Source organism: Rana temporaria, chromosome 6 (assembly GCF_905171775.1).
Source record: "Rana temporaria chromosome 6, aRanTem1.1, whole genome shotgun sequence".
Classification (NCBI taxonomy): Eukaryota; Metazoa; Chordata; class Amphibia; order Anura; family Ranidae; genus Rana; species Rana temporaria.
Window position 1 is genome coordinate 23944115 of NC_053494.1, and position 144179 is coordinate 24088293.

The 144179-nt window shown below is 40.7% G+C and overlaps 3 protein-coding genes across 4 annotated transcripts in view; all 3 read left to right on the forward strand.

Moving 5' to 3' along the window:
* Window positions 1-14242: 14242 nt before the first annotated feature.
* LOC120943254 lies at window positions 14243-69332 on the forward strand. Of its 2 annotated transcripts, XM_040356457.1 has the most exons (35): window positions 14243-14330; window positions 17743-17839; window positions 19520-19554; window positions 23592-23678; window positions 25408-25429; window positions 25863-25893; window positions 26219-26297; window positions 27412-27564; window positions 29200-29408; window positions 30094-30185; window positions 31658-31764; window positions 32859-33208; window positions 34190-34293; window positions 35005-35120; window positions 36700-36885; window positions 40041-40252; window positions 42679-42776; window positions 44922-45025; window positions 46149-46331; window positions 50214-50416; window positions 50780-50889; window positions 51805-51923; window positions 53389-53562; window positions 56301-56500; window positions 56786-56886; window positions 57141-57253; window positions 58413-58592; window positions 58890-59092; window positions 60186-60292; window positions 62676-62791; window positions 63123-63290; window positions 65090-65292; window positions 67010-67113; window positions 68335-68453; window positions 69081-69332. In XM_040356457.1, the coding sequence occupies exons 2-35, from the start codon at window positions 17782-17784 to the stop codon at window positions 69315-69317; spliced, it is 4683 nt and encodes a 1560-aa protein (XP_040212391.1). In that variant the 5' UTR covers window positions 14243-14330; window positions 17743-17781; the 3' UTR covers window positions 69318-69332. The 2 variants fall into 2 exon arrangements, with proteins under 2 accessions (XP_040212391.1, XP_040212392.1); XM_040356458.1 differs by lacking the exon at window positions 23592-23678.
* Window positions 69333-70826: 1494 nt separating this feature from the next.
* LOC120943255 lies at window positions 70827-97908 on the forward strand. The gene is made up of 19 exons (XM_040356459.1): window positions 70827-71028; window positions 71764-71870; window positions 73773-73891; window positions 73983-74144; window positions 75290-75492; window positions 75984-76087; window positions 77286-77401; window positions 78597-78764; window positions 79331-79548; window positions 80822-80925; window positions 81608-81723; window positions 83441-83599; window positions 85743-85951; window positions 87196-87278; window positions 88407-88522; window positions 90653-90817; window positions 92695-92897; window positions 94495-94598; window positions 97530-97908. The coding sequence occupies exons 2-19, from the start codon at window positions 71795-71797 to the stop codon at window positions 97676-97678; spliced, it is 2574 nt and encodes an 857-aa protein (XP_040212393.1). The 5' UTR covers window positions 70827-71028; window positions 71764-71794; the 3' UTR covers window positions 97679-97908.
* A 21476-nt stretch (window positions 97909-119384) lies between these two features.
* Window positions 119385-144179, forward strand: part of LOC120944379 — a 62404-nt gene continuing 37609 nt past the window's right edge. Inside the window, exons 1-18 of the mRNA XM_040358435.1 lie at window positions 119385-119588; window positions 121497-121705; window positions 123279-123385; window positions 125101-125210; window positions 127014-127184; window positions 129571-129812; window positions 131245-131348; window positions 132786-132904; window positions 133480-133638; window positions 133740-133948; window positions 136936-137048; window positions 138556-138668; window positions 138773-138943; window positions 139978-140225; window positions 140616-140719; window positions 141072-141190; window positions 141273-141431; window positions 143791-143999. Coding sequence (XP_040214369.1) covers window positions 119400-119588; window positions 121497-121705; window positions 123279-123385; window positions 125101-125210; window positions 127014-127184; window positions 129571-129812; window positions 131245-131348; window positions 132786-132904; window positions 133480-133638; window positions 133740-133948; window positions 136936-137048; window positions 138556-138668; window positions 138773-138943; window positions 139978-140225; window positions 140616-140719; window positions 141072-141190; window positions 141273-141431; window positions 143791-143999 — 2855 coding nt within the window. The 5' untranslated portion in view covers window positions 119385-119399. The remainder of the gene's footprint in view (window positions 119589-121496; window positions 121706-123278; window positions 123386-125100; window positions 125211-127013; window positions 127185-129570; window positions 129813-131244; window positions 131349-132785; window positions 132905-133479; window positions 133639-133739; window positions 133949-136935; window positions 137049-138555; window positions 138669-138772; window positions 138944-139977; window positions 140226-140615; window positions 140720-141071; window positions 141191-141272; window positions 141432-143790; window positions 144000-144179) is intronic.

The window sequence follows — 144179 nt, forward strand, 5'->3', positions numbered from 1 at the left end:
TTGCAGCAGGCCCAACGGAAGGTGCCGAGGGGACTTACTTTGGGCACAAACGGAGCATGCCGCTACATATGCGGCGATGTCGGAACGTAGGGAAGGCCACCAGAACAGACGTGAAACAGCCCAGGACAGCTGATTCTTACCAGGATGCCCCGCGGTCTTGGAGTTATGGTAGGTTCGCAACAACCGAGTGCGCAACTCCTCAGGCACAAAACATCTGCCGTTGGGTGTCCCAGAGGGAGCACCAGACTGAGCCGCCAAAATCTGCTCACCAAGGGGAGAGGTCAGGCTGGTGCGAATGGCGGCCAGGATCTGATTCGGAGGTATGACCGAAGTCGGTATAGATTCCTCCCTGGACAGCTCGGAGTACTGCCGTGATAAGGCATCCGCCCTGATGTTCTTGGAACCAGGTAGGTAGGAGACCACGTAATTAAAACGTGACAAGAACAGAGCCCATCTGGCCTGACGTGGTGTCAATCTCTTGGCCTCAGAAAGGTAGGTCAGATTCTTGTGGTCCGTGAGGATGAGAACCGGAACCACCGAGCCCTCGAGCAAGTGCCTCCACTCTTTGAGAGCCTGCACTATGGCCAATAACTCCCTGTCACCAATCTGATAGTTGCACTCCGCGGGTGACAGTTTCCGGGAGTAAAACCCACAAGGAAGCAGCGGACCCTCTGGTGTCCTACGCTGAGACAGAAGGGCGCCTACTCCCGTCTCGGACGCGTCCACCTCGAGGACAAAGGGCAACCCAGGGTTGGGATGAGACAGAATCGGAGCTGACACAAAGGCGGATTTTAGGGCCTCAAAAGCCCGGATGGCCTCGAGCGGCCAGACCTGGGAATTACTGCCCTTCCTGGTCAGATCTGTGAGAGGCTTGGCCAGCATGGAGAAGTCCCTGATGAACTTCCGATAATAATTGGCGAAGCCCAAAAAGCGCTGCAGGGAACGAAGACCACTGGGCTGGGGCCACTGTAAGACAGCCGAGACCTTCTCAGGATCCATGGAGAACCCCTCAGCAGAAATGATGTAACCTAGGAAGGTTACCTGGGATCGGTGAAATTCGCATTTCTCAAGCTTACCGAACAGCTTGTTCTCTCGTAACCGTTGCAACACTCGTTTGACATCCAGAATGTGGGCCTCCATGGATTCAGAATATACCAAGATGTCATCCAAATAGACCACCACACACTGCTGCAACAGGTCACGGAAAACATCGTTGATGAATTCCTGAAAGACTGCGGGCGCATTGCACAACCCAAAGGGCATAACCAAGGATTCATAATGACCGGTCCTGGTGTTAAACGCGGTCTTCCACTCATCGCCCGCCTTGATCCTTACCAGGTTATATGCCGCCCTCAGGTCGAGTTTGGTAAAGACCGTGGCCCCTTTCAGGCGATCGAACAGCTCAGAAATCAAGGGTATCGGGTAAGCGTTCTTGATCGTGATGCGATTGAGACCCCTGTAATCGATGCAAGGCCTCAACTCACCGCCCTTCTTTTTCACAAAGAAAAATCCAGCCCCTGCCGGGGACGAGGATTTGCGAATGTGACCACGGGACAGCGCCTCCATCACGTACTCCTCCATGGCCTCATTCTCCGCAACCGACAGTGGATAGACCCTGCCGCGAGGAGGAACGGCACCAGGTTGTAACTCTATGGCACAATCATAGGGGCGGTGCGGAGGTAGGGCAACTGCGCGTACCTTATCGAATACATCCCGGTACTCCTCGTATTCAGGAGGCAACAGAGAGTCCGAGGAAGTACACAGCAACTTGACAGGCCCATGGATGCACTTAGCCCCACACTGTGGTGACCAAGAGAGGATCTCGGCCGATCTCCAGTCGAAAGTCGGGTTATGCTTCTGGAGCCAGGGGTACCCCAAGACCACCGAGTAGTGTGGAGACGAAATAACTTGGAAGCAGACCGACTCTCTGTGAGCGACACCAATGGCTATCCCCACTGGAAGGGTCTCATGAGTCACGTGTGACGGCTGGAGGGGTCTGCCGTCTATCGCCTCTAGAGCCAGCGGGGAACCTCGAGCCTGTAGAGGAATGGAATTGGCGGCAGCGAACTCACCATCAATGAAAAAACCACCAGCACCAGAGTCCACCAACGCCTGGGTCGTCACCGAGCCCCCGACCCAGGAGAGGACAACAGTGATCAGTGGTTTATCAACACGGGAAACCGGGGACGAGGAGACTCCACCCAAGATCTGCCCCCGACAGGATCTCAGGTGCGAGCGTTTCCCGGACGGTTCGGACATGCCAACCGAAAATGCCCACCGAGACCACAGTACATGCATCGGCCCTCGCGTCTCCGGAGTACCCTCTCCCCCTCGGACAGGCGAGCAAACCCCAGCTGCATGGGTTCACCCCCAGACAAGTCAACACCAGGAGGCGTGGGAGGAGAGGGAGGCACGGGTGGGACAGCAAAAGTAGGCGCCAAACTGTTAGGAGGCCTCCGCAGGCGCTCCTTAAAGGAAGGTCTCTCCCTGAGTCTGGTGTCAATCAAAATCAGGAAAGAAATAAGAGCCTCGAGCTCCACTGGTAGGTCCTTAGCTGCAACCTCATCCTTCAAGGCATCCGAGAGACCATGAGAGAAAGCAGCGACCAGAGCCTCATTATTCCAACCTACCTCTGCTGCCAGGGTACGAAACTCAATGGCGTATTCGGCTACGGATCGTGAACCCTGTCTGACGGACATAAGGAGCTTCGCAGCAGAGGCGGCGCGAGCCGGCACATCGAATACCTTCCGAAGAGAAGCAACAAAACCGGAAAACTCGGCAACCACCGGATTGTTGTTCTCCCATAAAGGGCTGGCCCAGGCCAAGGCCTTGTCCGAGAGCAGCGAGATCAAGAAGCCCACCTTTGATCTCTCAGTGGGAAAGGCATGTGGCAGCAACTCGAAATAAATGCCCACTTGGTTAAGGAAACCTCGGCACTGAGTTGGCTCTCCCCCAAATCGTTGTGGAAGGGGGGCAGAACCGGACATACCCCGAAACACCGCAGGCGCAACATCAGGTGTCGGGGTAGACTCTGGCGCAACAACCGGAGCGGCAGTAGGAGCGGGCCCAGGAGCGACAACCGACCCATCGGCAACGGGAGCGACATGAGCCGTGCGTTCAAGCAGGGTTTGCAACGCCACGGCGAACTGACCCAACAGGGACTCCAGCTGATCAAGTCTGGCAACCAGCGTGGGTAGCGAGGATGGCTCTGTACCGTCAAAATTCATGGCTTGGTCCTAATGTTACGGAACCATGAACCAGACGTACAACAAGAGATAAGTGAAAATAAGAAGGCTTTATTGAAAATCAAGCTGTAAAGCAAAAGTCCAACGGATGGTGAAACCAGAGGTCAGGAACCAGAAGGGTAGTCAGACGAAGCCAGGATCAGGAACCAGCAGGGAAGTCAGACGAAGCCAGGATCAGGAACCAGCAGGGAAGTCAGACGAAGCCAGGATCAGGAACCAGCAGGGAAGTCAGACGAAGCCAGGATCAGAACCAGAAGCAGCAGCAGTCTTAGAAGCATGTGCACACAGGAGGACCAAGCAAGGAACTGAAGTCACAGACCTCCTATATATGTGAGCCAGGCATCCAGCTCCTCCCAGTGGGAAGGAGGAGCCGCAGGGTGGGAGGCTACAAGAGACCTAGAAACCAAGATGGCCGCCAGCACATGTCAAACGAAGGAGACAGGAGAGGGGTAAGACCATGACAAAGGGCGTACATGTACGTCCCCTTTAAGAAGCCCAGCCGTGGGTCGCGAGCGGTCCGAAGCTCCGTGAGCGCGCCCGCGGGACCCGCGGACCCGATCACCGCCGGTGTCCCGCGATGGGGTCACAGGAGCTGAAGAACGGGGAGAGGTGAGTGTAAACACACCTTCCCCGTTCTTCTCTGTGGCAGTGGCAGTGATCGTCTGTTCCCTGTCATAGGGAACGACGATCAGTGATGTCACGCGTACAGCCACGCCCCCCTACAGTTAAAAACACACATGAGGTCACACGTAACCCATAAATCGCCCCCTAGTGGTTAACCCCATCAATGCCATTGTAATTTTCACAGTAATCAGTGCATTTTTATAGCACTTTTGCGCTGTGACAATGGCCCCAAAAATGTGTCAAAATTGTCTGATGTGTCCGCAATAATGTCGCAGTCATGAAAAAGATCGCTGATCGCCGCCATTACTAGTAAAAAAAAAAATATTAACCTCCCTGGCGGTATGATTCTGTCTGGAATTACGTACTAAAAGCGGTACAATTATTTTGCAAGGAAATTTGGCGTTTTATACTGTAGGCCTGCAATTCTTAGGAATAACTCATTTAAATCTGACCAAACAAGAGTGTAGTAGGCATCCCGGGTATGATTTTTTTTTAAAAACAAAATTATAAATTATAATATAATAAATAATTATAAATAATTATAACAAATAATAATATAATTATAATAAAAATTATTCAATAATGTAATCAACTTAAAATCACTGAAATTTGCTCAGTTGTCGCTGTCATTACTTTTATTTTTTTTATGACGAATTTCCCCACAAATCGCTATCGCACAATTCTGCAAGTGATTATAATTTATTATCACTGTTTTCTAGCTGCTCTAAAACCATTTTTCACATAAAGGGACACTTTTGGTTGCTATGGACAATCTACAGTTTGCAGGCAGAAAGAACAGTTTTTATTATATAAAAGAACATGCAGGACACTGGGCAGACCACTAGGGACAAGGGGGGTGTGTATTTTTTACATACAGTACTGTAATATATAAGATTACAGTATACTGTATGTAATGTGTTTGTTTACTTTTTTGAATTTGTCATCGTAACGTCGCAGGGAACGGAGATCGGCGGCACACGGGGACACTTTGAATCGAGCGAGGACCCGCTCGCTCACACAGCGGGGATGCATCGCTGGATCCAGGGACAAGGTAAGTAACTTGTCTGTGGATTCAGCGAGCAGGTAAGCCGCGTCGCTGCACGCTCTGCACTGCTACCCCGAGCGTGACTCGGGGATACCGATCCTGGCATGGAAAATCCACCCCGAGTCACGTTCGGGGATACCGCCAGGGAGGTTAATAAAAATGCCATAAAATTATCCCCTATTTTGTAAACGCTATAACTTTTGCGCAAACCAATCAATAAACGCTTATATCGATTTTTTTTACCAAAAATATGTAGAAGAATACGTATCGGCCTAAACTGAGGTAAAAACATTTTTTTTTATATATTTTTTGGGGATATTTATTATAGCAAAAAGTTAAAAATTATGATTTTTTTTTAATTGTCGCTCTATTTTTGTTTATTGTGCAAAGAATAAAAACCTCATAGGTGATCAAACACCACCAAAAGAAAGCTCTATTTGTGGGAAAAAAAGGACGCCAATTTTGTTTGGGAGCCACGTCACACGACTGCGCAATTGTCAGTTAAAGCGACACAGTGCCGAATCTCAAAAAGGGGCCAGGTCCTTAACCTGCATAATGGTCCGGGTCTTAACCGGTTAATTTGTCAATGTATCTAAATCTGCTAGTCCATCTAACAAATTTTAACACTACCTGGGGACTTTCATGGATGCAACTATTAATACATTTAACAACTATCAATCTGTAAACATGGGGCCAGATTCACATAGAATTGCGGCGGCGTAACGTATCACATTTACGTTACACCGCCGCAAGTTTTACGGGCAAGTGCAAGATTCACAAAGCACTTGCCTGTAAACTTGCGGCGGCGTAGCGTAAATCCGTCCGGCGCAAGCCCGCCTAATTCAAATGGGGCGTGTATCATTTAAATATGGCGCGTTCCCACGCCGAACGTACTACGCATGCTCCGTTTTGAAATTTCCCGCTGTGCTTTGCGCGAAATGACGTCGCACCGACGTAATTTTTTGAACGGTGACGTGCGTTATGTCCTTTCCTATTCACGGACGACTTACGCAAAAAAAAAAAAGTTTTAAATTTGACGCGGGAACGACGGCCATACTTTAACATGGCAAGTCTAAATTTAAGCCAAGAAATAGCAGCTGTAACTTTACGCCGGGAAAAGCCGACTAGCGACGATGTAAGAGAATGCAACGACCGCGCGTACCTTCGTGGATCACCGTAAACAGCTAATTAGCATACCCGACGCGGAAAACTACGCGAACTCCACCCAGCGGGCGCCAAAGTATTATACCTACGATCCGAAGGCGTACGAAGCCGCACGCCTGTCGGATCGAAGCCAAAAGCCGTCGTATCTTGGTTTGAGAATTCAATCTAAAGATACAACGCGGCAAATTTGAAAGTACGCCGGAGTATCAGCAGATACTCCGGCATACTTTTTCTGTGAATCTGGCCCATGATTTTTAATAAATAAAATTCAAATTTTATTGACAAATTAGCAAAAAATCCATTGGATAAAAAAGTGTTATACAACGTATCAACTCAATAATTATATATAACTTCATGATAGTGATTCCATCATATGTTCACCATATCAAACATGATCCCCTATAACATCAACATTTCTGTATTCTATGGTCCAAAGGTGAATATTGTCAAATCTTAATTGATGGGATCTAATATCGTGTTTCACAGAACAGGTCCACCTCCCCAGGAGATATGAAAGTTATGGGTTCTACAAATACAGTATATAACCATTTGCCGATTACAAGTATAAAAATAAATGTAATAAAAATTCCAGTATGTATACCATAGTGTATACCATAGTTACCATGTATACCATAGTTTGTAGACACTATTAGCTGGATTCATGTACAGTTACGACGGCGTATCAGTAGATACGCCGTCGTAACTCCGAATCCGCGCCGTCGTACATTTAAACGTATGCTCAAACTGAGATACGCTAAAATGTTGCTAAGATACGACCGGCGTAAGTCTCCTATGCCGTCGTATCTTAGCTGCATATTTACACTGGCCGCTAGGGGCGTGTACGCTGATTTATGCCTAGAATATGTAAATCAGCAAGATACGCCTATTCACGAATGTACACTCGACCGTCGCAGTAAAGATACGCCGTTTACGTAAGGCGGTTTCAAGATAAACCACCAAAAAGATGGCACAGCCAATGTTAAGTATGGACGTCGGACCAGCGTCGTATTTTTCACGCTTTACGTAGTTTGCGTAAGTCGATTCAGAATAGGGCTGGGCGTAGGTTACGTTCACGTCGAAAGCATTGACTATTTGCGACGTGATTTGGAGCATGCGCACTGGAATACGTCCACGGACGGCGCATGCGCCGTTCGTTCGAAGCGTCATTTACGTGAGGTCGCGATTAATTTCCATAAAACACGCCCACCTCTTCCACATTTGAATTAGGCGGGCTTACGCCGGCCAATTTACGCTACGCCGCCGCAACTTATGGAGCAAGTGCTTTGTGAATACTGCACTTGCCTCTCTAACTTGCGGCGGCGTAACATAAATAACATACGTTACGCCTGCAGAAAGTTAAGCCGCCGTACGTGAATCTACCTATATAACTTTTGTGCAAAACCAATCAATTACACTTATTGGGTTTTTGTTTAACAAAAATATGCACCGGTAAAAAAAAAAATTGGACAAAGTTTTCGTTATTCGGAGATTTGGATGTATCCGAATTTCCACGTTACAAAAGTAACAAATTTAAACTAATCTTAAATAACGGAACGAAATTTGTACGAAATTCGATAACAAGAATAGAATAGGATAGAATAGAAAATAAAGGAATGGAATATATATAAAAAAGAAAAGAATAGAACAGAAAATAAGAGAATATACAGTGCCTTGAAATTTTCCACATTTCGTCTTGTATTTTTATTGGGATTTTATGTGATAGACCAACACAAAGTGGCACATAATTGTAAAGTGGGAGGAAAATTATAAATGGTTTTCAATTATTTTTTACAAATAAACATGTGAAAAGTGTGGCATGCATTTTTATTCATCTCCCCTTAGTCAATTCTTTGTAGAACGACTATTTGCTGCTATTACAGCTGCAAGTCCTTTTGGGGATGTCTCTACCAGATTTGCACATCTAGAGAGGGACATTTTTGCCCATTCTTCTTTGCCAAATAGCTCAAGCTCTGTCAGATTGGATGGAGAGCGTCCGTGAACAGCAATTTTTAAGACCACAGATTCTCAATTTGATTTAGGTCTGGACTTTGACTGGGCCATTCTAACACATGAATATGCTTTAAACTACACCATTCCATTGTAGCTCTGGCTGTATGTTTAGGGTCGGTGTCCTACTGGAAGGTGAACCTCCGCCCCAGTCTCAAGTCTTTTGCAAACTCTAATGCCTTGTACACACGATCGGAATTTCCGTTGGGATAAACTCCGACAGATTTTTTCAGACGGAATTCCGTTCAAGCTGTCTTGCATAAACACTGTCAAACCAAATTCCGACCGCCAAGAACGCGGTGACGTACAGCACTACGACGAGCCGAGAAAAATGAAGTCCAATGCTTCTGAGCATGCATAGACTTGATTCTGAGCATGCCTGTTTTTTTCTCCGTCGGAGTTCCATACAGACGAACGGATTGTCGGATGAAAAAAAATTTCATCGGAAAAAAAGAGAACATGTTCTCTTTCTAAGTCCGTCGGAATTTCCGAAGGAAAAACTCAGATGGGGCACACACACGTTCGGAATATCCGATGAAAAAATTCCGTCTGACTTTTCTTCTAAGATCCTGTATTTGGCTCCATCCATCTTCCCATCAACTCTGACCAGCTTCCCTGTCCCTACTGAAGAAAAGATTCCCCACAACATGATGTTGCCACCACCATGTTTCACGGTGGGGATGGTGTGTTCAGGGTAATGTGCAGTGTTAGTTTTCCACCACACATAACGCTTTGCTTTTAGGCCAAAAGTAAGGAATGGCTGTTAGGCCAAAATAAATAATTATTATTCACAATTTCACAACTGAGGGAGCGGCATGAGAGCACATAAACTTTTGGTCAGTTGTAATACTGATGCACTGCAATTCACCAAAATAATTAATGACCCATGCAGTATTTACCCAGCCCCCAAACGGGAGCATTTCCACATCCACAAAAGAAGCTTTTAAAAATTAGGTTTCGTGTATTAATAATTTCAAAGCCCCATAACCCAACACATATGTTATTGCACAGGAGAGGCTTGATTCTAGGCTTAAATTGTATGTTTTTCTCAACTGTCACCCAGCTGTAGAAAAATTGGGCTTGGGTGTTGCCCAAACACCATAACCAGACAAAATTCCTACTGCAGAGCACAGGATAGACCATTGCAACAAAAATATTACAACCTTTGCAACTGCTTAAAGTGGAGGTTCACCCCTACAATATACTTTTTCCCCTTAGCTTCATGCTCGTTTTGTCTAGGGGAATCGGCTAGTTGTTTTAAAATATGAGCTGTACTTACGGTTTACGAGATGCATCCTCTCCGTCGCTTCCGGATATGGGCTGCGGGACTGGGCGTTCCTATATTGATTGACAGTCTTCCGACGGTCGCATCCATCGCGTCACGATTTTCCGAAAGAAGCCGAACGTCGGTGAGCAGGCGCAGTATAGAGCCGCACCGACGTTCGGCTTCTTTCGGCTACTAGTGACGCGATGGATGCGACCGTCGGAAGCCTCTCGGAAGACTGTCAATCAAGAAGGAACGCCCGCTCCCGAAGACCCATACCCGGAAGCGACGGAGAGGATGCATCTCGTAAACCATAAGTACAGCTCATATTTTAAAACAACTAGCCGATTCCCCTAGACAAAACGAGCATACATCTAAGGGGATTGTTTGAAAAAATAGATTAATGGGTGAACTCCAGCTTTAAACAGCTGGAAGAGTGACAGGATTCCTTGCATGTATTTAATCAGCAGCATCTGCATCAGGGGCCTGGTAGTTGTCCCCTATTGCAGGACTGATTCGTTTAAAAAAATGTCAGCTGTTCAACAATGTCTGTTTGTCACAAAATCTTCACATTCAAAGAGCACACTGGCAGCAGGGCAACCAAGCAGCTCAATTGCATACTCGGCAAGCTCTGGCTAGTTGTCCAGCTGTGTGAACTTGTAGTCCAGGGGGTCGCCTCTTCAAAGGCTCTCTACATCCACTTTTGACCCAAATGATCAGCTACCATGTGAGATAGACACTGTGGAGGTGCTTGCAGCAGACAACCCTGTGCTGTGGACTGAAACATTTTTTAAGGCACCACTCAGGTGTCCCCTTCTCCACAGCGCCTCCTTTCGCCAACAGGAGGCTGTTTTATGCTGTGTTCCCTCTGCAAGAGCAGGATGAGCCATGTACTACTCCTGGGGGTTTGGGAGGCATAAAAAACCCACCCTTGGAAAGTTTCCCCATGTAATTTTCAGACACAATGCCCCTACAATAACCTTACTCCTCCTCCTCCTGTGCCTGCGATGGCCTCACATGGATGGGGTCTACATAGATGATGACAGAAAGTTCTCTTCTTCCTCCTGCTGCTTTGCCTTGTGTGCCCTGTCCATGATGCCGCACAGTGTATACTCCATCAAAAACACAACTATTACAGTGTCATGCTTTGTCATGGCTCACCTTTTTTGACATCTTCTTATACAATGACAATGCAGAACATGCATTCTGTATAAGCAGCCACTGATGTAGGGAAAATAAACCCCTCAGCCTATTATTGTGCCATACTCACACTGCTACTCGTTGATGACCCTCTACTTCATGTGCAGTCACTGCAGCATGGCCAAAGTCAATTTCCCCTTGATGGGAGTATCATATATTGGGCAGTTTGTGGGCAGGTGGAATTTCCTCAGAATATTTACCAGCTGAGCAATGGCTGGATAGGAATACTTGAAATGGCTACAAACTCTTCTGGTTTTCCTCAGATGATATTGTAGGACAGGGTACTTATCCATGAACCACGGCACCTCTTGAGCAGCCTCTGGAACCCTCATAGGAGACTGGTGGTTCAGAGGATGACTCAGTGGAGGAGGACATTGAGGAAGTGGTGCAGACAGCTCTGCCACTGTCACGGCTAGAATGAGTGTCAGCATAACAAGCTCTGTAAGCCATGTCCTGCATCCTTTCCAACTGCCAGCAGAGTCACCCAGTGAGAAAGCAAGTACTAGCAAGTATTACCTGTCCCTGTACTTGCACAGTCCAGCAAATACTATCTGCACTTGTTGGACCATGCAGTCAGCAGCAAGGTCCATTTGACCACAGATAAATAGTCCAGCAAGTACAGGTACAAGTAAAGCAACATGAATACATTGCCTTCCATGTGATGATGAAGTGTAGGGGTGGCTTTTTCCAGCAAAGAAATGGCAGCTGGGATTCTGCCACTGCAGTACAGCACATTTTAAAAGTTCCTAAAATGGGCAAATTTCACCATCTGAGAGGGTTTGGAGTTGTAAATGCAGAAATTTGGTCAAAGCTGGCTGGTGGGGTGGCCAGGGTATATTTTCAATTTTCCTCTAGCAGTTTGGTAATTTTCCTGCTCAATGCTACAGCTGGTGGTGGGGTGTTGGCAGAATTGAAGCAAGGCTCTTGCCTACACCTACTCCTACTCTGTCTTGTCCCATACAGACCCTTTTTACTACTGGAGGAACCAAAGAGCAGACCTCTGAAACCACTTCTATACCGTCATCCCTATTGGTGGAGGCTGCTAAAAAGGCATGGTGCATAGTGGGGGAAAAAAGAATGTGAGGAGCTGGAAGGGTAGGGCCCTTTTCCGGAAGTGCAGTTTTTCTTGTTCTGCTCCCAATGAGTCACTCTTGAGTAGCCCCCCTCAGCCCCCTAATACTAACCTGAGCCCCATCTCGATCCAGCGCTGTTGCACGAGAGCCTCGGCTGTCCAGGACTCTCCCTCCTGATTGGCTGAGACACAGCAGCAGGCTCCTGTTTCTGTCAATCAAAGTCAGTGAGCCAATGAGTAGAGAGAGGGGTGGGGCTGAGTGGCTGAGTGGCGGTTCTGTGTCTGAATGGACACATAGAGCAGTGGCTTGGCTCGGGTGCCCCCATAGCAAGCTGCTTGCTGTGGGGGCACTCAGGCAGGAGGGAGGGGCCAGGAGCGCCAGTGAGGGAGAAGAGGAGGATCTGGGCAAACCACTGCACAGAGCAGGTAAGTACGACATGTTTGTTATTTGAAAACAAAAAAAAACAAGACTTTAATATCACTGTAAGCTTTGACGGAAAAAGCTGGAAGCTGATTGGTTTCTTTGCAAAGTTGCACCAGATTTTGCACCATGAAGTTTTAGTAAATAACCCCCAATGGTGCAAAAGAGTGGGTTTTTCCACTCAAGCAAGTATTAATATTTTTTCTCTTATGGCTAAATGTTGTATCTATGGTATCAGAGGGAACCCATGGAGAGTACAGCCCCTGAGTTTCTTGCACAAATCCATTTCATGTGCTTAAATATTTCTCAGTCAGACCTTTAGCCATAAGCTAAGTATACATGGAAAGAAACTTTTAGAATCTTAGCCAGGATGGATGAAGAGTACATCCATCGTGGTTCAGTATTTATTCAGATACTAAAGGGTTTCTGTTGTTAACTCATATTTATATCATACCCATGTACACTGGTGAACTGTTAGGAGGCAGCAAAACAATTTACCATAATGGGAGATGAAGAAGCTTTCATGTCACTGCCCCACCAAGAATCACTGAGCATGCCAAGGAGCCAGGTGGCAAAATTGGGGTTACCCCTTTTTTGGGGAGGAGACCCCCACCCAAGCAATAAAAGGTATGGCAAAAGGCTTGATACTTAGTGCTGTGTGGATACCAGTCACCATGGTTGGTGTGCCAAGCGGGTAGCACTAGAAGAGGGAGTCAGTTTGATTTTTTCAACTTTTAAATATTAAATATTAAAATCTTACAATAATTAAATTAATTTGGTCACCCAAAACTGAGCACAGATTTAACAATATGGATACAAGTCTCCACAGCCAATTACTGCACTTCCGTTGGATAATGTAATCTTTCTCTGTCTTAGCCTGGTGCATATGCAAAAAAAAAAAAAAAATGTGGAGAAAATGTGGCTTTCTCCCACTTATAAACATAGGGCCAGATTCTCATAGAATCGGCGGCGGCGTAGTGTAAGCCATTTACACCACGCCACCGCAACTTACTGGAGCAAGTGCCGTATTCTCCAAGCACTTGCTCCGTAATTTGCGGCGGCGTAGTGTAAATGGCCCGGCGTATGGCCGCGTAATTCAAAGGGGGCGGCTTGTATTCAAATTAAGCGCGCCCCCGCGCCGATCGAACTGCGCATGCGCCGGGCGGAAAAATAGCCCAGTGCGCATGCTCCAGCTCACGACGGAAAACGTCAATGACGCCGAAGTGAGCGTCATTGACGTAAAGTCGTATTCGCGAACGACTTAGTAAAACGACGTAACCGACAGAAAAAGACGACGCTGTCCCGTGGCCATACTTAACATAGCATACGACGGACCTTCGTAAACTTACCCCTCATATAGCAGGGGTAAGTTTACGCTTACGGAAACGTCCTAAATTCACTGCGTCGACCGCGCGTACGTTTCGGGAATCTCGCGTAAATAGCTAATTTGCATAGACGACGGGGAAAACGACAAGGCGACACCTAGCGGCGGGGAAAAAAAATTGCATTTAAGATCTGACAGCGTAAGAGCCTTACGCCTGTCAGATCTAATGGATATCTATGCGTAACTGATTCTAAGAATCAGTCGCATAGATACGACGGCCCAAATTAGGACTTACGACGGCACAAATGGCGTTGCGCCATCGTAGGCCCTTTGAGAATCTGGGCCATAGTGAACGTTGCACCAATCACTTTTTCCCATTCGTATATCAGATTCCCACAAATGTTTTTTTGAACGGGCAAATATGTGAAGCGAACATGCAGCCAATCTATTTATAAATGGGCTTGGAATACAGGAGGAGAAGTAGAACCCCTCTTTAAAAGAATAACTAAAATGACAGAATTGACAAAATAAAGGAATAAGACATAAAATAAATAAAATTACAGAACTGGTAAAATAATGGAAAAAAATTGAACTGAAAACTAATTTTTTTTACGTCGTCATATTTTATAGGTGATATTTTATTCAGTTATTTCTGAAGAAAAGGAACCCCTTCTTTCTGGAGTGCTATGACCTACTCACAAGGGTCCTATCTTTTAGACCCTCAGGTACAGGGCAGGGACAAAGAAAAGTACCTAAGGCCAGAGAATGTCCCCTGATGTACAGCACAAGCTAGGAATGCAGTGACACACGAACCAGCCTTTATCTGGGCTGGGCTATTTGACTGCTGTCCAAATAGCTAGAAGCTGTAACCATAAGTCAGGCTATAAGTACTCCCTATGTAGGTGACAAAGCACCAGTCTATCTGATTTCTTCTAAGGACAGGTGCACAGGACTGAAATCCAGAGTAAGTGTTTCTTCAATTCTCAATAGCTGCATTACCTCTACCTACCCAATCAATAAGCATTAATGGCAATGGAATGGATGATCCAGATAAATGCTGGACCATCACAATTTAAAAAAAAAGACCTTTTGTTACAAATGCATTTTTATTTTTGCAATTTTAGGGAACTAAAACAAATATTTGATTTGAAGTATATTTTTTTTACTTTATTAATTCTTAATTAAATGACATTTAAAAAAAAAAATCTTAATTGCTTATGGCATTATATGTACTTAATACATTTTTAGTTTATGTATTTTTGCAAGGAGCCAGGTGCCAAAAATGACACCATTGCTTTGTGGTTTGCATATTTTTTTTAAATGGGAGACCCCCTTAATGCACCACATATAATACCTGTTCCCTTCATAATTGCGTTAATATTTTATTTTAAAATTTTAAGCATTGTCATATTTTTACTACTGATAACTTGTATTTTGGCACTGGACATCTGTATGACTATAGATACCCACAAACATTAGATGGCAAGTCAGGTCGATCTAATGTATTTGTGGCAGCACCAAACAGCTTCGGAAAAGCATTCTCCGGGGTAACCACAACAAACAGGTTTGAAAATGAATTTCTATTGTTTCACCTGAGATAAGTAAAGAACTGGAACTGTCAACTATTCTCCAAGCATGAATTCCCCAAGGTGGAAGCTGGTCCAAAAGGTCACCAAAGACAATTGGATCTTTTGTGCACATTCAGCCATTGTCGATCTCTAAGGCCAGCTTAAACAATCAGTTCTGTCTAAATATCTCCTTTAATATCCCCTTGCAACTAAAAACAAAGTGTTTTACAATCCCCCTTAAAAACCGATCTTGAGCTAAGCAAGAAAAAATGTCGACAGAAAAAAATAAACAGCTAATTAAGATAAAATTCGGTTTACATTCTCTTATCTATATAATTTTATTTTTAAATTGTGTGTGCTGCTGCTACTATTCCAAGGCTATGTTGTGCAATTACAGAATTTTAAATCAGTTATGCTGCTGATCTGGTTTGAAACTTGTTCTACTACCGTTATTCATAGAGCCTTTTCCATATTTATAACAGTATGTGGATTCATTGTTGTTAACTATAATGATCTGTTTTACATTAATTAACATCGATACAGCTTTTATACTCCATTTGGGTTGATGGCAGAAATATAAATAATTTCACCCCAGTAACATTTCTAAGAAGGGTTGCGTTTTTGATTTAGAGTGAAGAAACAATTAAAGAAAATATAAATAGCCGCTCCCAAAGGTTTTTAGTTGTTGTGTAAGTGAAAACCTGTAGAGCATACACGTAGCACGTAAATAAAATGATACATTACTGCCTTCTAAAATGTTAAAATGTAAAAAGTTAGATGGTGCCCAAATACTATCATTGTGCAGTTTGGTTTGTATACTCAGAGCCGGTTCACACAGGGGCGGCACGACTTCGGGGGCGACTCGGCCAGGCGACATGAAGACAACATCTAAGGCGACTTGCAAAATTACTTCTGTATAGAAGTCAATGCAGGTCGCCCCGAGTTGCCCCCGAAGTAGTACAAGAACCTTTTTCTAAGTCGGAGCGACTTGCATCGCTCCTGCTAGAACGGTTCTATTCACTAGAATGGGACGCGACTTGTCAGGCGGCTGTGTCGCCTGACGAGTCGCCCCAGTGTGAACCGGGTCTCAGTAATCTTGCCTGCAAAAGGTTGCTATGAATTTGTTTAAATATAGATGCATTTAAACAATGTAATGATTTAGTTATATGCTGTGAATAGCCCTTACAATATAACCTTCTGCGATTTATGTATATTCATAACAAAAACACAGCTGAATAAGTTGAAGAAAGGACAGGCCCCAATGGCTATACTTGCTCATTTGAACCCGTATAGATTTTTGCTTAGAAACAGTCATGAAGTAAAAAGTCAGTGCTTTGCACCCCCTTTGTTCTTTGTTAAATGTGTCTTTCTAAAATAAGGTTTTTTTTTTGCCTTTAAAATGTGCAATAATGTTAGTTTTGGATGGTGTGGGGAAGGATGAGATCACCAAAAATTTTGCGTTGCTGTCTGTTTTCCATATTATGGGGAGAGACACCCTTTATTTTTTACTGATGACCATTGTCATCTAGTAATAAAGTGAAGGAAACCCAAAAGTTGTCCCCAGAACAAGGGATAAGGGGAAATCCTCTAATGGTGCCACTTGTTCTGGGGACAACTGTCTAGGGCCGCGTACACACGATCAGTCCATCCGATGAGAACGGTCCGAAGGACCGTTGTCATCGGTTAACCGATGAAGCTGACTGATGGTCTGATGTGCCTACACACCATCAGTTAAAAAAACGATCAAGTCCAACGCGGTGACGTAAAACACAACGACGTGCAGAGAAAAATGAAGTTCAATGCTTCCAAGCATGCGTCGACTTGATTCTGAGCATGCGTGGGTTTTTAACCGATGCTTTGCATACTATCCATCGGTTTTGACCTATCGGTTAGGCGTCCATCGGTTCATTTTTAAAGCAAGTTCTAAAATTTTTGACCGAAGGACAACTGACCGATGGGGCCCACACACGATCGGTTTGGACAGATGAAAAGGTCCTTCAGTCCGTTTTCATCGGTTTGGACCGACCGTGTTTACGCGGCCTAAGAGAGGAATTTACCTTTCACCTTGGGTTATTTCCCCTAACTTCCTGCTGTGTCTCTAGTACAGGAAATATAGGGAAATTTCCCAAATTGGAGACACAGAGTAAAAAATAAACAGGCAGGGATTTTAATCCTTTAAAACACAATATAAAAAATATTTTCTAAATAGGTTCCTTTAAGCTAGTGCATTGTTGGTTCACTTACCTTTTTCTTCCATTTGCCTTCTAAATGTTTTCTTTTCTTGGTTTTCTTTGTCTGAATTTCTCACTTCCTGTTCCTCCTCAGTAAGCTGTTCTGGCTGACTAACCCCCATGGATGATGGGGGCAAGCTTACTGAGGAGAAACAGGAAGTGAGAAATTCAGACAAAGAAAAAAAAACATTTAGAAGGGAAATCTAAGGAAAGGGTAAGTGCACCAACAATGCACTAGCTTATTAGCCTATTTAGAAAATAAAAACAGACCTTTACAACCCTTTTAAAAAATGAAATAAAATTACAGTTTTCTTTTAAATGCTTTACACATTTCTGTAGAATGGTTTTCCACAGTATGACAAAGTTACAGACATCTTTAGAAGTATATGGGCTCGGTCATGTTGGACCCGTTCCTTATTTTAATCCTAGATAGAATGTTCAGGAGTTATTTCCGCCAGTCCTACACTTACACTACGTTGATATAATCGTTCTAAATTGAGATTAGGTAACATGCATACCCCTGTGACAGTTATTCAACCAGTTTATATCAATAACTACAAATATGTTTACTCTACAGTAAAAAGAGGAGCACAGACACAGACAAGTGTCTGGTAGGATGGGCAGGATATCGGCCTCAGCTGTCCTTTTTTTAATATCAGGAATACTACTTTCAAGTAAGTTTTTTTTTAATTGTATTATTGTACTATTTTATTGTACTTTGTTAGACTTTTGTTTGTTGGAAACTAACCTGGCCTAATTATTAAAGTAAGGACTATAGAGAACTATGGAGGAATTAGTTATCTAGATGTTGGCTTGGCACAGGACTGAAGGGATATCATAAAATACCATGTTTAACGATATACTAGTGACTTGGATTTGCTGGGACTACATATACCTTATTCCCAAATCCCAAGCCTGTGTGCTCATTTAAAATATTATTTGAAACGTTTGGCACTTTTGTGACATTTGTTCTGTAAATAAAGTCAGTTTGAAAAATCAAATTCAGCTAAAAGACTAAGGCCCCTTTCACACATGTGACCGTTCATTTTATCAGTTCAGTAAAGTTTTTTCAAAGAGAATAACGGATGAAGTTTATATCAGTTTTTCAGCCGTTTGTCATACATTTTTACATCAGTTTTTTACATTCTTCAGCTAGAGTCCTTAAAGGTACAATTTTTTCCCCCTAAATAGCTTCCTTTACCTTAGTGCAGTCCTCCTTCACTTACCTCATCCTTCCATTTTGCTTTTAAATGTCCTTATTTCTTCTGAGAAATCCTCACTTCCTGTTCTTCTGTCTGTAACTCAACACAGTAATGCGAGGCTTTCTCCCTGGTGTGGGGTGTCATGCTCGCCCCCTCCCTTGAACTACAGGAGAGTCAAAACGCTCTCTACGTTGCAGATAGAGAAAGGAGCTGTGTGTTAGGCCCCTTTCACATGGGGCGGATCAGTAATGATTCGCCCCGTGAACCTCCGCTTACTCAGCGGGGATCGCTCCGTTGATCCCCGCTGAGCCAGCGGAGGACAGGGCGGTCCTCGCACACTGTGCAGGGACCGCCCTGTCTTTTCTCCGCTCTCCCCTATGGGGGGATCAGATGAACATGGACCGTCTGTCCGTGTTCACCCGATCCGATCCGCCAGACGGATGGAAAAGTAGGTTTTTCCTCCGTCACACTTTGGCGGATCGGAGCGGGTCGGATGTCAGCGGGCATGTCACCGCTGACATCCGCGGCTCCATAGAGGAGCACGGAGCGCCCGTTCAGGTCCTAAAAAATGGCAGGTGGACCTGAACGGGCCGCCCATGTGAAAGAGCCCTTAGGTCACCCATTTACAACCGTTTTTCCATAGAGGTGCATTGATGTCCGTTTTTCATCCATCAATGGATAGATGAAAAATGGACAAACAGTCCACATATGTGCAAGGGGCCCAACTTCTTTCCTGACCTTAGATACTCCCCAGGTTAACAATCAATAGTGTTATTTCTTATAAATATTAATAGCCTTTTGTGCATTTAGAAACGCATACAGATTAAAAAAAAAAAAAAAAACATCCACCAGAGTTGGCTAGGAGTAGCTCTATTGGAAGTCTCTTCCACATTTTCACATCTGTTACTGTAAAGAAAACATTCCAAATATGGAGGTTTAGCCTCTTTTCCATATGGCACAAAGAGTGCCCCCTTGTGTTTTACAATACGTTAAAGGTTGTTTATAACAATCTGTAATCACCCATAGCAAGTACTCACTTGTCAGATCACATGCTTTTTTAACATTTTAACAGAGTATACATGATGAGAAATGTTTACATTTCTAAATCTCTCGTTCAAAATGAATAGTAATTATCATTTGTGTCATGTTTAGATCACTGTATAAATGGACGGGAAGCGGCTACTGTTGTAAGTATTTAAAATGTGTATTTATTGTTTTCTATATGCTGACTGGGATTGGAGAATTCTTGTTCTGTATATGAAATGACCAGATATGTGTCTGTTTGGGTTGCTCACTTTGAAATGTGGTGCCTGGGTAAAAGTTATACCATAAAAATAACATAGTGCTTGAAGGTTTTTGATTATTGAATGTTAAGGGGCCTTTTTTCACCAGTCTTCGGCCTCGTACACATGACCGAGGAACTCGTTGTAAATTAAACATCGTTTTCCTCGACGAGTACCTTGTTAGGCTTGTCGAGAATCTTGACAAGCTTTCTTTGCGTACACACTGTCAAGACAAAATCTTGTTGTTCTCAAACGCGGTGACGTACATCACGTACAACGGCACTATAAAGGGGAAGTTTGATTCCACTGGTGCCACCCTTGGGGCTGCTTTTGCTAATCTCATGTTACTGCGTGTTAAGCAAAAGTTTGGTGAGAGACGATTTGCGCTTTTCAGTCTGTTACAGCGTGACGAATGTGCTATCTTCATTATAAGTGAAAAAAGGATAATGCGCTAAATCAACTAATTAAATAAGGTATCAAACACATCAAAGTTACTGGAGAAAAAAAGAAAATGATACAAAAAATAGAGTTCCAAATTCCATGTGTATCGTCCCTAGTTGCTATGATCCTGAGAGCAACTCAGAGGCACTTTGCCAGACCACACACACAGATTGTGTGCGAGATATAATCAGCTTGATGGTGTAGTGATCAGACCTGTCAGGTCAAAATGCTTTTCACCAGGTATTCACATGTTGATATATGCAAAGAGAAGGGAAAAAAAAGAGAGACCAATAGTGTGATACTGTAAATGAAACACCAATGTTTCACATCACTCAGAACATTACTCACGAATCCCCGATATTAAATAGGCTTCAGCGTGTGTGCATGTAAACTGCTCAGCTTGTCCGGCTCCTCATCCGGCACCTCCGTGCGTCCCGTCACTCAAGCTCCTCCCCCACGCGTATCGTCACTAGACACGTGACTTAATCATGGGTCGGTTTAGTTCACCGTTTTAATTGCTGCTTTATCATTTATTCATTGATTAAGTAATATAATTACTTTCACTGTAGTAGCGCTGTAGATCTTTCACATATATTTGTATCTTCATTATAAACCCTACTTTTACCGAAGGCACGCTCCCATCTCATACTTTATTCTGAGCATGAGCGGGTTTCTAAGCATACACACGAACGTTTTTCTCGTCGTAAACCAGCCCGACGAGGAACACGACGAGGAAATTGAGACTCCCGTCGAGGAAAAAGAGAACTTGCTCTCTTTTTTTCTCGTCGAGTTCCTCAACAGTTTCCTCGATAAAAAACATACACACGACCGGTTTCCTCCGCAAAAAAGCTCTCCCACCAAGTTTCTTGATGGATTCTGTCGAGGAAAGCGGTCGTGTGTACGAGGCCTCCGAGAACTTATCTAGTCTTAGCTCTTCAGGGTCCGCAGTATGATTTCCATTAACAAAATATTAAGCGCCAACCTCATAATATTGAACTTCCTAGTTACATTTCCAGCACTTTATATGATAGAAGATAAACTGGACCTTCACTTACTAGTTGGTGCCTAAATAGGTCATAATGAGAGGTAAAAAAAAGTCCCAGGCTGTATGATTAGACTAGTGGTTCTCAACCTCAGTCCTCAAGTACCCCCAATGGGCCATGTTTTCATGTTTTCCTCTACTTTGCACAGTTGCTTTAAATCAATATCAATGATTTGGTATTGATAAGAGCTATTTCATCTAAGGGAAGTTCCTAAAACATGGCCTGTTGGGGGTACTTGAGGAGTGAGGTTGAGAAACAATGGGTTAGACTACATGTTGCTTTTATCCAACTCCTTATGCTTCTGCACAAAGGAATGCACACAAATGTAACAGTAAAAGTAAAAACAGCAGAACCCCAGGTCCAGCTTAGACAGAATTGCCATCATGTCCTCATTTTGGCTAATTGTCGGATTTAGTAATTGCAAAGTATACATGCATTTCTAAAAAATGTCAGTCAATGTTTAAGTTAGCAAGGAACCCCCAAGAGCTCTTTTAGATTAGTTAGGTGTTTTGGCACATAACGTTCTTTGTGATTTGTCAGAGGTCCTGTACCCAAAAATATCATCATTGGGTTACACCCTTATTTGAATCATTAAATAACTTCATATCTGTGTCTTAACATCCCAGGCAAAGAGACAAATGTAATAAAACTATTTTTATGACCTCTTTTTTATTAACTGAATAGCACACCCCCTATTTTTTTGGTCACTTGATTTCCTCCCAGTTCAGTTCTACATAGAACTTCTGAAAAAAAGTGGGTAATTCCACATTTTGGATTAAATCCTAGATGACAGTCTTAGTTTTGTCACTATGTCAATCAAAAACGTATTTTTCTTTTGTCGTAAATTTTTTTTTGCCTCAGGGCACATACTGGAAATTGCTTTGTCTTTGGTAACCATAATTAATTTAAAACATGAAGTACATTCTACCCTTGAGGAAAAAAGAACACACGCAAATTTAAAGGAATTTACCACACCTTACACTGAAATAGTGCACAGTCTTCAAATTTTCAGCTTTGTTCAATAAAAATAAAAATAAAAAACAATGGTATTTACCAAACTTAAAAACTTCTATCAAGTATAACTTTAATTTCTTGAGAAAACTTTTGGAGTGTGGTTTTCCACTTTGTAGATTTTACTTGGTGCATTTTCAAATTTTAAAGTATCAGTATACTCTAGTACAGGGGTCTCCAAACTACAGCCCACGGGCCACATCCGGCCCGTTGGGACGTCTTTACCAGCCCGCAGCTTGAGTCCTCACACTCACACTCACTGCAGGGATCAGTCTCTTTAAACTTTATCGGGTTGCAGGGCTTTCGCTGCATACTTCACGCCACCTGCACTGTACAGAGCAGGTCCTGCAACCCGACACAGCCCGCCTCTCTCTCCCGGCGCCGCACTGTGCTATTGGACTGCCTAGCAACCAATGAAGTACCTTATTAGAGTCCTCCTGTTACAACATCTTTTACACAAGGTGCCCATATAACAGCAGGATTGGAGCTGGGAGGTGCAGCAGATCTGCACCGAAGCTGGTGAGGGATTCCTTCCACCTGGCTGCTCCCACTCTGTCCTCCCCTCCACCTGGCTGCATCAACCCTGTCCTTCCTTCCACCTGGCTGCTCCCACTCTGTTATACCCTCCACCTGGCTGCTCCAACTCTATTTTACCCTCCACCTGGCTGCTCCAACTCTATTCTACCCTCCACATGGCTGCTTCAACTCTATTCTACCCTCCACCTGGCTGCTCCAACTCTGTTCTACCCTTCACCTGGCTGCTCCAACTCTATTCTACCCTCCACCTGGCTGCTCCAACTCTATTCTACCCTCCACCTGGCTGCTCCCACCCTGTCCTCCCTTCCACCTGGCTGCTCCCACCCTATCCTCCCCTCCACCTGGCTGCATCCACCCTATCCTCCCCTCCACCTGGCTGCTCCCACTCTGTCTTACCCTCCACCTGACTGCTCCTTATCTGTCCTATCCTCTCCCCTCCCTTTGTGTTGGGGGTCTGTGTGATGGGGGGTCTGTTATTGGGGGCTTTGTAATGGAGAGAAGTTTGTGTTGCGGGGCTTTGTGATGGGGGGACCTAATATGGGGGGAATCTTTGATGGGGGGATCTGTAATGGAGAGGAATCGGTGAGGGGGGGGGGGGTCTGTGATGAGGGGGTCTGTGATAAGAAGGGGGTTCTGTGATGGGGGGATCTGTGATGGGGAGGGGTTCTGTGATGAGGGGAGTCTGTGAAATACTAATACATTTATGTTGATTAAAACTGTTCTTTATTTTAAATATTGTATTGTTTTTATTAGGGCATGTCCTTCCTTGGTTTTACTATTCCTATGTCCTTATACTCACTGTAACCCTATAGGGGCTTTGCAATGCTATACTTTAAAAACATCAGTTGCTTTTGTGTTAAAACAGTAAAAACTAGACAGTAACCTTCAAATTATGTTTTTCCTAAACAGATAGCTTCAGAATCCCCAGTAGAATTAGGCTCCTGGACCTTTGAATCAACAACGGTAGCGGGAGTTGTAGTGACGGATTCTCTAATTGTGAGGACCCCCCCCTTTTTTTTTTTTATATATATCTCAGTTTCTTATGATAAGACCATTCCTTTGGAACATGTTTTAAATATGAAGTGTTTTTCATGTCCCAGTCATTTTTTGTCATGTCTTGTCACCAAATAGGCAATGGTTTATGTCATTTTATCTTATTATTCAGCATTCAGTAGCAAGTGACCACTAATAATAATGGCATGGGCAGCTTGATCAAATGCCCCCAACTTATGTGTCTTTTGTCAAGTGATGCTCCGTTATCTCTGGTTATGTCTTGTAGTTTTTGATTTGTGTCTTGTTGACTGTTGACTATTGGTTTACCTGACTCTGCAATTTGACTTCTGATGACTCCAGCCTGTTCTTTGTTCCCTGCCTTCTGGACTGTTTATGTTTGTTGTATTACACTATTGCACTGTTATCCCAACACTTTGATAGTGAAATTAGATGGCCTTCTTTCTTTGGTGCACTGCTTCTATTGTCATCAGTTCTAAGTATTAGGCTTCCTTCACACTGGTCATGCAACTTTGGACATCAAGGTTTCATTAAAAGTCGTTCACCATATTTTCTAATGATACCCATTCATATATGCATTACTTAACTCTTTCCCGCCGAGCGTACATATATATGCGTCCTCGGCTTTCAGGGGGTTATACCGGGATGATGCCCACAGCTGCAGGCATTATCCCGGTACCGTTGTTTAGAGCCGGGCCTCCCGTCCCACCGGGAGACCCGATCCGCGATCCGGCGCCTCCAGTGTCCAGGCGCAGACTGAAACAAAGCCGTAAACGGCTTTGATTCAGTCTCCACAATGTAAACACGGAAGCGACCTCATGACATAAAATATTGCACCAATTGCCGTTTTATTCTCTAGATTCTCTGCTAAAAAATATATATAATGTTTGGGGGTTCTAAGTCATTTTCTAGCAAAAAATACGGATTTTAACTTGTAAACACCAAATGTCAGAAATAGGCTTAATCATGAAAGGGTTAAAGTTGCAGCTACTTCAAAGTAGTTCATGCACTATTTTGGTCTGACTTTGAGGGCCATAGACTTCAATGTTAACCCTCAAAAGTGGCATGAAAGTCCTACCTGAATGTTATACAATGCAACTTGTGTGCAACAGTAGTCCAATATCACTGGCCAATGCCAAAGTCGTATCCAAGTTGCCCCCATCCAAAGTTGCGCCAAAGTTGCACTCCAAAGTCAGCGCAACTTTGGAGTCTATAAGTGTGAATGGAGCCTTATCCAGAGGAAGATAAAGAAAAGGAAGGTGACAATGGATCTGTAGTTAAATGACAATCCTCTGTCATTGACTTTCTGTTATATGTCCTCAGTAGATGGAAACACAAGCCAGAGATAATTACCTGCCATAAAAAAGTAAATTCATATGACCAAATTGCTAGTGGGATGGGATACAATAAAAAACAGGAAATTCTTTGTCTTCCAGATATTGGAGCAGTAATATCTGGAAGACAAAGAATTTCCTGGTTTTTATTGTATCCCATATTGTTTGGCAGCAGGATTGACAGCCATACATACAAATTAGATTTTTCAGTTGGGGTGGAGAAAAGGGTATTTTGATTACCCCACCAATGTATTTTCTAGCAAAAAATACGGATTTTAACTTGTTTTTTTTATAAATGTTTATTTATTGTTTTATGAGATGAAACATAAAAAAGTTTGTCAAAAGCAAAACAATTAACTGTTATATCTAATACTTTGCAGTGCCCCTCGTACATTCAATCTGGTAAGTACACATATTGCTATTTAGGTATTATTATTATTTTTTCTAATATACAGTAAAACCTTGGTTTGCTAGCATAATTCGTTCCAGAAACATGCTTGTAATCCAAAGAACTTGTATATTAAAGCATTTTTTACAGGGTATAAAAGAGAAGAGAGGCGCCTCTTAGTGTAGCAATAAGTTGCTAAATGTTGTACCTTCATTAAATGTAACCATATTGCTACACTTAGAGGCTCCTCTCTTCTCTTTTATACTCAGTTGTGACATGACGCTACTGTTATATCAAGACATTGCTTGTATATCATGGCAAAATGATATTAAATGTGCTTGTCTTGCAAAACGCTCTCAAACCAAGTTACTCTCAAACCAAGGTTTTACTGTATAGGTAATAATTGGACAAGTCAGTGCTTAATTCATGCATGTTTCTCTATCACAGGTCAGGAAATCTGCTCCCACTATGTTGGACTGTGAGTATCCTAATGCACAGAAGCATGGAAAGAACTACGTGATGTGTTATGTGATGTATCATATATAAACTGTGTAGCTTAACAATACATTTTAACCTAATCTCACCTCCCATCTATTTCATATATACATTTAAATAGAGTAACCCTTTACACAGAGGAAGCAGTGAATATTTGTAGCACCGTAACATTAAACTGTTTCTATGTATTGTTTTTGACATCCTCTAAATTTTTTTCACACTATATCCTCTTTATATTACTTTCAGTTACTCTGTTCCCATTTAAACAATTTGTTTGTGTAATAATTGCTGTTTTTGTTTTTAACTAGTGATGATCTAGTTAATTATCTAGCAAGTGAACGTTTTGATGTGTGCAGCACTTCTTTTCAACACTATGCTTGTGCAAACGTAAGTTTCATTGTGTTTTGTGTTTTATTATATCTCATGAACGAAAACATTACCTTGGTCATTGCTCAGCAACTGCGTCAGCAAAAACTTGGTGTGTTCAAGAAGGGGTTCACTTAATTGCCTGTCCACTTACCCCCCCCCCCCCCCGTTAACTTTTGTTCAACCCCCACCTTCGCTTATGATGATAAATAAAGTAAGCGGTTGATATCTACACCTTTATGCCTCTGCCAATTGCTACGTTGCAGCTGATTGTGTAATTACTTTAAAATATCTGTGGCCAGCTTTAAATAAACCCCAAAACTACTAAATCTTTCATTATGGTAGGGACCAGGGCTTTTTTTCAACTGGAACTTGGGGGAACTCAGTTCCACCACCTCTGGCTCAGGCCCTCTGCTTTCTGTTCACCTCTATGGCTTATAAACACAGAAGTCTGGCTTCTGTGTTTACAAGTGAAAGTTTCTCTCACAAAGGCTCCCACTGAGTGCAAGACGGGGACAAGGGAGATGCAGGTGCCCGGGGTACAGTGCAGATGCTGACACACCCACTCGATGATCTCCCTGCAACATGCACCTTTAAGACCCTCCCACTGTTAGTGAAATTTGACCACACCCACAATTTGATGCCGTTTGGAGGGTGTGTGTGGGGGGGGGGTGGGGAGGAGGGGTGAGAGGGGGTATTGACGTGTTGTGGTTGAGTTCCTGTACCTATTTTCTGTAAAACAAAAATCCCTTGTAGGGACCAAGTGCAGTATCTATCTTCCTCACCTTTATCTTATACAGTTTTAGGTCTAATTAGTTAAATTTGACCACACCCACAATTTGATGCGGTTTGGAGAGTGTGTGTGTGGGGGGCGAGGGGAGGGGGGGTGAGAGGGGGTATTGGGGGGTTGTGGTTGAGTTCCTGTACCTATTTTCTTTTAAAAAAAAGCCCTGGTATGGACCAAGTGCAGTATTTGTCTTCCTCACCTTTATCTTATACAGTTTTAGGTCTAATTCTAAAATGTGAATTCTCTTTAAGTGTAATGCCAGGGTCATATTCAATGTGGACCAATGTGATGGATCATGGGAAAGGACCACTCTAAAATTGTTTTATTTTATTTTTTGTCTATCCACAGTTGAGCAATGTTGCAGAAAACACAATCTATAACATCCTCAATTGCTTCATTACAAACCCTGATGCGATCCTCACACAGGGAGCATTCTCACTTTTCTTCAACCAACTCAGTTTGGACACAATTGGGTTTGTGTTGAACAAGATCAATCGTATGGTAAGTTACTTTCTTGTCTTCTGAATTTAAAGGTTCCCTTTAAAAAGCAGGCCCATTGGTAGTACATGTTCACCTTCCGATTGTTTTCTTTTTATCTGATTGGGGAAGCAAAGAGAAATCCAGTACTTCCAGGTATGGTGGAAGCATGTCAGTGAAAAATCCTTTTTAAAACATTTGGAAAAACAAAGTTTTTCTCGACGTGATTCTTGTCAAGCCTGCCTTGCATACACACAATCTCGAAAAAAATGCTTGAGCAAAGCGCGGTGACGTCCAACACATATTACGGCACTATAAAGGGGAAGGTCCATTTGAATGGCGCCACCCTTTGGGCTGATTATGCAAATTTCCCTTCTCATAACTTGCTTCTGAGCAATGCGCGTTTTTTTCCCGTCATTAAAGCCTACACACGACCGTTTTTCACGACGAGAAAAATGACGACGTGAAAAACGACGAGAAAAAATAGAGCAGGTTCTAATTTTTTAATGCCCATTTTTCTCGTCGAGAAAAATGCTCTGGAGCATACACACAACCGTTTTAAATGACCAAATTAAAAAATGGTATTTTTCTCGTCATGAAAAGCGGTCGTGTGTATGCCGCATTAGACCTGGAAGGATATGCAGCATCAATTTTTTTTTATAATATAATTTTTTTTATTTTAGAAACATTTATCATTTAACATCAATCCAAACAATAATCACATTACATATCTTTTACATTTTGATATAAAAAAATAAATATAAAAAAATAAATAAAAAAGAAGTGGAGTGGGGATCCTTCATAGTGCTTATTATTATCCACAATACACCATTACATATTATATTAATTCACCCAAGACCCAACCATCTGATCTGGAACAACCCTACTAAATCATTATATTAATCCTTATTTACTAGGTATTATGTGCTGGAGGCAAAAAAATAAAAAAAGGATTGAGTTAAGAATTATCATCATATTTAAAAAAAAAAAGGAAAAACATGATCAGTAATATAAGTGATATAATTGTGCAACCATCAATAAAAAAAAAAAAAAAGGAAAAACATGATCGGTAATATAAGTGATATAATCGTGCAACCATCACAAAAAGAAGAGGAAAATCATGATCAGTAATATAAGTGATATAATCGTGCAACCATCACAAAAAGAAGAGGACAATCATGATCAGTAATATAAGTAATATAATCGTGCAACCATCAAAAAAAATAAAAAAAAAGTTTTCCGCTTCCATTCGGTTGGGGCAAAGTAATGAGGTGTAAAGTGAAATACTTCATCCAGCATATATAACCAATACCCCTATACCATATCATTATATTAAATTCTTACTAACCACGTGTTAAGTGCAAAAAACAAAACAAAAAAAAAAACTGTTTTATGAATTATATGCAATATTATAGTGTAACACTCACAAAACCCCATACAAAAAAAAAAAGTATATGTTCCTGCTCAATTATTTGTTGTTCCCTTCCCCTCTCTTGAAAAAAAAAAAAAAAAAAAAAAAAAAATATATATATATATATATATATATATATATATATATATATATATATATATATATATATATATATACACCGTAGATATATATCCTCCCCTCCATTATCCCTTTTGCAGCATTAATTTAATAAGCTTTTATCTTTTTAGATTCCTTCTTCATCCATTACATCTGCCAGCAGAAAGTATGTGTTGACTGCAGTGTGGGAGAAACTGAGACAAGATCCAGAAAATCTAAACCCCGGTTTGCTATCTATTTGGTTTCGCGATAGGCTGTATGCCTTCATACCCGCCATCAACAATGAGATCCTGGACTGTGTAACCACCACAACAGTGACATGTGATGGACTGGAGGCCATGTAAGTCCAATATGTTCTCATTACATGGGCTCTTCAAGTAGGAGTAAATCTAAACCTTAATTGGGTGACAATAACTTTTCTTGAGCACTGAATACCTTAAATTATTGCCACATGTTTTTTTTTTGTCTTTTCTAAAACCTACCCTTTTTACTTTTTTCCATCTCAGTGCTGCTAATCTTATCCAGCCTCTTTCAGCCTTCTTATGTGCAGCATCACATGTAAATTGTCCCTGTGGACTTTCTTCCTGACAGTGACAACATTAGGCCATGCCTGCTCAATATGTGTCGGCATGGCCTCTTGTAGTCTACATTAACAGGGTGTAGTTGCCCCGTTGGGAGGCAATTGTCACTCCGTAGCAAGAATTGGCTGAACAGGAACCTTTTTCAATCTCCTTCAGATCTACCGACATGTATGTAATGCAAGAGCCTGCCATATTGGATTTAAATTGATTTGATAGTTCAGGTAGGCCCTCATATTACATAGTTTTGGTAGATCTAAAGCAGATTGTACAGGCATTGTATGGCCAGATTGTATTGTCAGATTGTAACATGTATGGTGAGCCTAACTCGGCAGCCACTATGGGCTGATCTATTTAATCACCATTATGGCAGCTGTTCTTTGTGCCTGGCATGGTGTAAAACAGATGTAGAAAGTAAACTTCAGTGTCCTTTTTCCTTCTCTTCAGTGTCCAGGCACTGGATTTGCAGTATTCTTCATTTAGCAATGAAACTAAAGATGACATTGGAATGTGGATAACCAAATTCATCAAGGCAAAATGTAAGTATGCAAACTTACACACACGAAGTGAACCCCGCCAGACACACCCGATGACTAAACATGTTACACAATAAAAGCTATATATACTTTCTTTCAATATTTCTCTTTACATATATTTGTATAACCTTTACAGTTAGACCAAAATGAACCAAAAAGTATTCTGCGAACGCATTATTTGTCCTTGGGAGGATGATAGAGTGTATTTTCAGCAAGCACATATTTCATGTTTTGTACCTTACTGAGACCTGACACTTTCCCAGGGAAGGCATCTTTACACCTTTGGCCTCGTACACACGGGCAAGAATCTCGTCAGGAAATTTTTTTAATTTTTCCCGACGAGATTCTTGGCAAGAATCTCTTGCCGCCCGAGTGTACACACAGACCTTTCAAAAGAACCACGGTTCTCTTGAAAGGCAAGAAGGCGGTGACGTCATCTCGTACGACGAGCATGCGCTCGTCACATTCGATGCCGTCGCCGCCATCTTGCTTGACCCTACCTATGCCGTGGAAACTACCGCGCATGTGTCAAAGTCATTTCGAGCATATGCGGGTTTCCACGGCAACAGGTAAGTATACACACTCTCTGGTTTCTCGTCGGGAAACAGGCCGACAAGAATCTCGATGAGAAAATAGAGAGCAGGATCTCTATTTTTCTCGTTGAGATTCTGGCCAGATTTCCAGACGAGAAACTTGAAAGCCTCGTACACACGCTCGGTTTATTCGGCAAGAAAGCTCTGTCAGCAGTTTTCTTGCTGGTTCTTGCCGAGAAAACCGAGCGTGTGTACGAGGCTTTTTAAGTTTCTCCATATTTTTGTTGTTGCATTAAAACCAGAATATGTAGATTAACCACTAGAGGGAGTTCTCAATGTCTCAGTTTAATCATTTTGTCTCTCCCTCTTTTAACACCCATTAACATATGATTGTAGCCACAGTTGTCTTGTGACATGGTCAGGAAAACTTCCAGGAGAGCATTTGGCCGGGAATCCCGGCCGTGTGTATGCTCCCTAGCAAATTTTCCCTTCAGGAAATCCAGACGGGAAAATAGAGAACTCGGCTCTCTATTTTCTCGTCGGGATTCCCGGTAGAGTGTTTCCTGCTGAGAAAACCGGTCGTCTGTATGCTTACCTGTCCAAAGGTAAACCCGGCCATGCTCGATAAGCCTTCGACGCATGCACGGTAGCATACAAGGCATAGTGTGGGGTGTAGCAAGATGGCGGTGACGGCACCGAATGTGACGAGCACCGGCTCGTCGTAGTCGATGACGTCAACGAGTTCTTGCCATTCAAAAGAACGGCTATGTATATGTCATATACTGTATATTTACAAACTATACACAGAAACAATAAATATAAGCAAATACCAATATGGTTAGTTACATCTCTCTATACTGTATATACATTTGTTATTTTTTGAAGAAGGTAAGATCTTATGAATACTATCTAGTTTATCATATACTGTATTTGTCTCTGCAGCTTGCATGAAAGACACCTTAGCAAACTCAATTGATGTCTATTATGCGTACTTTAAGACAAACATGAACTTTGAAGACTTTCAAGTGGCTTTTGGTAATCAGAACTGGGTAAGTTTCCTACCTTATGTAAAGAATCCTAAATAGACATCCTCTATCTAACTGGTCTTTAGCCATTCAGCCATCATTACTTACACTAGGTACCATTGTATCTTATGTTTACATTGCAATACCAGATTTCTCCAAAGGGGGCAGAAAGGTTTCTTCTAACTTAAACCTTAACTTTTCGCTAACTTTTTATAGGTGATCTTAATTAAAGTAGGAAAAAATAATAACATTTATTTTTTTATAATATCAGGTCTTTGTATGTGTGGTCAACATATTCTACTGAGCTTTCACCTGTACTCTGTATGAAACTCTAATACACATTTTACTGACAAAAGTAGGAAAAAAGAGGGCTTACTTGAAAATGGATGTGCTATGATGCACTGGATTTCCTGGGAAGGCACTATAGTAGATAACTGAACAGGCTCTATAGCCGCACCACTCAACACAACTATCTCAGCACTGACTTCAGATTAGGGTTTAGTCATCACAAGATCCTCCAAACCTATAAAAAGAGATCTTTAAGTGTCTCTGGGTGCATTGCTGTTCTCCCAAGGAAGGTGGGAGCTGCACGGCACATGACCTGGAGTGAAAACCTGTGTGCAGTTTGGCAATGGTGAGAGGGACCAGCAAAGTGAAATAATGATAACCATATTTGCTCAAAATATTCAATGCGTTTTAAATGCAACTAGATTAAGTACCTGCCTCTTGCATTCACTTGTCAGACCATTGAAGTAGGGGCAGTCCTAGAAGCAAATTCTAGCATGATGCATGCACATGTACTGACAGTGAACACATCAATCGAGTCGAGAGAAGAGCCAATCAATAGAATGAGTATCACTAATCCACTGCTTCTACACTGTCCAATTAATGGTTGGGGCAAAGAGGGGACTAGGGTGAATTGTTCAACTTCAGTAGGCAAAAATCAGGTCACCAACTTGGCTGCACTACCTGGTGGGGCTAGGCTAATCTCTGGATAGACAAAAAAATCAGTTTGTTTTGGCAGGTAAAAACAGTTGCCACACTTTGTGTCTAGCAGTTTGACCTTGTGTTTATCTTTAAACGATCAGATCTAATAAGAATTCTTGTCTTCCTTGCAGAATTCTGCGATAAGCAGCTTCACTGAGATACAATTGCACCAATATGTTGCAAGTACCAATGCATTTAGCAGCCAAGAATCCTCGAGTGTGGTGATTAATCTGCTGAACAGCAAAGACCTTCGCTTCAATTTTGGGTTCCTGATCAGCTTGCCAGCCAGCAATTACGATGTCAACGTCCTTTTTTCCTTGCTGAGTAATCTTGTGGACAAACTAAACAGCAATGAAGATCCCCTCTGTAAGCCTCAACTAACCGCCATCTTCCAGGAAAAACTTACTTATTTGCTCGTAGCGACCAATGAGATTATCCTGAAGAAGCTTGTTATAACAGACTGCGCTGAGTTCCGAGACATGTAAGTATAAAAAAAAAATACAAAGGCATGACATGTTGACTATTGCCAATAGGTCACAAGATGTTCATTGACATATGACAGCCTTTGGAGCAGGGGTGTCAAACTCAATTTCATTGTGGGCCGCATCAGCATTATGATTGTCCTCAAAAGGACCAGTTGTATCTGTTTAGATGTCCAGCACATCCCCTCCCCTTACATTAGATGACAAGAGCCACTGCACCATCAGAAGTTGAGTCCCCTACTCTGCCTTACATCACAGTGCACCCTCTTTCCTTATGCTGCTGCTGGGAAGAAGCTGGATGCATTGCTTGGAAGCAGAAAGTAGGGGTCTGGAGGAGGACCAGAGGAGGGCTGGAGCTCTCCTGCAGATGCAGAAGAGGTGCAAGGGCCACGGGCCTTGTGTTTGACAACTGTCCTATTTTTGGGGGTTGGAGGGAGTCAAATGTTGCCTTCTAAGAAGGGCCTTTTTAGCCTGTTCAAATTATAATCAGGTTAGGAGTGGCTTTTTGGTGTTGATCAAAAGCAGAGTCTAATGTGAAAGTTAAGTAGGAGATATTTTACCACCTCCTTAACTGATAACTTTGACCCCAGAGTTTTTGTACAGTCACTGTTTGTCCCTCTGAATGTAAGGGGGGCCCCCTTGACTGTACTCACCCCATTCGGCACATTCGGCACATGTTCGCTTCATGGAGTTAAAATGTCTATTATTCAGACACCGAGCACCATTGTTTACCACCAGTTTGCCAGCCTAAAATGTATATATATTTACAGTCAACTGACAAAGATTTTGGACAGTGTAAACATTTTACAAGTTAATCATTGAAGCGACAATAAACTGTCCACTTTGATGTATTCCTGTATTGCAATCGGGATATCATTCTTTAGTTCTGATGTCTGTTTGATATCTTTAATGAGCTGTAAGACACTGATGCTTTCCTTGTCAATGTTTTCACATAATGTTATTTTTTTTTCTTTTTATAGCTACAAAGGATATGATATAGTCTATGATCAACTCTCCGATGACCTCAAGCAGCTAGTGTTCCAATACAGGATAAAGTTTTTGGATGCTGAGGCTGCTAGATTAGGTAATCAACTTTTCTGCTCTAGGAAAAAAAAAATGTTTTTCTTTAACACAGTCATTACATCTTAAAGCTAAATAAATTGCTTAATTTATCAAATATATAACCTTAACTTTATCTATATAATGCAATACAATAAAAACTTTAGTGTGACTTATCAGCTGTAGCACTTTCGTAAAAACCAGAAGCCAATCAGTGTGGTTATATGTAGATGGAGACAGACAGTTGAATTAGTCAGTTTTGTCTCAGAATAGAGAATTTTCTTCTAATTTTGTCAATATTGAAAACTATAATACATTTTATAAAATGTATGTACTTTTGTGTAGACAGCACCATTAAAAACTGTTTTATATATTTTACTAATATTTGCTTTATGAAGTAAACATTAAAGCAAAGCTCAAACGGCTAAGCACACAGTTGACACAGGGATTGGATTTTACGATTCTCATGTCACACTGCACATTAAAGCAGGAGACACCTCATAGCTTTGTTTGGTTTTGCAACTTTTTGTGCAACCTCTCCCTTAGTCCATACATTAAACAGTAAATTTAAAGTATCATACTGTCCATTGTGACAGGTAGGTAACACTGAAGGCTGTAAAACAGTGTGCTTAAATACGTTTAAGGTAGACTGAACCATTGTCAGGCAAACCATGACATATGTAAAAGTTGTGTCCAAAGTTGTGATGCCATATGATAAGTGTTGTGTTGTCCCTAGGATCTGCATGCATGTGTGACTTCAACAGTGTTGACTGGCTGGTGAACAATTTGGGGAGATCAGTTGAATATGCAACCTATGCTGACCTAATTCGTCTCAACCTAAATTTTGATGGCGTAAGTTATTTTTTTTTTTGTTGTCTTGGCTACTTGATGCAGCCTCTGCCACAACTGATGTGAGGAGGCCCTCACTATTGTTTCTGGTAGTGACAGTCAGAGGAAACTTCGTTGGGCCTGCGTCAATGTGTTTTGGGCTTCTGTTGATGGCATCAGATTTACATCAATTTGAGATGCTTCTGATATCATTCAGAATTCATTAACAGGTGCATTTCACCAGCAGTTGACCTGCTTCAAGTGGGTTTCGCATTCCCTTAGACTGGTGTATACAAAACCTGTCTGAGAGGACTGAAGTCCTGTGGACACAGACCCTAACAGCATTATTCTGGGGAGATTTCACTGCTAAAAAATGTATGGTCAACTTCATTCATTAACGTGCACCCAAAACTAAATTAGCATCCCTCATCTTACTGAGATAGTCTTATTACGTTTTTATTGCTGTCTGTGTCCCTGTTGGAGATACTCATTTGGTCTGTTGGTCCCGGTGACCATTGTCTTTAGAGGAAATCTTCCAATGGAGACAGCAGTTATGAGATCTGCTCTAAATTCCTGCCATGTCTTTAGGACAGGAAGTAAAGGTAAATCTCACCTAAAGGACGCAGACAATAATAAGTAAATAAACTCAGACAAACTTCTTAAACCCTCCCTGCCCAGCCCTGATGTCCTTTTAACAGAGACTAAAAACAGGAAGCTGTCTTATACTCAGCCACTGTGCTGGGAGTGTGCAGTGAGCATGCTCTCAGCACAAAACTGTGGCTGCCCATGCATGCATACATGCAGTGTGTGGGCATTAAAGTTTACCCTCTTTGCTGATGCACATATGCATTTCTGGGGCAGCAAGAGGTTAGACAATCCTTACTGTAGTGAGTTTCTAAACATTTCAGGATGAGGGCCACGTTACATTAAAAAAAAAAAAATTGCAGTCCAAAAAAATCTCCATGATGGTGATGATCCACATATGGGTCCCCGCTACATTAAGGTCCCTGTCAGAGTCCCTGTTTACATCAGAGCCCTCCTTACATCAGGGTCCCTATCAGAGTCTCCCCTTACATCAGGGTCCCCATCAGAGTCCCCTCTTGCACTAGGGTCTCCAGCAGACATCAGAGTGTGCCTTAGGAGTACCCCTTTCTATCAGGGTCCCCAGCAGAGTCCCTCTTACATTAGAGCAGAGGCCATAGGTAGATTCTGATGACTTTAGTTCCAGCACACATTGAGGATACACCATTGACCCCTAGCTGCAGGCTGGATATAATATTGTTAGGGGCCACAAGTAGTCCACAGGCCATAGTTTGGAGACCCCTGCCTTAATGCATCCAAAACAATACAAAAAAAAGTGGTTGCTTTCTATACACTTTGAATAGTCAGAAGCTATAGCAATAAATGAGAAAGCAGGATAGAACCAAAATGATAGCATGTACATCTTCTACTAAACGATATGAGACTTAGCTAGCCAATATTCTTACATCACTAAAATATAATTTTTAGGTGGAATGATCCTTTAGACAGAATGCTAAATTTAACATTTTTGTCATCTCTCATGTACTGATAAAGTCTTTTCTTTTTCTTTCTTTTTTTTTAGTACCAAGCTATTTCATATTTGAACATAAATCAGACTATCGATTTGTGCATACAAACCAACATCTTCACTTCCGATTCTCCCAGTGACATTCAAAATCATGTTAGATCAGTAACTAATGACTTGGACAATAAAGGATATACATATATGAGGTCGTTTCTAACGGAAATGAGAACCGCCTTACCTAGGGTGAGTTGTACAGTAGATCACAGATACCAGGTCGTATGTTAGAAGAAAGAACTTCTAATGCAGACATCTCAAACTAGTATTTGTTTTGGGGCTGCATATGACCCACTTACTCCATCATGGCGACCTCAACCCTTATTTTGTTTGCTAACGTTGTCAAAAACAACAAATACTTGTTTTCATATTTTTTTTATCTCAGCCTATTTTCAGCCACTTCCTGTATACAAGCACTGCATTGATGTCATTTCCCAGGGCGGGTTTCCTGAGGCCGCGTACACACGATCGGTCATAACCGATGAAAACGGACTGAAGGACCGTTTCATCGGTTAACCAATGAAGCTGACTGATGGTCTGATGTGCCTACACACCATCAGTTAAAAAAACGATCATGTCAGAACGCGGTGACGTAAAAAACACACGACGTGCTGAAAAAAACGAAGTTCAATGCTTCCAAGCATGCGTCGAATTGATTCTGAGCATGCGCAGCCTTTTGACCGATGCTTTTGCATACTAACGATCAGTTTTGACCTATCTGTTAGGCGTCCATCGGTTCAATTTTAAAGCAAGTTCTCTTTTTTTTGAACGAAGGATAACTGACCGATGGGGCGCACACACGATCGGTTTGGACCGTTTTTATCGGTTTTGACCGATCGTGTGTACGCGGCCTAATGGTGACAATAGAGGAACATGCCTGCCTGATGTGTGTAGTGAAACACCTACTAATAGTCTCAGTCAGAAGCCCATACGTCAGGGTGTCAATGTAGAAGAACAATTGACAGACAGGGACAGAGCATTGTCATCCTATTACAGAAAGTGCTCGAACAAGGAGCTTTAGTTCCCATCAATCACACCTGAGCATTTTGTAGTTTTAAGCTCCAAAACTCTCAGCGTCCTAATTCCCATGCATTTCAGGGGTGGCTGTTCTCATATGAGCGCTCAGACGCCTATAGCTCGACAACTGACACTCCTAAACCTAAAGTACTTTTGAGGCAGAGTTGGACATTAATGGCTCCATAGACTTTAACAGATATGCTTGTAAACACTCAAATTTGAATATTTTCTCAGGCATATTTCAGGCATTTTTAGCCTGTAAAAATTGGTCCCCTTCCCCTATTCCTTTCCATGGGCTAAAGTAAATAACCTGAAGGTTTAATCCACGTGGAAAAAAATGCTTGTATACAATTGCAAAAAAGCTCAAATCAACACCGGAAAATCGCTCTGTTAATGTGTGCTTAGGTCCCATTCACACCTGAACATTTTGGGGCAGATCCACAAAGATCTGCACCGGTGCAGCGTATATGAGATACGCTACGCCGCCGTAACTTACTTGGCTTCGGTTTGAATCCTGACAGAATTTGCGCCGTAATTTACGGCGGCGTAGTGTATCTCTCGCGGCGTAAGGGCTCGGAATTCAAATGCGGCGAGTAGGGTGCGTCTTTCATTTAAATGAAGCGCGTCCCCGCGCCGAACGAACTGCACATGCTCCGTCCGTCAAAACTCCCAGGGTGCATTGCTCCAAATGACGTCGCAAGGACGTCATTGTTTTCGAGGTGAACGTAAATGGTGTCCAGCCCCATTCACGGACGACTTACGCAAACTACGTAACATTTTCAAAATTATACGCAGGAACGACGGCCATACTTAACATTGAGTACGCCACCAGATAGCAGCTTTAACTATACGCCGGAAAAAGCCGATCGGAAACGGCGAACCAAAATGCAACGGCCGCTCGTACGTTCGTGGATCGTCGGAAATAGCTAATTTGCATACTCAACGCGGATTACGACGGGAACACCACCTAGCGGACGCCGAAGAATTGCATCTAAGATCCGAAGGCGTACAAAGACGTACGCCTGTCGGATCTAACCCAGATGCCGTCGTATCTTGTTTTGAGGATTCAAAATAAAGATATGACGCGGGAATTTTGAAATTACGCCGGCGTATCTATTGGTACTTTCTTTGTGGATCTGCCCCTTTGTAGCTTGAAGGTCAAAGCTCCATAACACTCTACAAGCAAAATTCCATTGTTTCCTAAAGCCCCTGTTCACATCTGAGCCTGTTGATCAGGCACATATGAGCTACTTTTCAGGCAGAATTGAGCATATTTGGCTCTATAGATTTCAATAAGAATGCTTGAAATGCTCAATTTGAGTGTTTTTGGGAGTTTTTTTTAGGTGTATAGCAATTTACTTATTCTTTGTACATCAAAAATTAGGTTAGCAGTGCCAGTATCTTGAGCTGCTTAGGTACTACTCATTGCTATAACTGTGCCATGAGGCCCTCTAGGGAATCTATTAAAAGGTCTATTACAATTCATATCACACAAGTCCTCTAGGTGTTCCTAAATGATATATACATCATTTTTCAGTTAAATGCTATAGTTACCTGGTTTCATCACAGTTTAACCAGACAGTCCTGGGCCTCCTGTGCCAAACCTATGGTAGAAGGCCAATTGTGTTTTGGGGGCCACACATCTACCCTTTCATTAAAGTGGATGTAAACCTGATTTATGAAATTTGACCTATGCACATATATCTGTATTGTTTTTTTTATCTCTCTCCAAAATGCTATGTCCCGCGTGTTTCTGCTGTTTCGTTGCTCATTGCACAGCATCATAACTTTTGACAAGTTCTCCGTCAACCAAGATAAAACCAGCCTGAAATCTGTGTTGAGAGGGGGTTGCTATAAATAGATTAGCAGAGAGCTTGTCTTGTCACAGCACAGCTCCGCACATTACTTCCTTCCTTTGATTATGTGGAGTGGAGGTGTGTGATTTCCGTCCAATCAGCTGTATGCCAAGAATCCACTCCCAGTGCTGAACAGGAAGAGAAAATCTCTAACACATTGTGCACTTTCTAAAGAATATTTAAAGCTGAAGACAGCAGATATGCATGTAAGACTTATGTAGGGAGATTTGTTTCATCGCTGTATATATTCTGAGGCTGTTCACTTCTCCGGGTATATGTGAGGGTTTACATCTACTTCAAGGCTTGTGGAAATATGAGGTATGGTTGTTCACACTTGGGCAGTGATTTATAGTCTGAATATGGTGTGCTGTCAAAAATAACTCAGTATTGTTCAGCAGCTGGTTTAGGTAATACCATTTTAAAGATCTTCAAGTTTACTGGCTCACAATTGTTTTCTTTCCCCCCCAACAGCGTAACATTAATTTCTCTTTGAATATCCAAGTACGGTTCCAATTTTTGGAAGGCATGTGGGGAACAATGAAGACACATTTTAAAGAGTTCAAATCAAATGACTGGAAAAACTTTACTGACTCCATAAGCTACTTCTCATCAGCAATTAGAAGTGAACAACTTTCCGATCTGCCTATCGATGTGGTTGAAGATTGCTCTAATCTGCAGACAATGTAAGCATGAATTTCACAAGGGGGGATGTTTCATGACTAGGTTTTGGGGCTGCAGAGTTTCCACTTTGATTCAAGAAAAGAAGTTTACCTGAAAGTGAATCTCTGCATTGACTATGTAGGGCAAAGTAACAGATTCACTTTATTGCAGACCCCCACAGATGCACAGGGCCGCCATCAGGAATTATGGGGCCACTTACACAGCTTCAGGCATGGGCCCCCTGGAGAAGAGAACCGGGGGGGGGGGGGTGCTGCTGCTACGAATTGAGAAGCGGGGGGGGCCTTTACAAAAAAAAGAAGAAATAAAATAAAAAAAAAATAAAAAAAAAAAAATATATATATATATATATATATATATATATATATATATATATATAAAAGGGGGGTAGCCATCCGGGGCCCTGGGGACCTCTGGGCCCTTTAATAAAAAGAAATAAAAAATATATTTAAAAAATATTTATTTATTTTTAAAAAGGGGGGGGGTTGCCATCTGGGGCCCTGAGACCTCTGGGCCCTTTAATAATTTTTTTTTATAAAAATAAATTACAAAAAAGGGGGGTTGCCGTCCGGGACCTCTGGGCCCTTTAATAAAAATAAAAAAATAAACCTCTGGGCCCTTTAATAAAAAATGAATAAAAAAAAAATATATAAAAATAAACATTTATAAAAAAAAAAAAGGGGGGGGGGTTGCCATCCAGGACCCTGGGGACCTCTGGGCCCTTTAATTATACAAAAAAATATATATAAACAAAAATAGAAAAATAAACATTTTAAAAAAAAAAAGGGGGGGGGGTTTGCCATCCAGGGCCCTGGGGACCTCTGGGCCCTTTAATAAAACAAAATTAGAAAATAATATATAAACAAAAATAAAAAAATAAACATTTATAAAAAAAAGAGGGGTTTGCCACATGGGGCCCTGGGGACCTCTGAGTCCTTTAATAAAACAAAAAAAAATATATATATATATATATATATATATAAAATAAATAAAAAGGAAAAAAAAGAAATAAAATAATCTAAAAAAAAAAAAAATTTTTATAAAAAAAAGGGGTTGCCATCCGGGGGCCCTGGGGACCTCTGGGCCCTTTAATAATAATAATAATAATAATAATAATAATAATAATAATTATTATTAATATATATATATATATATAAATTAAATACAAAAAATACTTTAAAAAAAAGGAGGGGTTGTCATCCGGGGCCCTTTAATAAAAAATAAAATGAAAATATATTAAAAAATATATATTTCTTATAAAAAAAAAAAAAAATAAGGGGGGTTGCCATCCGAGGCCCTGGAGGCCTCCGGGCCCCTGGGAACCTCCGGACCTCTAAAAAATAAAAAAATGTACCTTTAATAAAAATTAAATAAAATATATTTAAAAAATATATATTTTTTTTATAAAAAATAAATGAAAAAAAGGGGGTTGCCATCCGGGCCCCTGGGGACCTCCAGACCCCTTACAGGTGTACTGCCTGTACCCCCCTGATGGCGGCCTTGCAGATGCATGTACTTATCTCACTTTCACTTCACTACCACTCTGCTCAGCCGCCAGGAGTGAAAGCATTGTGTAAGCTATGAGTCACTTCACTGAGCTATAGATTGATAGCACTGGTTGGCCTGCCAAGTGGTCGGGTAAATGCAATAAGTTACAACTAAAGGCATCTGCATGAAAGTCTAAACAAGCCTCATATGGTAAAAAAAAAAAACGTTAAAAAAAAACCCGTCTCTGACTGAGCCAATTGCATGTTCATTTGTGTCTCACATGCTCCTCTTCCCAGACACTGCAGCTCACAGTGGGAGGGTTTCAGTAACAGAGGCAGAGCTGTCAATCCAGAAATCAATGCGTAGGACTAGGTGTGGCCAGGTCCTAATGGACAAGCTACAGACTTGTGCACCAGCAGTGAAAATGTTGAAAGTCATGCCCCCAACAATATTTATTCATCCCGCTGTGTTGCAATTAGGCACATCCTATATAAGAGTGGCAACTCAGAAGTGAGGAGCAGTGCAACATTGTTGTCACACCATCCCAGGCATTTGGGGGACTTTTCTGGTGTGCTAAGAGAAAACTGTAAGTGCAGATGGACTTATAATTAAGTTCTGCAGCATTTTATATAACATGAGGGCATAATTCTACTTTAATACAAAGAAATACAAATCAGTATTAGAGAGAATGTAGAAAAGCATTCCATGGAAGAACTTGTAGAACTGTTGAGAAGTCTTCTGGCAACCAAAAGAAGTCCTAGGTGCAGAACCAAAAGAGAAAATACTAATAATTTGGCGAGTACAGAAGTTAAACACAGTAAAACACATCTTTGTTTTGCTTCATAAAAGTTATGTGATACCTTTTTGTGAAGGGGCTACATCTGTGTTTCATTTTATGATTTTTACTGAAAATATATATTTTCTGATTCTGTTTCTCCTTTAGTGTGAGTGGTGTGGGCTCTGGTTACAGTGAAATGGATCAAAATTCAATATCAGACGTCACAAACTGGATCTCAAATATCCTCAGGAATGAGTCAAGCCGTAAGTTTTCGCTTTTCATCTTTATGAATTAGAATGGATGGATACAATTATTTTCTATTGCTCGAATGATGCCATCAAATCCTGGGGCATTTTACAACAGGATATGAAAAGTGGTCAAGTGGTATCAAGATGGTTGGGTGTAAGTGCTACAATACAAGATATCTATAAGATGGAGAATTTTGAATAACTCAACATGTCATCAACATTCCTATTTATTTGCATTTACTTGCTAACGCTATATGTCATCAATATTTTTATTTGCATGTACCTGCCAGTCTAAATAAAAGTATTGAATTCCAACGGATTGATCCGCTGGTCTGTACAGACTCACCGGATCAATCCGTCCGAATCCATCCCCCGCATGCGTCGTAATGATTCGACGCATGCGTGGAAGTCCTTATATCACAGCGTCGCATACGTCGCCGTGTCATCATCGCGGCGCGACGCGTCACCGCGGACGGAATTCCGCTGGGATTTTGATCTCATGGTTAGTACAACCATGAGATCAAAATCCGCCAGAGGATTTATCCGCGGAAACGGTCCGGAGGACCGTTTCCGCGGATAAATCCTCTCGTGTGTACTAGGCCTAACTGTATATTTAAAAATCTTTATTCACAAAACAAACATTTATTACACCAAGACATAATTTGCAAAGCATGCTGTGTTTTCTAAAGCTGGTCATACACTATTAGATTCTTAAACGAAGGGTTTGTACAAACATTTTGATGAAAATTCTCAGTACATACGATGACATGATGAATGACGTACAGTGCCGATCCTGACCTCCCTGGGGCCCTAAGCAAAATTACATTTCACATTAAAGTTGAGAAGCGGTGGTGGGGGGGGGTTGCGCTGCCGACAGTGACATGTCACATTAAAGATAAAGTTGAGAAGTCGGGGGGAGGGGGTGTTCTGCTGTCGGAAATGACATCTTACATTAAAGTGAGGTGCTGGTGCTGACCTTCTTACTCTTCTCCCATGCAGCCAGCGAGTGAGAAGCAGGGTGAGGGGCCGAAATGACTTCTCACCAGGCGGGACCTCTAGTAATTTGGGTGGCCCTCCGCAGCTTTGCGGGCCCTAAGCGGCTTGCATAGTGAGCCTATAGGGTGGATCGGCCCTGATGACGTACTTCAAAATGTTGTTTGATTTTATCAAATTTAAAGAATGTTCCTAAAATAAAAAATTCAAGAAAAAATATATTAAACCTCATTACAATAAGCAGTTGCCCACCTTATTCATGGCCAGGAGAAAACCAATGTAATAAAGTGCCCTTAAACTACCTTTTGCCAATAATTTAGGTGCATTTAGGCGTGTCAAGCATTCTGAGCATTCCATTCATTCCCATTAGCCAGAATATTTAATTTATATGTCTGTAGAATGAATGAGCACTAACCGTTTTAGACGCATTTAGACTCGTTTAGGCATAGTTGATGTTTTTTTCTGCCAAAACAATCCTCTCCTATATGGGAAAGTGATGTTTTTTTTTTCTGCCTCTAAATGCTCCTGCATTGATATGGCTGTAAAACGCTTATGTGTGCATGGACACATAGGATAACAAAGAGGTGTGTTTAGAGGCAAAACAAAGTCAAAAGTGGTGTTTTTGATGCTCAATGTGCACGAGGCCTAAAAGAAAAGCAATGAATTCCATTAAAACCAATCTTACAGCAAGTGATTCCTCCCCACCCCTTTTAAGAACCCTACCCTCCCATTTTCTTCAACGTACCTTGCTGCTGTAAGGAAATAATCTTCTTTGCAGTCTGAGCTGCATCATCACCCAGGCTTTATCCAGTTTGGAAACGTTGTCTTCCAATAGACCGGAAATATAAACATATGTAACACGGGCACTCCCTGCAAAACTAGTGGGAGGTCGGTCATCTAGCCTAAAGATGGCTGGCTGGGGGTTACCAGTCTCTTCAATGGGAAATGCCGCCCAATTAGAAGGCTACATTTCCTTATGATCTGTGGGCAAAAAGCATCTAAAGCCAGATTAAAAAATGAACATGTAAAGGTAAGGAGGCGCACTAGCTGCTATTCATTAGACAAATAAACAGTAAATATTTTAGTTGTAGAATAAAATGCTGTTGATTTAGAAGTTTCTAGGGAAGGTAGTGTCAATTTTTTAATTTCTCATCTATTGAATTGTAGACTGCACAAGTGGAGCGTCAGATTGGCTTGTTGACAACTACATGGAATTTAAACAAGACGTTAGCGTTGCTGTAATCCTAGAAATCAACCCTGCTTACGATTTGGTAAGGAAACATGGAAAAACAAAGTGGACCTGTAACCAGCTTTTAATGGCACATAAGACCCATGTTTAAGCAGTGTCTACATTTAAGTAAACATGTTTTACAATGCCTTTGCTCTTTATCTATGTCAGCTTACTATTATACCTGTGTGGAATCTCAATCATCTATAGCAAATATAAATATGCAGAAAGAGTCAGCAGGCTATATACTAAGGTCCAGATTCACAGAAAAAGTACGCCAGAGTATCTGCTGATACTCCGGCGTACTTTCAAATTTGCAGCGTCGTATCTTTATTTGTAATTCACAAACAAAGATGCGACGGCTTTTGGCTAAGATCCGACAGGCGTACGGCTTCGTACGCCTTCGGATCTTAGGATGCAATACTTCGGCGACCGCTGGGTGGAGTTCACGTCGTTTTCCGCGTCAGGTATGCAAATTAGCTGTTTACGGCGATCCACGAAGGTACGCGCGTTCGTCGCATTCTCTTACGTCGTCGCTAGTCGGTTTTTCCCGTCGCAAACTTAAGCCTGCTATTTCATGGCTTAGATTTAGACCAACCATGTTAAAGTATGGCCGTCGTTCCCGCGTCAAATTTTAAATTTTTTCTTTTTGCGTAAGACGTCGGGGAATATGAAAGGACGTAACGCACGTCGCCGTTCAAAAAACACGTCGGGGCGCTGTAATTTCGCGCAAAGCACGGCGGGAAATTTCCTAACGGAGCATGCGCAGAACGTTCGGCGCGGGAACGCGCCTAATTTAAATGGTACACGCCCCATTTTAATTAGGCGGGGTTGCGCCTAATACACGCAAGTGCTTTGTGAATCAAGCACTTACGATGAAAACTTGCGGCGGAGTAACGTAAAGGGGATACGTTACGCCGCCGTAATTGTTCGTGAATCTGGCCCTAAGTGTATGCTGGACATGCTTCTCTTTGTTTGTACTTTATATGCAATTGATCTGCTTTCAATCTGCTGTCAAATGAGATTATTGATTGAGTCACAGACAGCTGAAATGTAATAGCCTTTACTTTGTCATTACATAAGGTAGCAGACATGATTTTTGACATTTTCCACAAACCTATGGCTTTAAAGAGCTGATTGTATTTAACTTGCAACATTTTTTTTAGTCGGATTCCATTGACATATTGGCTCCAGACCAACTTGGACAGTTTATCGTGCTGGACTCTGAGACACACACCAATTTAACAGTTGTAGAAAGGGTCTTTACAGTACTTACTAATGGTACTCATGAGGAAAATGTGGAAAACTTGGGCAATTTCTGGGATTCTTTTGTTTTTGAGTATGAAAAGGTATGTGTTAATCCTACTGTTATATGATTGTTCTTTCTAGTGCATTATTTACAATTTAGTGTGCAAGAACCATGGTAATCTCACTAAACAACCCTTTTTCTGTCTAGTTCCAAACAGTACATAACTAATTACACAGAGCAATAGTAGATGCTTCCAGAATTTTTTGAAGTTTGTTTAAAAAAGTAACATCTCACACTGGGCACTGATATCCTGTTAAACGTTATATAGGCCTACTAGGAGATATACTGTATCAAGATGAATACCTTGTCCTCAGGCTCCACGATCTTTCAGAGTTTTAGAAATTCTGAAATCAATTGTCAAAATAAGATTAAAGACTATTTCAACCTATTTCTATTTTGGGTGGGCACCAGTGGATTGAATCACCATCCAACCATCTACGTATCTTGGAACAATCAGTGGTTTGGTTTCCCTGTAGAAGTTTGTGTCTCAACCCTTCCCTTTTTAAGAATGCTGCCTAGGAATAACTATCTGTAACTGTAGCTAACAAAGAAAAAAAGAAAACAACACATACTTACTTTGATAGGTAAATGGAAAAAAGGTAAAAGGAAAAAAAGTGCAGATTTCCAAAAGGAGACGGAGGAGGTCTCTTTATGAGGTAAACTATGGTGTCAAAATAAATCACCAGATGTTGTACGGGACCCTGAGTTTCTCTTTTACTCCTCTAGTACTCTTTTTTTTTGTGTCTGAAATCAGTTGTCAGATGTTTTAACAGGTTAACAATAATTGTTTGGGTGGCAGAACAGCTTGTAGATTTTCTGCTTTTCCTTCCAGCAGGAGTGTTGCAGGAGAAATAAATTGGCCATTAATTCAGAGTTATAGAGAGCTAAACAAGACATCGAACTGCTAAATTATTCCATATAGTCAATTACTTTAAAGGGGGTTGTAATGGTATTGAAACGGTGCCCATTGCAGTTCCTATATATTGGCGGCTTTATCTGTTTTTGTCAATTTGTTAATCGGTTTAGATTTTCTAAAAATTATCAGAAAGTGAATTTTTGGGATTTTTAAATACAAATTCCTTCATTTTGTACCAGTAAATTAATATAAAAAACAAACGTTTGACACATTTCAGTAGCCTGCATCCTCTTGATGTTAAGGATTTTTCTGTCTATTTGATTCTTGCTAAATTTGCAGTTGCTTCATGTTTTTATGTTGCTGTTAATAATTAGAGATGAATAGCTATACAAATTACATTTATTAAAATACTAATTATTCTAATTTTTAAAAAACCAGTCCATGAAATAATAATATAACTAATATCACCTGTCCTAATGTTTAATGTCTAACCTGATTAAAAAGGTCTGTTTAAAAAAATAACCTCATAACTATGTTGAAAAATGGTTTTCATTTGGAGTTTCACTGCTCACTTATACTATGTGCAGTTAAAAAAAACATTTACATAATTCTAAATAAAATTTGACACTTCAAAACTGAAGGCACACTAAAAAAAAATAACCCCCTAACACCACTTTCTGCTTCTAAGCATTGGCTTAACACTTAACACAAACTTATATTAAACTTATATTAATCATGAACTGAAAAAAAGGATAGCAACTCCGATATTTTAGTATTTCTAAGTATTCTTAGTTAAACAATCTTTGTAGGTTCCAGTTTAAACAAGATTTGATATTTATTAGGTTAGTGTAAGATATTGGAATATGGGGTTATTTTTCCATATGTTCCACCTGCATTGTTTATGGGCCTAATGCCGCGTACACACGATCATTTTTCGGGTTGTAAAAAACGACGTTTTAAAAAAATGTAGTTTAAAATGATCGTGTGTGGGCTTCACATAATTTTCGGGTTCTGAAAAACGTAAAAAAAAAAACATGCTGCATTTTTTTAACGACGTTTTAAACTATGTTGTTTTTCGGGTTGTAAAAAATGATCGTGTGTGGGCTAAAACGACGTTAAAAACCCGCGCATGCTCAGAAGCAAGTTATGGGACGGGAGCGATCGTTCTGGTAAAACTACCGTTCGTAATGAAGTAAGCACATTCATCATGCTGTAACAGACAGAAAAGCGCAAATCGTCTTTTACAAACACGAAATTAGCAAATGCAGACCCAAGGGTGGCGTCATCCGCATGGAACTTCCCCTTTATAGTGCCGTCGTATGTGTTGTACGTCACAGCGCTTTGCTAGAGCATTTTTTTTTAACGATCGTGTGTGGGCAATGTCGTTTTAATGATGAAGTTGGAAAAAACTTTGTTTTTTCTAGAGGCTGAAAAACGTCATTTTTTACAAGCCGAAAAATGATTGTGTGTATGCGGCATTATTATCATGCCCATTGTTTTGGAACATGCTTTAATAAACTGAACTATATAAAAAAAAATGGCTGAACTTTCTGTATATGGCATACAGGCATTAACTGGATGCCATACTTCAAAAAGCAATGGCATGAAACTGTTTACCTGTATCAACCAAACCTACAGCTGCATCAAGCAGTCATGCAACCCAGTAACTGTTAGCTGCTTGCTATAGGTTATTACAATTTGCACAGTACTCAGTACTACAAGACTTTGCCTTATCAATTTAAACTATACTGTACTCAAGAAATATGTCCCATGAAAATGTAGTACAACAATAAAACAGCCTTGACCTTTAAATATGGTAGACTTGCTTTGTATCTACAGTATGTAAACAAACTTAGATAAACTGCTAAGGTTTTGCCTACAAAGATTGTCAAAGGACTCGTGAAAGGGCTAAAACACAAAATCAAGCATTTACCCACGGTTATATTCATTTTGGGAGGACTACCATTTTGAGTGTTTGGTGGTGTGTGTTAAAATATGACTAAAAGTATTTACCAGAGGTACAGTTCATATGTTACGTTGCATAGTTTTGCCTGCTCTATCAAGCTTTGGCCATAGAAGCTAGCAGTTCTAGACATAGGAGGTCTATTGCACCCTGCTTGTCTGTTTGCTTCGCAGTACCGAATTCTGCCTCTTGTAGCTTCACTTACTTGACTTCTTATTCATTGAATCTAGTACCATTTATAGTGAGCAAAAATACTCTCCTACTATTTGGACCTTTGTAAAACAAGAAAGTTTAAAGTAATGAAAAGCAGGACAGATTGCATTGCATGCAGTGGTTTATTTATGACACAAAATACAATGAAAGATTTACAGTGGTTAATCCAATGCTTGTTTCAAATTGGTGATAAGGTCCTGTCTGGGAAGAGACAAAAAGTTCTTCAGACTTTAACTGATTTGCAAGTACTTGAAGCACATTGCAGTGGATTAATTAAAGTGTATCAGACACATACCGGTACATGCATACTTGATAAACAGCACAAAGAACAATAAGTATGCAGTAAGTTGTGCCAAGCCACTGGCTTCAGTTATTTTGGGTTTATTAACATAGAACAAGTAAGCAGATCAGAAAAGTCCAAAACAAGCCCCTTTCTGCATACAATCAGCAAGCTAAAATGCTAAACCAAGAAGGTCAGTATAACAGCCTGGAAATCAACATTTTCAAAAGGACAAGTCACCAATGGCAGCCTCCAGGTTTTTTCCACAAAAGGTTTCCTTTAAAGGAGTTTTAAGCATGTTCCAAGTCTCTAACTCAGTAATTATTAAATCTAGTGGACCTACTTGACAGCCAGGAAACTAGAATTTTGAGAAGAAGGTCAGCAATGGTTACTATAATGTGTTTCCTTTAAGGCACCACCACTGGCAAAAACATTAGCCTTGATTTTTTTTAACTGGTTAAACTTTAATCAATCTCTGCAAGTGTTTCATGTGTTGTCCACATTTTATACCACTTAGCAAACCCCATGAGTGAGACCCCAAAACTGGTTTGTGTCATAGTGTACAGCTCAAAAAATTAATAAACATTGTCCTTGTCTCTTTATCCTTTAGGTTACGACATTTTCCCATGAGGTAAGGCATTACCTGTTGTCTGAAACAGTCTCAGAACTCTCCACAAGTTTTGTAAACTTTACTTCAGAGGAGACCACCCTCTGGTTCGAGACAAGAATGTACCCTGTTTTGCCTGTAGTTGACGTTGAAGTTCTAAATGAAATACCTGTGCAAGAAGTGGGATGTGGATTCCAAACATCTTTGTAAGTGTTAATTTGTTCAACCGCTAAAAGAAAAATGATTAAATTCCAGAAATTGTATTAAGGCCACAGGGCAATAATCCGTAAAAAAAATACTACGATTGTAATAATTGTATTTAATACTAAGAATCACTGGGGGAGATTTACTAAAATTGGTACACACAGAATCTGGTGCAACTGTGCATAGTAATCAGCTAATCAGCTTTTACATTTTATTGTCGAAGCTTAATTGAACAAGCTGAAGTAAGAAGCTGGTTGGTTGCTATGCACAGCTGCACCAAACTCTGTTTGCACCAGTTTTAGTAAATCTCCCCCATTATGTTTATTGGTCAATCAGACTGAACAACTGCAACTTCTCTCTTACAGCGTACAAGCCCTTAGCTTTGTCTACAGTGACACACTTGATACAAATAGGATGGACATCACTGACTATATTCAGAAGTACATGAACAATGATCAACAAAACAGGCCAGAAGGTAATTGCTGTTGAAAATAGTTATTTTCCAATGGAGACAAGTCATAAGGGCATGCAATTGTATCCAATACGAGTGTCCAATAGGAGTGTCCATTTTACCATTAGGCACAGTAGGCCTGTGCCTATAGGCATTAAAAGGAAAGAGTTAGCTTTTGGGTATCAAAGCCTGTGTGCTTACAGGCTGCAGTGTTGGAAATCTATTCCTATGAATAGGGTCCGCAGTGTTTGTGAACTCTGATTCAGACCAGCAGCTGTGTAGAATATGAGTCCAAAAAAATATGTTTAAGCCCAAGATTCTCTAATCCCAAATTAAGTTTGTAAAGCCCTGCCTAAGAAAAAAAGCAGGTTGCTATTACAATTATAGCAAAATACCCTATAGCACAAGATGGAACTCCCATTTTACCAAAGATATAACCAGAGTTCTACTAATGCCTGTCTAGCTTAGTTATAGCAACATCTAACACTGTATTGCTGCACATATCTGAAATAGGCACACAAAGCACACTAAGATTCAAGTAAGCATGCCTCTTGTATTTAGACAATGTTTGTTTATCCTGGAGTTCAACTTTATTCTTCCTCATAGTTGCAGGTACCACCTGCTAGTTTTAGAATTAGGGACCCTCCACTCCTGGATCTCCACTTGCATAAACTGAGACAAGCATATGTATGAGCAGAAAGTAGCAGGCTACCAGTAGAATACACAAAGGCCTAATTTCAAGCTGCCCCTAGAGTGCACTATCTGATACCTTTGCCTTATGGTAGACAAAAACCCTCATGGGTAGGTAGTAGTATAATTGGAGGGAGCAGATTTTGAGGTGGATGAGACGTGGGCGTGCGTATCTATATTTCCCATGTATCAGAGCTATTGTTTATCCCTTGCTGCATATTTCTCTAAGTGTGATTTGTTTGCCTCTAGCTGAAAGATGTACAACACAGGAGAACAGCACTGTCAGTTATATTCAAAACTATTATGGAGGCTACTCTGTGAACGCCAGCTATGAAGAAATTAAAATTAATTTCATAAACTTCAACGTGGTATGTATTTGACCTCTGCTATTAGTCATTAACAGTTATTAGAGCCTCACAGTATCAAGAAGAGGTTGTCAACCCCCGGTCCACGGCCCAAAGCCGGGCCGTGCCGCCTCTCGTTGCAGCCGGGCTGCAACGCAAAGGACACTGTCCGGGCCGTACCGCCGCTATATCTGGGCCACGGAGGAGACCGTCAGCAATGCAGCTGCCCGAGCAGAGAGATGACACCATCTCTCTGCGCTACGCAGAGGCGTGCTGCTGTCCCGCCCTAACATACGGGGCTGCAAAGCTACGCTACACAGAGGCGCGGCCGCCAGATGAGAGAGAGAGAATGACGTCATCTCTCCGCCCACCCTCGCTATGCATTCCCGCAATCTCTAACGGCTCCCCCTCACATTCCCATGCTGAGACTGTAAGTACAGTGGGCACTGCAAAGGGACTTGTATATTTTTTTATACTGGGACATTTAAATATTTTTTATACTGGGACATTTCATTATTTTTTATACTGGGACATTTAATTATTTTTTATTATGGGACATTTAATTATTTTTTTATTATGGGACATTAAATGTCCCAGTATAAAAACATTATTAAATGTCCCAGTATAAAAACATTATTAAATGTCCCAGTATAAAAAAAACGATTTAATCATTTTTGTATACTGGGACATTTTAATAATATTTTTACACTGGGACATTTAGGGCCGGTTCACACTGCAGCGATGTCAGAGTTCGGATGTGATGTGCACCGCACTGCAGTGCACATCACATGCGATCTCTGTGCGATGCGATTTCAGCCATGCAAATTGTATGGCTGAATTCGCATCAAACTCACACAGGACGCTTTTTTTTTGTCCGTTGCAGAAACGGATCGCATGAGTGTTCAGACCCATGCGATCCGATTCCTGTCCGAGTTTGCAGATCGCACTGCGATATGCAAACTGATTTGAGGGTGTCGTTATCTTTTAGCTGACACTCCCAGCAGTTTGCATAGGGCAATGTGAACTGTCGCCGGAAAACATGCGGGAACCCGCAGTTGATTTGCAGGGTTCCTGCGCCGCAGCAGTGTGAAGCGCCCCTTAATAATATTTTTATACTGGGACTTTCATAATATTTTTATACTGGGACTTTCATAATACTTTTTTACTGGGACTTTTAATAAGGACCGGTTCACACTGCTGCAATGCGAAAACCCTGTGAATCCACTTTCCTCCTACCAGGGCCTTGGAAAAATATTCTTCCATAAAACCGGTCCTTGGTGCCAAAAAGGTTGGGGACCACTGACTGAGCCTGTTTTAAGTCAGTCTGAGCAGGTAGATTTGCAAGAGAGAGAAAACTTGCCTTGAGAGAGAGCATTTAAACATAATCTATTAGGTTATCTTTAGTGCAAAGAATATTTTTAGGAGGGCTTAATGGTAAAGGTTTAAGCATATTTAGGTAATGCTCTTCTTTTACACCCTGTTGCTTTAGTTCCAGTCGGGAGTCCTTCAGATACTGACTACTGACCAGTGTGGAGACGCGTTTGTGCTGGAGAATGTTTATGAGAGTGAAGAGAAAGTCAATCAAATGTTTGCTTACCTCCAGACCCAAACCATTGAAACTGTAGATGCTGTTCTGACCCGCTTCTCTGAGACTGGCTACAGGGTAGGTATTTTTTTATACTTTTAACTTGCCAAGACATATAGGGTAGAATCTGCTAAGAAGATGGAGAAACCATTAAACTCATTAAGCTTGATAAGCTGCTCCATTGAATCCATCTCCAAATTCCAGAACCACCTGGATAACACTACCATCTAGTTACTATCATCAAAAAAGACATGGATGATCTTTTTAGTGGTGTTTTTAATGGAAGATAACAAAAGATATTTTAACTTTGTGAACATACAGGCTTGAGTGATTTTATCGTTTTAGTTGGAAGTTGCAGGGTTTTGTAAACTCGTATTATTACTTTAGACCTTAAGACCCATATTTTGCCTTTGTACTTAAAATGCTGGTAATGTGAGCTGCAATTTATATCTAACTATGGAGAAACAAGAACTAAGCAGTCATATATATAGCTTACTGGAGGTCTACTTTTTAGTCTCAGGCTGGTGCTGTGTCTGGTTATAACCTACCAGTTTGGGGGGACCCTCCTCTGACCTTTCCAGTGAAAACTATATTGTGCAGACCTCACCACTTATATAAAATTATGTCTACACTGGTTGAACACTTTTAAGCTGCTTGTAAAAGAGGATGATATATATGTATCTCTTATGACATGAAAGGTAAAATGTGCAACCCTACAACATAAATGGAGGCCCCATTAACACCAAGCGTATTGGAATTGTTGGCAAACTCATGCAATTCTACCCACAGTACCAGATTGCAGCAAAAGTACTCAATGCGGGTTTGGGTGCCATTAATTTTAATGGCACCCACAAGCATGCACAAAAAAACATACTAAATAGCACTGTCCAAAAATGCTCCAAAGTCAGATCTGAAAAAGTGTACAGAAGTTACTTTGGAATTTTTTCGGAGTGGAGGATAGCCTCAACTGAATGATGTCAATCCAAAAACACAACAAAAAACGCTCCCGAAAAATCGCAATGCTCTGGGCCATTAATGTTATAAATGGAACATAAAGTGTTAAAAAACGAAAATAAATAAAACTCTGTATTCAAAGCAAGACACCATTTGGCTGATTTACTAAAGACAAATAGACTGTGCACTTCGGAAGTGCAGCTGCACTCATTTTGCCCAGAGCATAGCAAATGTGGTGAAGCTTTACTTTGTAAAGAGTACCCAATCAGGTGCAAGGAAAAAAAAAGCAACATTTTGCTTATACATGATTGGGTGATGAAAATTAGCATAGCTTCACCATATTCACTAAGCTCTGGGGAAAATGAGTGTAACTGTATTTGCAAAGTGCACAGTCTATTTGCCTTTAGTAAATCAGCCTCCCTCCAAGTGTTACAATTAGGTTGCAATCAAAACATATTATGAAATAAAGGTCCTGTGTCCAAAAAGCAACTTGTGTTACAAGAAAAGCATATAATGTGAAATTCAATGTGCGCTTCACAAAATAACATGCAAAAAATGCATATAAACATACTACTGCAAAAATCTTCCCTGTCTTGTTTATTCAAAACCATCAAGGAGATTGTAAACACTCCAGAATAATCTAAAAATTAAGAAAGTCCATCTTGTATGAGATCCTCAGGCCTCGTACACACCACCAAAGAACTCGTCGGGCGAGACACATCGTTTTTCTCGACGAGTTCCTTGTTAGGCTAGTCGAGGAACTTGATAAGCTTGCTTTGCGTACACACGGTCAAGACAAAATCTCCTCGTTCTCAAACGCGGTGACGTACAACTCATACAATGGCAGGGGAATTTCGATTCCACTGGCACAACCCTGGGGGCTGCTTTTGCTAATCTAATGTTACTGCGTGTTAAGTAAAAGTTTGTTAAGAGACGATTTGCACTTTTCAGTCTGTTACAGCGTGAAAAATGTGTTATCTCCATTACAAATGCTACTTTTACTCCCGTCTCATACTTTATTCTGAGCATGCGTGGGTTTCTTAGCATACACACGCTCGAGTTTTTCATCAAAAAACAGCCCGACGAGGAACACAACGAGGAAATTGAGACTCCTGTCGAGGAAAAAGAAAACTTGTTCTCTTTTTTTCTCGTCGAGTTCCTTGACAGTTTCCTCGATGAAAAATTTACACACGACCGTTTTCCTCGGCAAAAAAGCTCTCCCACCATATTTCTTAATGGATTCTGTCGAGTTTCTCGGTCGTGTGTACGAGGTCTCACAGTGTTAATCCCATCACCAAAACAAGTAATGTGCACACTTACCAAATACTGCACCTGTATGCGCCAAAGTATAATCACTATTGTATTTCCAGCATGTCCATGTCCCAATACTCATTACATGAACATAAAAGAACATAAATGTACAGTAGCATTTATTATATAGAAACAAGTTCACAAAGTAAAATACATTTTAAAAAAGCTGGCATAAATTTACTCACATGTATACCCCACTGTCTAACGCCAAAGACAGCAGCTTATAACGTCAGTGCAGCAAGCTCTTCCCAACATCTTTCATCCAACAGGACATCATCAGGGGCTACTTGGACTGACAGGGACCTCTGTTTAAAAACCTTAAGTGGGCACACCTCCAAAATGGCAATTAAAAAAAGAGCAGAGAATAATAAAGTTTAACAACAAAAGAATCATATGTAAGCCAGGTGCGGGCCAAGGTACTGTCGAAAGAACAAGGAACAAGGAACAGTATCACGCACTAATTGGGAGGGAGAGTTTTCACTTGGGGCTGGGTTGATAAGTTTAGCACCTGCTATGGTATGTTAATTGCCAATCTCTTTTTTTTTTTTCAGAGAAACATCCAAATTAACACGACTATCGGACAGCAGATACTGCAACATTATTTCTATATAATTAGGACTCAAGTGACAACATACACCATAACACAAATACGAAGACTGTTTATGTATAGGATTTATATCCTGATTCAGTTCTTTACAAGGGAGACCCTGTCGGTATTTGTTATCCGGGACTGTGAAACACTTTCTGTCATGTAAGTGCTTGCTACAGGGGGAGGGTTAATCAGTTGGACATCCCATAAGAAAAGCAACTGAAATGTACTGGTTGCTGCTACTCTCTTAAACCAGAATTCTCTTGCCTGACCTATTCTTTACAGCGTGCCTGAGCTTCTTTTGTCATTTTATAGATTATTGTAGAGAACTTAAATGAAATTTATAACTGGTAAATCTCCTGTTACTATAACATTATCAGGTAATCTATTAAGTGTTGATTAAAGTCAACTATTAATGACATTGCCATACTCGAAATTGTTTTGCAGTGTGAGCCAGTTAAAAAACGGTTTCAGCAAAATGTCCGATTCAACCAGAACAGAAATTGCCAACTGGATAATCGACAACCTGAAGAGTTCATCCCTCAATGGTAAATATGGCCATCTTGCCTAATCACTGCATGCGCCATTATTTGTGTGTTTACGTCTCTGAAATAAAGGCCAAAAAGTGTTGTGATGATAATCACAGTAGTAAGAAGAGCCGGCAAGACTTTAATCCTTGAAGTGTAATTTATTGGTACATCAGAGTGACAATAAAAAGCTACGACTACGGCTATTGCCGAAACTCAGATCATTTTTTCATTAGCTAATAGGCTGTAAACCTTTGACATTTTTTGACTTATAGGTTGCACAAGTACTTACACCACCACAGTCGAATGGACAAACAGCACCTTTGGTGGCTTCTTCATGTACACCACTCTGAAACAGGTGCAAGAGATTTATCCCCAACTGGATGTGGTAAGTTAGCTGACTGACTGAAACATGGCCTTCAAGAGATTGCTGATGAATAATGATGTGGGTAATGATTTGATTTGATTTGAGTTGATTCGTTATTTCTGCTCTCCTTCTCACGACCAATCAGCAAATGATCATATGAATATCTGCTTTTCAGGGTAGGCATGTTTTGAAATATGTGACAATTCCCCTTTATGCACTTAAACTAACCAGTACTAGCTCTTTACAAGGTTAAAGGGTCAGTGCACCCAAAACTTATATATTTCTGTTTACTGTAACTGCTGGAAAATTTAACTAAATAACAGTTTTTCTTCTTTTTTTATATTTCTTGGGGACTCTTTGAGGGTCGGTTCCCAACAATGCACTCCGTGCACATTTCCCACACCGCACGTGAAAACGCTGCCCTTGTGATCTGCATGCGAGTGCCAATGTATTGTTAATGACACCAAACACAAATGCAGCATGTTTGTGGGCACCGAATCGTGCAGTGAATTCTGAAATAGTAGTGCTTGCACTTCTTTTTTCACGTTCCAGTGTGATTTGCAGCCTTTTCAAATGAATGGGCTGCCAAAATCGCACTGCATGGGGATGTGTGTGTTCTGGTGTGAATTGGCTGTTAGTGAAATATAATTTCCTGAGCTGCATGCCTTCTGTGACCTTTATGCAGATGTCTCACTTTTTCTGTTTTATTTATTTTATTTTCTGTTATAAAAAAAAAACAAATTGCAGCAGCTGGAATGAGTAGAAGACCCTCTTTACTCCCATGTAAATCCCCATTGGAGCTGAACCCCAGGCATACATTTTATTACATATGTGGGAGACATTTATCTGCCGATTTGCTTAGCCAGCCACTGCACCTAAATTTTCTCTGCCCTAGCTAAGCAAGAAAAAAATGATTTTTTTTAGCCCCCAGCCTGTGATTGGACAGTCAATGAGCAGCAGCAATTTACCCCTCTGTCATCCTGTTATCTCTTACTATAAATTTGTTAGCACCTGATTGCCTTCTATGGTTGCCCTCCCCTTTTCCAGTCTTAGTGCTGCTGTTAAGGGGATTTAGGAGGCTGATACCAAGTTTCTTTTTTTTTTTTTTTTTTACATTTGTCTGAAGTTAAAAAATGTATGTTTTTGGTTTCAAGATGTGACATTTGTATTATTATTACAGTTAGAAATCATCACAGAAACCAGTGTCTCACAGAAAGTTGAATACCTTTGTACGTCTAGCGTTTTGACGAATGTGACTGTAACTATGACAGTCTTGGAGTCTTTGGCGGGACAGGACGGTGTTACTTCTGCAAATGAAGTGGTCACATTCTTGGATGACTTCAATGTAGCTTACGAGCAGGTAAGGGTACATGCCAGACACAGATCTGCTATAATTTTACGTAACTTTGTAGTTTGGCTTACTTACAATAACTGGGCAGGGAAAGAGGGCACAGCAACAATTGGTGTATAATTTATAGGGAAAACACGATATTGAAATACCTATTGGCATAGTAATAATACAAAACATAATAACAAATGATTATGTCCATTACACAGAATTGGGGTAAATAGAGAAGTTATTTTGCTTTCTGCACTGCATGAATTATTAAAATTAAGTCAAAAAACGGAATTAAGCTTCAGACCATTCCTTTCACAGCTCAATGTCAAGACTATGACCACGGAAGTGAGACAGGAAGCCGTGACTTACCTGTTTGAAAGCTATACATCTGATTTCAATTCCTTGACGACGGAACAGATTTCACATTTCGAGGAGACCTTTCAATATTTCATAGGGGGCATCACATCTGAAGTGGTCCAACAGATCCCAGTCACTATAAACTGTGACTCCTACAACAGCATGTAAGTACCAAGCACCTAAAAGGGGGGGGGGGTTCCGACTTTAAAAGGAAATCCCTGATGTACCCCACTTGCTTAACACAGAAGCTATGGCTACAATTGTAGATTTGTTCTTCAGCTCCAGCTATGGATGTATATTTTACCAAATGCTTTACAATAATGTTGGCACGGCGCTAACAAGAAACGTCTGCAAATATAAGACTTTGTTAGACTTTCTTCCACCCAGTCATGTATCACAGAAAATATAACAGGGTGTTATCTGAATCAGCTGGGGGCTTCCCATTATTAGCTGCCGCCAAAACTCTTGAAGTTTTATTTATGGTGGGGAGGAGTTAGAAGCTTTGGTTGTTTTTTTTTTAATGTCTGTGGTCCTACTGGGAGGATAATTGTCTTACTTCCTGTCTTCATGGCAACACAGCAAACAAAGTAAAGGGATATCTCTCCAATGGGCAAACTGACAATGACCAAAACATTTTTTTTGTGAAATGAGGAGGAGTTAGATCCTCTCTCAGCTTTTATAGTTCTCTGTATCCCCGTTGGGGAGATTTACCCTCCTGTCCTATTGCCACCTTGCCACTAATTGGGTCTGAGGGTGTCACTTGAACAGAAAGTGAGGGGAGACACAAACAGCAATAAACATGAAAAATTGAGCACTGCAATTATTGAGATTTCAAATGGAATGTTTATTTTTCTCATATACTATGAGTCAACAGGTTTTGGGGGACTTCCCAGTACCCCCTTTATCAGGGCTTTGATGTTGGTTGGAGGAAAAGAGCACAAACTGACTCTTAGTAATTAAAAAAGATCCGCTTAGTGTACACAAAATAATATAACTATTTAATACAAGTTATTATACTAAGTTTCTGCAGCTGATTCTTGCAGCAATAAATACCCAACAGCAGTCCCAAACCTTACCTACTAGCTCTCTAAAATGAATTACATTATTAGGTTCACATTATCATACACTCTTTACTGAGTATCAACATTGGTTGACATTGGTACCCACTGGGCTCTGTATGTTAGAAATGGCCACTGGAATTATCAAATCCTAATAATGCTTTTAGTAAGCTTTTTTTTATTTATTTTCTTATTCCAGACTTAGTGGCATCAGCAGTGGGTTTGATGAATTTTCAGACGACGTCAAAAGCGCTGTGTTTAATTGGATCATAAGCTACCTGGATAACCGTAAACAAAGCTCTTCAGGTAAGACTTTGCAGCTTTCTGAGTTAAGGAAAAGTGAACCGTTTAGGACTAATGGCAAAAAAATAAAATCCTTGGCTACAGATCCCTTGTTCCAGGTCAGCATCAACATATTATGAACCACAAACTTCAAAGAGAACAGGGATGTTGGAAGCTCCTGTAGTTTTGCCCTAAAAAGCTCACGTCAAATATGCTGTTTGAAGAAAAAAATCTATCATATGTTATAGTGGGATTAAATTAGTTTTGATATAGTGATTTAGGCCCCTTTAACACGGGCGGCCCGTTCAGGTCCGCCTGCCAGTTTTTAAGGCGGACCTGAACGGGCGCTTCGTGCTCCTCTATGGAGCCGCGGATGTCAGCGGTGACATGCCCGCTGACATCCGACCAGCTCCGATCTGCCAAAGTGTGACAGAGGAAAAAACTACTTTTCCATCCGTCTGGCGGATCGGATCGGGTGAACATGGACAGAGGGTCTGTGTTCATCCTATCCCCCCATAGGGGAGAGCGGAGAAAAGACAGGGCAGTCCCTGTACAGTGTGCGGGACCAACCTGTCATCCGCTGGCTCAGCGGGGATCAACTGATCCGCCCCATGTGAAAGGGGCCTTAGTTGTAGAAAACAAAGCATGACCCTCAGGCTGCATTCACATCTAGGCGGACAAAATCGCGGCGTTTTGTCCCGCGAATTGCGGCAACAAATAGCAGCGTTTTGTACCACGATTTGCGGCAACAAATAGCAGCGATTGTCCACCTAGATGTGCCCCTAGATTGTCCCCCTATGGAGATGGTTCCCATCTCCTATGCCGAACGCCGAAAGCCGCCTGAAAAAAAGGTCCGGGACTTTTTTTCAGGCGGCAGGCGGCAGGCGTTCGGCGTGGAGATGTGAACCATCTCCATAGAGGGCAATGTTAAATCATCCCTCTGGCGTGTCGGGGCGGCAGCGGGCGTCACACTACAGGCGACAAAACGCCTAGGTGTGAATGGGCTCTCAGAGTAGCTGTTGGTAGATCTAAAGCAGATATTACAATCAGATCATAAAAATGTGTGTGATCAGTTTAAGACCTGAATTCTGCAATGTTTTCTCTTCTTTATAACACTTGCAATTCAAAAGGCCCATACACACGATGACCTGTTTTATCGGACGATCCGACCGCCTGTATGCTCCAGACAAATGTTCACTGTGACAAACTTTTCGACAACAAATGTCCGATGGACGATAATCCAATCCTGTGTACACAAGTCTATCGGACTAAAGTCCAAAGTACAAACACGCATGCTCAGAACCAATGCTAAACATCAGCCAACAATAGCAGAAGTTGTCCAAAGGGTGGCGGTAAAGATCTGTAAAACCACATGATTTGGTGAAAGTTGGCTGAAAATATTCTGCCGTGTGTATGCAGAACAAGTTCACGGCCAATGCCCATTCGGACCAAAATCCACAAAAAAGTCAGATGGAAGTACGATCGTGTGTATGAGGCTTAAAGGAACAGTTTTCCCCAATAGGCTGCCATTCTCCACACACCATATCCATATTTAAGACCCAGTGCAAGATTTTAAGATACAATTTTAAAATAAATAATATAACACAATGTCCATACAACTCATTGATCTGGCGTATTCCTCTTTATTTCTTTGGGAAAGATGTCTTTTAGAAATAATAGGGTTCCCAGATAAGTATATGTGAACACAAATCAATAGACAGCAGGAATAGTATAAATATACTGTCAATCGCATGAACAGCATTATGGTGCAAAAACAATGAATCCGTTGTTTATTAAAGCAAATAATCATGCATCATGATTCTTCACCCTGTTATAAACAGGCCCTTTGTCTCAACTGATGAAACACAATTAGGCCTCTTTCACACGGGACGGATTCGTGATGATCCGCTTCGTGAACCTCTGCTTGCTCAGCGGGGATCGCTCCGTTGATCCCCGCTGAGCCGCCGGATGACAGGGCGGTCCCCGCTCCACTCTCCGCTCTCCCCTATGGGGAGATCGGATGAACACGGATCGTCTGTCCACATTCATCCGATTCGCAGATGGATGGAAAGATAGTGCTTTGCTTCATCTGCAGAATTGGAGGATTGCGGAACCGGGCGAGATCGGGTGTCATCGGATGTTCATCCGCTGACACCTGCAATCTCATAGGGACCAATGTATGTCCCTTTTTCATCCGCACACGGATGGAGAAAAAGCGGACATACGGTCCACCTATGTGAAAGAGCCCTTACTATAAACTGGTCGAGTAATTTTCCCCTAGTGGACAGAAGTAGCATTGTGTATATTCAAAACACAACACTGCCCAAGTCACTGCCAAGAAGGAATATACTATTTGTACAACTATTACAAATGTCATGTAATCTCCTTTTCTTCCCTCTATTTACAGATGATTGTAGCAGCTTGTACACAGATAGTAGAAGTTATATTCAAGTCATCTTCCAGAGCTTTTCCTCTGAAGCTACAATCTATCAATATGAGTACTACTACAGCGAGTTTAACGGGGTAATTACAGTTCTTGTTTTACGATATGCCACTCACAATGTAGATTTGGACAGAGAATTAAATACTGCATGATGAAACCCTTTTCGAGATTGCAAGATCTGTAAGTCATGGTCTTATAGTGGTCACCAAGTCTGAAAGTGCAGGAAAGCTACCCAACGCTGACACAGACAGTAATATATTTCTAACAGAGTTTCTAACCTTTCTCTGCTCTGTCCAAATCCATGACAATAAAAAGGAAAATATTTGTCTGGATTTTCACTTTACAGTAACTGTTATGTCAATCAACTATCCTTCAACCTTTTTGTCTAAATTCTTGTTCTTTCCTGTCTAGTATACCTGCCTGGACCTCTTCTCCGGTACACAGCTGGGCAACCTTCTTGCGAATACCACAGCAATCACAGACCAACTGGATGCAGCCCTGATCCTTGCTGAAGTGAGAGATCGTGATTTTGAGAATGTCACATCATTTATGACCGAAGTAAACGCGGTGTGTCAAGAGGTCAGTTAAAGCTCTAGCCTTATCATCACAGTTGCAAAGTTGTACAGGTTCCCCTGCTTGGAATTGTTTACTCTGAGCTTACTGTGAGCTTCTCACAATGTGCATTAAAGGTTCAACAAGTCAGATAGAGCACACATCATTTTATTAATAGAAGACATCCAGCATCATCTAGCTTTTCTTAACCACATTGACTGTCCTTGGCTCACCCCTTTCTTTCGTTGAATTCCATTTTATGCAACCATGGAGGTACAGCATTACATGTGGGTGTAACCTAGGTGTCTGCATGTCCAGAAACACCCACTCCTCCAGACTGACATTCACCCATGAAGTTATTGTGATTTTTTTTATTTTTTAATAAACCTTCACAATTAGAAACCCACTGCTTACATCAGTGCCGACGGCACTTGAGAGGAGTACTAAGGTAGGGTGCTGTCATTTTTTTTAATAAACTATGTACAGCACCATGCTGGCCCCTCCCCCATTACTGCATTTTGAAGAGACGCACAGAAACAGATGATGCCACTGGGTCAACAATTTAAATTGAGTCCACTGAAAGGTTTTATTTAAAATATTAATTAATATGTTGACGAGGGCAGAGGTATGAACCAGGGAAGCAAAAGTATAAGAGGGAATAACCTTTGGTTTTAAACATAATAATTACTACAATATCTTTTTCATAATGAAATTGAGATTTTCAACTGGAAAAATCCAAAAGGAAGTGTAAGCTTTATAGTTCTAAGAAGGTTGTACATGGCCAAAAAGTACCAGTTGGACACCTTACCTTAACGAGATTCTAGTGGCCTTGTTCCATAATGGCTAGCACTGGCTAGTAAGAATGTTTTGCACAGAGTTTACTCCAGCACAATGATAAGCCGATATAGGTTCCTTTATATAAAGTTATTCTGTTGCTTCCCAAAAAAAAAAAAAGAATGGTCCCTGAAATAAAAACAAATTGTGTAAATATATTTCTGCGGAAGGCAGGGAATCAATACGGCTTCCATTAAAGCAGAGTTTCACCCAAAAATGGAACTTCCACTTTAAGAGAAGGGCACCCCCTGACATGCTATGTTTGGCATGTAATTTTTTTGGGGGGGCAGTGGAAACCCTCTTTTTAGAGGGTTCCAGCTCCCACTTCCTCCCTGGGCACCGCGGCACCGGAAGGAAGTTCACCCCACCCTCTTGGCAATCATCTGGAACACATCACAGGTCCCAGATGATTGCTCGGCCAGTCACGGTGCGACAGGTTATTAAAAGTCAGCAGCTGCAGTATTTGTAGCTGCTGACTTTTAATAATTTTTTTTTTTTTAGTAGGAACACTGCTTTAAACTTCTGGGAGAGTTGAATGCCTATGTCCTCTTTGGTAGACAAAGTAATGACATTGGAACTGGCAGAAGGAACCACTGAAGGCAGCAGGGGCCACCAGGCATTCTACACATGAGGAGGTGTGCTGGAAGCGTGGACTTTGTCTGAGCACTTGAGCTCAGACTCAGAGAGGTAAGTATTTACAGTGGTCTGTTGCAGGGGCCATTCTTTGGAGCTTTTTCAGAAAGTAAAATAGTCCATTTAAGAGTTACTACTTAAAAAAAAGCTTTTTTTTCTGTGTGAAGAAGGAGTAACCACACACAGGTTCATTTTATATACTTCTTACAAATTTCTACAAATGTTTCCTGACCATAAAGGTTGCAGTTTGTGTAAAGTTTCACAAGATGTTGTCAGATTAGATGTAAGTGGTGCATAGAGAAGCTCTTCCTATATTTTAAATGTCTTTCTCTTTGTTTAATCCGTATTGCCTTATCCAGAAAAACTTAACACAGCTGCCAGACAGTAATATCCAGAACTTGATTTTCACAACGGTGTGGTCAACAGTGACTGAGACCATAAAGACATCTACGGAATACAAATTATGGTTTGGAGACTTATTCAGCTATGTGATCTCAAGTTGTACGGCTTCCGACATAGCCTCCATTAGAAGCGATGGCACTTGTTCTTCCCAACGCTACGTGTATGTCTACATTATTATTTAAACTTTACTGTTTTTTTTGTTTTTTTTTAGAAAATGAGATTCTCCTTCAGTCTCTACCTGATGAGCACAACCGTTTGTTTACCTATATTACCTGTAATGTTTGTCGGCCTGCTTTTTTCAGGCTGAAAGGGTTTAAAATGGGGTAGGGAAGTCAGGACTGGCTCAGAATGATGTCAATAATAACTTCTTTCTGCAGCTTGAATGATGATGACATGAGTTCAAGGCACTGAGCATACAAAATAAGGCAGAAGAGCTAAGGCCGGTGTCCTTAGGAAATGCGGAGACTCCTTAGGGACATTTTTAAACTTGTTCTCGGCCTTTAAGATGGAGCAGGTGTTTTTTGTAGATAACATATTCAGAACCAGGAAGAAAAGCTTCTACAGGCAGGCTATTAACAAAACTTTGAGTTTTTTTTTTCTTTTCTGAACTAAGCAGTCCAGTTAGATGAAAACACAGCTCAAACCTGTTCTATTGCCCATAGCCTAAGGAAAGTAGCAGTGCTTCTTCTGGTCTGTAGTTTTGCAGACTAAGTACCACTGCCCCACAATTTACCACCTGGAAAAGTAAGGCTGACCATACATAGGCTGGCCATACATTATACAATTTGTGTCTATAGATTTCCTTTAGATTTACCAAAACCATGTAATATGAGGTCAAATCGAAACACGTTCAATTTGTATGCAATCGGGCAAGCCCTAGTACTACACAATTGAAGGCAAATCTAAAGGAAATAGAATAAGAAAATTGTATGGTGTATGCCTACATAGGCCTCAATCATAGCATTGGATTCTACTGCTGGAATTCCAGGCAGGCCGGTATCTTTTGGATAGCACAGAGGGTTGGCCTTTGGCACAGTGGATCCCAGTGCAGGAAAGGTGACTATCAAAATAAGTGATTATATTTAAAATAAGAAGGGTTAGTGTTAGGATTACAGGTGGTGTTATCAGTAGACTTAAGGATTTAACGGAGGGTTGGCATTAGGGTTACAAGAAGCTTGGTGTTAGGGTTACATGTAGGGTTAGTGTTAGGGTGTTAGTGTTAAGGATACAGGGAAAGTAATGCCCTGTACACACGATCGGTCCATCCGATGAAAACGGTCTGATGGACCGTTTTCATCGGTTAACCGATGAAGATGACTGATGGTCAGTCGTGCCTACACACCATCAGTTAAAAAAACGATCGTGTCAGAACGCGGTGACGTAAAACACAACGACGTGCTGAAAAAAATTAAGTTCAATGCTTCCAAGCATGCATCGACTTGATTCTGAGCATTCGTGGATTTTTAACCGATGGACGTGCCTACAAACAATCGTTTTTTTTTTTTCTATCGGTTAGGTATCCATCGGTTACATTTAAAACAAGATTGCTTTTTTTTAACCTATGGATAAATGACCGATGGGGCCTACACACGATCGGTTTGGTCTGATAAAAACGGTCCATCAGACCGTTCTCATCGGTTTGACCGATCGTGTGTACGCAGCATTAGAGTTAGGGTTACATTGAGGGTTAATGTTAGGGTTACAGGTAGGGTAATGTTAGGTTACAGGTAGGGTTAGCGTTAGGGTTATAGGTGGTGTCAGTGTTAGAATTAGGATATGGAGAAGGGTACTCTATTTTGTTATAAAGGTAACATAATGGGTTTGTGCTGAATGGATTCAATTGATGTTTTTTTAAAATGCTTCTGCTCTGTATGCAGGGTTGAGGGCTTCAGTAACGTTTACTCCGACCTGGATGATGACCAAAAACAAGCCATGTATAGGAGTATCAAATCATTCAACCAAGATGTCCTGAGTAATACAGGTATCGTTAATCACTGAATGGTAGCTCCCTTGTTATTAAGAAGGCGGTCTAGCAGCATTTCCCTCTTCCCTCTAATTCTCTCTTAACTATGTTTACTCTGACCCTCCTGGTACAATCCATATACAGATGATCAAGGATTACTAGCTACAAAAAAATAAATACAAAAAAATTGTATTTTACAATACAAAGAAAACTACCAGATTCAACCAATATTACAGTCATACGATTATTAAAACACATATTTGTTTGTAAGTTTTAAATAGTGGTGAAGAGTTCAAACATCTGTAAGGTTTTCAATTTAGTTTTATTCCATTTATTTTGCGGAATGAAAAAGGGCAGTTTTCATCAGGAGAGACATTAGACATTTTAATCTACCCTCACTAAAAATAGATTTTTTTTGTCTGTGTCCCCACTGAAGAGATTTTCCTTCACTTCCTGTCCTGACAAGTAATGTGCGGAACCCCTCCCCCACTCCCAACAAGAACACAGACAGGAATAAAATCTGAAGCTGGTTCTAACTTTTCCCCGCTCTATACAAAGCAAAATAATTTTTTTGGGCTTTAGCTGGTCTTAACGAAAAATGTAATAAAGATTGCAACTTAGCAGTCATTTGGTTTAGTGGCTGCCTTATTTATTTTTTTTCAGCCTAAAATCATTTTTGCAATTACAGGAAAAATACCTGTTGATTTAGAATTCCAGTGCCCTTGTAAGTTCCTTTGCACTGAAATGATGTCTCAATGTTATCAGCTTTCCCAGCTATCATCTGTGAACTACAAAACATATTGTCTCTATGTAATGAAGATAGAATGAGGAGGAGGTATTTTGTAGTTCAGACCAAGAGATCAACCTAGGATGACAAGGCTGCTCCTCCAAAGATACAGTAAATGGGTTGTCACCCTAGGACAGTAAAAATGTGTTACTAGTAGGATCATTAGTTTAGAACAAAGAGAAAGGGAAAGAAATCTTGAAAAAAAAATCTAATGCAGACATGTAAGTCCTGATAAGCTGCATTATATTATATTTTTTATTTGGGGTTTATATTTTTTTTAATCTATCTATCTATCTATCTATCTATCTATCTATCTATCTATCTATCTATCTATCTATCTATCTATCTATCTATCTATCTATCTATCTTTACAGTATATATACATATATTTTATCATTTATTATTACCTCCGATATTTACAGACTATTGTTAATGTCAATGCTTTTGTCCAGCTTCTGCTTGCTCAACTGATTCTGGAAGCAGTGATGACTGGATTCTGACATTCTGGGGAGAATTCAAGGCACAGGCTACACTTGAGGATTTTAAAGCATGCAACCCAAGCTTCAACACAGTAAGTATTCTGTAAAATATTCCTTTTTTTTAAGAGAGGCATGCAAGAAACTAAAAGTAGGCATTTTTCATTTCCTATTCCATTTACGTGGTGGAAACTAGAGATCCACCAAATCTTCAGATTCACAGAGCAGAAAAATAGTATTATATTTAAGTACATTACTCCTGATTTAAGAGACTGTGCTGCAAAATATTTGACCATAAGCATAATAAATAAATAATAATAAAATATATATATATATATATATATATATATATTGATGAAAGTCAGCTTCATCGGATATCCGACAAAAAAAAATCCATCGGATTAGATTCCATCAGATATCCGATCGTGTGTACGAAGCTTAAGAGTGCTATCAAATGTTGTATTTAAAAAAAAGGGAAAGTAATAATTAAATAAAAAAGTTATACAGGTTAAAAATGTACTCTTCTGTTCTACAGAAAAAAATATAGTTAATTGATCTTAGAGGGAATTATTTTCCTTCTGAAAAGCATAATTGGCAGCACCTGTAAGGTTGATGGACATTTATTTGTATTCTTGTTGACTATGTGACTCAACTCAGCAGATATGAAATAGAATATGGTAATGTATGTGGATGTTTACATATTATCTGATCTTTTCATGTAGTCTTCTGCCCTGGATGTATTCAGCGGTTCTCAGGTGGCACAATACGCTATTTCCATTGGAGCCCTGAACAGTGAAGAAGCCATTACTCCAATATTGGACAGCATAGACACCCCTAACAAAGTGAAAGACTTTTTAGACCTGTGCAACAGCCAGGCTCCGGTAAGTTGTAAACTGTTGCGCATGACTGTTTTGCCAACAAGAATGTGTCAATGTCATTTCCACTTAAAGTGGTATTAAACCCAAAAACAAACATGTATAATTCCTTTATATTATATCCTTTTAAAGGCGTTCTTTTCTTTATTTTCACCTGGTGATCCAGCCAGTAAGTTATTTTTCAAAAGAACAAACTCTCTTCCAGGGGTGCTTACAATGATCATTTTTTATTTATTCATGTAAAACCTTTATCCCAAATGAAAAAAAAATATATTTGATGTAACTGGTTTTAAAGTGTGAGCTAGAGTTTGGCTTCAATGTGTTAGTATATTTAAATGTGTTAGTACATCTAACACTCCCTTCCCCCCAGACTGACAATGCTGCTGTCCAAAGGTGCCCCTTTACGCTTTCATTCAGAGTGGGGGCACTCTAATACAGGTGAGTTACTGGTCAGATCACCAGTAGAAAACAGAGGGGAAAAAGCCTAAAAGAAAAGAGCTACCACATCTAATGATATATTATTATTAAATTGGTCAGATCACCAGTAGAAAACAGAGGGGAAAAAGCCTAAAAAAAAAAGAGCCACCACATCTAATGATATTATTAATATTAAATTGTTGTTCTAGGTTTAATACCTCTTTAAAATTCATTTATTCGTTTTTAGTTCCCCCTATTATAGTTAAAGCCTAACACCAGGCCACATTTTTTATTTTATTTGTGGATTTAGAGTTCAAATTCCTGTTAGATCCTGATTTCTGTCTGTGACATAATTGGACACATTTTTCCTGCAGATTGAAGGATGCGGTATATAGCCAAAAGCTTGTTGGGCATTACATTCCCAAACTGTCAACATTAAATGCAATTGGTCCCCACTTTTAGGCTCTAACAGCCTCCGCTCTTCAGGGAAGGCTTTTCACACGATTTGAGCCAAAAGAGCAGTTGTGAGGTCAGGTATTGATGTTGGACAAAAAGACCTGGCTGGTAGTTGGCATCCCAATTCATGCCAAAGGTGTTAATCTGGGTTGAGGTCAGTACTCTGTGCAGACTGCTTGCAACCACTTGTGTTCTCCACACCAAATTCATCAAACCACGTCTTTATAGAGCTGGCACACACATGTTGGAACAAGGTTGGAAGTACATTAATATGTAAAATATTTCGGTATACTGTAGCATTAACAGTTTGCTTTACTGAAAACACCTGAACTCAAGATACTTTTTGTTCTTAAACCTCATTCCACCAGTATCTAACCAAAATAGAAATATCTATTTTAGGTGGGCTTGGTCTTTAATCATAAAGTGTCCATAAATATAGTAGTATGGTTGGATCAATCACCCCCATCGGTCACCAGGACAAATAGGGAGCGTACTGTAACTCTTCCTAATAAGGACACAGCAATGGTATGCTGACATGTGCTCTAGCCTTATAACACTCTATCCAAAACTTAAAAGATCTGGCTACAAATGTGCTCTAATGGTGCTTAAGCTCAATGTAGCCCCAAGGAAAAAAGGCAGGTCTTGTGGATCATTGGGCCTTTTTTTTTCTCTTTAATCTTTGTGGGGATTTTGATTTTTAAACTTCATGGTTAATGATTTGTAGGAGCAACTCGCAGAACAGCCAGTGGGAGATCTGATCTGAACAAAACCTTTGAAATCCTCGCTCAGTCATAAATAGTTTTCCAGACTTTGAATGGCAGGAATGGACCCAGGTTACACTACAAAACGTCTTGCAAAATGTTGTTGACACAGAACTGCAGATTATCAACTACCCCTTGACCTGCGCATCATATCAACAACTGTACGTACATGTGTTGTTTCTAAATGCTAGTTGTTTTATTTGATTTGCTGGTTGTCACGTGCATTTGTGTTGAAATATTCCATATGGACACCTTCTATCTCTCACTTGCAGCCAGATGGTTAAAAACAAGAAAAGACACATTATGGTTAGAGATAAAAAATATACATTTTTAAAGAGTTTGTGGGCTTTTTATTTATATGGATAGCAAATGTATTTCTTTTAGAGATATATTAAGAAACATGACTAGGGTACAAAATATGATTTGACCAAACTGCCTGACCACCACCCCACTGACCATTATAATAGATTGACCAGACATGACATCGACTGGAATTTTAATGGCCATAGCAGCCTTTTTTTTATAACCAAATATAAATAACATATTTAACATATCACCATATGAACATACAGACAGTTTTCAAGGGACCCCAAGGTCCTTGTGGGCATGCACTTCAAAACCTGTGTAAACCACCATTTTAGGCCTCCAGTCGCAAAAACACCCACTCTGAGACAAACCAATATCGCAGTTACACACCAACCAGAGTAATGGGAGCCTTACCCAAGACGGGTCCCTACAAATGTACCTTGTTGCCCCTAATCATAACACCGGCTTACTATTTTTAATCACAGTAATGGATTTATTTGGTCATGCTGACTTTTTTGGTTGCCTTGTACACCTGAAATAATTTTAGTTTTAGTGCAGAGGATAACATAAGTCATTTTCTTCTCCTACAGGCTGACTGGATTAGACAACGCGTTTGATTTAATGAGTGAGGAGTCACGGCAGTCTGTCTATCGCAATTGTATCCAACCACAGTTTGAGTCAGTTACGACAACATCAGGTAACCTAAATAATCTGTGTAATGGCAATGTTGACATCGTTGGCCAAAAATAAATCATTAAAAATCATAATGTTGTTTCAAGCCTTGAGAGATGAGATCATTTTGAATTGTTTATAAACCCTTAAAATACTATTGTTCTTTATTTTAAATATGAGCTTCAGTGTAGTTCGTGTAGTAAAGTTTTAAAGATCCAACACCTCTAGTTCCCAACCAATCATACTAATTCCAAGCATTGATTATGGCTGAGTCTTCCTGTACCTCCAGGTCTCCTCCATTAATATTAATCACAATTATTGTACTATGCGTTCTTGTTGTAGGACAGAGTGCAATTAGCCTGAAATACATGAGCACAAAGGGTATCATCCTGGTAAAGTAGGAGAAGAATGATAGGTTTTGGGACTTTAAATATACCTCCGTGCTCACATCTACCAAGCAAAAATAAATTCTATCTGTTTGAAATAAAAGTTTTAAAAACACATATTACTATCTGTATGATACATTACAAAGATAAACTTAATTAATCTTCTGAGAAGGTCAACGTGTTTCACGGATCATCCGCTTCATCAGTACCAACAGAATTGAATTATTGAAACAAGAAAAATCATAGGTAGTTTAAAAATAATCCAAAATGGATGCCGTATAAGCTTACCAATGTTTCTGGAAAGAGAGGTCAGTGAACTTAGATATAGCCTGCCGGCCCATGGGAGGGTAACTCTTAGGTACACATATAAACAGTATAAACCAGTCTGATATGATGTAGTTATGATATTGTCTTAAATCAGGGGTGGAGTCCAAGTAGTAAAAGTGCATATTTTAAAACGGAAAGAGCTCAATAAAGCCTGTAGTGCAAATATGGAAAAATGAGACATAGGTTAGCAGTAGTTCAGTATCCTACTGAGACCCCATTGGCTGATGCAGGCAGGTGTACATCACAGTTAGATAAAAAAAAGTGACACCCATCCAGGGATTAGCCAAACAAGACCTTGCGTGGGGATCAGAGGTGGTATGTCTCACCCCTCCTTCCAGCGTAACAATGTTGTTACCCTGGAAGGAGAGGTGAGAACTTCTCAGAAGATTTAATACTCTTTGTAATGTATTATACAGATAGTTATATGTGGTTTTTTTTTATACTGTTTGAAATAAAAGATAATTACATCATGGATATAATTTCTTTTTGCTTGGTATATGTGAGCATGGGAGTCAATTTTCAGTCCCAAAACCTATCGTCCTTCTCTTAATCACAATTATTGATTGTGGGTGTTTTTCCTGCACCTCAAGCACGCAGCCACTAATTTTAATCCCCAGCATTGATTGTGCGTCTTCATGCACCTCCAATTCACTTTGGCTGTACTAGTAGGTAGTAAATTGTGAGTTTCTTCCTGCACCCCATTGCAATGATTGTGAGTGTGTCAACCTGCAGCTCTAGGTTCCATTGGCTATACTAATCCCTAGCACAGATCGGGGGGGGGTGTTTTTTTTTTGTTTTTTTTTTGCTACACATCCAATTCCCATTGGTTATATTATTCCCCAATGTAATTGTGTGTGTTTCTGTACCTCTATTCCCCATTGGCTATACTAATACCCAGCACTGATTGTTGATATGTCTTCTTCAGCTCCCCTTAACTCTATTAACTATACTAATCACTAGCACTGAAGTAAATCCAGTTGGCATTACTGAGCGACAAAGGATACAGGAAATTACTTAATGAGATTCCATCCATGATGTAATTGACCTAATAAGGAAATATTATATTTCCTTAAATTAGGTTCTGCTCAAGTAATATGGAGCAAGCACCTCATTATCTATACATGCGTATTAGAATAATCTTTTGGGAAATAAGTCTGTATGAAATTAAAATAAATACAAGGAGCAGTAAAATAAACAAGTCTCCTATGTTATAGGTGTTAGGTGTGGAAGTGCAACAGAAAAAGCTGAAATCTGGGTCCAAGCAAACTTTGCCAGTTTCTCCTCATACATAGAGATCAGCGAATATACATCATGGAACATTAACTACAATGCTGTGAGTATAAGTGCAGTCATTGCAACTTTTCTAATTATCTGTTAATCTTTAACACCACTGATTGTATTTTTGTTTCCTTGCCATCCTCCAGGTTAATGATATCACAAATTTGAGCCCTAACCAGCTGGCTGACGTTGCTGTCTCTGCAGTCAACAATGAGGATGTTGCTTGCCAGGTTGCAGCCAGGGTGCGGCAGTATGATGTCAGTAATGTCAACGGCTTCCTGGGTTCACTGTCTGTGACTCTGCAGCAGGTATGGTAAAATGTGCAAAAAAGGAAAACCAAAGCATGTTCTCAGCACATTTTGATTCAATATTGCCACCTAAATGTAGCTTTTAAAACACTTTCATGGTTACTTGGCCATCTGTTATGTCAGGCAGCGCAATCTGTCTTCTTGCAGCTCAGATAAGATTACAGTGTGGGAGAGGAAAGGGAGGAATTTGAAGAAAGGTGGAAGGAATGGACAGGGTACCAGCATACAATGGGATACACAGAAGTGATGGGAGTATAATATAATACTGTAGGGTATTTTATAGTATTATATTGTATTGTACTATTAGTATAGTATGAGATGGTACAAGAAAATATAATAAAAGAGAAAACAAATCATGTGAAAGGGAGAAGAGGGGAAAAACGTATAAAGCCTTGTACACACGACCGAGGAACTCGACGGGCGAAACACATCGTTTTGCTCGTCGAGTTCCTTGTTAGGCTGTCGAGGAACTCGACAAGCCAATTTTCTCCATTCCCGTCAAGGAAATAGAGAACATGCTCTCTTTTTGGCTCGTCGAGTTTCTCAACAGTTTCCTCGACGAAAATGTACACACGACCGGTTTCCTCGGCAAAAAAATATCTCCCAGCAAGTTTCTTGCTGGTTTTTGCCGAGAAACTCGGTCGTGTGTACGAGGACTGACAAAGAGAGAGTATGGAAGTTGGAGATATATTAGAAGGGTGAGGTCGGGGTGTGGGGGGAGGGGGGGATAGGGATTTTTTTATATTTTATATGTTATATCTATATTAATAATTGTTCTTTTTGATACGTTATGTACCAAAGTTACAATGATGTGTTTATATGGAAAACTAATAAAGATTAAAAAAAAAAGAAAAAAAAAGATAAGATTACAGATAGATATTAAGTTGCATTCAAGTTAAAAGTGCCCCATACATTTTGAAAGATCCAAATAAGAGGCGTGTGTGTGTGTGTGTATATATATATATATATATATATATATATATATATATATATATATATATATATATATATATATATATATATATATATATATATATTATATATATATATATATATATATATATATATATTTTTTTTTTAATAAATTTCTATTGAATTCTATAAAATGAAAATTCTATGAATTTTGTTTTTGTCTTGTTTTACAGAAAAACCTCAGTTTGGTGTCAAGTGTGGTCGGCTCTGATTTCCTGTCTTCATCTCTCTCCATCATCAGTGGCTCTCTATCCTCTTATAGCTCTAGCGATTGGGAAGGCTTGGTGTCTAATCTACAACCATTATTGTTCAGCATAAACTCTAACCAGTTGTCCACCCTGTTGGAAAATGCTGACTGCAATACATACAAAATTATGTAAGTCTGAGATATCTCAAATTTGCTTTTAATTTCATTATAAATTGTTTTCTGAGCACCCCCGTGGTCAGGAAGAGTGTCCTGTAACCTAAAGTGCCAGTGTATTAAAGTGTATGTATCGACAAAACTTTTTTTTTCTATTTTGGATAGATTTACCTACAAATTTAGAGAGTTTACATAAGTGCATGGGGTGAGGAGAAATCATCCAATCTGGACACATTTTCTGGTAACAACTGTCCATGATGGGATTTGCCCTCCTTTACGGGAGATTTCCTCTCATGTCCATTGAGTCTTCAAGACAGAATGTGAAGGGGAATATCCCCAGCAGGACAGCACAAAGAAAAAAAAAACTTTACAGGGGTTTTAACTTTTCCATACACTATCCAAAGCTAAAAAAAAAAGTTTGGGCTATAAATACACTGTATGTTTTTTGTGAAATGAAAAAGCAGTGTTTCACATTTTCTATATGATTTCTCTTTTGTGTCTCACAGTTTGAATCAGTTGAATAATAATTTTGACCGCTTCACACCTGAGAATCGCCAGAATCTATTTGGAGTTTTGTATGGCTATATCAGCAGAAAAAGAACTGATTCAGGTATAATCAGCACTTAAATGGGAATACTGCACTATAATGAAATTAAACTGTTGGGGTGTGGTCATTTTGGTGAGAGCTGGGAAATTGCATGTTTGGTATTTACCTTATTTCCTTACTTTATCAGGGCTGGACTGGGACAAAAATTTGGCCCTGGACTTCATCCAGACTGGCCCACTTTGACAGGTCTCTCCCATGGCGGCCGGACAACTTCCGCACTCCCCCTGGCCACCCTACTTTATTAGAGTAGAACGGCTGGTACTCTTATAGGCAGTACCAGTGGGGAAGCTAGACATTATTTCACCGGGGCCAAAGAATCAGTTCAGTGCCCCCCCTTATGGGACAAGATTAGGCAGAAGTGAGAAACTCCCAGGCCATAGCTGTTGAGTCAGCTGTCTATCCCCTCCCCCCATGCTCTTCTGTCCTCCCCCTGCTTTTTTGTTCCCCCCAGGTGAGCGCTGCGGGGAGGGAGAGACAGAGGAGCAGAGGGGGGCTGCGGTCCACTGTCACTGAAGCCGGCCCACTGAGCCATCGGCCCACCGGGAAACTCCCTGTAGTCCCAATGGCCAGTCCATCCCTGCTATAAAGTGATTTTCTTGTCTCTATAGTTCTTGCTACCACTCTGCATTTCCCAGACTATGATGTTCACCAGAAATGAACTGCAAATGTATGTTGCAGGCAGGGCCGGTGCTACCACTTGGCAAACTAGGCGGCTGCCTAGGGTGCAATGCTGCCTAGGGCACTCGGCCACTGGTGTTCCTACTCTCTTCTCGCTGCAGCAAGCAACTAAGTTTCAGCAGCTGCCGCTCCGTTCATACATAGCGTCAGAGAAGCAGTGGTAGTGGAGGATTGTGTTACGACTCCTGAATGAATGGAATAAAGCAAACGTTCATTGATGGGCACTGGTAGGCTGCATTGATGGGCGCCGGTAGGTTGTATTTGATGGGCGCTGGTGAGGCTGTATTGATGGGCACTGGTGAGGCTGCATTTGCGGGGCATTTCATTAAAAAGGTGGGGTATACATGGGTAGGGCAAAGGGGGTGGAGTCAGGGGTGGAGCCAAGGGGGGGCGGCAAAATGAGGTTTCACCTAGGGTGTCAGAAATCCTTGCACCAGCCCTGGTAACAAGAACGAAAATTTAAAAAATATGATTTTTTTTCCAGGCATTTGGCAGTCAACTTTCTGTTATTTGTTTCTTGCAGGTTTCTGTCTTCAGAGTGGAGATGACAACACCGCTACAATCACAAACTCAATAGGCAAATTTTCATCTTATTTGAGTTATTCCCAGATCAAGGAAATCAATCCCAATTTCAGTTGGGTAGGTGTGCCTTTACCATATACTGGTCAGGATGACCGTTAGCATAAAATAGCATGAAGGGAAGACAGTCTGTTGCTTATAGCATCCAATCATATTGGTCTAACATTATTATTAGTATTATTAATATACAGGATTTACAATAAAATCCCAACAGTTTGGACAGCTCTTTACATAAAAAGGGAGACAATACAGTTGCGATACAAATCAGTACAAGAGGGTTTGGAGGGATCTGCTAATGAAAGCTTACAGTCTACCATAGATTACAGTGTAAAGACTCGTGCGATTGGTTGTGGTAGGTCATGACTGCCCTTTTTTTGCCCCCCTAGTTTTCCATCATTTTTTTATTCAAACTGGATGAATGGATTTCTAATGCAAATGTCTTCCTCAGTGTACCTTACACTAAAACTGAACTTTCTCAGTCACTGACCCAGAACAAAAACACCCATCAAGTGTAGCTGAAATGTATCTAAAGCCCAAACCTTTTCTTTTCGTTTTGGAGAGGGTTTATATTGCTGTTTTTGTTGCTAGGGAGAGCCTTTGTCACCAGGACAGAAAATGATGGAAAATACAACTTTTTACATTAGTCATTGCAACAGTAATAGAAGTCAAATCTTTTAACAGAGACAGCTGTTCTGGTGACAACACTTCTTGCTGTGTCACTGGAACAGAAAGTGAAGGGAAATATCGCTAAAAGGAGAAACAGAAACGTCACCCCTCTGACATTGCAATAAAAGTTTTATCTGAAGATAGGTCAGTGTATTTTTTCCCCACTCTAAATGGAGTGGGGCACGATCTTGTATCACTGGAATCCAGCACCCCAATATGGATAAATCCAATTTTCCTATTGCTTTTTAATCGAAGAGTGTGACTCTTCAGTGAAGACAGTTGCTGGCCTGTCACTGTCATGGTTGTCCTAGAATCCACTAGAGGGTTGGGGGAGCCGCGATATTGTGTAATAAACCTTCTAGTATAGCGTACAACTTCAAAAATGAGGAAGCAATGGTTTCCCCATTATTTCCAAGACAGGTTTCCTTTAAAGTTAGTTGATCTCGCTGTCTTCTGTTGCAGAATATTTTTCTATTTGTACAACTGTCCATGAAAGCCTCTTAAAAATAAAAGCAGAGCTACATATATAAGCTGGGTCATTATCAATATTTTTCACTTTTTCCTAATAAAAACTGCTTTCTTCATGTAGGTGTCTGGAGTGAGCCTCCTGAGCACCAGCAATCTGGCCTCTGTGACCCTCAACGAAAATGTATTTACTGATGAAGCCCAGGCCAACGCTGTCATTGGTAGACTGGAGCAGATGTCTTTCACAGACATAGATGCATACCTCAATGCCTTCCAAATAACTGCACAGGAGGTAGGTGGCAGGTGTATCTTTTCTATGTTACCAGTGTCTTTATTTTATTTCCAGAAGTGTTTTGTTGTAAATATTCTTTATTATGTAGGAATACAACTTCCAGACAGAAAAGTAACTGGTGTGAAAAAAACAAGGGTGCCAATGTACAGTTTTTCGATACTATCGGTTTCATTAACAGCCAAGTCCACATCACAGGGCCGGGAAAGGTTAAACCCACAGTTAGTTTGGCCCTGCTAGATGTAGAGACCATTTGTAGCCTGATTGGGATTTTAACCTTTCCCTAGATTGCCAAAAAATAAAACAAACATTTGGTTGGAGTAGTTCAGCAAGTAGACACATTTGTCTCTAACCTGGCAGGGCTTTTTAAATCTCAGGACTAAATGGACAGACATACAATGCCTTGGCAGTTACAATTAATTTATGAATTATAACTGTGTAGTTAGGTGTTTGTTTAGAGGTTACCTTTATTAGAGACACCTCAGATATGCATACATTCACCAACTGAGTGCAGAATGTTTTCTATATATTGTATAATCTCACTAATCACCCCTTCTTCACTTCTACAGAAAAACCTAGTGGCCATTCAACGTGGTGACCTCTCACAGTCCATCTTCAGTGCCATCTTTGCCAAAGTCTCAGTACAATTTACCTCTTTCACCAATATCCAGTGGAGTAACTATTTTGGCTCAGGTTCTGCCTTATTCAGCTTGTTCTTCCCATTCTTCCAAGTGAGCCACATTAATCAGATACCTTTAAACCTCAACTGCGGGGCTTTCCAGTCTGTGTAAGTAAAGAGCAATAGAGGTGCAGTCCTCATGTATTAAATGTTTACCGGGTAATTCTGATTATGCACCATGCCAGCCAATCAGAATCCTGGTTCAATTTATCCAGTACACAATAAAAAATAATTGCCTGAAAATATATAATGACTTATTTTTATCCTAAAGTTCCCACTTGTTTAGGTTCTGTGACTGCTCTAGGTTAAAGGTTTAGTGGAAATTAAAGAGGAACTTGACTCCCTGAGCTGTGCTTTGCAAATGGTCTGGCAGCCTCCTGGGACCTGTGATATCTCCCAGGAGGTTTGGGCAGTTGGGGGCATGCCAACTTCCACCTGGATCACTTAGGCTTTTACATTGGAAGTGAGAGCAGGTTAAAATTAGGTACCCACCCCCCCCCCCCCCCCCCAAAAAAAGAAAAAGTTAAATTTTTCTAGAACATATGCAAAACAGATCAACCTGGTGTAATTATTAGTGTGTGTCATTGGTTTAATTTACCTAGTTTTTCTGTACATTTTATATAAACATACGTAGATGGAGGCATCCATATTTACTGAATACATACACTGGCTCTGCTTTCTGCTTTGCAGTGCTATACAGTGGTTGCTTTAGCTGCTAATTCACACAATGCAATTCTAGGCGGTCCATCAACTTGTTGAAAAGAATGCACTCTCTGTGTGGCTGAAATCTTTGCTGCTAATAAGCAGAGGCAAGCAGAGACCACTGAGAGCTCCCTCTGTTGGTCAATCTACAAATCTCTAATCTCTAAACAAATAGATAAAGATAGCAACAAATATGTTAAAGTTATGTTCACAAATTACACACTGTAGAGGATCTCTCCAAAAAATGCTTGTTGTTTGACCATCACACAGTGGCTTTGTTACATTGATCTTAAAAAAGAACGCAGATTGGATGCTGTAACTTTAATAGCTGCACATTTGTTTAGGGTCTGTGACTCACTGAAGTCAGAGGTGCTTTTATTAAATATGCAAACCTACATGTTGATCTTAAGACAAATATCAGTCCGCATGGACAATTTCATGCAAAGAATGGTAGATCTAGAGAGAGACTGTGTGCTACAAGCATGGAACACATGGCTGCCATCCTGCCTACAAGCATTATAAAAGCCCTGCTTGGTCTAGCAGTGGGGTCTTTTGAAATGTATGTACAGCTAAAACTAAGATTTGATAAGTTTACTTTATAACGTTTGTTAAATGTGTGCTGAAAACAATAATTGTTTTTTTAAATAGCTAAATTATTCTCTCTCCTCTGAATATGCAGCGTATCTGGGCTTAGCAGTTCCTACGGACAATTGCAAGGCGACGTACAAGCTGCAGGTTATAGTTTTATCAAGTCATACCTCTCAGGACAAAAACAATCAACTGGTAAGAGAACACTTGTTAAGGCATGGTTTCTCCCTTTATTGTCCTTATTCCACTGTACTGTATAGTTTTTAAGGGTTCGACTACTCAAAACTCCAATATGGCAAATGTTTGCCAAAAAATACTGATTCTACAGAATTTTTAGGGATAATGTAAAATTGTTAATGTGACTTATCCAAACTTATTGTATGGGTGAAGTTTCTGGGATGCCGCTGATCTTTAGAAGACAGATGGTGAGAGATATTGAAAAGAGTACAGTGTCAGATCACTTTATAAATCAAAGAGATAGTCAATCTTGCCCTTTGGGCCTGTATTTGTTGGGCTTTGGGCTTGTGTCAATAACATCAGTTTGACATTAGTTTGAGGTGCTTCAGAGATTATTCAGAATTAACTGACAGTGTAATTGACCTGCAGTTTCCCTATTTTTGACCTGCATCAAGAGTTTTACATTCCCCTAGACTTGTATGGCAAATGAAAATCCAAGTGGAACAAACAAAAGGCTATTGAAAAAAGGCCCTCATAGTGTCCATGTTAGACAGGCAGGGCATAGAACTCTAATTCATAGACCTCACTGTCAGAGTCCTCAAGAGGTATATTAAAGCTATCCACCTATAACTAAAATATAGCTTCTAAGTAGCTAAGCAATTACCGTAGTATGATTGTCATCTTTTTTTTTTTTTTACAGGTTCTGCATGCCCCATCTCAGGCAACAGTGGCAAATGGCTTGTTCTCAATTTTGGTGAATTGCGTGCACAAGCCTCCATAGCTGATATTTTTGCTATAAACCCAGGCTTTATTGTTGTAAGTATGTCTTGAACTACATGTTTTACAAGCCCAACTCCAGTCAAAACATTTTTGGATAAAACAGAAAAGGGTTAGAACAGAAAGGAGTTACAATTTCTGGTTCTAGTTTTTATTGCTGTCTGTGCCACTATTAGGGATATTTCTCTTCATCTACTCTCAAGACATGAAGTGATGGGTAATCTCTCTAGTGTGGACGCAGACGGAAATGAAAAATGAATATATTTTTGCATAATGTGGATGGTATAAATGGCTGAGAATGTTTTTATTACTGGCCGTGTCTTCTTGTCTCTTTGGCACCCTCTATTTTTTGCATGTGAGTCACAGAGACTGGAAGGTAAGGAACATCTCCACAGTGGGGTCACAGACAGAAACAAAAACCTAACAGAAATTTAAAGTCTCCTTTGCTCTATAAAAAAAATGGCACACTGAATGGCATTCACGAAAAATATGAGCAGTTACAGGTCCTCCTCAATATTTATCTTACTTCCAATTGTGCTTGTTTTCAGGAATAGTGGACCCCCAGCACCAAGTTTACGTGGTGCTGTGATAGGCTGCCACAAAATAATCCCAAACCAGACTTTGACTTTAGCTTCTCTCAGGTATCTGCTTGGGCCTACAGTAGACACCAGCATTGTTTTCTAAAGTCTACAGAAGACATCCACTCTAGCCTGCAGTAGATGACCCAGTTGGTTGCTAAGGTCATGGTCATCTGAGGGTGTTGCAGATAGGGTCCAACCAAGACTAAATTCCTTTTTTGCATATAAATAGGTATGGATAAGAATCTAAAAGCCCAAACCCAGCCAGAACTTTTTTCAGGCACTGATTAGAACATCTCAATCTTATTTGTGCTGCATCACTCCTTTTATTCTTTTATTTGTGTTCACTTTCTGCCCTGATGACCGGGTATCACAAGGAAATGAAGTTTCACCAGAAACAGCAACACAACAGCAACACAATTACAGTTTTTCTTAGTAGAACGGGCAACATTTAGAACATCTAACAGGTTTTTACTGTACACTTTTTTCTTGTGCTGATGTGACAAGGACAGGAAGTAAGAACAAATCCCCCATGGAGGACACACGTATCAATAAAAAAATAAGACACTGAAAAATTGTAAGACTTTTCACTGGAGTTGGGCTTTAATATGTATATATCTATATATCTAGGCATCTCTTACCTTCCGATTCAGGTAAAAATGATAATGAACAATGGTTTGGTAAATGGATGGATGGATGGAAGAATTAATGAATTGATGAATGGACATGATGAATGGAATGCATGTTAATTGCATGGGAGGATTGATACACAGTAGATAACTAGGCACAGAATAATGCATCTACAGTAAGTCTGTGCAATATAATCTGGATCAGGAAAAAATTTAGATATGTGGTTTCCGATTGCTATATTGTGTAAAAAATGTGAAAAGCACTGTGTGACAGTCAGTTTGTGTACAACTGCCAACCACAAAGGAATCGTTACCTTGGGACACCAAAACCTTGATGTTTTCCTCCAGTTCCCCCGTGTTTTATGTAGTTCAGGAATGGGTCAGTATTACAGTTTTCAGGTTACTCTCGTGTGACATGCACTGCACTTGGATGTCTGCGTCTAATAAAGAAAAGGTTATCCAGATATTTTTATAAATGATAAGCTATCTTTTGTAAACCATTGTTTATGGACAGCTTCATAGTGACAACACTTCTTTCCACTTTGGCAGACGGATGCAGTGTCATATCTTTCAGCTCAGCAGCTGGGTAGCTATGTGGCCAACAGCAATGTCTGGATAGACCAGAACCAGATTAATATAGTATTTTCGGTACTGAACAGCCAAACCATCGGTTCCTTCCTGGATTCTTTCAATGCAGCAGCTGAAGCGGTAAATTTAGTTTTTGTTGTTTTTTACCTTCTGCATTCTTCTCTTTTATTTTGCCTTCTTTCTCCTTTTGTTTCTACATCCACTTTCCAATTAAATTTTTTTTATATCTGTTTTATATGTTACTGTTTTTTGGTACTTCTTTGGTTTTACCCATTTCATCTTCTTTGTTGAAATATAATCATATAAATATGATACAGCAAGCATGTTACATTGTTAGGTTGAGAAAAAATGGCAAGTCTTTTCAAATTCAACAAGTAGAGGGAAAGAACTAATAAATAAGTTGGAAACCTCCATATACAGAAAATAAACTCAGAAAAAAATATATATAGTACATGTATAGTGACCGTGAATTAGCTGCAACCACTTAGTAGTGTACTCAAAAAACACTGCGTAATAAATGTAAAAGAAAAATATGAGAATGGTGCGCTTATTCAATAATGTGCCATAAAGTAATATACTCAAAGAATGAATATGATGAGTATTCAAACATACAAATAAATAAATGTGAATAAAAGTTCAACTAAAGCCCAATGTTAGGAGTCAGTTCATATAACAGTAAAAACCGCAGTAAAAAGCAATGGGAGTAGTGACACACTCGCCTCCTCACCGCACTTTTGTAAAACACCACTGGAACTGACATCACAAGGCTTCACCCGACGTGTTGCGTCACTGGTCATGTGACTTCCTCAGGGATCTACCCACAGTTGATCCGGAATAAGGCAGCCAATGCATTACAAAGCAAGGTCCAATTTGATCCAACACAAAAAAAACGAATTCCTTCCTGATTCCTAAAGGCTAATACTTCCTGGGAGAACAGTTTTGTGCATTATCCCTTACAAATGTTTATAACCAGGTATATTCTGTGCATTATGAATGAATCCAGCTTTTTAAACAATGAATTGAGCTGGTTAGAACTGAGGGAGCCCATTCCACATTTTCATAGCTCTTCCTGTGAAGAACGCTTCCCCTATGTGGAGGTAAACCTCTTTTTTTTCCTCCAGAGTGCCCTTTGTCATTTGCAATGACCTTAAAGTGCATATGTTTGCTACTTTTTTTATTAAAGTACATTTTTAACTAAAATAAATAAAAAAAAGTTATATTTACCTGATCTGTTTAATGGTATTGCATTGAAAGGGCCCTCTTACCTCCTATTATGGGGTCCCTCGCTGCCACTCTCCAATCTTCCTCTTTTCCGAGTGGCCCCACAGCAACTGCGTGCTGAGGTGGCACTCATGGCGGTACACTCCTGAGCCAGGCTGTGTGCATCCATAGATATACACAGCGTGGCTTAGCTATGCTCCCTACTCCCTCCTCACAGGATTCGACTGACAGCAGCAGGAACCATTGGCTTCCACTGCTGCTTGTGTGTCCTGTGAGAAAGGGAAGAGAGTGAATCAATGCTGCAGATGGACCAGCACTGGATCGAGAAAAGACTCAGGTAAGTGTTTTAGTGGAGGTGGGTGGGGGAACAACCAGTGGGACATTTTTACATTAATACAGGCAATGCATTAAGGTAAAATAATGTCTTTACTTTAAAATCACTTTAAGTTTCGAACATACAGTAGTAAGGAATGTTTAAAACCTGTCAGGTTTTTGCCACCTAGGAAGATTTCCCTTTAACTCTTATCCCATTGACGCAGCAAGAGAAAAATCTCTAAGGAAAAAAGTTAGTACGTGTCCCTGTTTGAAAATGTCCCCTTTTATTATTGTTCCAGTGGCAACTGTAAAATTTGCCATTCAACCATCACTTTCAGGCCCTATGACAAACAAATACGTTGACGGGTTTTTAAATCTTCCCCACTCTATCTAAAAAATTAGCTTTAGATACACTTTGAAAATGATATTCACAGTGCACAATAGTTACTTAGCTCATAGTGCCTTGCATTACATTATTCGTAACTCTGACACAGTTTTTCACAGTTAAAAAAAATAATAATAATCTTGATTCCATTGGGAAATCCACACTCCTTTCTACACATGCACCTTTTTGAACAAGATTACATCACACCTTACATCCTAATTGTACAACTTGCTTTTTTTTTTACAAAAATGTGCAAAAATTTCCCTGTATAGAAGCATGGATGAAAAACAAAAAAAACAAACAAAAAACAGATGGTTTGAAAAATGTGTCATTATTTCATAGAATGGAATCACTTCAATCGAAAGTGGAGTTGTTAGGAAGAACTTCCTTGGCGAAATCTTCTGCAAGGTTGGATCTGGCTTTTCGTCCTTCACTTCAGCCAATTACGGGGACTTTTTTGTGAATAAGCTCAAGATGTTCAGCTCATCCCTCGATGCCAGGTCCTTCAGCTACATTCCAACAGATATAGGCTGTGATGCCCTTGCTGAAATGTAAGATTCCATTTTTTTCATAGATATAGAAAAAGTATATCGAGACCCTATTAGTTTAATGCTGATAATCATATTAACAAAGTCCTCTTTGCCGTATTATACTTTATAAGAGCTCCTTTAGATACCCCAACAGTGCACACTCTGCCTCCAAGCCCCATAGCAGCAGCATGAACTGCTTTGGCTATAGTCAAGTCAGATTAGGACTGGACTACAAGTAGAAATATAGGGCTGGGGGCCACAAGTGGAGATAATTCAATATTCAGATATCATTTAGAGTGGGTCTACAGTCAGTGGCCCATTATATGGCTACTTGTTCCCCTTTAAAACCTGGAATTACCAGTCTTCCAGTACCAGCTTACTTTGCAGCTCTGAAATGTCATGTGACTAAATTACCAGAACTGAAAAACCAGCTGAATCTGCAAGATGTGTAACAATATTACCTGTCCACCTATAACTACAGCCCAATGGCACACTTTTGTCTGCCTACAAAAATCTGTCCTTACCAAGAAAGGGCCATTTAGTTGTGGTTGCCCCCAATGTTGAAGGTTCCCAGTACTCCTCTGAGTTGAGCCCTTGCTCTGATTTGCCTGTGATACTTTCTGTAAATTATATTTGTGTAAACCAGACCTTTTTTTCTCAAAAAATAGGTGCAGGAACTCAACCACGACCCAATTCAAATTTCACAAACAGTAGAAGGGTCTTAAAGGGGCATTAAATACCAGGATTGCATTACATACAGATTGTAGAGTTCAGGGGGGTTACACACAGAGTGCAGAGCTGTCACTTGTAAACACCAGACTTCTGTGTTTACAAGTGATTGTGGTGAGCAGGCAGCCAAAGGGTCTGAGCCAGAGGTGGTGGAACTGAGTTCCCCCAAGTTCCCCCTGAAAAAAAGCCCTGGTGTAAACAATATTTTATAAGGCATACTTTTTATCCACTTCCACCTTTCTCAGGGTTGGTTGAGGTGGGAACAGCTTGCTTTGGCTATTGGAAGGAATTAAGATATTTGCGGAGGTAGTCTGTGAGTGAAGTGTATCCATCTGTCTCTTCCTATACGTTAGTTTGTTTCCTTTAATGCTTATCAGTTTGTACCTGTCCATTAATGTCCACCAGCTAATGGCAAATGGCCTATGTCCATCTCTCACAATTAATGCCTGTTGGTCTCTGTGTTAGAAAAATGATCAAAGGTAATATATTTTCCACTTTCCAGAAACCCCAGATAACTCTTTTTTTTTTTTCTGCAGCGTGCAACCCTTAATCGGTCTTACGAATCCTGAAAACCCCAGTGCTGTCTTTGACTTTGTGAACTCAGTCCTGTCAAACACAGGTACAGTAACTAACATTAAGACACAATGGAAGGAATTGAACTTGAACACAAGAAAAGCATCCTGTATTTTTGCTTCCTCTTCCTCACATTCATACGGGTTGATTTACAAAAGGAAAAAAGAATGCTCACTTTGCAAAAAAAAAATGTTACATTAGCTTAGTGAATATGGTAAAACTATATTCACTTAAAGGATTAAAAAAATGGATTTGTGCTTGTACCTGATTGGATGATAGAACAGAACATTGCTTAGCCTTTTTACTAAGTTAATTAAACATTTTGTACTCCTTTGATAAATTAACCTTATAAAATTGGTTGCAGAAAAAAGAATTAAGGATCTTGTTTACTAAAGCAGTTATTTGTAGCTGAGGCTATGTTTATCTCAAACCTGATGACTTCTTGAAGTGTATCTGAATCCAAAACCAGAACTTTTATAGATTGCAGTTTACCGACCCTTAGATGTAGTGGTATGCATACATTTTATTTTTCAGGATTTTTTCTTTCTTCCTGTCCTAGAGTGACAACGCTCTGTCACTCACTGTACTGTATGGAGGAGAAGTGTTGTCACCCTAGGACAGGAAGTGTGTTAGGACTTCAAAAATAGCTCCCCCTCTCCTCTTCGCCATAACATAGGGGGAAGTGTCCTGCAGTTCACAGAGCGAACTGAGAACAATGATAAAGTCAGAGGGATCAGATAGTTATCAGCTCACAATTAGTTTTTTCCACTCTTGCACAAATAAAACAAACATTTTATACAGTATAGTAAAGTGAATCTTCCATGCAAAGATTTTGCCAGCCAGCCTTCCCCAACCCAATTGGATTTAAATTTCATTGATTAGCAAACTGTTCCCTCCAAAATAAATATTCCCAACAGAGCTGGGACTGTAAAATCTCATGAAAATGCACTACTGTAACAGATTTAAAAGCTATTTATGTATTCTTTTTGGGGGGTGGGTCAGGGGGGCTTTGGACAATCAGTTTTAATAAAAGGTCTGCTTTAGCAGATTAAAGTGAAATAAGAGAAGCTAATTATTAGTGTGCACATACAGTTTAAGTAAATGAGACCTTCAATCTTTATTGACATGCATAATCTGCACCCTATGAATCTTAACAAAACAAATGTATGCTTAGGTTCTGCCTGCGTTGGTGACCTTGACACAAGATCATGGGTAAATAGATTCTGGGGACAATACTTGAGAGCAGGATCGTGGAGTGCTATTGTCACATTGTATTCAAGCTTCGATGTGGTGAGTTGGTTTAAAATATTTTTTTTTCTGCTTCAGCCACATTCTACCATGCTATTGAAATAACCTTGGTGTTTCAAAGAGTTTTTACAGTGTTCCCTTGTATTTTTATATTGCCAACTTATTAAACAGAACTTTACAAAACAACTGGAGCCATTCATAGCAATCAATTATATGGAGCTGAGTGTCTAAAGCACATGTGTCAAACAGAAGGCCGGCGGGCCAAATCCGGCCCGCCAGACCATTTCATGTAGTCCTTGCACGTTTTCTGCAGCTGTGGCATCCCCCTCATCTCTGCCCTCACCTTGTTGGCAGCAGTGAGATCCTGCACTTCCCAATGCAGGCTTCCCAAGGCTCGTCTCTACCCCATCTCAGTGGACAGCAGAGAGGAGGGCAGAACTCGTACAGATCCACCACCTCTCTATGCAGATGAAGCACCCCTTTTTCTCTGCCTCCCTTGGTTTCAGCATATTGCAGACTCTGGCAGCTCCTCCAGATTCTTCAGCTTCTACCTCCCAGCTCCACCCCAATTTATTTCCAGTAGCAGCACAAGGTAAGGAGGGTGCACTGAGATGTAAGGGAGGGTAGAGGACTCTTGACGTCTGATGGTGATAGGGGGCTCTTGAAATCTGATGTAGGGCGGTGTTCTCTGGGCATCTAGTCATACAGATACAAACCATAATGCTGGTGCAGCCCGTGATAAAAATGTGTTTGACACCCCTGGTCTAAAGCATCGTGGGGGTTGGAGAGGTGAGATTGAGACAAAGAGATACAACGGGAGAACATAGAAGGGAGTACATTGAGGGTCACAGCTGACTAGTGTAGGAAAAGAACGCAGTCCATTGTTGCCCCAGATAGAGGTTCTAGTGTCAAAAGGTAGCCAGAGGCCAGCTTGTGCCCACATGTACAGTCACTGTCTAATATATTTGTCAAGTTAATGGAAGTATTATCCAAGCATTTCAACCCGTTTTTTTAATGCCAAACATAACTGGTCTAGCTGTTTACCTGCCTTGCTGATTTTAAAAGAGAAAATTACAATAGCCAGCTAAATGCATATGCAGTATATTTACCTTTTTATGTGTCAAAAGATTTAGCATTCTCTATAGCCAACTTTGTAAAATTACACAAATGTTCCCCACATTCCTGACTGAACAATCCATCTCCCAGTACGACACTTCCTGTGTCACCTTCCTTCCTATAGTCCTCTTGTTGGGACAGTGAATCAGTATGGTCCCTACTGTCCAATGAGCAGAGAACTGAGCCAGAATATAATGTTTAACCAAAAAGAAGTAGATGTATCTTTTTGACCAGAAGAGCCGTGGGTATTTCATATGAGCAGCTTGCCAAAACATACCTGTATCTCTGCCATATTTTAAGTTGTAGAGCAATCTGTAGCCTTTTCCCTCTTACTAAATACATCACTCAGAGTACAATTTCAGAAGCTAATAAGCTATTTCTAATGGGGACTAACAATATTCCTACACAGCATTAATTTACTAACAGGTAGGGGGTACGCCTTAATGAGGTTGTCTACTGGCTTACAGGGTTAGTCCACTTTTTAATAAAACTCACAGCATCCCTACCCCTCTGATCTCCACTAATATGGTCAAGCACTTTAAAATTTCACTACACAGTGCCAGAGTCTGCGTACCAGCAGAATGCAAACAATGGCAAGTGCTTATTGGTCAACGCTGGCCATGGGACTCCACAGTTCAACAGTTCAATGAAAATAAAATCTTTTCTTCTGGCAGAGAAGCAGGGATCCACATTGGTATTTGTAATCAAGTAGCCAGCCCTGACCAATGTGTACTAATCATCGCAAACAAAATGCTGCTACACAGCCTCTAGCAATGTATTGTGAACAAAGCACCTGACTGGTATATTGGCTAGAGACAACATCGAGGACATCATACTACATGCAGTGGCTACCGGAGGGGTGAAGAGGGTGTTGTGAGTTATTTCATCTTTTCATTATTTGTGACAAGGTGAACAAACTCTTTTAGGTAGATGGCTGATTGATATCTTAGGCGTTCCTCCCAGAACAATATAATATCAAAAGACATTAAATCTTGGACAATGAGATGGGAACTGATCTGAAATTATGCTTTAATAAGTATTTTCTTTGTTTTATAGGGGTCTTGTGCAGATCTTTTGAGCTCCACCCAGCTGTCTGATGCGGCTTCTGGATCCAACGTCATGCACAATGTTACAATTATAACAAATGTGATGGTCACCTTCAATGGAAACGTCACCGCTCTGTCCGATTTCATAGACACGTTGCGGCAGTATATTGCATTGGTAAGGATCTAATTTAAAAATAAATATTTTTTAAGGTTGTTGAGGACTGTGATTGGTTCAACATATAGCAGTCAGTGCAAATAAATTCTGTCTCTCCTAAAAAATGAATGGGGATAGGTAAACACTTATGCCGCGTACACACGATCGGAATTTTCGACAAGACATGTCCGATGTGAGCTTTTTGCCGGAAATTCCGGCCGTGTGTATGCTCAATCGGACATTTGCTGTCGGAATTTCCGACAACAAAAGTTTGAGAGCTGGTTCTTGTCAGAAATTCCGATCATCTGTATGCAATTCCAACACACAAAAAAACACGTATTCTCAGAATCAAGCAGAAGAGCCAAACTGCCTATTGAACTTCATTGATCTCGCCTCGTCGAATGTGTTGTACATCATCACGTTCTTGACGTTTGGAATTTCCGACAAGATTTGCGTGACTGTGTGTATGCAACACAAGTTTGAGCCAAAATTCTGTCGGAAAAAAATCAACGGTTTTGTGGTCGGAATTTCCGATCGTGTGTACGCGGCATTAGCCTGGCTTCACATCTGTGCATTGCAGTAACATTGCAAAATGTCAAATTTCAGGTGATACTTCAGTCTTGGTGACATTTTTATTGCTTCTTGTGGTATCTCAGGACAGGAAATGAAGAGAATCTCCCAAATGGGACATAGACTGCACAGCAAAAAAAAAAAAAAAAATCTCAACCATACAAAACCAATATAGAGGGCAAATGGTTTGCAAAAGGCTTTTAAGTGTATATCTGCATTAGAACAGAAAGACCATTTCTAAACAGGGGTGGCAGCCTTCAACAACATCTGTTACTCATATCTAATGCCATTTCAAAATCTCTGCCCCCCCCCCATCCCCCCGATTATTTGACAAAATATTAAAGTTCACACTTTATGGCATCATAGAATGTAATAATGTAATTTTGACAGCCAGGGGTCAAGTCCTGGGGAAAAAAGTGTGGGAACTCCCACCCAAAATCCACTCCCCCACCAAAAACTATACGCATATGTATAATTACTAAACCACATGTTTTTTTTTTCGATCCACTGTACCTTAGTAAGTTCTTTCTAAATCCCGCGATAACTCGCGCTAGACCTCCGCAATGTCTCCTGGGAACAATGACAAAAGCTTCCAGGAGACATTGCGGCATCGAGGAAGTGACGGAATACCCGCACACTACCCAATGAATCCATATACAGGAAGCGGCCAGTAACATAAAGGATTACTAAGGTTCGCCTGCCCCTGACAGTGACTCAAGCTGGGCATCGCCGCTCGGCTGCTCTCGGCTGCTCTAGTCCTGCAAAGGGAACTGAGTTCCTGCTGTAAAAAAAGTGCAGGAACTCCGTTCCCACGCGTTCCCGCAGGACTTGAGCCCTGTTGACAGCGTGTTTTCACACATTTTCACACCTTCCATCATGTTCTTGGACAATCTGATTTGACCTATTCTATGTTAGGTTGAAGTGACTGAGTTACCCTTGTTCCTATAAAAGCTGGGCTACATTCCTGACACTTATTAGAACTAAAGAAACGACTTGGATAAGCAGTGAAACATTTTCAACATTATAGAACAAGTTCAGTTGTAATATGAATAACTACTACTATACAATGATATGGATAAATAAGGACCATCACAGACATCCAAAACAAACAGAAAAAATGCTTTGGCTTTAGATATACTTTAAGAATTCTTCTTAAAAAACTGTGCAGGTCGGGTGTGTAACTAAGCAGTGGTTATGGCATCTTAGAGGTGCCCCAGGAACTCACCTAGGAAGGTTATGTATGTATGCCATGTATGCAAAGTGCTAAAAGAACTATTTCTACATGACTTGCTGAACTCAGGATAAAAAATGTATTTCATTTTCTTAAGGACCCAACTCTGATATCAAACTCAAAAGTGAAAGATACTGTGCTGGATGCCGTTGCACAGTCCGTCCTCGTCCAATTTGAAACCTTTACTGCGGCACAAGTCCAAGAATGGATGAACAGAATCGCTTTCCTTCTACCGTCATTCAATGCAACCTTTTTAGAATACATACCTGTCACCATTGGCTGTCCACAGTTACAGGCCTTGTAAGTAATGTTTCCAATTCTTTAGTACTTAGGGTATTCATGCACAGCTGATTGTTAGCAGACAATGAGACAGACTTGAGCATAACATGTGATAATAGAGCCATGTTGTCAGGTGTGGATTAATTATACCATGGACCACCCCAACTAATTTAACATCTTGACCCTCCCACTAGCTTAAATTACCGGATATACTCGCGTATAAGCCAAGTTTTTCAGCACATTTTTTTGTGCTGAAAATGCCCCCCTCTGCTTATACTTGAGTCACCTTTTTGCGCCTGATCTCCCGGACTTTGGGGACCCGATACCAGCCGGCCAAAGGTCACCTGGACCCCAAACTTGGCACACATGTATCTTCCTGTACAAGTGTGCAAAGTTTGTTGTCCGGGGGACCTACGGCCGGGAGCACCGATTTTTCAAAGCCGGGCACCCCATCCATAGCCTCATATAATAAACCGTAATTTCTCCAGTGATTTTGGGGACCTGGTACCTACCGGTCATAGGTCCCCTGGACCCGGAACTTGGCACACATGTAGCCCCATTTCTTATAGTCGAGTTACCTTTTTGCACCTGATCTCCTAGACTTTGGGGACCCGGTACCGGCCGGCCGTAGCTCACCTGGACCCCAAATTGGCACACATGTATCTTCCTCTACAAGTGTGCAAAGTTTGTTGTCTGGGGGACCTACGGCTGGGGAGAAACGATTTGTTAAATGTCAGTCTAGTCATGGACACAGTGAGGCATGGACACAGTGAGGCATGGACACAGTGAGGCATGGACTAAGTGAGGCATGGGCACAGTGAGGCATTGATACAGTGAGGCATGGGCCCAGTGAGGCATGGGCACAGTGAGGCATTGATACAGTGAGGTATGGGCACAGTGAGGCATGGGCACAGTGGGGCATGGGCACAGTGAGGCATGGGCACAGTGAGGCATGCACATGGACGAAGTGAGGCATGGACACAGTGAGGCAAAGTGAGGCACAGTGAGGAATGCAGATGGACACCCTAGGCTTATACTCGAGTCAATATGTAATCCCATTTTTTTGTGGTAAAATTAGGTGCCTCGGCTTATATTCGGGTCAGCTTATACTCGAGTATATACGGTAATCTTTTGGATGGATTAGTGTACATAGACATACGCTATTTGTGTGTCTAACATGAGTTTGTGAACCATTTCTGCAGGATTTGGGATGCATTGTTTGAATTTTAAATTGGAACAATGTAAATTTAGAAAATTACTCACATTATGATGGCAGATAATATCTTACCGCTGCTTCCAAGTTTTCTGAGTATGCATTCTATTGTGTCTGATCTTCATACAAAAGCTGCAATTGCTGATCACCTTTTGACAAAAAGTCTAAAAACGTGAGCTGAAACTGACTTACTATAAACAGCAAGGAAGTGCAGAATTTGATCTTTTTAGCATCCCCGTTGGCCCTCTTGAATTCTGGGGTTCCATGCAGCCTCTTAGTTTATCCTTATTTTATTCTGCCACTGCATGTAGGGGACAAGAACTGAGCAACAACAATCATTTGTGAGTTTATGAAGCACTAGTTGCACTGGATACCTTATACAATGCTGTGTCTTTTGTTTTGCAGTGTCTCTGGCATGGATGCAGTGTATGCAAGTCTTACACCAGTAAGACAGCAGGCTGTAGCAAGCTTCATTCAAAAGGTCTTGAGTGGTAAATCAATCAGTGCAGGTAAGCAAAAAGGGGGAAAAAATATTGGTTTGTGCTTCTTCAGAACCAAATGAGACCTGTGTTTTTATGGGTTGGAGATACCAAAAAATTATGCCATCAGGCTATGAAAGGCTCTGTCCTAGGACTTCAAGAGTGACAGGAGCAATGTAGGCCACTTACAAAAACCATTGATTAAACTGCTTAAAGCGGTTGTATCCCCTGCTTGGTAACTTTTACCTATCTGTAGATAAAATGAATATCTCCTAAGCCTGCATGGTTTAGGAGATATTCACCCTGCATGCAGCCGATGACATCAGCAGCGCATGCACTCTAAAGGTCCGGCGGATCGTACCGAAAATTCAGAGCTCCTTGCCGGAATGGAGACCTCCCGCACATGCAGTTCTGGCCACTTACATCCGCTGGAGCCAGTGAACCCAGAAGAAACACTGAAGAAACATGTCAGCTCCCTCAGCGGTGACTGGGCGTGCTGCGAGGGCCTTTTTCTAAGGTAAGTATTTCATACTAGCACATTATGCAGGTTTTTTTTTTTTTTTTTTTTTCTTCGGCAGTTTACTACCGCTTTAAGGGTATGCCAGGACAAAAAGAAACATATACAATACATCTCTGCAATACTATTTAATTTCCCCATCTTTTAGCCTTTAAAATGCTGCAAGTACAGAAAAATACCCGTTGATTAGTCAGAAATCCAGAGTACTTTTAACTTTCTTTGGTGAGGTCACAATACAGTGATTTTTCTGCCCAAAAATCCCCACCAACATCATCAGTGCGAACCCCCTTTCTTTTGTTCCTCTCCACATGTGTACATTGATTTAAAAAGGGTTGTAAAGGTAAACGTTTTTTCACCTTAATGCATTCTATGCATTAAGGTGAAAAAACCTCAGACTATACCGCCCCGGCCCCCCGTTATACTTACCCGGCCCCTTCGAAATTCCCGCGCTCGGCCCCGACATCCTCTTCGCCGCTCAGCCTGGCCGTTGATTGGCTAGAGCGGATGGATTGAAAGCAATGATGCGTCACATCCAATGACGCGTCACATCCAATGACGCGGCGTGCCGAGGGGCGGGGCCGAGTGATACAGTGAGCGGCTGTATCCCCTTTAATTCCCAGTAAAACAATGCTGCAGCTTTGACTCCCAAAAGCCCGCTTAAACACTCTATGTAGGGAAAAGGCTCTTGGGAAATGTAGTTCTTGTGCATTTTACACATTTGATGATGATGTCATAGAGAATAGGAAGAGCGTTTTTTTTGCCCCAAAAAAATTAAATAGAAAGTAAAAGAAAATAATAATACTGCAATCTGCTCTAGAGGTGTTGAGGGATGTTTGTGGGTAAATGTGGGTCATTCCTATATAATTTCTGTAGCCATCCTAGCTTGTTAGTACATGGAAACACCCCGGCCCCATCAACTTATAACAGAACTACATTTTAGATTCATATGACACTGTTGCCTCTGTTAGCATTCAATAATATAGTGGTGTCACTTTCCTACCTCCAACCTGGTGAATGGACAATGAAATATGAAACAACCATAAGTAGTATTTTATATTTATTTGACTAAAAAGGTATTTCAAATAACAATTTTTACTGTGAACATGTAAAACAAGCCATGGATGATGCAATTTTCTTTCCTGCAACCACGGGTTGGTGTTGATGGGGGAATCCATCCTGCAGCGCTACTTTGTCCTGCTGGTGGGGAGCATAGGGAGCCTTCCCCTCCGGCAGAACACAATGATCACTGCTGGCGGCTATAGCTGCCAGCAGTAACCGCATGCAAGAAATCTAACAGGCTGGCTATACTGAAGTCGATCGATGGATTGACTTCAGAACAACCAGCCTGCTCATAGATGGGTGGATTTTCATTCTTTCAACTACTGTTTTGGCCAAGATTCGATCCATCTATGGCCGTTGGCGTTAGGAAAGAAAATATACAAAATAATAATACATTCTCTAAAAAACAATATGTGTTCCACAAGCTTAGTAACCTGTGTTATGTCAATTTTTCATAAAAAGTGTTCATCTGGGCAAGCAAAAAAAAAAAAAAAACATTCGGTACCTCTTTGTAATACATACACATTTCCCCATGATAATGTACAGGAAATTACCTTTTGATCTGTCAGAAGTCCAATGAGCTCCTAACTTCCTGTTTGAACTGAACACACACTGCCTCTGCTGCATTTAAATCGCAAGCAGTGTTAGGAGTCCCAGCTCTCCCTACTAGACTACAACCCCTCTCCTCCCCCTCATCTTCACAACATAAGGGGAGGTGTTCTGTAGTCCAGCGGGGAGAACTGGGCAGAGCTGACAACATTGTTTGAAATTGTAGTGCAAAAGCACGGAGTTGTCAGCTCAGAAAGTTAGGCGCTTACTGGCTTTCTGGCAGATCAAGAGTTATTTTTTGTACTTGCAGCCTTTTTTAAAGGGATAAAGCACGGGAAAATGTGAATGTATTGCAGTCATGCACTAGGGTGACCACGTGTCCCGCATTTTGCAGGTCTGTCCTGGGCACCTTCATACCAGGACAATACAGTGTCCCGGAATGAAACCGACACAGCCCCCCCCCCCCGGCCCAATCTGATGCCCACAAAAAAAAGGCTGCCACATCACTGCTGCTTTACTCACTGGCAGTATTTGTCTTGGCAGGGAATGCCTGGAGGAGCACAATCCCTGCCCCCTGTTTGTGATTGGAGAAACCATAAATTCCGCCTCTTGTGTCCAATCACTGTGCTGTGATTCGTTACAGCACAAGCTGATTTTTGGGAAGGGAGCGTGTCCCTGAATGGTAGTTTGGAAATGTGGTCACCCTATCATGCACTGAATTTACATGTTTGTGTTTTTTTTTTTGTATTTGGCTTCTCTTCATTTTCAGTTTCACTTTCATTTGATCTGTGAATAGAAAAATGTATTAAACATGTACACTTTTTTTCTGTTTCCAGAAGATCCATGTGTTGGCAGCTTGAGCACAATTCAATGGGTAATGCAATACATTGGCCAATATTGCAAACTTCTGTCAACTGACACCATAGCAGAGATTTACCCATCTGTGGACAAAGTAAGTTATGGATCGTATTGCACCTTATCCTAGACTTGAAAAAGCTAAAAGATACTTCTGGAAGAATAAATATGAGCCCTCTTCTCGTTCCGCTCTAATCCTACCCGCCGATGCTGTAAGGGTCTCTTGGGACATACTCTAGATTGTCACCTGATTTCCTGTATTTTTATTTTTATTTTAATTTGCTGGGAATTGAGCAGTGTCCATGTGGTTCACAGTCAGGTCACTAGTTCAGTGATTAAACAAATTGCATAAACAGATAATGCACGTAGTGTTCTTTATGGGATTCCATTTCTTTTGTGAAGCTTTAGCAGAGGTTGGTAATACACTAAATCTTGTAAAAAATGTAATAACCAGACTGTATAGGAGGTAGAAGTATACTATTTAGAAAACCAACTTACCATCATTATTAAACGCAGTACTTGCCAACTTCATTTTTAAAGGCCATGGGCTTTATGTGCCTAAAACAAAAGTGTATGTACAGTATAGTTACATTTTTTTCTTTTAAGTTTTGGATAGTGGAGAGGAATCTCAGTACCCCTGCCAGGTTATTTTTATGCTTTATGTGAATCTTTAAAGCTGCAACAGGAAGTTAGAGACAATCTTCCAAAATGTGGAGCGTTCTCTTCTAAGGCCTCGTACACACGACCGAGTTTCTCGGCAAAAACCAACAAGAAACTTGCTGGGTTTTTTTTGCCGAGGAAACCGGTCGTGTGTACACTTTTCGTCGAGGATCTCGTCGAGCCAAAAAGAAAGCATGTCTTCTTTTTCCTCAACGGCAATGGAGAAATTTGTCTCACCGAAATCCTTCGACAGCCTAACAAAGAATTCGACGAGCAAAACGATGTGTTTCGCCCGTCGAGTTTCTCGGTCGTGTGTACTAGGCTTTAGAAAGTTGTCCCTGGAACAGCTGCCCCCAATGAAAGATTGCTCCTCTTTTTATGAAAATAACCCTAATATTTTATATTTCCCCTCACGTCCTCACGATTTTACCCTGTGACAATTGTCACTAGTAATAAAGAGAGGGTGAACATCCCCAACGGGGACAATGATAACAGCAAAAAGAATTTCATTTTTTCCTATTCCATTCAAAAATATAGAAAAAAAAAAAGTTTTGGTCATATACACCCTTTAAAGCATACACAAAATGAATCAAATTTGCAGAAACACTAGATCTGTACACGCCCACATCTTGAATCACTAAATGATTCCAATGGTGGCATATTCCTGGTTGAATTTAAGGTCAATTAAAGAGGCTGCTATTATGTTAAAAAGAGTGCTACAGTGCCCTTATTAATAATTAATTAGGTATAACACATTCGTCATTTGAATGATTAATTCCAGCTGAGTGGTTTTGTCACTGTCCTTTAAAGTTTTTACTGAAATCAGTGTTGTGTTAGCATCACCTTTAAGGAAGGTGTTGTTATTGCCAACCAACAGCCCATCTAGTCATGGCTGATTCTAAGCAGGGCATCAGGCTTCCATTTAAAGTTTATCATTATTCAAAGAAGCACAGTTATGGTTGCCTAAAAGCACTCACACCAAAAATTCACAGATTCTATGGATTGGATATCTAGCTATATATTAGACCAGTCAATGTAAACCTGGAGCTAAAAACCTAAGTAAACTTTCAGTTCAAAGGCGCTAAATACATTGCAGCTGCATCAGAACAAAAGATGTTTAATGTGTTTTAGTTTGTTTTCTTTAGAAACCAGCCACAGCCTGTCCCCTTTCAGCACCCTGTAGAGAAGGGCCCTTTCTCCTTCCAGCACCCTGTAGAGAAGGGCCCTTTCTGCTTCCAGTACCCTTTAGAGGGCCCTTTCTCCTTCCAGCACCCTGTAGCTAAGGACCCTTTCTCCTTCCAGCACCCTGTATTGAAGGGCCCTTTCTCCTCCCAGCACCCTGTAGCTAAGGACCCTTTCTCCTTTCAGCACACTGTAGAGCAGGGGTCTCAAACTGGTGGCCCTCCAGCTGTTGCGGAACTACAAGTCCCATCATGCCTCTGCCCAAGGGAGTCATGCTTATAACTGTCAGCCTTGCAATGCCTCATGGGACTTGTAGTTTCGCAACAGCTGGAGGGCCGCCAGTTTGAGACCCCTGCTGTATAGAAGGGCCCTTTCTCCTTCCTGCACCCTGTAGAGAAGGACCCTTTCTCCTTCCAGCACCCTGTAGAGGGCCCTTTCTCCTTCCATCACCCTGTAGACAAGGACTCTTTCTCCTTCCAGCACCCTGTAGAGAAGGGCACTTTCTCCTTTCAGCACCCTGTAGAGAAGGACCCTTTCTCCTTTCAGCACCCTGTAGAGAAGGACTCTTTCTCCTTTAAGCACCCTGTGGAGAAGGACCTTTTCTCCCTATGTGGAAGCTGTGGTATCTCTGTGGAGGTCCAACATACTCCCTGCTGATAGTAAAGGGTGTGTTGAAGCTCTTTAGAGAGACCACTGACTCCTCACAGGGAGCAAGGGTTCTTCTCTGTAGCATGCCGGCAGGGGACAGGCTTTTCAACTGAGGCTGTGGTTGCTTTCGATAGAAAATGAACGGTAAGATTTATACATTCTTTTTTGTTTGGGTGCACTTTGAATGTATTTAACTGTGTAAAGTGCAGATGCACTTTTAGATCCAGGAACTGTTCAGTTTTCTTTCTACCTATTGAGTCTAACGAGTTTAAAGTATAGGAAGGAAATCAATTAGGCCACATATTTTGCCCTGGTTTTATAACATGTGTTGTCAATGCAATTTTAAATTTGTTTTGCTCAATTCCTTAAGAACATTGCCTTTGAAGGTATTCTACATCACGCAATTGGACTGTCCAAATGCTACATGTTAGCAGTAGGAAGTTTAGTTTGATCAGTAGCAATGTTGTGTCCTGTGCAGATTCCAGCTTCTTTTCGCTGCTCTCTCCCCTCTTCCCCACCTGAAGGTCCACTCAATAATTACTGAAAAGACCACCCTTTAGCTCCCAAAAAAAAAAAAGGCAGCGCTTACATCCTTGGATGCCTATACAGTATTTCCCTTTATCATGACATCCACAACAACTGCTGGCGTAACATGCAAACAACTATTGTGAGATAAGTCCACTATTGCATAATTCCCTAAGCTTTACCTATATTATATTGTAAATAATTATAGCCTGGGAGTAAAGTGAAATCCTAGAGTAAACTTTAATATTATATATACAATATATGTATATTCCCACAACAAAATGTCTTGTTAAATATATAACTATGAACTGGAATATTGTATGTACTTTAACCGTGGAAGACATGGGAGTGTTGTGTCATCATCATCATCTAATTTCTTTATGTTATTGTGAAGATCAGCTGAACATTGTACAATTGTTCATTGACTGTATTCCCTATAAGAACCCGCCAGCAATGCTTTTCTCATCTATACTTTTTGTCTGTGTAGCTGTCTATTTGCTTATAATAAATTTTCATTGAAAAAAAAAAAGACCTTGGTTGATCTTTTTTGATGTGCTACAATGATGCATCTTAGCCACTGCTTTTGTATTGTGCTAGTGCTGTCTAATCTAACTAACCTGTTTGCTACTGGTTAAACTAAACCCAAAACAAAAGGGTGCTAGGGTGTAAACCAACTAACCTGGTTTGGGGGTATACTTGTACTTATAACCTAACCCGTAATAGTATAAGGTCTACTCATTGAAATAACAGTTCATAGGCAAGCAAGGTGAGGGCTTAGAGACCTAGGAAGTAGTCATTGAAGAAGACATCTGCTTAACCCACAATGTCAAGAGTACTAATTTCTTTATATAAGTTGTTTTATGTATTTTTTGTTGTTATGCATTTTTTTATTGCTGTGTGGTTGCTAGTTACACATTGCTATCCACGTATACATTCACGCCGCTGCTGGTCTCCTTCTGAAAATGCTCATTGTCATGTTGATCCTCTGGCTTCAGTGCTTTTTGGGTCACTCAGCAGGGCAAGTTTGCAGATCAGGAAAGTTGGATGTGCGCACCTGCGCCTATGCTCCAGATTCATGGTTCAAAGTACTGAAGCCTGAGGGCCAGAATGACAGCTGAGCAGCTTGTACCCTTAGGCCTCGTACACACGATAGGTTAACCAGAGGACAACGGTCTGGACCGTTTTCATCGGTCAAAACGGATCGTGTGTGGGCCCTATAGGTTAAAAAAAAAGCAATCTTGTTTTAAAGTTTAAAATCCACGCATGCTCAGAATCAAGTCGACGCATGCTTGGAAGCATTGAACTTCGTTCTTTTCAGCACGTCGTTGTGTTTTACATCACCGCGTTCTGACACGATCGTTTTTTTAACCTATGGTGTGTAGGCGTGACGGACCATCAGTCAGCTTCATCGGTTAACCGATGACAACGGTCCATCAGACCGCTCTCATCGGATGGACTGATCGTGTGTACGAGGCTTAAAGGCCCATACACACGATCAGACTTTTTGACAACAACGGTCCGACGAACAGGGGGTGATCGGTCAATCCAACCACAAGTACACTACATCCGACAATTGTTTTTGGTTTTTCAGCGGAAAAATGTTTGCTGTGAATGCTCTCAAACTTTCCGCAACAAATGTCCGATGGAGAATAATCCGATCGTGTGCACGCAAGTCCATCGGACTAAAGTCCAAAGTACTAACACGCATGCTCAGAACCAATGCTAAAGATCAGACAACAATAGCAGAAGTTGCCCAAAGGGTGGCGATAAAGAGCTGAAAAACCACGTGATTTGGTGAAAGTTGACTGAATATGTTCAGCCGTGTGTATGCAGAGCAATATCACGGGCAATGCCCATTTGGACCAAAATCAACGGAAAAGTCAGATGGAAAGCCTCATAAACACGATCGGACTTCCATCGGATTTTTAAGTGGATTATGCTCTGAATAGGCGTTGGCCGTGAACTTGTTCTGCATACACACGGCAGGACTTTTTCAGCCAACTTTCACCAAATCACGTGGTCTTTCAGCTCTTTACCGCCATTCTTTGGGCAACTTCTGCTATTGTTGTCTGATCTTTAGCATTGGTTCTGAGTAAGGATGAGCTCTGGCGTGTTCGCATGCTACACGTGCAGAGCCCGCCAGGAAGTGTGCACCACGCTGCGCTAATCACAGCCAGGAAGACATTTTCCGATCTCTGCAGCCGAGCATCGGGAAATGTCTCCCTGGCTGTGATTAGCGCAGCGCCGTGCACACTTCCTGGCGGGCTCTGCACGTGTAGCATGCGAACACGCCAGCGCTCATCCTTAGTTCTGAGCACGCGTGTTAGTACTTTGGACTTTAGTCCAATGGACTTGTGTACACACAATCGGATTATGCTCCATCGGACATTTAGGCTGCATTCACACCTGAGCGTTTTGTCGCCTGAAGCGCGACGCCCCAAAACGCTAGAGGGGAAAAAATACATTATTCTCTATGGAGATGGTTCACATCTCCACTACAAAAACGCCTGTCGCCGAACGCCTGAAGCCCAAACAAGTTCTGGACCCTTTTTTGTCGCTCGAATTTGGGCGTTTGGGCGTTTTACATTGGTGACCCTAGACCTGTAAAAAATCGCGGTAACCCCCCCCCCCCCTACACCTGTTTTTTCTCTCTCCCCCCACCTTGCAGGGATCTTCCCTGCGCCTCTCTGCTATTCCCCTTAATATTCTTTCTAAACCTTTTCTCTTAGGCTGCACTAGCTTATTTCTCTTAAAAAAAAAAGGAGCGGAGGACGGACCCGCGGGTCCATGGTGATTTGCCTGCCTGTTGCGTAGTTGGACAACTGATTATCTGTATGGAAACTTGCGAACAAAGTAGATATCCTGTCATACGGCAATGTAATAGATGGGACGTATGTCCCTCCCTATCTGTAATGAGTTTCTTCGTATTCTCCTGTCCACAAGCAGCTGTTTAACCTGTAATTTTTGTCACTGTGGCCCCTGTGGGCCTGTTACCTGTTCTTAAATAAATAAAAAAATTTTGAAAAAAAAAAAAATCGCGGTAAAAAAACACGGCAAATCACGGTAAAAAACGCTGCGTTTTGTCGCGGCAAAACGCGGTAAAAAACGCCGCAAAACGCTACGCTCAGGTGTGAATGCAGCCTTATGGTGAAAAGTTTGAGAGCATTGACAGCGATGAGAGCATTTGTCCAATGAAAAAGCGAAAACAATTGTTCCGATGGACCGTACACACGGTCGGATTGTCCGATCAAACACGTCCGTCAGACATTTGTTGTCAAAAAGTCAGATCGCGTGTGTGTGGGCCTGAAGTCCGATCGTGTGTATGAGGCTTTAGAAAGAGACATCAGCCAGGGCAACCTCCATTTCTCTTAGGCTCCATTCACACCTAGGCGTATTGTCGCCTGTAGCGCGACGCTATTGCAGCCTGCAATACGCTGGAGGGGTGATTTAACATTGTCGGCTATGGAGATGGTTCACGCCGAACGCCGAAACGCTGTACGCCTGAAGCTCAAAACAAGTCCCGGACCTTTTTTTCAGGCGGCTTTCGGCGTTCGGCATAGCCGACAATGTTGATCACCCCTCCGGCGTATGTTAGGCTTAAAAAACGCTGCGTTTTGTCACGGCAAATCGGTAACATACGCCTCGTTCAGGTGTGAATGCAGCCTTATGGCAGGTGAACATGAACTCCAATGCCTATACATAATAACACAGCCCACAGAGCTATCATATGCAGTAACCTATAGTAAAGCGACTCATAATTACATTTTTATTGCTCTTTATTTCTATTTAATAAGCCATAAATTAACCTTATTATTATCTTCAAGAAAAACATAAACATAAAGCCTTCCATATTAGGGTTGGTAATTCAGTCCAGCAAACTTAAAGTGGAGTATTTTTTTGAATCAGTACCAGAGATTGTACTTATATTAATGAAGAGTGTCCCGTGTACCGGTGGCTGTAGCGTTCCTTGAAATATTCAGTCCTCTGCCCCCCAGATACCTCTGTGGTTGTGATGTTCCGGTGCTGAGGAGGTTATTATTAGTGGCTGCACCTATCACAGGCATTTGTCAAGTGCTGACTATGCCCCCCCCCCCCCGTCTCTTTTAATGGACGCTGTACTAACACCTCCCACAAATAAAAATGCTCTATGAAAGGAGAAGGCCGACCTTTCATTTATCCCCCCGTCATTCATAAAGCCCTTTTCATTGTGGAAACCCGCAGTACAGCTTCTATGAATGGAGCAAGGAGGCCCAAAAGGGTGGGCGTAGTTGGCATTTTTGACCAGTGCATGTGACACGTCGGAGGCATAACTAGGACCTTCAGGGGCCCAATGCAAGAAACCACCCTTCTCTCCGAGTTTAAGGCCCTTGCCATTGATCCCGGGGGCCCTTTACTCCCATCGCTGGGGCCTTTATTACAGAGCCACAGCGCGACCCTTTCACTTGTTCTACAGTCTTAAGGAGGGTTGCCACATTTTTGTAAAGCAAAACCCAAACACTTTAGCGACACACACATATGTATATGTATAGTATGCGCTGTACATATATTTTGTGATTAAATAACATTTCTGATCTTATGGATTTAATCACAAGAATCAACAAAGTTTCCCCTTTACATCTGAATCTGCAGAGTTCCCCTTACATCTAAAATCCCCTGATTTTCTCTTACATCTCAATCTGCATAGTTTCCCTGTTTACATCTGAACCCACATAAATTCTCCTTACATCTGAACCTGCAGAGTTCCCCTTACATCTGAATCTACATAGTTCCCCTTACATCTGAATCTGCAGAGTTCCCCTTACATCTGAATCTGCAGAGTTCCCCTTACATCTGAATCTACACAGTTCCCCTTACATCTGAATCTACATAGTTCCCCTTACATCTGAACCCACAGAAATTCACCTTACATCTGAACCTGCAGAGTTCCCCCTACATCTGAATCTACATAGTTCCCCTTACATCTGAATCGGCAGAGTTCCCCTTACATCTGAATCTGCACAGTTCTCCTTACATCTGAACCCACAGAAATTCTCCTTACATCTGAGCCTGCAGATTTCCCCTTACATCTGAATCTACATAGTTCCCCTTACATCTGAATCTGCAGAGTTCCCCTTACATCTGAATCTACACAGTTCCCCTTACATCTGAACCCACAGAAATTCACCTTACATCTGAACCTGCAGAGTTCCCCCTACATCTGAATCTACATAGTTCCCCTTACATCTGAATCGGCAGAGTTCCCCTTACATCTGAATCTGCACAGTTCTCCTTACATCTGAACCCACAGAAATTCTCCTTACATCTGAGCCTGCAGATTTCCCCTTACATCTGAATCTACATAGTTCCCCTTACATCTGAATCTGCAGAGTTCCCCTTACATCTGAATCTACACAGTTCCCCTTACATCTGAACCCACAGAAATTCACCTTACATCTGAACCTGCAGAGTTCCCCCTACATCTGAATCTACATAGTTCCCCTTACATCTGAATCGGCAGAGTTCCCCTTACATCTGAATCTGCACAGTTCTCCTTACATCTGAACCCACAGAAATTCTCCTTACATCGGAGCCTGCAGAGTTCCCCTTGCATCTGAATCTACATAGTTCCCCTTACATCTGAGCCTGCAGAGTTCCCCTTACATCTGAATCTACATAGTTCCCCTTACATCTGAATCTGCAGAGTTCCCCTTACATCTGAACCCACAGAAATTCACCTTACATCTGAACCTGCAGAGTTCCCCCTACATCTGAATCTACATAGTTCCCCTTACATCTGAATCGGCAGAGTTCCCCTTACATCTGAACCCACAGAAATTCTCCTTACATCTGAGCCTGCAGAGTTTCCCTTACATCTGAATCTACATAGTTCCCCTTACATCTGAGCCTGCAGAGTTCCCCTTACATCTGAATCTACATAGTTCCCCTTACATCTGAATCTGCAGAGTTCCCCTTACATCTGAACCCACAGAAATTATCCTTACATCTGAATCTGCACAGTTCCCCTTACATCTGAACCCACAGAAATTATCCTTACATCTGAATCTGCAATGTTCCCCTTACATCTGAATCTGCAGAGTTCCCATACACTGTAAGATGCGACTCTGCAGACTCTGGTGTAAGGGAGAACTCTGGGGACTCTAATTTAAGGGGGAACACTGAGAACTCTGATGTAAGGAGGGAACTCTGATGTAAGAAGGATTGCTGCAGACTGGTGTAAAGGGGAACTGTGATTATAAGGGGGTCTCTGTTAATCAGAGCCCCCACTTTCATCAGAGTCTGCAAAACGCTGCTTACAATTGGGGTCTGTAGAGCCCTACTTACATCAGATTTGGCAAAGCGTCCCTTGCATAAGAATCTGCAGGGTCCCCTTTACATCATAGTCTGCAGTGCCCCTTTACATCAGAGTCTGCAGTGCCCCCTTACATCAGAATTTGCAGAGTGCCCCTTACATCATAGTCCACAAAGCCCCCTTACATCAGAGTCCTCAGAGCCCCCCTACATCAGAGTCTGTAAAGCACTCATTGTATCAGAGTCTGCAGAGTCCCCTTTAAAATCAGTGTCCGCAGAGCCCCCTTTACATTAGAGTCCACAGAGTGCCCCTTACATTAGAGTGCGCAGAGCGCCCTTATATCAGAGTCTGCAGAGCCCCCCTTACATCAGAGCCTTCAGAGCGCACCCTAAAATGGGTGTATGCAGAACCCTATTACATCAGAGTCCTCTGAATTTCCACTTACACTGAATCCAGATTCACCCTTTATATCTGAATCTCCTGTGTTCCCCTTTAAATCTGAAGCCACAGAGATCCCCCTTACATCTGAATCCTTAGAGTTCCCCTTTACATCTGAACCCACAGAGTTCCCCTTTACATCTGAATCCTTAGAGTTCCCCTTTACATCTGAATCTACAGATTCCCCCTTACATATGAATCCAAAGAATTTCCACTTACACTGTAAGTGGATCATTGGGGACTCTGGAAAATACACAGATAAACCCTAGATTAAGGGGGGGGGGGCTTTGTTGTAAGTATCTAGGGGGACAGAGGACTGAAGATTTCAAGGAATACAGCAGCCATCGGCACATGGAACACACTTGAATAATGTAATTGCCATCCCTGATGCTGAATAAAAATAAATAAAATAAAAAAACACGAAACTTCAGCTTTACCAGCGTATAGTGACTTCCGTGTCATTTTCAGGAAACATCTAGAGCAGCCTTTCTTAATCTTTTTACCAAAATGGGTAATTCTGAAAAGATGTTCAGGCCTCTGAAACCCCAGAATCACCATTTTTGGTGTACAGATAAACGAGTGGTCAGTGTAATAGGACCCCCTTACATTAGTCCTAAGTGGAGAAGTACACAACTACATTGGTTACTAGGGTGATGCCCCTTTTTTATTGATTGTCTTCACAATGCCCCTTTAGAGGTCAAATCAAAAGTGACACCTATCATTGGTGTTCATGTTCAGTGGGAAAGCCTACGTATTTTGATGGTTGGTGTAGAAGTGTATCCTTCACATTGCGGATCAGTGAAACGGCACAAGCTCATGTTGGTATTCACTGTAGAAGTACTGTACACTTTACAATGGTCAGTGTAGAAGTGCCCCATTGAACTGGTGGTTGATTGGTGGTCATAGTATAGAAATTCCCTTCTTACATTGATGCAGGGTATAGAAATGTCCCCTTCAGAGGCGTAACTAGAATCTTCAGGGCCCTGGTGCAAGAAACCATAGGGGCCTCAACAGGGTTGTTGCTGGGTCTACAAAAGATCTCGGGCTAGAGCCCATAGCAGCAAAGTAAAAAAAGTCATGCACTTGGGCGGGCATACACATGTATATAATATACACACGTGTGTGTGTATATATATATATATATATATATATATATATATACATATCGTTACATATCTGAGTGTGTGGATCCCCCACTTACATCAGGGTTCTCAGAGATCCCCCTTACATTAGGGTCCCTAAAGAGCCTACCTAATTCAATAAGGGTCCACAGAGAGCCTCCCTACTTGTACAATAGTCCCCAGAGAGCCCCCCTACATTAGGGCCCCCAGAGAGCCTCCCCTTACATCAGGGTCCCCAGATAGCCTCCCTACTTACACCAGGGTCCCAAGAGAGCCTCCCCCTACATCAGGGTCCCCAGAGAGCCTCCCCTTACATAAGGGTCTCCAGAGAGCCTCCCCTTACATGAAGGTTCCCAGAGAGCCTCCCCTTACATAAGGGTCCCCAGAGAGCCTCCCCTTACATCAGGGTCCCCAGAGAGCCTATACCTACATTAGGGTCCCCAGATAGCCTCCCCTTACATTAGGGTGCCCAGAGAGTCTCCCCTTACATCAGGGTCCCCAGAGGGCCTCCCTACCTACCTACAGGTCCCCAGAGAGCCCCTCCTTACATCAGGGTCCCCAGGGATCTCCTTACATCAGGGTCCCCAAAGAGCCTCCCCTTAGGTCAGGGTCCCCAGAGAGCCTCCTCTTATATCAGGGTCCCCAGAAAGCCCCCACTTAAATCAGGGTTCCCAGAGAACCTCCCCCTACATTAGGGTCTCCACAGAGCCTCCCCTTACATTAGGGTCCCCAGAGAGTCTCCCCTTACATTAGGGTCCCCAGAGAGCCTCCCCTTACATCAGGGTCCCCACAGAGCCTCCTCTTACATCAGGGTCCCCAGAGAACCTCCCTTTACATTAGGGTCTCCACAGAGCCTCCCCTTACATTAGGGTCCCCAGAGAGTCTCCCCTTACATTAGGGTCCCCAGAGAGCCTCCCCTTACATCAGGGTCCCCACACAGCCTCCTCTTACATCAGGGTCCCCAGCGAGCCTCCCTACTTACATCAAGGTCCCCAGAGAGCCCCTCCTTACATCAGGCTGGCTGGTGGAGGTGGGGGCGGCGAAACCATAGGGGAGCTCTATGGTGTCCACAGGCAGGGGGATCTTCCTGGAGCTAGTAGTTTTCCTGAGTGTATCCGGTGGAGAGGGGAGGAGCCTCAGACCCTGTCATGTATCAGCAACAGTGTACAAGCAGAGCGACAATCTGAAAGTGAAACTGATAACTGCCCAAGTCAGAGGCTCCTCCCCTCTACTCTCCACTGTATACACTGACAAGAGAAAACTACAAGCCCCAGGGAAATCTCACCACCCACAGGCACCATAGAGCTGCTGATCGCCACCTCCCATCTCCCCCTACTGCATTCTAAACAGCCAACCAGAGGTTCAGGGTGAAATGCTGGGTCTTGACCCCCCCCCACAGAGGCGGAAAACGGCAGGGCCAAGTGCGACTGCAGCGGCCCCTATAGTTCTGACACTGGCCCCCTTACACTGGTACTCCAATGAAGAAAAAAGCATCCAAGGGAAGCTGGTATTTTGAAATTAGTTCATACAAGTTCAAGTGAGAGGATAAATACATTTGTAGAGCTTACTGGCTTAGGTTAGGCTGCTCAGGACAGACAGGGCTACCCCCTAGGGGTTACCCAGCAGCTTACAAGAAAAAAAACATGCACAAATGACCAACATGAACCAGTGCCAGACAAAACAATAGAGCAATCCAAATTAATGTATTGGTTTACACTTAAAAAAAAAAACAGCATTCCAGGAGCCAGAAAAAAACTCCCCCTTCATCAGTGTTTCCTTCAAAATAAGAAACTTCTTATCTTGATTGTTCACACAGATGTGGATGGCTGGTAACTTTCCTAGTCCAGTACCGTATTTATCAGCGTATAACACGCACAGGCGTATAACACGCACCCTAACTTTAAGAGGGAAGTTTCAGGGGAAAAACTTTCCACAGCCCCCTGCGCAGGCACAGTTTACCCTCTATTTTCAGGGTAAAAAGGTGAGTGTTATACGCCAATAAATACAGTAATTAGCTTCCCTACACAGATTCACACAGGAAAGCCCTTTTCTGAGTCCATTTTTTTTTAACTGAAGCCCTGAAGAAAGGGGAGTTTTTTTCAGGCCCCTGAAACGCATTGCCAGTTTTTAGTGTAAACCGGTAAAATAAATTTGGACTCCTTTATCATTTGGTGTGGCACTCCTTTCATTGATCCCTTACATTGGTTGTCATTGTAGAGGTGCTGCCCTCAATTAGTGGTCAGTGGGAAGAATGTCCCTCTTACGTACAACTGAAAAGATTAATCAGTAGTTACTTCCCTGAGAGGCAAGAGGAAGTTCCTTTCCTGAGAGGCAAAAGAAGAGGTTCTGCCTAATGGCAGCGATGCTGAAACTACAGAGGTACAGTGCGGCAGGAAATCAATCTGCCACACTGTGCAAGGAACCCCTAGAAACATCTAGAGATGGCTGCGGTTCCACAGAAACAGCCTATCTAGAGTACAGCCTATACAGTGGATTCGGATAATATTCACAGTGCTTGACTTTTTCCACATTTTGTTATGTTACAGCCTTTTCCCAAAATGGATTAAATTCCTTATTTTCCTCAAAATTACAGAAACAATACCCCATAATGACAATGTGAAAGAAGTTTGTTTTAAATCTTTGCATATTTATATAAAAATAATAATGACAAAATCACATGTACATAAGTATTCACAGCCTTTGCTCAATACTTAGATGAAGCACCTTTGGCACCAATTACAGCCTCAAGTCTTTTTGAGTATGGTGCTACAAGCTCGGCACACTTATTTTTGGGCAGTTTCTCCCATTCTTCTTCGCAGGACCTCTCAAGCTCCATTAGGTTGGATGCACAGAATTTTTTTTAGATCTCTCCAGAGATGTTCAATTGAGTTCAAGTCTGAGCTGTGGCTGGGCCACTCAAGGACATTCACAGAGTTGTCCCATACCCACACATTTGTTATCTTGGCTGTGTGCCTAGGGTCATTGTCCTGTTTGAAGATAAACCTTTGCCCCAGTCTGAGGTCCAGAGTGGTCTGGAGCAGGTTTTCATCAAGGATTCATCTGCGTTCATCTTTCCCTTGATCCTGACTAATATCACAGTTTCTCCCGCTGAAAAACATCCCTACAGCATGATGCTGCCACCACCATGCTTCACTGTAGAGATGGTATTGGCCAGGTGATGAGCAGTGCATGGTTTCCTCCAGACATGACGCTTGCCATTCAGGCCATAGAGTTTAATCATTGTTTCATTAAAACAGAGAATTTTGTTTCTTGTGGTCTGAGAGTCCTTCAGGTGCCTTTTGGCAAACTCCAGGTGGGCTATCATGTGCCTTTTACTGAGGAGTGGCTTCCGTCTGGCCACTCTACCATACAGTCCTGATTGGTGGAGTGCTGCAGAGATGGTTGTTCTTCTGGAAGGTTCTCCTCTCTCCACAGAGAGTCAGAGTGACCACCTCCCTGATCAAGTCCATTCTCCCCCAATCACTCAGTTTGTCCTGGTGGCCCGCTCTAGGAAGAGTCCTTGCAGTTCCAAACTTTTTCCATTTATATATGATAGAGGCCACTGTGCTCATTGGGACCTTCAATGCTGCAGACATTTTTCTGTACCCCCCACCCCCCCAGATCTGTGCCTTGATACAATACTGTCTCGGCGGTCTACAGACAATTCCTTGGACTTCATGGCTTGGTTTGTGTTCTGACATGCACTGTGCACCGTGGGACCTAGACAGGTGTGTGCCTTTCCAAATCTTGTCCAATTGACTGAATTTACCACAGGTGGACTTCAATCAAGTTGTAGAAACATCTCAGGGATGATCAGTGGACACAGGATGCACCTGAGCTAAATTTTGAGTGTCATGGCAAAGGCTGTAAATACTTACTATATGTACATGTGATTTTTTTTGTTTTTTATTTTTAATAAATTGGCAAAGATTGCAAATAAACTATTTTCACATTGTCATTATGGGGTATTGTTTGTAGAATTTTGAGGAAAATAATAAATTAAATCCATTTTGGAATAAAGCTGTTACATAACAAAATGTGGAAAAAGTGAAGCGCTGTTAATACTTTCCAGATGCACTGTACATTTTAATTGCCACACACAGACCCTAAGTAGGGTCCACAGTGTGTATAATTTCACTTGATGAGGAGTCAGTTTTGATCACTTAATAGAAATAGGATCACATGTATTAATTTATTTAACAGTCAGTCCACTTCAGGCACTTCAGTGATGGATAGACATCAGTGATGTCTTGCATCTCAAAAACTCCAGCAGCAAGATCTCCCTGACAGAACTCAGATTTTTCACCTCAAGCCATAGATCATCACTTTACCAAGAGGAGTCTTATGCCCTGTACACACAAATGGAATTTCCATCGGAAAAAAGTTGGATGGTTTTTCCCGATGGAATTCCGCTCAAGCTTGGCTTGCATACACACGGTCACACAAAAGTTCTCTGAACTTTCGAGCGTTAAGAACGTAGTGACGTACAACACTGCGACGAGGCGAGAAAAAGAAGTTCAATGCTTCCGAACATGCGTCAAATTGTTTCAGAGCATGCATGTTTTTTTCCCCGTCGGAATTCCATACAGACGAACAGATTTTCCGAGAGGATTTTTTTCTGCAAAAGTCTGATGGAGCAAACACACAGTCGGATTTTACGATGAAAAGCTCACATCAGACTTTTGCTGGCGGAAATTCCACTTGTGTGTATGGGGCATTAAACAAGGATGTAAAGATCCAATAAAGAAACATACTGTAGCCATAAACTTTACACTGAGCATTCAGTAGCTGGGAACTCTGGGCCAGAGACCTAATTACAAGTACCGAGATAAGAAAAAAGTAATTTTTATTTTTTGGTGGTCCAACCCTTTAAAACTATCTTGAATGAATGAATGAATGAATGAATGAAAAAATTTATATAGCGCGGCACATGCGAACTGAATCGCCTCTGGGCGCTTTAAACAACATTTTCAAACAGATACTGTAACTAACATTATTAGGCACATAGCAGGAATGTAGTATGATAGTATATATTTTGCCTACATAAAAAACAAAAACACAAAATGATTAATAATAAAGAAGCAGTACTTCGAACACAAACACACAAAAAAATTAAATGGTCACTGGTGGACCTTCGCATACAAATATACTAAAGAACAAGCACCAGTCGGTTATCTATAAAACTAAAAACAGCACATGGTACAGGGCTAATATTTAAAACAAAAACAACAAATACATAAATTACTAGGTGTACTCAACAGATATATATATAAAAATCAGTGAAGGAGGGGCACTAGGCAATTATCTATATTCAAAAATTGAAAACACAAATAAAGAAGTAGCAGTGTGCAATTAGAAAGGGGGTTATTTACGAAAGGCAAATCCACTTTGCACTACAAGTGCAAACTACAAGTGCAAATTGCATTTGAAATTGCACTGAAAGTGCACTTGGAAGTGCAGTCACTGTAGATCCGAGGGGGACATGCAAGGAAAATAAAAAACAGAATTTTAGCTTGCATGTGATTGGATAATAAAATCAGCAGCACTTCCCCTCATTTCAGATCTACCCCTCAGATTTACAGCTACTGCACTTCCAAGTGCACTTTTGACTTGTAGTTTGCACTTGGATTTGCCTTTAGTAACTAACCCCCTATGTTATCAATGTTTTCTACAAAACATATACAAAAAAATAATTCTCACTAATTTTTATATGAAAAAAACAACTTAAAATGCATTTGGCAGTTATCTATAAACATAAAAAAAAATCTGAACCGTTATCTATAAAAAAACAACAGAGAATTAGTACTGCAAAGTTATCTAACAAAAATAAAGAAGGGATACTGGGCACTTTATCTATAAAGAACAATAAAGAAATGGCACTAGGCAGTTAAAAAAAAAAAAAACAATAAGTGATACTGGTTATTTATCTATAATCAATACACAATTGGCCCTGAGCAACCATTTATAGACACAAATGAAGTGGCATTGGGCAGGTATATACTGTAGAATAAAAAATAAATAAATACATAAATAAATAAAACAATAAAAAAAAGTAGAACTGGGCTGATATGTGTAAAAACAGTGGGAAGTTATCTAAAAAGACGGGAAAAAAAAGCAATACTGGTAAGGAATCTCTAAAACTAAAGAATGAAAAAAAAAAAAAAAAGGAATGGTACAGGACAGTTACATATATAACTGATATAACTGAAGTGATATATATAAAATATTGACGTGGTGCTAGGCATTTATATAGAAAATAAACTATAAAAAATAAATAAGTGGAACTGACTAGACAATTATTAAAAAAAATAAAAGCACAGTGCAATGCAGTTATCCAAATAAAGAAGTGGTACTAAGCCTATATCTTAAAAAAGGCACATGGCAGTTATCTTTATTTAAAAAAACTTAAGAAATTGTACAGAACTGCTATCTATATTGAAAAATAAAGTAGTTCTGTATTTAAAATAAAGACACAGTACTGGGCAGTCTTCTATTTAAAATGTAAAGAATTGGTTCTCGCCTGTTACCTAGAAAACAAATAATGCAGAGGCAGTAATTTACACGATATAAAAAATAAAGAAGTGGCTCTAGGTATTTATCTAAATACAAATTAAAACAAGGTACTGGAAAGTTATCTATAACAAAACAGCCAGTACACACCAAGTAGCTTTAGGTGCAAACTACAGAGGACACAGGCAATAAACCATGTAAGAATACTGCAGCTAGCACAATCACCTGCCTGCCAGTAAATTAGGAATAACTGATCTAGCTAAACTATACAGTGTATAAATATATGTACAACATCTGGGATGTATATATATCCTCTACACACTGTAAAATTAACTGACTAGCCTGCCTGCTCTATCTACCTCTATCTACCTGCAAAAAATGACACTCTCTCTGTCCTCTCAACCACCGCAAACACACTACACAAGGCCGACCTGCAGGCGGCCTTTTATAGTTAGGGGCATGTACTAAACCCCCTGAGCCATTATGGCTCTCCGTTTTTTGCAAGCTGTGATTGGCCAAGCATGCGGGTCATAGTGCATGCTTGGCCAATCATCAGCCAGCGATGCCGCAGTGAATTATGGTCTGTGAAATGTAACTCGAATTTGGTGCGAACGACCCGTTTTGTTCGTATTTCAACGAATGATCGAACATACGATATTTGAGTCGAACATGAGTTCTACTCGAATACGAAGCTCATCCCTATCAGTGAAATTGAAAAGGAACCTAAAAATTGGCTGATGGAGCCAAACACTTAAATTTTATTGAAAGTTTTCTTAACTTTCATTCACCTACCAATTATACTCAACTGTCACCTGAGGTTTCATAATTTTTTTATTGGCCAGAATATCTATCATTTGTTCACCCAAAACGTTAAAAATAGCTGAAACCAAGAAACCCCCCTCTACACTCTTATAGCCAGAAAAAAATACCAAACGTCCATAAATGCTACAACTTTTTCCACAAACCACTTCTGCTAGGTACAACATTAACCTAGCCCTTTGGCCCAATGATCTTTGCTGAATGGGAGGATTACAGTTAGTTAGCACATAGACTAACTCACCACCTGCAGAGTATAAAAGAGTCTGGTCACCTTTACAGTTAAAAAAAAAACATGCCAGAGATTAAGAGGTTTCTCTTCAAGGCCAAGTTTTTCTCTTTCGACAGTTCTTAAAATGTATGTCATGGCAAAGCAAATATAGGACATTTGCAGTACATCTCTACAATATATTGGCAATCTGAATTAGCTACAGTTTCCTGCCAGGCTGGCCAGGGGCTCTGGCCAGCTTCTTCTTGAGATAGAGTTGTACATACCTGTTCTTGAGAGGTTTTCTGCCATTTTGTGCCTCACTCACCTCAGGTCTGAAACTGACTTCTATCACATTATTCAGTTTTCCAGAAATGCCTTCACAGAGCGCTGCTCCAGTGATTTACTGAAGAACTTCAAAAGATATTAACTTGGCATGCCGTTTCTCAATTCCACATCTCCATCATTACATTCACTTCTAAAGTCTAGTCATCTTCCTAAATGCTGTTTTTTAAGTCCTCCAGTAGAGGGCCCTCACAAGGAGTCCTTCTTACTGACCTAAGCTCAACAGGCCTACCATTGTTCATGGCTATAAACCTGCATGCTGTAAATCGGGTGCAGCCAAGTCCCATTCACCTTCCGCCCAGGACTCCACCCACACCAGAATATAAAGGGTACAACACTCCACCCGCTGACATCAGTAGTTTCCCTAAAAGAGTACTACCACCTGCTTACAAATATATGCATATTTCTCATTGGTTTATCCCTTTAAAGATACTGAAAGCACAGAAAAATATCTCTTGATTAGAGCAGAATTAAACTCTTATGCCTTGTTGTGGGCTGACAACACACAACAGTTTTTAGATTGGGTGGTGTCAGCCCCGCCCAGTGTCTTTTGTTAAATGTCATAACCACTCCCACTCTCATATCTTTATATCATTTATAGTCCAAGATAATATAAGATAGGCTAACACAGGACATATGCAGAAGACACAGGACAGGTCTGGATTTTTGACCCCCCCCCCCCAAAAAAAAAACAGGCTCGTTTTGCACATGAACAGACAAAACAAAATACTTCCAATAGTATATTAAACAAACCAAGAGGATCACGTAAGATCAGTTAATTGTTAGGGTCTACGTACGCTTTAATACTGACCTCTGCCAAAAATGCAGTGTGAACCCTATTGGACAATTGGTAATAATCACAGAGCTGAGATAAATGTTCCTTGGCTAGTTCTGGCTGACAACTAGCCCAAGGTCTAAGATCTTATTAAGAGCTTGCAAAGTATCACCTTGTGCTGGTGCCATCATAGTGGGAATATTTTCCCTCCTGTACCCCCATCCATACTCTTCCAACTTTTAATACTGCTGGGTTCATAACAGTGCTGGACCTGTGACAGAAACTCATCAAGAATGCTGACTATGCCCGCCCTTTCTACCCCCTCCTCCATTCATAGAAGCTGTGGTATAACTTCCATGAACAAAAAGCAATCTATGAACTGAGGACTTCATTCATCTGACCATCCTCCATTTATGGATCACTTTTCATTAATGGAAGCTATAGTATAGATTTTATAAATGGAGGAAGAGGGCAAAAAGGGCAGGCACAGTGAGCACACTTGAGTGTCTGTCACCGGTCCAGCACTGGCAATAATCCCCACAGCACCAGAAGATTAGGGCTGCAAGGTATAGGAGGTTGGCAAAGGACTGAAGATTTCCACTATGACAATTTGTACCACCACAAAGGCACAGTTCGAATTAAAGTGGTTGTAAACCCCATTCATGAAATTTGATCTGAGCCATAAATATGTAGTGTTTACTTATCGCTCTCCAAAGCTTTAAGCGTCGTTTCTCTCTGGTGGTTTGTTCCTCTGTTATCAGCATGAGTCCCTTCTTACAAGCTCTCCGACACATGAGATAACATGAGTTAAAAATTTGTTATTTTTCACAATTGGATATCTGATGGAATCTAGTCCGATGGATTTTTTTGTTGGATATCCGATGAAGCTGACTTCATCAGTCTTGCCTACACACCATCAGTCAGTCAAAAATCTGACCTGCCAAACCACGGTGACATAAAACACTACGACGTGCTCAAAAAATTAAGTTCAATGCTTCCGAGCATGCATCGACTTGATTTTTTTATCCATAGGAAAAATTTAAAACATGTTCTATTTTTTTTCACTGATGGATAACATACCGATAGGGCCCACACACGATCGGTTTGTCCAATGCAAACAGTCCATCGGTCTGTTTTCTTTGGACAAACCGATCGTGTGTACAGAGCTTTAGAGGGAGATAAGTAGGGAGCTTGTCTATTTAAAATACAGCTCTGCATGTTCCTTCATTCCTTTTCCTATGTGGATGGGGGGGTCCCTTTCCTCCAATCAGCTCTCTCACAGTGACTCTACCCACCCCTATGTACTGCTGAAAGATGAAGAAAGATATTTAACATGATTTGCACTTATGAAAGGGTGTAGAAAGGGGAAGACAGCAGATGAACAAGTAAAACTTATGTAGGAGGATTTGTTTCATATCTATGTATCATTTGAGGGTATTCACTTCACTGGTGAGGGTTTACAACCACTTTAAATGTAAGTATCATCACTTTTGCTGATTTTTTTAAGATCCTGCCAGTAACCCACTTCCTATCCCAGGGTGAGAGTGCTCACTCACTATACAGTACTGTACCTATGGAGGACCAGCGCTGTCATGCTTGGACTACAGAGCCCTTCTCCTTCTCCATAAAAATGGGGGGGGGGGGGGGTTCTGTGGTCCTCCGAGATAGCTAGCAGCAATACAATCAAAATTATTTAGCAGAGGTAGAGGACACAAAAAGTTTTCTGCAGTCAGGCAGGATAAACATGCATTTTTTGCACTTTTCCAACAGATACAACAACACTGTTTCAGTAGTATATTTACCAGATAAAAATGAAGCAATTTAAAGTAGTTCATTGTAAGGGTTATCATATCCTTTAAATTTCTCTGGGTAGGGTTAATGCTTTTAATTTGATAATTTGCTCACACTTTCTTTTTGGGTGGGAATTGTTGACAAATTTCTCCAAAAAGTACACCAACAAAAACACACTTTAGTAGAGCGGGAAAGGTTAGAACTTCTGACAATGTTTTAATGCTGTCTGTTTTTTTCCAGTTCTAGTGTTCACCTCAGAATGAAAACCAAATTTCACTTTTTTTCCGTGTTGTCTAAAGCATAAAAAAAAAATGTAAACTCATATAAACTTAAAAATATTGAAATAAAATTGCCCAGATAATGTAATAGCTTTCTGTTATTGACATAAAAAGTAACTTTCAAAATGCTGTAACTCATAAGAAAGAATCAGAAGTCATGTTGTAAACTTATGAGCTTTTTTATACCATTGACTTGAATGTGGGTAGAGGGCACTGTATATGGTCATTTAGATACACAAATATGAATGCTTAGTGATTCCTAACTATGAAATGTTTACCTTCTTCACAGATGCAGTTGGTCTTTTTTCTGGGTCCAAAGGAACTGGCAGGTCTGACCGTAAACCTAACGCTCAACAGCATAAATTACAGCCGCTTGATCATTGCCAATGTGGAACGAGCACCCTACAGCAACTTTTCTGCTTTCGCCTGGTGGTTTAATGACTATGCTCGTATGGTATGTATAACCTAAACTTTAACCAAGCAACAAGTAAGGCCCCGTACACACGGTCCGACCGAACCGATGAGAATGAACCGAAGTTCAGTTTCATCAGACCAAACCGACCGTGTGTATAGGCCATCGGTCTGTTTTCCTTCGGTCCAAAATTTTAAAACATGCTTCAAAACCGAACCGATGGACCGCTGCCCCATCGGACCAAATGGTTAGTACAGAAAAGCATCGGTTCAAAACCCGCGCATTCTCAGAATCAAGTCGACGCATGCTTGGAAGCATTGAACTTCGTTTTATTCAGCACGTGGTGTGTTTGACGTCACCGCGCTCTGACCTGATCGGATTTTGGACTGACGGTGTGTACACATATCAGGCCGTACAGCCACTTCAGAGGTGAACCGATGAAAACGGTCCGACGGACCAGTCACATCGGTTTGGTCCGACCGTGTGTACAAGGCCTTAGGGGTATTACTGTATATACAATATAAGAGGCTGATTAAGAAAGAACTTGGCTAAGGCCTTCAAAGATAGTCACACACTGTATAAACCCCTATTTCAGAGAGCATTAACCCTTATGATAAGATACTTTCATACATATAAATAACTGTAAAAAAAATTGAAATAGGTAATTGAAAAATTAAAAAAATACAATAATAATTGAATTGCCTATTATATATTCAGTAGAAATACATTATTGCCTGCCTTTACACGCACATGAACTTTAATGGTATCCCAGTCTTAGTCCGTAGAGTTCAATATTGAGTTGGCCCTCCCTGTGCAGCTATAACAGACATCACATATGCTCTTCTGAAAAAATGGTCAAACATTCCCATAGACACACTCCTAAACCTTGTGGACAGCCTTCCCAGAAGAGTTGAAGCTGTAATAACTGCAAAGGGTTGGCCAACTCAATATTGAACTCTACAGACTAAAACTGGGATGCTATTAAAGTGCATGTGCGTTTAAAGGCAGGCATCCTAATACTTTTGGTAATATAGTGTAGCTTTAAATAAATTTTGCACGTTTATAAACATATATTATAAATACAAGATATATGTGTTTATACTTGAATCTTGGTGTCCTTTGTGTGTTTCTTCTAGATCTGTGCTGTAATTCAGAATAAAACAACTCCTATACTTTGCCTCTGAGAAGGCGTTTCCTGTAATACCAACCAGTCACCGGTGCTCCCTGTGTTTGTGCTGGGTGATTGGTCTTATATCTGCCCTTTCCTATAGTTTTCTGCGGGGAGCCTGTTGTGGGTGGAGCCTGAGGGGCCCCTTCCACAGCTCTGCTCTCTGCACAGTGCAGTGTTGATGTAACTGTTACGTATACAAGGTAATATTTTGGTGTGTAAAAGCATAAAGAATTATTTGTGTGTTTCAGAATCAGCTTTCTGTAGATACAAATTGCTAACAATCCATGTACAGTGGAACCTCAGATTACGAGCATAATCCGTTCCAGGAGAATGCTCGTAATCAAAAGTACTTGCATATCAAAAGGAGTTTCCCCATAGAAGTCAATGGAGACAAAATAAAAAAAAAAGCATTGACTTCAATGGCATGCAATACCGCATGTGGCCAGAGGTGGGGGGGGGGGCGCCAGAGAGCCTCGAAAACACCCAAAAAGGCCAGAGGACCGCTCGTCTGAACTGGGAAAAACCTCAGAAAGTCTCAGGGAATGGAGTATCTCCGTTTTCTGAGCATTTCCGAACGGCTCCACTCAGCTCTGCTTGGCTCCGGTGCCCCCCCACCCAGGCCAAACGTGGTACTGCACACCGCAATTCGAGGTTCCACTGTACTTGACATGAAAAAATATAAATGATGGTGGATCCACGCTAACTCTCCAACATCTACCAAAAACTAAAACATGGATTTTAGGTGAACTAACATATTATACATTTTTATCTGACTTTAGGCCAACTTGACAGTTCTTCCCAATGCCGAGATTCGGGATGCCTTCTTGTCCATGTTTCTTAACAGACTGAAGCCCCACTTTAAGTACTTTCCACCAGAACTATGGGGTGTGTGGTTTGACGGGTACTTACCTCTGTTCCTTCCTGGAATAAACAGCACACAGATATCATGGCTCTCCACGGATATTTCATGTTCTTCCTACCAGTCAGTGTAAGTAGATCACAGTGCTCTTGTTGTACTTTGTCTATAGTTGTCTATATTCATATCCTACCTTTTCAATTAGTGATGATTATGGGGATACCATATTCCAGTGAACCCTACCTTGGTCTTAGAACAAACACAAGAACAAACAAAGTGCTGGGTTCAGATTTTCTATGGGTCATTGAAATTATCACTGGGCAGCAGAAAATAGGGCCCATCCTCAGGGAAAAGGGTTGAGAATCCACACACATACAATCCAATGAGAGTACCAAACAATCCAAGAGACCAAGATAACTTCATGATAAATTGAAAAACTAAGACAAAATAAAAGGATAGAAATATTCGGTAAGCCCATGCTCATCATTTGGGTAACAGTACATATAATATTGCCAAATCCTCTAAGGCAAAATATTTTTCTGTAGAAAGGGTCATTTGTTATTTTCGTAAATTTGAAAATTCATGAATTTGAAAATTCTAAAATCTGAAAATAAGAAAGAGAATCTTACAATTTGAAAATTCGAAAGTATAAGTAACTAACTAATAAAAACTAACTATTAATATACAGGTATTGGTATTTCCTTTCAAATTTGACTGTTAGTGAACGCAGTGGATATACAGCACCAGGGAACAGTGCTTTGAATGTACCTTATAGACATATGCACTGCCGAAAAATGTGTTTGTTTTCGTTACATTCGTTGTTTTTTGGGGGATTTTTTTAGGGGTCATTCGTTATGATCGCAATTCGTAAATTCGTAAATTAGAAAATTTGTAAATTCCAAAAATCAGACAATAAGAAAGAAAACCCTAAAATTCGAAAGTATAACTAACTAACTAACTAACTAATAAAAACTAACTATTACATTTTAGGTATTGGAATTCCCTTTCAAATTTGGCTGTTAGTGAACAAATTAACAAAAAAAATAATAAAACATTTTTATTTGTTACGTTCCATTTTGATTAGATATGGCATTCATTATTTTTGGATAATTCGTAATATATATGTATTCGTTACGTTCACTAACAGACAAAATTTGAAAGGATATTCCAATATCTATATTTTAATAGTTAGTAATAGTTAAGTTATTATTAGGTGGTTATTATTTCTGATTTTAGAATTTTCATGTTTTTGGATTTTCGAATTTACAAATTGTCGAATTTATGAATATTTGGAAAAATTTGTTTAACGGATTTTCGTTAATGTGGATACCTCCAAATTAACAAATTTGTTGAAATTTGTTAAAAAAAAACTGTTAAAACAAATTATTTGAAACAAAATGAATTGCACATGTAGCTCCTAGATATGTCTAGGAACAACCTTTATTTGACAAGTACACGTTCATTTTTTTAGTTCAACTAATGAAATCAGCTGCCATGTGTTAGCTGAAAGTAGAATTTAGGCTTAAAGTTGGAGGGTCTGCTCTTTTAGGGTGATGGGTGGGGATGCTATCTCTCTATCTATCTATCTATCTATCTATCTATCTATCTATCTATCTATCTATCTATCTATCTATCTATCTATCTATCCATCTATCTATCTATCTATCTCAGACCAAGTTTCATATTTTGTGCTTATTCTTTTCAGGGTCAGAGGATTTAACCAAGCATACGAAAATTTGCCCAGTAACACAAAAGTTGATTTCTACGACATGTACATTGGAACATTTTTGAGAAACAGAGCTCTGGCTAAAGGTACTCCCATGAATGTACTGTATATAGAAACAGAAAAGTGATGGCTTTAAAAAAAATTGAGTAGTCCATCAAGTCTGCCCAATATTTTTTTTTTGTATTATTATTTATTAGAAATAATTTAAACTTATTGTTTCCAGCTGTTCAAAACGATGCACTTCTGTACTGCTGCACTTGGAAAGAGCAAAGTCTACAGAGTAAAACTTGCTACCCTTCTTAAAAACAACAATAATTAGGCACCACTTAGGACAATATCTCAACTGTCTTACATACTGTTCCTACATATACTAATGGCCTGCTTTCGATGCGATCGTGCCATTATCAGATTATTAGTACAGAGCTTTCGAGAACCGATCACGACAGTTCATCTGATATTATTCGATTGGACAAGCATAAAAATTTTCCTCGTACGATACCAGATTATACGATTTTCGTTTAGTCAGTAGTATAGTTGTCTTCCGAAAATACAATACAAATACAACCATTTTTGTGACTTTAGTAACCTATTAAATTTCTACATACGACTCTTAAAGTGGGAGTTCACCCGAATTTTTTTTTTTAACATTAGATTGATGCTCATTTTGTCAATGAGAATCGGGTAGTTTTTTTAAAATCGAAGCAGTACTTACCGTTTTAGAGAGCGATCTTCTCCGCCGCTTCCCGGGGATGGGCTGCGGGACTGGGCGTTCCTATTTGATTGACAGGCTTCCGACGGTCGCATACATCGCGTCACGATTTTCCGAAAGTAGCCGGACGTCGGTGCGCAGGCGCCGTATAGAGCCGCACCGACGTTCGGCTTCTTTCGTCTACTCGTGACGCGATGTGTGCGACCGTCCGAAGCCTGTCGGAAGCCTGTCAATCAAACAGGAACGCCCAGTCCCAAAGACCATACCCGGAAGTGGCGGAGAAGATCGCTCTTTAAAACGGTAAGTACTGCTTCGATTTAAAAAAAACAACCCGATTCCCCTTGACAAAATGAGCATTAATCTAATGTTAAAAAAATTTTTCGGGAGAACTCCCGCTTTAAGCGAAAAAAGTCAGATGATCTGTCGTCCGATTTTCAGATCTTTGCTCAAACTTAGAGTTTGCTGGCACAAATGTGATTCACGCAAAACCACAATAGGTATCGTTTTGGTATACTATAAATGTACAGCACATATACATATCTCGTCTCTATAAAATCAGTTGTGTCTTATTATTTTAAATTATTATATAAAATATTAAATTTGCAAGTAAATATTTAACATGGGGTGAAGCCCTTCAACAAGAAGCACAGCCGTGCCTGCACGCTTGAATGCACCTGTGTATGACTGACTAAGCCAAGTGGTAATAGCTCTACTAAGAGAAAAGGAGAGGGTATGTCCCCCTTTTGAGGTTCCGTTTGCAGTCTTTGTAATCTGGTCTTTTTTCTCTTTAGATGTAAATAAGTCAATGTAATATATTTAGTGATGCTGGCACTCAGGATTATGTTTAGCTTGGTTCTAGGTCAATGATGCCGCTTGCATAATCTGGGAACACTGTCTCCTTAAACTTTGTTAAAAATTAGTCTCTAGAGATCTGTTGTCCTTTCTTGGCAAGGCTGAAAATAGTCAATAGTAACTCATATGTATGTCTTGCCTGATCATTAAGAACATAATACTTTTTATAATATACTATAAAATTGTTTTTTTCCCATTAAGTAGCAAAAATAACAATACATTTTTTTACATGTCTTCTAGATGTATGTAACTACACAAATCCTTTGCAGTGGGTCACTGATAACCTTGGAAGCTTTTCAAACCAAGCCACATACCAAGCCTTACTGATCTATAATGGACATTTTAGCAAGGTGAGACCCTGCTTCGGTGGTATTATATAGACTTGACAAGTATCCAGCAAATTCCCAACTTTTTGCATTGACAGGTCTGTGACAGAGACAGGAAAGTGAAAGTGGATCTATAAAACATTTGCTAGCAGATAGTGTTTTCTGGTAAATGAGACTTTGTATGCCTCTTCTGCCAAAAAGCATATTTACCTGTCTGCAGTCAATGTATTTTTTTTTACACTGCCGGCAGTGCATGGGCAGTGCAGTGTACAATCTTGGCTCACTCCTTAGTTACATAGTTAGTCAGGTTAAAAAAAGACACAAGTCCAACTAGTTCAACCAATACAAAAAAAATCATACAATCCCATATTCACAATCCTTCACCCACAGTTGATTCAGAGGAAGGTGAAAAACCCCAGAAAAGCATGATCCAATTTGCTACAGTTGGGAAAAAAATTCTTCCTGATTCCACAAGAGGCAATCAGATTTTCCCTGGATCGACGTTACCTATAAATGTCAGCACCCAGTTATATTATCTACATTTAGGAAAGAATCCAGGCTTTTTTTAATGCAATCTACTGAGCTGATCTACAAAAACTGTGTTTTAGTATTTTTTTTTCTACTTATTGACACTTTTTTTGGTGAATGAGTATGGTTACAATGTACCCCATACTCATTCACATGGGGGGTCGGGATCTGGGGAATTCCACTAAGTCCCCCACCTGCAGACCCCCACAGCAACCACCCAGGGTTGTCGTGAAGAGGCCCTTGCCCCCATCAACATGGGAACAAGGTGCTCTGGGGTGGGGCAGAGCTCTATTTAAAAATACATTTCATGGTTTTTAGTGAATACATAACAATTAGCCATAATTCACACTGATGCAATGAAACTGAAAATGAAATTGCATGACAAGTAAAATAATATTCTTTTGTATGGAGACCATTCACATATATGCAGTGTTAATGTGATTTTAAAAAAGGTCCACATATACAGTATACAGCAGGGATATGCAATTAGTGGACCTCCAGCTGTTGCAGAACTACAAGTCCCATGAGGCATAGCAAGACTCTGACAGCCACAAGCATGACACCCAGAGGCAGAGGCATGATGGAACTTGTAATTTTGCAACACCTGGAGGTCCGCTAATTGCATATGCCTGGTATACAGTATACTTATATATATCATATAAGTACTTGTATTTTATATTACAAATTATTTGGCAGGCAAAACAGCTCCCTTATATGTATTTCAACTGTGCCTTTAGCTATTTTTACAAAACTCATCTATAAAATGTCATACATGTGATGAGAACATTGGAGTGTGTAGCACTGTGGGAGGCAGCGACTAATATTTTACATTCTATGTACAGTCCTTTGAAAATAAGTGTCAGTGCTTTATAAGGCCCCTTCCACACGAGGCGGACTCCGTCACTACGGAGTCCACCTGCTCCCACCAGCTTAGCGGGAGATCAGTCCGTTGATCTCCTCTGAGCTGGCGGATGACAAGCTCCTCTCTGCTCACTGAGCAGGGAGGGGCTTATCGGGTGCCGCTGTTTCCTATGGAGCGATCTGGTGAAAACGGACAGCATGTCCGTTTTAATTAGATCTCACCCGATCCGATCCGCCATGGACGTCTGTTTTTAGCAGATCAGATCGGGTCAGATGTCAGCGGACATGTCTCTGCTGACATCCAACGCTCCATAGAGATGCATGGAAGCAGCCGTTCAGGTCCACCGTCAAAACTGACAGGCGGACCTGAGCGGTCCGTCCGTGTGAAAGGGGCCTAAATGAGATTAAGAAAACCAATGTTGTTGTTTATATTTATAGGTGATGGATAACATCTTCTTAACTAATCAAGAACTGTCAGAATTCACAATCATATCAGACAGTGTGTGCAACAGCACATTACTAAACATCGTGCTAACCAAAGTTGCTTCATTGGCATCCTATGAAGATGTTCAGGATTACCTGATGTACCTCCAGGACAGTTTAGTGCCGGTAGGTTTACTTTCATATTACTTATAAGCATGCTTTAAAAGTGCATTTTGTTAAGGTCTATAGTTCTCATGACATCAACAGGCCAAAACTGCAGTTATCTTTAAGGGATCAGAGCTTTTAGTTTGTAGAGTAGAGCTCCTGGTGTGGACAGTATTGTTTTATCCTATGGTCTATCCAAACACTAACTGTACAGTAACTGTAGTCATAACATTAACACAAGCCACCCCTTTAACGCTGACACTAAAGGTAGATTCAGACATGTGTCTAAGTCTACCTTTGCTCTAAAGCATGTTCTACATTCAGATTGTGTTTCACAGCTACTGAGAGGCAGTGAGGTGACATCTCTTCACCACCTATTATAACCCCATTTTTGCCAACAAATATGCTTCAACCACATGCATTGTGGGGCATTTGCAGCACTTCCCAATTTGCCTGAATGTTACGTGATCAGCATGCTTGCCACCCGCTGATCACTACATGTCAGGTAGACTTTGCCCAGGCGCAAATCGCAGCATAAACATCCCCATCCACTGCCTATTGCAGCATAAAAGGGCAACAGTTGGCGGGTAGCAAAAACGCTGCTCAACCACTCATTTTACCATCCTCCAACTGCATGTCAAAATGAAACCAACCCTGACACAAATCCTCCCTATAATCAGAACACTAGCCCTCCCTAACAGTAACTTCCCCTTTAACGCTAACATCCTTCCTATAAAGGAGACTATAATTCTCAGTGTAATGGTGTAGCACTAATGCTCCATAACACTAACTTGCCCTTTAACCCTAATAATCATATTTTATGTAACCCTAACACTAATCCTCTGTGACCTGAAGACTAATCCTCCCTAACACTATCCATTCCTTATACCCTAACACTAGTCCTCCTTGTAACCTGAAAACTAATGCCACGTACACACGATCGGAAATTCCGACAAGAAAACTGTTGTTTTTTTCTGACGGAATGTTGGCTCAAACTTGTGTTGCATACACACGGTCACACAAATCTTGTTGGAAATTCCGACCATCAAGAACGCAGTGACGTACAAGACATACGATGAGTCGAGATCAATTGAAGTTCAATAGGCAGTTTGGCTCTTCTGCTTGATTCTGAGCATGCATGTTTTTTTGCGTGTCGGATTTGCAAACAGACGAGTGGATTTTCCGAAAGTAACTTTTTCGTCGGAAAAATAGAGAACCAGCTCTCAATCTTTTGTTGGCGGAAATTCCGACAACAAAAGTCCGATGGAGCATACACACGGCCAGAATTTTCGACCGAAAGCTCACATGGGACTTTTCTTGTCAGAATTTCCAATCATGTGTACGCGGCATAAGGATTTCTAATTCAGCCAGAAACTCGATCGGAGCCGTATTCTGCCGAGAAACCCGGTGGTGTGTACACTTTTGGCCGAGGAAGCCGGCGAGGATCTCGTCGGGCCAAATAGAGAACATGTTCTCTATTTCCTCGTTAGTCAATGAGGAAACTTGGCTCGCCGAGATCCTCGGCGGCTCACAAGGAACTTGACAAGCAAAACGATGTGTTTTGCCCGTCGAGTTCCTCGGACATGTGTACGGGGCCTCATACTCCTTGTAAGCCTAGCACTAACCCCTTATATTACTCTAACCCTAGTCCTTTAATGACGAGAAAAAAATGCACATGTTCAGAAGCAAGTTATGAGACGGGAGCACTCGTTCTGGTAAAACTAGCATTTGTAATGTAGCACATTCGTCACGCTGTAACAGACTGAAAAGCACGAAGACTGAAAGGGCGAATCGTCTCTCACCAAACTTTTACTAACACAAAATCAGCAAAAGCAGCCCAAAGGGTGGCCTCATCCGAATGGAACTTCCCCTTTATAGTGCCGTTGTACGTGTTGTACGTCACCGCGCGTTTTTTTCACGGTCATGTGTATGCAAGGCAGGCTTGACAAGAATCACGTCGAGAAAAACGTTGTTTTTTCTAGGACATTAAAAAAACGGTCGTGTGTATGCGGCATAAGCCTCCATATAACAGTAAAATAAATAGTAACTCTAGAACGAACCCTCCTTGTAATCCAAACACTAACCCTTCCTCTTATATGGCAGGATTCTCTTTGCTCTTTCCTGTTTTGGTAGATTTTGACACAGAGGTTCCGCAGCTGGAATCTTTTGCTTTGGTTAACTTTTTGGGCAAACTTTCAGGTTAAATTGATGGCTATGATAGTGCAATATTCAGTTGCTAATTTTTGCAGTCGGTGCAAATGATGATCAACAAAAGTGGGCAAGGTCAATTTATGCATATATAGTCTTAACAGACAATGTGGCCTCCTTAGGTGTATGACCTTACTTGTAGCTCATTTATGTATATGAAAAGTACAATCCATGTTTATATGTTATATGTATATTATAGGTCTCGTCAGCAGGCATGGCTTGGTGTAGCAGTGACAAACTCTTGGGCCAGTTAAGTGAGATGACAACACAGGACATTATCAGCAATGTCCTTTTTGTGCTAAACAATGACTGGGCTCTGAACAATATGACGGAGTGGATGACAACATTGAATCTTCTACTTGAGAACTTCCCCAAAGCCTTTAATGAATCTCATATCTTAAGCCTACCTCTTAATATGTCCTGCGGAAACTACCAAGACCTGTAAGTAACTTGAGTTGGAAAAAAATAGCTGACAGAGATAAAATAAGTTAATTGATATGTATTTAATTATTATTAGTAGGTCAGAGTAAGAAAGAAATGGCAAGTTAAAGAAACAGGAGTTATGAGAGTCCAAAAGAGTTTACGTAGGGCAATTTTCCTTAGTCTGACTTTGTTAAAACTTTACTCCTTTTGATTATAATTTTTCAGGTTATTTCAAGAAAAACCACCTAAGCAAAGTGAAAAAATAGGCTTTTTCACATTGGAGTTTTGAACTCGTGAAAAGTTGTCAGATTTTAAAGTTGTTTCATCTAATTATGCCTTGTTTTTTAAAGGATCTTTTTAATTGTATTTTATGTCTTTGTCTCCTCTGGGAAGACTTCCTTTCCTGTTCTGTCATCAGGACAGTAAATATGGAGAATCTCTTCAATGGGGACACAGAACAACATGTACCTTTATTAGTACTGAGAGGAGATTGCTTCCCTACCCTCCAGCTTTTATATTTAAATATGTGGGGTGTTTTGCAATGGCAATATTTCCTATTAGTAACTGATCTAATAATAACTGATAGGGAGTGAGGAAACTTGCCCATAATGTAATGGCTCAGTAAATAGCATCACTTACTAAATGAATCACTTAAGAGCATGCAGGTTAGACTGCATACTGCTTTTCTTTATTGCAAGCACTGCTCTGATCTATGGTAAATTGCTAAGGGGCCCACAGGGACTCTTTATTAGTTATATTTGTGGAGGTACCATCTACAACATTTTTAAGATAAATATTAAAATCAGTGTTACAAAAACCATGGATTTAAATAGAAGAGCCAGTCTAACATTTATGTAATTATTAATCTGGATGCACATGAAGTGCACATGAAGTGTGAAGTGCCAAAGAAAACCAAAGGGCACCATTGCCAGAAATGGCATTAAAAAAAAGAAGGAGCTTCCACTTGGGAGGTGATACTATGGTGGAATTGCACAACATATTCATTGGAATATAAGTTCTCTTGACTATTTCCATGTAAAATAATCATAACAAAATGTAAAAAAGTGTAAAAAACATTTAACAAAAAATCCATTGGCTTTGCAATTTGCCGTTTCCCTGCTACAGTGCCCTTATATATTTCAGGATTTAAATTATGATCAATTGCAATTATATTTATAAATCCTTATAAGTATATATAATCAAACAACTTTGTGCTATCTGTCAAAAAACGATATATTGGGCCTAATTGTTTCAGCTCACTAATAGGAGCTAAATAGCATTAAAAGCACCTCAAACAGTATTTTAAAAGAGCATCAAAGTCGTAAACATCTTACATATCAATATCAAAAATGTAATTTGTTAAAACATTAACATGTGAGATAAATAAGTAAGACATCAAACATGATGTGAATTGTAACCCATGTGCTTTGTTTCTTGTAATGTGTATTAGAGTACAGTCATTGAATGTCGAATACCCGAACTTCAGCAAAACACAACTGGTTTTTGTCTACAAATACTGCCTGTCATACCTAACCCATCAAATGACATTAACAGGTAATATATTACAAAATTAAAATACAACTTACCCTCAATAAAAAAGGGAACAAGCAGCACTAGACCTAGTTGTATTGTGTTAATGACATAAAATAGAACTTTTTTGTTAATGTATATTTACATTGTTGCACAATTCTAAATTTGACAAATTGCACCCACAACCATAAATCTGGAAATAAATGGTTAATCAATATAAATCACTTTACCATTACGTGTAGCTCTGCATAGATATTAAACAGTTTACATTTTTTTTTTGTCAAACTTTAATTGAACAAGCTGAAGGTAGAAGCTGATTGGCTACCATGCACAGCTGCACCAGATTCTAAGTTTTCCAATTTTAGTAACTTTCCCCCAATATGTCCATAAATATGCAGCAGTTGTATGTTTATTTTGTGTGTCTACTTAGTCCTCTCACATTATAGAAGAGAAATATAAGCTTTAGGAAGGCATGCTTTTGAAGAAATATTTTAAGCATAAAATATAAAGATAATTTATTGAAGCTGGCTTCAGCCAGAAATTTTTTAGTTTTAGCTGGACTTGGGAACAGTAAATAATTTTGTGAAGGCACTTACTGCTTTACATCACATGGATGTCACCAACCAAGAGCATGGTTAGGGCATCATGAAGAATGGGTCACCTGGACTACAAGTGAGAAGTGTCCAGGACTACATCGGCAGCGAAAGAGATTCTAAGCAACTTTCATTCTCACATGTAGTACAAATTTTCCTCTATCTCCCAGAGGGCCCTTGTACAGGTGCCCTGTCTGCATAAATGGCATTTCTGCCCGTCTGCACTCCTTCTCCCTACAGTTTAGCCACAACATCTAGAAGTGGTAAAAAAATAAGCAAAACATTATCCCAGTATGTTAAAATGTTCCTGTCAGCACCAGGTTATTTGATATATTAAAACATAACTGCAATAAAATAGATAATATACTTAGCTTTCCAAGGGCCAATTTGTTGATATGCCACCTCTTTACTTCTCTCCAGCCTCTGTAAAGTATTCAGCTAGCTGGATGGGTCCATTGTCTGTTTAACCCATCACACACAATGGATCCTTCCTCCAGCTCATACATGTGATATGTAAGCTGGCAGGGAAAACCACAGCGTGCAAAGGGGAGCCTATATTCCATATACTCTGGGATATTTAAAGAAGTGGCATGTCAACAAATAAGCCACTGGAACGGTGCGTATATATTAACTCTTTGATTACAGACATGCTTTAACGTAAAAAGTGATTCTCTATTTACAGGGTCACTTTAGTGTTAAAGCTTGTCACTGCTCTACACACTGCCCACAAATGCCAATATAGTAAACACAGACAAAATAATAGTCTATCTATGTTTCAAAATAAACTTGTTTTTAAGCCTGTTCAACTGTGATTTGTTTATAGCATTGCAGGTTGCAGTCCTGTTTTAACAGATCTTCTTTCTTTAAGGATCGGCTTGTGCTGAAGGGGTGACAAATACTGAACAATGGATCACTAGGAATTTTGAAAAGTTTTACATTAAAGCTAAAATCACTGAACTAATTTCCTTGTTTCCAAGTCTGGATTTTGTAAGTAGCAGTATAATAATAAACATTCTTACAAAACATTGTGGCAAAGTCTTATGAAAGATACTTTAAGGCCATAGAGCTAATGTGAACTTAATAAAGGATAAAAAAAACTCAAGAACAAAAATGTGATATATTGCAGCTTATTAGGTCTTATGTCCCATACACACAAGCAGAATTTCCGCCAGCAAAAGTCTGATGTGAGTTTTTCATCGGAAATTCCGACCGTGTGTATGCTCCATCAGACTTTTGCTGGTGGAAGAGCCAATGGCTGTGCTGCTATCAATCTCCAATGAAGAGCCGCCTCCAGCTGGGGGAAACTATCGGAGGATCACACCCACAGAGTTTCGTGGGACAGGTAAGTAAAACGGGGGGGGGGGGGGGGCTGGTGGTACCCGAGAGTGTAAGGTGTTTTTTCACCTTAATGCATTAAGGTGAAAAAACATGAAACTTTACCACCCCTTTAATACATACATACAGTACAAACATAATAAGATGATGCTCTAAGTGACGTTGTGACCAGATCAGTTATAAAAATACAATTGGCTGGTATTTAATAACCTTACATTTCATTCCAGGCTGTGCTATTCAGAATGTTGACACCAGAAGACCTATCAGAAATGCTTTTAAAAGAGGATATGCGCAACAATTACATATTGACAAGTAAAATGTTAAACTTTGTTGAACTTGTTGATGTCACCAAATATGCCACTGCCATAACAGGAATAGCACAAGAGGTAATGCTTTCCCCTAATAAATAATTATCAAAAATCATAAAAAAATACTTTTTGACAGAAGAAAGTTCACTGTCTTTTTGATACTTTAAATACTTCAACAGGAAAATGTGTCCATCTCGGAAGTAAGGTCATTGATGCAGATCTTCTTGGATGTTGAGTTTACGAACCTCCAGTCCAAATTCTCTTTGTATGACACCAATGATTGGAAGGACTTATTTGGAAACAAACTGCGTCTCCTGCTGCCATATGTCAATCAGACAATTCTGGAGATACTGCCAGTTAGCATCACCTGCTCTTCCTACCAGGCAATGTAAGTAATTTTCTTTGAAAGCGTAACTTGGTTATAAAGCTCAATTGAACTTTCAGTGTAAACAAGCAAACTACATTCCAGGTTCAGTCTTGGTGCTAAGATTTTTACAGTTGATTTTCTTTAGAAGGCAACAGAAAAAGTGTTTGGCCTAAAAACATGCTGCAAAGATGGACCCTTACTTGCTGTGTGAAAATAGTGATGTTTCGGCAGAATTCCAGCACCCCTCTCTTTCTGGGTCTGCTGTATTCCTCTGCAGTCAGCAAAGCCCAGATTGTCTGTTGATGGGGGTGTTCTAGTTCTGACTTGTGGCAGACATGGCTGACATCTGCAGAAAGACCGCTGTTTCCACACAGAGAGCGGGGATCTTTCTCTACAGAATTCTGGTGGGGGACTGATCTTTTTATTCTCTATTTAACAAGTGGATACATTTTAAAGAAAAACAACTACAAGGCTTTGCATGCTTGATGTTTCTGGAAAGTATTTTGCTGATTTAAGGGATAAGTTCACCTTTCAGAGCATATTACATGGTACACCCATAATTTGGGTGTAACATGCTCCAGACTTGCCCCCCGCACGCTTTATCCTCCCTTACTGTCACAGAGTGCAAGGGATCTTCTCCCCACAACCACTGTCAAATTTTTAAAATAGCGCATCCACTGATTACTGGTGCAATACTTTGCAGGCTCCTGAGGGGGAAAAAATGAAATGAACATTTTTTCTCCGCAAAGATAAACTTATGCTGCGTATACACGACCGTTATTCATGTCATTAAAAAAAATGACGTTTTTCTCGACGTGATTCCTCTCAAGCCTACCTTGCATACACACGATCGTGAAAAGAAATGCTTGAGAAAAGCGTGGTGACGTACAAAACGTACGACGTCATTATAAAACGGAAGTTCCGTTTTATTGGCGCCACACTTTGGGCTGCTTATGTTAATTTACCCGTCTCATAACTTGCTTCTGAGCATGTGCATTTTCCCCCCTTGTTAATGCGTACACAACCGTTTTCCACGACGTGAAAAACGATGAGAAAAAATAGAGAAGGTTCTAAATTTTTAACGCCCATTTTTCTCGTCGAGAAAAATGCTCTGAAGCCTGCACACGGCCGTTTTTCACGGCCAATTAAAAAAATTGCATTTTTCTCGTCATGAAAAACGGTCACGTGTACACGGCATTAACCTTTAAACTGAAAGCTTTGTTGAGCCTTAGCAAGCAATTGAAGGCAACTTGTGAAATAAATCATAAATGTTCTAATAATGCTATCAAGAAAATACTGCAATTGTACTAAAGTGAAAAAGTGCATTCAATTAATCTAAAAGTCCAGGCATATGAGGAAACACAAGGGAGCTGTTTTACCTGCCAAAAGATTTGTAGCCTAGGACTGATAAGGCCGTCTCCCCACTCACTCTGCTCTCTTCTCCTAGCAGCATGTTTCCTCTTAACTTATTTGCAAGCAGAAAACCTGATTAGTTTACAGCCCTGACCCCCTCTCTCCCTGTCTGGTCGATCATGTATGGGGGATACTAAAGACTGATACCAAGTCGTATTCCACTATTTGCACTGGTCATATTAAAAAAAAATGATTTCTTATTTAAGTCTGAGCTGCATTAATTAGTGGATTTTTAATTTTGAGCTCAGAGATGGATTTCTTCATGGTGAATAGTGGTCTAAAGTGATAGGGCTGCCAGGGGTGGCACACAGTCACCAACAAGTCATGTTACCAAAGGCCAGTAATACATTCCTGTTTATAAAGAGAGAGTCTCAAGACTGCTGCCCTGCCTGTATAGTTTGTGTAACATTTTTGGTGGAAAAGTATACTGGGTTTTAGAACTAAAATCCAATTGAACCTTCAATTTAATTTGCTAAATACATTCCAGGCACATATTTTCTTTCTAAAGCGGTGACAGCCAAGCCTGTGTCCAGCATGCTTCAAAATGGGGACCCTTGCTTTCTGTTGAGAAGCAGTGCAGATGTCCAACATGCCCTCTTCTGAGTCGACCTATAGAACTAATCGGCAAAGTTCATTCTCTCTAGAGCATGAGCTTGGAGAGTTCTGGCTTTGACTTAGTGGGAGTATGTTGCATCACTGCAGACAGCATGAGCTTATAAATGTCTCTTTGACTCAGTAGGGGCATGTTGGACCTCCGCAGAGAGCATGGGCTCTGAGAGCCCTGGCTTTCACATAGTGGAGGTATGTTGCACTTCTGCAGACAGCATGAGCTTGGAGATGTCTGACTCAGTGGGAACATGTTGAACCTATGAAAAGAGCATGAGCTTGGAGATGTCTCTCTGATGCAGTGGGGGCATTTTGAACATCTGCAGAGAGCACGGGCTGGGAGAGCTCTAGCTTTCACTTACTGGGAGTATGTTGGACCTCTGCAGACAGCATGAGCTTGGAGATGTCTCTCTGACACAGTGGGAGCATGTTGGACCTCTGCAGAGAGCATGAGTTTGGAGAGCTCTGGCATTAAATTAATGGGGGTATGTGGGAGATCTGAAGAGATCATAAGCTTAGAGATGTCTCTCTGACTGAGTGGGGGCATTTTGGACCTCTGCAGAGGGCATGCTGGCTTGGTTGGATCTCTACAGAAACCAAGGCCCTCCCTTTGCAGAATGCTAACAAGACATAGTTATTTCAGGGGTGTAAAAATGTGGTCCTATTAGAGTGGAGTTCATCTGTGATATCAGACCTATGTAAGCCACTGCAGAGGGATTTTACAGAGCTCTTTACATGTGGCTTGGAAGGGTACACCGAACTGGAGCTTGTGATTTGTAACATCACATTCTCCATGTTGTATCACTAATCAAATATGGATTTAAAAGGTGCATTGGAATTTTATTGGTAGCTGTGAAAATGTATTAGGACTGATAATTTGATACATCATACTTCCTGTATGCAAGAGACAGTAACAAACCTACACCCGTATTTCTAAATCAATTGAGTCATAAGATCTTATAATAGAACCATATTGTTTCTTAATACAGACTTAGTGAATTTTCATCATCAAGTACCTATCTGTCTCTGACAAATGACACAAAGGAAGTCATCTACACTGCTTTCATTAAAAGATACATGCTGAGTCAATTACATTCCGAAGGTAAGACATTTTGAAACATTTGCTCAAGTTTGTAACCATTCATATTTTTAACTGGCAGGTTACCTTATGAGTGAATAAAACAATCCCTATCACACTTCTCAGCTAGTCAACATCCTAACTGAACTGTTTCAGCATCCCAAGTAAAAATAGAGGTTTTTGTTTCATACATTTGCAAATGCATGTAAAGGCCACCCTATCATGTCACCTCTGAAAGGTGTGGTCCCTAATTCAAAACTGTGAGACATACATAGTAATTTATAAATTTCTAGCATGCTTATCTTAAGGTAGCTCTTTTGTCTTTAACCTCCCTGGCGGTATTCCTGAGTGTGGCTCGGGGTTAAATTTCAGTACCATTAGCGGTAACACCGAGCCACACTCGGTATTGCATCTCAGGATCCTGGTCCAGGTTACTTACCTTGTCCCCAGGATCATGCAATGTCCCACCATGACCCACATGTCTGTGGGCTGTGTACTCTGCCCGATGCCTCTGTGTGCCAGGCTCCGCTCCCTGCGAGCGTCACAACAAATTCAAAAAGTACAAAATTAATAACACATACCGTACCCTGAAATCTTATAGATTACATTACTGTATGAAATCATTTTACATCCATTTTGTCCCTAGTTCTTTGTCCAATGCCCTGCATGCAGTTTTTTTATAATATATACCGTTCTTTCTGCCTGGAAACTTGAGATTGTCCATGGCAACCAAAAAGCGTCCCTTTATGTCAAAAGTGGTTTTAGACCAGCTAGAAAACAGCGATAGTAAATTAGAACACTCGCAGAAGTGAGCGATAGTGAATCATGGGGAAATAAATTGTATTATTATTATATTATTATTTTTTATAATTAGTTATCGTTATTTATTATATTATGATTTCGTATTTTTCATACCCGGGATGTCTACTAGACTCTTGTTTGTACAGATGTAAGTGTGTTACTACTAAGAATTACAGGCCTATAATATAAAACGCCACATTTCTATGCAAACCAATGTTCCGATTTGAGATGCAAAAATCTGACATAATCATACCGCCAGGTTGGTTAAAGTGTATCTACAGCCAAAACTTTTATTCTAGATTGAGATTGGAGGGTTTAGGTTTTTATTGCATTCTGTGTTCCCATTAGGGAGATGCACTCTCTATTCCCATCACTGGGAATGAAAGTAATGGAGAAACCAAGATTTAGGTAAATCTTCCAATGCGGGGATGTTCCTCACATTGGAGAGATTTCAGTTCACTCCATATTTTCTCAACAGGTCAGGAAGTGAAGGGAAATCTCCCCAATGGGACATAGATGGAAAAAACCTGATATGAGTGTTTACTGCTCTCTACTTCACCCAACATTTTAAGTAGTAGTAGAAGATATCTGGGAAATGTCCTGTGTCCATTTTGTGTATCTGGCTCCACAAGTGCAGCAGTGCTGGTTCCCATTTCTTCTGCATTACATAAGTAAAACCCTCTCTGGATGTTGATGTCCTTTATACTCAATATTTTACTGTCTTTTACAGATATAGTGTGTGACACTGGAGACTTCAGAAGTTGGATCGAGCTTAATTTTGCTTACTTTATCCAGCAATCCACTTTTGATGATCTCTTCATCTTCAATAAAAACCTTACACAGGTAATCATTTTAGTTACACTTCAATTTCCTGCCAAGCAATAGTATAATTTTTTAAACTGTTTGGTTATAATTCAAAATTACATTGAGATATTTTTGTTTGACAGGTGTTAAATCCAGCTGATCTTTCTGTCGCGGATCTTGCGGACTTCACTTTCCTGGCTGACTCTGTGCACAATTCCACATTATTGACTCTTATATTTGGTCAGATTAAGGAATTTACAAATTATAGCATGTTCCTGGGATATCTTACAGGCATCCAAAACTCCATATGTCAGGTAAAAGTTCTGCCCTCCTTACTAAAAATTAGTTTTTTGTTTTTTTGTTCTGTATTCTCATCGCTTCTCGCTCTGACCTCTAGGAGAGCTCTGAACCTTTCTCCTTTTTCTATCCAAAACAATGTAAACATGTTGACTGGAATTGAGATTTAAGAGGAACACCCTGGGATTACTAAATGATCATAAGTAGGGATGTTTAAAACCTGGTCTAAAAGGACCATGTGCTCAACCAACATTCTTCTGTAACTTTAAAACATAAACGGCTAGGCAGAGTTGCAATTCCAGATCTGTGAATTAGCTGATCAGTGTCATAAAAGATTTGTCTAGTTCTTTTCAAGCTTTAAATGTGGAATTATGAATGTGAGATTTTGGAAAGGGGGGTGGGGGCTAAGGCCCTTTGCGAGTTTGGTGCACTAATGGCTTGTTCTACTAATACAAATCAGGTATGGGTTAAGATGAGGATTTGCCAGATCCCAAAAAGTATGGTTTACTTTGGTCCTGACACCCCCCTCCCCCACCCCCACATAATCTTTCACTGGGAAGCTCAGTGTGATGCTGCTTCTCCTCCCCCAGCTGTTATGCAGCTGAGAACAGAGGGCATGTGATCACTTATAAAAAAAGGGAAAGAAGTTGTATTTATAATGTTTATTTTTTATAGCTATACAGAAATGCTTTTCATTTCAACTTTATTTTTAACTGCATGGATTGTTTCACAAGGTGATCATTTACAATCACGTTAATACCCAGAAAGAGCAATGGGAGCTCAAAACCACACCCTAGTGAAAACAGAAAAGAGAATAGGATGGAGACACAGAATTTCAGGGGTCAAAAAACACCCTCAAGCAACTCCTGCCCTTAATAAACCACTCTGTCTGAATCCACATTTGCCCTAGTTTTATTGATTGTGTTTTAAGGCTGAAACAAAATCCCATATGATATAAGAATGAAATGAATTGAGAACACAGAGAAATTTGGATACTATAATTTGCACCCTTGATTACATCATAACATGTCTCCTTTTTTGTTTCCTGCAGGTCACAAACACTTCTTCTAACACAACTTCATGTGACCCACAACAGCCAACGACTCATCTGAGCTACAATACCCAGCAGGAGCTTCTTGATACTATCTTCATATTGCTCAATAAGGACTGGAGTCTTCTAGCCATGCCTGATTGGTTCCAAGTGTTTGACATTGTCATTGGCACTTTCTTTGATGCTCTCAGTGAAAGACACTTGTCTAAGCTGCCTCTTAACATTTCATGTGAAGACTATCAGACTATGTGAGTACTATTTATTAAATTAAGCAACACAAGCTGCATTGCACCATCCTTAGCCTGCAAAATGTAACCCATCCCAGAGCAAAAGAGGCTAAATATTTACTGTTTTACAAAATTGTGTTTTACAATTAACTGTACATTGCATACTTTGAGAGACTTCACTGCCATGAGAAAAAATTAAACCATTGACCCCCCTTCCCCCTTCCCCACCCAATAGACTTCAATAGTATGTGCATACTTTAATCAAGATATGTGTCTTAGCCTGTGAAAATTCACTTAGTTGGTGTAAAAGTTCAATTATAGTACATTGTACGGTACCATGTATGCATCATGTCGTATTTTTTATTGCTACAGAAAAATATTGTTCCCTTTATCTGTTTTTGTTGCATCTAGAATTAAAAAACTAAGCAATGTCCACTCCAAGCTTGACAAGATCAAAGTTGAAGCAATTTATACCTTCTGCAAGACTTATCTAATCCAACAAATACATATCACAGGTAAGCATGAAGGACCATAAAGGTGCCTGTAGACACCAGAGACCAATTAGGCTATTGCTGTTTGGCAACTGCATCATAAACCTATTCTCTGCCAATTGGCTACATGTTTATGCCTTTATGTCTAATGGGGGGGGGGGGAAATGTTGGCCATATGGTTATAATTATGTTGGGGGGGGTGCAATAGTGATCAAACATGCTTTTCCAACCTTTAAGTCAATTATTTTTTAAAGTAAAAAATTAATACTGGTGATAACTGTATTATACGCAGGGGTATAGTTACTTTAAAATGTATTTTCAGCTTTAAAAAAAATCTGATTGTTTTCTGCATTCTTTGTAATTTTCTACCATTTAGGATATGCATGTGCCACCCCTGAAACTGAAACCACAGAATGGATCACAAAGAATCTGGCACTCTTTGTGACCAGTACTACTGTCTTAGAATTAATGGAGTTTTTCCCCAATCTTGACTTGGTATGTATCATATTTGATTCTTATGGTCATTTTTTAACCTGAAGTTACTTCATTTTTAACCATCTTTCTCATCAACTTACAGAGTTCTGTTCTAAGTGTCCTAACACCCACTGAGACAGCCATCCTTATAACCAAACCAGATGTCCTCTCCAACACCACAATACTGACAGAGATCCTAAGTCTTCTTCAGCCACAGAACATTCCACAATACGTTCAAGCTATTATATCCACAGCAGAAACGGTAGTGCCCTAAAAATAAATGATGATTATTATGATGCTAACGATAATTATTATTCTTATTATTACTATTACTAGTTAGCTATAAAGTTGCTGTAGCTCTGGAGTTCATCCTAAACAGCAATAATAGGTGTCTTTCCGTCCATAAGAAGGAAAGATGTGAGAAGGGTACAAATATGGCAACCAATTAATAAAGGACATAGTAGACATAACTTATAATATATGGTTAAAAAAATTTCTTTAGTTGCAAAATGTTAGAGTTAAACTAATTATGATGTATACATATATGCAAATAGAAATAGAAAATATGTCCAAAGATTAGGAAAATGTACTTTTTTATCTCAAGGGCCATAGAAAGGACAAGGGAATTACATAAATAGTACTATGAGTATAGGATTATAGGGTATTGGTTCTTTAGGTAATAGTAGTTAAAGCCCTATCGAACTTTCAAAATTAGCTAGATGTATTCAAGACACATCAAAAAAGAAAATGTGTGAAAAGTCTTATGCCGCGTACACACGATCGGTCAAACCGATGAGAATGGTCTGATGGGCCGTTTTCATTGGTTAACCGATGAAGCTGACTGATGGTCAGTCATGCCTACACACCATCGGTTAAAAAAACGATCATGTCAGAACGCGGTGACGTAAAACACAACGACGTGCTGAAAAAAATTAAGTTTAATGCTTCCAAGCATGCATCGACTTGATTCTGAGCATGCCTGGATTTTTAACCGATGGACGTGCCTACAAACGATCGGTTTTGTTCTATCGGTTAGGTATCCATCGGTTAAATTTAAAACAAGATTGCTTTTTTTTTTAACCTATGGATAAATAACCAATGGGGCCAACACACGATCGGTTTGGTCCGATGAAAACGGTCCATCAGACCATTCTCATCAGTTTGACCGATCGTGTGTACGCGGCATTACAGTACGTTGTGTTAAAAATTAGCCACAGCCTAAAGCCTAGTATACACCATCAGAAAAGCATATGAAAAATACCGCTTTCAAAGCAATCATATGATAATCTGATTGTTAGTGCACAGCGTTCGAGAGCAGATCACGGCAGTTCAATCGAAAATTATCCAAAGGGAAAAACACAGAAAATGTTGTACGATACCAAATCATACGATTTTAGTTTATTCAGTTCAGTTTTCATTCGAAAATACAATATATAGTACAATATATAATACAATATAATACAATACATTACATCACTTCTGAAGTTGTATACTGTTATACAAGAATTTTCGCAAAATGAGTAACTCTTCATTTTCGATATGAAGACTAGCATGCGGGGAAAAAAATGTTAATTTGTCAGATTTTCTTATCTTGTGTATAGCCCTTAAGTACAAAAACAGCTGGAACCCCTTCTCCCTGGGGAAGTAGTGGTCTTCTAGCAGGGATCTGACATGTCCCTTCCTTATTTACACCAACATTAATACCCTAAGATTAATATAACAATACCAGCAGGATAACCCTACAGGTCCACTGCTATCTTTACACTTTCCTCAAATGCCCGCTACTGAGTCAGAGCTCTTCAATCAAGCAGGGAGCATGACCTGTGTTGATTGCAGAGCTGCAGGTCTGACTGAGTATGGGGACATGCAAGACCTTTGCAGAGAGACCACAGCTTTCCAGCAGAGAGCAAGGGTCCCACTTAGCAGAAAGCAAAAAGAAAACAAAAACTGTTAGGCCTCGTACACACAATAGGTTAACCAGAGGACAATGGTCTGATGGACCGTTTTCATCGGTCAAAACCAATCGTGTGTGGGCCCCATCGGTTATTTAACCATTGGTTAAAAAAAAGCCAACTTGCTTTAAATTTAACTGATGGATTCCTAACCGATAGGTCAAAACCGATCGTTAGTAGGCACAGAATCAAGTCGACGCATGCTTAGAAGCATTGAACTTCGTTTTTTTCAACACGTCGTTGTGTTTTACGTCACCGCGTTCTGACACGATCGTTTTTTTAACCGATGGTGTGTAGGCGCGACGGACCATCAGTCAGCTTCATCGGTTAACCGATGACAATGTTCCTTCAGACCGTTCTCATCGGATGGACTAATCGTGTGTACGAGGCTTTATACAATAAACATCTTTTGGTTTGATGCACCTGGAAAGTATTTAGCTGATTTAGATTGAAGGTTCTTTAGGCTGTTAAATATTCTATAATAGAGTATTGCAATAAAAACAAATTGGCAGGGAGTCAAAAAAATGGATGAGTTTGTTGTTACTAATGCATCCACAGTGATTTAGTTTACTGCCAGCATACACGAGAGGTTAAACACAATGGACATTTTTTATCAACGTAACAATAACTCTGTAAGTATATAACTATGTAACCATCATATATTTTTAGGCTAATCTATCTGAATCTCAGTTAACCTTGGTGAAAGAGATTTTCCTGGAGACTGCTTTAACTGGCCAGAGTTCAATCTTCTACACCTATAAAACTGAAGACTGGAAGGTTTTGTTCCAGATTGACTTGGTTCTACTCTTACCCGTCACCACACCATCTATACTGCAGATTATACCCACCAACATCAGCTGCCTTTCCTACCAGGCAATGTAAGTTTCCTGTGACTTTAGATAAACTGCAAAACTGATCATGGAAATTCATTCAACACATTTTTGCTTCAATTTGGCATTGTTTGAGTAAAAAGATTACTGTATGTGTAAAATCATTTGAGCACTTGCAACCGGTATTTTGAAAACACCTAATCTTAAACCTGGAAACATTAGGGATTT

Excerpts from the sequence above, each read along its gene's own strand:
- LOC120943254 (XM_040356457.1), top strand. The coding sequence starts at position 17,782 with ATGGGCAGGATATCGGCCTCAGCTGTCCTTTTTTTAATATCAGGAATA. Across the intron at positions 31,765-32,858 it reads CTTTTGGTAATCAGAACTGG|AATTCTGCGATAAGCAGCTT; the intron begins GTAAGTTTCCTA and ends TCTTCCTTGCAG. Across the intron at positions 68,454-69,080 it reads GCAACCCAAGCTTCAACACA|TCTTCTGCCCTGGATGTATT; the intron begins GTAAGTATTCTG and ends CTTTTCATGTAG.
- LOC120943255 (XM_040356459.1), top strand. The coding sequence starts at position 71,795 with ATGAGTGAGGAGTCACGGCAGTCTGTCTATCGCAATTGTATCCAACCA. Across the intron at positions 75,493-75,983 it reads TGCAATACATACAAAATTAT|TTTGAATCAGTTGAATAATA; the intron begins GTAAGTCTGAGA and ends TGTGTCTCACAG. Across the intron at positions 94,599-97,529 it reads TGGTAAATCAATCAGTGCAG|AAGATCCATGTGTTGGCAGC; the intron begins GTAAGCAAAAAG and ends TTCTGTTTCCAG.